The sequence below is a fragment of the Heterocephalus glaber genome, unplaced genomic scaffold (genome assembly GCF_053883595.1).
Source record: "Heterocephalus glaber isolate CG9 unplaced genomic scaffold, H.glaber_assembly_v1.0 deba00001577, whole genome shotgun sequence".
Classification (NCBI taxonomy): domain Eukaryota; kingdom Metazoa; phylum Chordata; class Mammalia; order Rodentia; family Bathyergidae; genus Heterocephalus; species Heterocephalus glaber.
Window position 1 is genome coordinate 15,402,862 of NW_028258358.1, and position 144,179 is coordinate 15,547,040.

At 36.9% G+C, this 144,179-nt stretch overlaps 1 long non-coding RNA gene across 1 annotated transcript; it reads left to right on the forward strand.

Moving 5' to 3' along the window:
* The first annotated feature begins 58,020 nt into the window (after nucleotides 1-58,020).
* LOC147823519 (uncharacterized) lies at nucleotides 58,021-118,301 on the forward strand. Its single transcript, XR_015443717.1, has 3 exons — nucleotides 58,021-105,598; nucleotides 106,809-106,893; nucleotides 110,903-118,301. It is a non-coding gene; the product is annotated as an uncharacterized LOC147823519 (long non-coding RNA).
* Nucleotides 118,302-144,179: the final 25,878 nt, after the last annotated feature.

A 144,179-nucleotide genomic window follows, 5' to 3' on the forward strand; every position in this document is an offset into this window, starting at 1 on the left:
TGAAAATTATTACAGAGTATTAAGGAAAATGCAAAGACTTTCCTTCCAAAAGTTTCCAACAGTAGGTGGGATGATGTATGAACATCAATATGACAATGGTTCTAAAGTAGGGCAAGAGTAACATAAGGGAAAAACTTCTGAGATTTAGGAAGGTTCATGTCTAGATGATTTTCCCTTTATTAAACACTTGGTATCTAATAAGCACTGTGGAATCATTTCACTAAAATTATCTCATAGCAATCAGAGGAAGTAGACATTATACGGATTTTTACAAAATGAGGAAACAGGCTTAGACAATTTAAGAGATAAACTCAAAGTATATGTGAGGCAGGGGCCATATCTGAATATTTGAACATCTGTATTTCAGGCTCCAAAGTCTGTGTTTTTAATCACATATTACATATCCCAACAACTAACTAATCTCTATAGACTAGGTGGAAATCCAGTTCCTCCTGTCTTTCCTGGAAGCAGCCTGTAAGAGCATCCAAGTAAACATCCACATCTCTCAGAGGGGAACCCTGGATGCAGTAGCCTGAGTGGTAAAGATGTGAGGAAGCTGAAAATCGTAACAACCAAGCTGGAAGTTAGACAAATAAGTGTATTGCAAAAAAAAAAAAAAAAGAAAGAAAAGAATATTTAGGGTGGATGCATCGTGGAGATGCTTGGTTTCTCAGTTGCCTTCAGAGACCACTGGAACATGTTCTACTTCTCATAACCAAAGAAGAGACATTAAAGATAGGGTAATTTTATTTGGTGTGAGAGGAATTAGTTGATTTAATTTCTTTTTTGATGCTCATATATGAGAATTAAAGCCTCAGTACCACCTTCACCCTTCTGTCTAAGTTCTACTTCTGTATATTTTTGTGATTTAAATCTATATTTAGCATCTACCATTTAAAGTTACAGAAGCAATAGTGATGATAGAAGAAAGGCTATTTGTGTCAGGGAAAAGGACTCCCTAGTGTGTGACCACTTAAAACGCTTTCTCTGAAGACTCAGATTGTCATCAGATCCTGATGACCACGCAGACCACAGGGACACACACTATCTTCAGAGGAAGTACTCTTGGCTCTGTGTTTGTTGGGCAAGGAAGGGTAGAGAACCAAGTATGTGGAGTGTAATGATCTGCATTTGAATATCAGCCTTACAGTTTAGCAGCTCTCTAAACATGAACACTTTTCATATGCAAAATCACAACACCTATTTACCTAAATTTCATGATTGAAAAGAAGAAAGGAAATAAAGAGGTTTAGTAATACTTTATAAACAGCAAATGCTATTCTAGAGACAATTATTGGAGTTGTAGATTCCAAGGTCCTCACTTAACTTCCTTTCTGGATTCTAACCATTAAGAAAGAACTATTGAGTTCCAAAAGGGGATCAACAGTATTAGTGGAGATCCACCCGTTCCCAAAGTTTTGACTTCTAACTACCTAAAACTTTACTATACATTTCGCTGAAGACCTAAGGTCAGTCAGGGGACTTTCTACTATAGACCTCAACACTTGACCTTGGAACTCATCTGTGGGGAGATTTGGGATGAGCAGACATCGAATGAATTATATAAACAATGATTTAATTGCAGTTCTTATGAAGAAAGGAATAATAGAAATTAAAATTGGTTTGATGTTGTCTTGGGAGACTCCAGGGGCAGTGGTAGAGTGAAGCTGAGGCACTCTAATCAGGGCAGTGCCTTCTCAGCTGAAATCTGACTTATCTGGCTAGAAAGAGAGTGATAGATATAAGGAAGCATTCTAGACTGAGTGAATGTACATGTGTGAATGCCCAAAGACCAATTTGGTGACTGATTAAATGTTGAAGAAGTGAAAAGTGTGGGTGTGGGTGAGAACATGCCTTCAGTTTTAGATGAATGACCTTTGAGATGTTGATAATATATCTAGATGAAAATATCTGGTAAAAAAGATGGATGTGCATATTGGTTATGAGATGAGATGTCTTGGTTAGAATTTTATGTATATTATAACCATCCTGTGTATAGTTATTACAGTCACAGAGGAAGATTAAGTTTCTTAGAAAGTGATTAAAGATTAAGGAGAAAGGATTGAAAAATATTAGTATTTAAGGGGCAAATTGAGCACGATCTCAAGGAAAGAGACTGAGAAGGAGTTGCTTATGCCTTTCAGTGAGACTGGGGAATGTGGGGAAGGTTGCCACGTCTCATGTAGATGTAGAAGAAAGATGAGGAGGACAGATAACTGGATTGTTGAATCATGGAGCAATGTGGGAAGATATTTCAAGAATTGAAATAGTTTTGGAGAGAATATTCCCATGAGAAGGTTCCTCAGATCCCAGTGGAGCACAGGAGAGAATGCGAGTGGAATGCAGGGATGGGAGGAGGCCAAAGGAGGGAGGCTTGAGACTTCCGTACCAAGGAAGCCGAGAGAGGAGCCAAGAGAGAGGGCTGAAGCATTTAAATGTTTCTAACTGTGATGGTCCTTAGAAGTAGGAATAGAGGAAAACACTTTGGACAAGAAATCAACAAGGAGGGCTTTTTGAGGAAAGACAAGAGACAACAAGGCCAGAGAGTGTCATTTCCAGTGGGCCCACAGGGATAGAGTTAGATTTCAATGACTGGATAGGAGAGGGAGATATACGAGCAGTAAGTAGAATGGGAAAGTAGGTGGGGGCAAAAGTTAGGAGAGAAAGGGCTAGAGAAAGCTTTATTTAGAAGATAGAAAAGAGCTAGGAGAAAAGAGAGGGATAACTGGGGAAACAAAATGGAAGACATATCCACAGGTTGACGGATTGGCTTTGAAGAGTAAACTGGACCCATATTCTCAGAGAAAGCACATTTGCATTTTAATAGGGCATAATGTTTTAATTCAGAGCTGTGTGGTTCAATAAAAAAAAAATCTAATAGGAGCCACATATGAAATTTACAACTTTCTTTTAGTCACATTAAAAAAATATAAGAGGAACAGCTGAAACTAATTTTAATAGTATATTTCACTTAACCTAGAATATCTAAAATACTATCAACTCAACATGTAACATATATAAAATTATTAATGAGATATTTTATATGGTCTTTAAAAAATAGAATCCTAAAAATCTAGTGTGTCGTTTACATTTGTAGTACTTTTCAGTTTAGCTACATTTCAAAGATTCAATAGCCACATGAGGCGAGTGTCAGCTGGATGGGACTCTGCTGACCTGCAAGCTCCTACCTACTGACAGTCTCAACACTTTGGGCAGCTGGGCGGAGCCTGAGGCTTTCATGGCTGATCATTTGAAGGGTAATCAGTTTAACTCTATTTACCTCAGCAGGCCACACAAATAAATATAATGGGTTCTGTGGTAGGAAAAGTTGAGAAAATAATGAATGAGAAATACAATAGTAAAATCTCAGGAATCAGCCTGATACAAGGAATAATTTGTGAGAAAATGTAAAAGTGGGATCTTTTTGTTGGTTTGTTTGTTTATGCCCAAAGTGATTCTATGCACTTGAGCACTGAAAACAATTGATGGGGGAGTAAAAGAAAATGTGTTAAGTACACTCAGCACTTTTAGAAAGCCATCCCAAAAGGTGGGAAGATGAAATCTAGGGAAAGAGGCACACAGAGAACATAGCATATATGCCTAGGAATATGACCCATCAGGCACTGATGAGAGAATTAGGTCGTTCTTGGGTCAGTACCACGTGTGATGTTAAGTGCTCCCTATCTCGCTTGACCACTAAATCTCATCTTTCCAGGTTCCCTCATCGAAGCCCCCTGGGAGTGTTTTAGGGAATGCTTCCAGGATCTCAATTCCATTCTGGTTATCCCTTGTGCCCATAGACAGCTGTGGGCTGTCCTGCTCTTCTGGAAGTTACTCTGGGCCACGAAATCCCAGTGCCTACAGATTGGTGCTGCTCGTGTACTTTTTCTAAGAGTAGCCCATGCTTGCTCCCAACTTCTCCACTGCTGAACTTACAGTCTTGTAATTTTACTAAATAATTGAAGAACCGCAGAGGGGGACTTGCACACAGGCCTTGAGACTGGCGGTTAGCTGCCCTGGGAGTCCTCAGGCCCACAGCTCTTCAGTGACTTTCCTGTAGGACTTCTGCTGAGCTCCTAGCTTGCTTCATCTTGATGGGACTCAGTTTTTCCTTCCAGCTTGGGACTGGTTTAGGCCAATTTACCTCTTCTACAAGAATAGTATCCTAGATTGAATCTGTTCTAGATTATATCTGTATGCCATCAAGTCCGGGAAAGCAGATATTTTACAGATAATCCTCATCTGCAGAGATTAGCTCTAGCCACAGAATACATTTTCCTCATGGCCTAGCTCCTTCATCTTTTAAGATCTTGCAATTCCAGATCTTGGCTTTCATACTAAATAATAAGAAGCTCTATTGGACTGGGGGGCATGGAGTAAGAGAGGGAGAGGGGGAGGGGGAGGGGGAGGGGGAGGGGGGGAGAGAAACAGAGGAAGCTGGGAAGAAAAGAAGGGAGGGAAAGGAAGCTCACTTTCTTCAGAACCGAATTCAAGCCTCTGCCTCTACAGAAACAGAGTCTTCTCACCATTTAACCTGAGAGCTTACTCAGCAGTTCCAGAGAATAAAATATTACATAAGGAAACAAAGAGTTGGTAGTACAATCTTAGCTAAAACTCCCCATTGCATAGTGTATTTCTGTGCTCATTAAGGTTCATAGATAAATTCTAAAATATAAATTAGATGTTCAAATATAAATATATTTCCTCATTTTCAACTTCTAGTTATTATTCATTAAGACTAAAATCAGTTTCACTTTGGTTTATTTTCTATGTAAAATTCTTAAAATCAAGATAGGTGAGTGACTTTGGGGTGGAGTTCAGGTCAATGGCACCTTATTTTTTGGTGAATGTTATTTTTATGTGCTAGAATTATTTTTTTTTATTAAATTCTTTTATTGGTACATTGTAGGTATACAACACAATTACATTTCTCATTGGGAATTGTACCTTTATATAATGCATCTTGGTTCTTATTTTTTCCCCATTCCTAGCCCTCCCTTCACACCCTCCACCCTTCCCTATTTACAAAGACTTTATTTCCATTTTTTTCATTTCTCAGCATTTTTCCTTTCCCTTCTTTCCTTTCCCCTGCCCCTCCCACTACCCCTACCACTTTGGACCTTTTCTTCCTATTTTGCATTATCGATTATTCATTCTAATCATTGGTACATTTTAGGTATACAATATAATGACATTCATCATTGGAAATTTGCACCTTTACATAGTCTCTCTTGGTTCTTATTTTTCACCCTTGCCCAGCCCTCCCTTCAGCCCCTCCATTCCTCCCTATTTACAAAGACTTTGTTCCTATTTTTCCATTTTCTCATATTAATCCCATTCCCTTCTATCCTTTCCTCTAGCCCTCCCACTTCCTTCCCCTTTGTTCCTTTTCTTCCTATTTCACATGACCTATTATACATTTAGTCCTTATTTACACTTTCAGTTTCTCACACCAGAGAAACTATTTGGAATTTATTCATGAGTGTCCTATTTATTTCACTTAAGAGTATCACCTCAATGTGCATCCACTTAGCTATAAATGTCTCTAATTTCTCATTTTTCATGGCTGAGTAGTACTCCATTTTATTAAAAAAACCACATTTTCTTTATCCAGTCTCCAGTTGATGGGCATTTGGGCTGTTTCCAAGTTTTAGCTATTACAAGCTGTGCTGCTATGAACATGGGTGCACATATATCACTGTGGTATGATTCTTTTAATTCTTTGGGGAAGATCCCCAGCAGTGGAATAGTGGGGTCAAATGGGACTTTCAGTCCTAGTATTTGCGGTATCTCCATACTGATTTCCACAGTGCTTGCACCAGTCTACACTCCCACCAGCAGTGGAGCAGGGTTCCTCTTTCCCCACAGCCCCACCAGCATTTGTTATTGGTTGATTTCATGATAGCAGCCATTCTTTCTGGAGTGAAGTGGAATCTCAGCATTGTTTTCATTTCTATCTCTCGAATGACCAGTGATGGTGAACATCTTTTCATATATTTATTTGCTATTTCTACTTCTTTGTCTGAGAAATGTCTGTTCATTTCCGATGCCCATTTTTGGATTGGGTCTTTAAATTTGGGAGGTCTGATCTTTTTAAGTTCTTTATAGATTCTAGATAGTAGACCTCTGTCTGAGGAAGAGCAGGTGAAGATTTTTTCCCACATTGTGGGTTGTCTCTTCACACTGCTGGTGGTTTCTCTTGCTGTGCAGAAACCTTTTAATAAGAAGAGATCCCATTTGTTGATTGTTTGTGCTAGTTCATGGGCAACTGAGGTTTTGTTCATAAAATCTTTTCCTACAGCGATGTCTTCAAGGGTTCTACCTAACCTCTGTTCCAATTGGTTCAGAGTTTCTATTTTATTATTTAGATCTTTAATCCATTTTGGTTTTAGTTTAGTGCATGATGAGAGATATAGGTCTAGTTTTAATCTTTGGCAAGTTGAAGCCCAATTTTTCCAGCACCAATTATTAAAGAGGTTATCTTTCCTCCAGTGAGGGTGTTTGGTTCCTTAATTGAAGATGAGATGGCTGCGTGTGTCTGGCGTTGTTTCTGCATCTTCTAATCTGTTCCACTGGTCCTCAAGTCTGTTTCTTTGCCAGTACCATGCTGTTTTTATCACAATAGCTTTGTAGTAGAGTTGCAGGTTAGGGATTGTGATACCCCCTGTCATGTCTCTGTTACCTAGAATTGCTTTTGCTATTCTGGGTCTCTTCTTGTTCCAAATGAATTTTTGGATTGTTTTCTCAAGGTCTATGAAGTATGCTGCTGGGATCTCAATTGGAATTGCATTAAATCTATGTAGTAGTTTTGGAAGTATGGCCATTTTCACTATATTAATCCTTCCTGCCCAGGAGCAGGGGATGTCTGTCCATTTTCTGATATCATCTTCAATCTCTCTTTTCAGAGTGCCATAGTTTTCAGAGAAGAGGTCTTTGATTTCTTTCATTAGGTTGATTCCTAGGTATTTCAGTTTTTTGAATGCTATTGTGAAAGGAATTATTTGCCCTATTTCTCTCTCAGTGAACCTGTCATTAGTATAGAGGAAAGCTATTGATTTTTGTGTTTTGACCTTGTAACCAGCTACTTGACTGAATTTGCTACTTGACTGAATTTGCTGCTTGACTGAATTGTCTAGAAGACTTTTGGTGGAGTTCTTGGGGTCTTCTATATAGAGTATCATGTCATCTGCAAATAATGACAATTTGACTTCTTCATTACCTATCTTTATCCCTTTTATTTCTTTCTCTTGTCTAATTGCCATGGCTAATGTTTCCAGAACTCTATTGAACAAGAGTGGTGATAGTGGACATCCTTGTCTTGTTCCTGATTTGAGTGTGAAGGATTTCAGTTTTTGACCATTTAGTATGATATTGGCTGTTGGTTTTTCATAGATGGCTTCTATCAGTTTGAGGTAGAGACCATCTATTCCATTTTTTTGTAGGGTTTTATCATAAATGCATGTTGGATTTTGTCAAATGCTTTTTCTGTGTCTGTGGAGACAATCATATGGTTTTTGTCCTTGGCTCTATTGATATAGTGTATTACATTGATTGATTTTCTTATATTGAACCATCCCTGCAACCCTGGGATGAATCCCACTTGATCAGGGTGTATGATCTTCTTGATGATCTTCTGCATTCTGTTTGCCATTATCTTATTAAGGATTTTTGCATCTATGTTCATTAGTGAGATTGGCCTATAGTTCTCTTTTTCAGTTGAGTCTTTCTCTGCTTTGGGGATCAAGGTGATGCTTGCTTCTAGGAATGAATTTGGGAGTATTGCTTCCCTTTCAATTTCACTGAAGTGTTTAAACAGTAGTGGCAGCAGTTCCTCTCTAAATGTCTTGTAGAATTCAGCAGTGAAGCCATCAGGGCCCAGGCTTTTCTTAGTTGCTAAGTTTTTAATTACATTTTCAATTTCATTGGTTGATATTGGGTTGTTTAGAATTTTTAGGTCTTCTTCATTCAACTTTGGTAATTCATACATATCTAGGAATCTGTCCATTTCTTCTGTGTTTTCTATCTTATTGGCATATAGGTTCTTGAAGTACGTATTGATAATTCTCTGGATTTCCGCTGGGTCTGTTGTCATTTCATCCTTTTCATTCCTAATTGCATGGATTTGGGTCTTTTCTTTCCTTTTTCTCATAAGGTTGGCTAAGAATTTGTCAATTTTGTTGATTCTTTCGAAGAGCCAACTCTTGGCTTCATTGATTTTTTTGTATCTTTCTCTTAGTCTCCATTGCATTGATTTCTCCTCTGATCTTTATAATTTCCTCCCTTGTGTGAGCCTTGGGTTTGTCTTGGTCTTCTTTCTCTAGAAGCTTGAGGTTCAGAATCAGGTTGTTTAAATGGGCTTGCTCTGTTTTCCTAATATGAGTATTCATTGCTATAAATTTCCCCCAGAAGACTCCTTTCATTGTGTCCCATAAATTCTGATATGTTGTATTGTCATTGCCATTTAATTGTAGGAACTGCCTGATTTCTTCTTTAATTTCTTCTGTGACCCTTTGGTTATTCAGAAGTGTGTTGTTCAATTTCCATGTGTTTATGAATTTCCTGCAGTTGCTTTTGCTATTGATCTCCAATTTTATCACACTATGGTCTGATAATATACAGGGGATAACTTCAATTCCTTTGCACTTACTTAAACATGTTCTATGAGCGAGTATGTGGTCTATTTTGCAGAACAACCCTTGTGCAGCTGAAAAGAATGTGTATTCTGATTTTGTGGGGTGGAACACTCTGTAAACATCTGTGAAGTTCATTTGTTCAAGAGTTTGTTTGAGTTCTAGTATTTTGTTGCTTATTTTTTCTCTAGTTCATCTATCTATTTGTGACATTGGGGTATTGAGATCCCCCATAACTATTCTGTTAGTGCTTATTTGATTTTTCATGTCTGTTAGTATTTGTTTTATATAGTTGGGTGCACTAGTGTTTGGTGCATAGATATTTATGATTGTCATCTCTTCCTCTTGGATTCTTCCCTTTACAAGGATGTAGTGTCCTTCTTCATCTCTCTTAATCAGTGTTGGTTTGAAATCCACTTGATTTGCAAAGAGGATAGCTACTCCTGCTTTTTTTTGGGTTCCTGTCACATGGAGCATTGTTTTCCACCCTTTAACTTTCAGTCTATGAGTTTCTTTTTGAATCAAGTGTGTTTCTTGTATGCAGCATATGATTGGATCTTGCTTCTTGACCCATTCTGCCAGTCTATTTCTTTTGATTGGTGAATTGAGACCATTAATATTGATGCTTATAACTGATACATATTGACTTAGCATTGTCATGACTTCTTCTTTTTGTTGGATTCTTCCCCTTTACATTTAATTTCTTGTCGTACCCAATGGATTCATTCTGTTTTGCTTCCTGGGGTTGTGATCCTCGTCTTTCCCTAGGATATTGAGTAAAATTTTTTGAGTGCTGGTTTCGTGTTCATGAAATTCCTAAGGTGCTCTTTGTCATGAAAGTATCTTATTTCTCCATCAATTTTGAAAAATATTTTTATATGCTGTATCAATCTGGCTTGGAGACTGTTTTCCTTTAGGGATTGGAATATGTCACTCCAAGCTCTTCTTGCCTTGAGGGTTTCTGTTTAGAAGTGTGCTGGAATTCTGTTGGGCTTTCCTTTGTATGTGATTTGTTTCTTTTCTCACACTGCTTGTAGAATTTTGTTCTTCTCTTGGGTTTCTGGAATCTTAACTATTATATGCCTAGGTTTAGATTTGTTTTGATCATGGCTAGTTGGAGCCCTATATGCCTCACTTATCTGTATGTCAAGTTCTTTTCCCCTGCTTGGGAGGTTTTCTGCCGTCACTTCTGTGAACAGTTTTTTTTATGTCATCTGTACTCTCTCCTGCTTCTTCATTGACTCTTATTAGTCTTATGTTATTCCTCTTTGCATCGTCTAGTGGCTGCTGGATTTATTTCTCGTCATACTGTACTATTTTAAAGAGAGTTTTCTTTTCCTTGTCACTAATTTTATCTTATCTTCTATATCTGAAATTCTGCCCTCACACTGGCTCATTCTGCTGGGTAGACTTTCAATGGAGTTTTTAATTTCCTGGAAATCTGTTTGCATTTGTTTTATGGATTCCATTTGTTTCCTATGTTGGCATTCCATCATGTTCCTCAGCTCCTCTATATTTTTATCTGTGTCCTTTCTAGATTTATTAATCATGTCTTGCACTATGGGCACAATCTCTGCTGTTATCTAAGAAATTATTTCTGATTTCATTTTTCCATATCCTCTTTTGTTGCCTGTTCAGGGAGTCCAGTTGAGTATCAGAGTGTTCCATCTCATTTCCCTTTGGGGTTGCTTTTGGTGATCTGGAAGTCTGGTTTTGAAACTTGTTTACATGTCTTCTCATTGCAATGGCAGGGGAATGTGTGTTGCTGGTGCCCACGTGGCTCTTCTCCTTGGCATTGGGGGCTGCTGTTCTCCTCAGTGCTGGGGGCAGTGGTACAGTGGCTTGGAAGGCTCCTCCTCAGCATTGGGTGTGGGGGTGGTTTGGCAGCCTGGAATGCTCACCTCCTTGGCACTGGGGGTGGCTTTGGTCCCCAAAGGCATTGATCTTGATGGCCTAGCATGATTGGCCTAATATTTGCTGATGGCAATTAATATGTCTGTATGTAAAATCCTGATGTTGAATTCAGAAAGATCATATGTAAAGGATGAATGGAGTCCTTGCTTTAGTACTAATAAGGTAAGAAAAACATATAACAGGTAAAGCTTTTAAAATGCTTATCTTGAGTTCAGTATAATTCCTCATTTTATTTTAATCCCCCTCCCAGGACTAGATTACTCTTGCCTAAGTTAAGAGAAGCCCTGTTTCATAATTAAGTGGTGAAAGTTCAGTTGGTCAGAGTACTTGGATGATTGTGTTTGGTTGGGGGTTGGGGGGCATGAATGAAGCATTCAGGGGTCAACAGCTGGACAACTTGAAGTTACTTTAAAGTAACTTCTGTTAAGGACATAAATTCTCAACTGTGTGTTTGATGTCTGTAGCTAATGAGGAAGAAACCAAATGGTCATTATGATTGCAAAATTCTGCACTACTAAACAAAAATCAAAGTCAGTTGAATTTTTTTAAAATTTCATGCCATTAACTACTTAAAATCATTTCTCATATGGACTTACTTCACATTTGAAGTATTTTTTTTATTGAGCATTTTCCCTCTGAAATATTCAATTGTTTCTTTTTATTTCTGTTGACATCAGAAACACTTGTCTCATATCACTAAAAAAATTTCAACTTCTTAATCATGCCATTTTTCTTGAAGTCTTTCTAGAAATTCTGGCTTCTTGGTGTTCTTACTTCCAGTTCAGATTTGGTCTGATTCACTTCTAGAATAGGAATGCCAGGATTTATTTTCATTGCACTCCTGGATTAGGTCCTCTATGTTTTGAGTCACATTTCTTTTTAGGTGGATGTCTCCTGGGAATGTTTTTCTAGAGAGTAACATCAAATATTTTTTTCCAGAAAGGTTACATGGAAATTTAGGTTTCTGAGGCCTTGTGTGAGAGGAAGTATATTAACTTAGCTTTTGTTAAGCAGTAACAGCTTCTGTCTTACAGTAAGCAGGATCAATTTCCAATCCAATATTGGGTTAAATGTTGAAACTGATGATACCTTATGTTTCCCAAGGTGAAATGTTTATTATTCACATAAGGAGGAACTCTGAAGAGCAGTGCAGGTGCTGTCAGAAATGACTTGAGTGAAGTGGGGGACGAGTGGCTTTGGCTTTTATTGTGGGGAAGGGCCAAGGATTCAGTGAATGTTTGAACTTTGCAGTAGGACCCACAGAGGGAGTACATGGTCCTTCTTATCAGGTTGCCCAGATGTGGGGCAAGAGAAGATGGGACAAGAGTAGAGGTAGAAAACTGCTGGTGATGAAATACCAAGAGTAGGCTTGGGTTGTTTTTGTTCATTGTTGTACCCTGGAAAGACAGTTTGACTAAATACACTACTTTAAATGAAAAATCATTTGCTAACACATTGCTAAATTTTCTAATAGCATCTTCTGTTGATAAGATCCTTGTATTTTCTTTCTGGCAACTTACTACTTCTAGTCAGTGCTCTTAAAATTTTGAGATTTCTTTGTAATGTGGCAAAGAATAGATTTTTTTCCTGTTGAATTTGTTTGACATTTAGTAGCTCCTTTCAACTTGACATGTATACTTTACTTCGGTTCACAGAGGAAAAAAAGTCTGTCAATTTCTTTAATTATATTTTTCCTTTTCTTCTTTTCTCTCTGGAAATATTGGATCAGATCTTATATCCTGGGATTTGTCCATTATTTATCTAAATTTTCATTTTATATATCTATCCTTTGTTTTATAATGAGAAAGGCTGATTTTATTTTCAGTGCTTCTATTATTGTATTTAAAAAATATGTCAATCTTTTATGAAAATCACAAAAATTAGTTCAAGCTCGCTGTTATTTTTTTCACAGCAAACTGATCTTGTTTTATGGGTGAAATATCTTATGATCTTATATTTGCCCATGAGTAATAGAAAATACAATTATAGCAGCTTAATAAACAAACAAAAAATGTATTCTACAGCAAGAATCTGGGATAGGCAGATCAACATGGGTCTTGGAGAAAGCTTCTCTTTTCTGAGTCATCTTTAGCATGTGGGCCTTTGCCCTCATCTTTATCTCTGCAAAGTCACAAAAGAATTACTGTTTCTAGGTCTCATGTCAGGTAGAGAACAAAAGGAGATAAAAGCAGAAGACTAAATTTTATCTATATTTTTTCTATATCTGATGTCTATTTACTTAAAAAGCTTTTCCTGAAAGTAATACCCAATGCTTATATGTTACTATCCAGAATTGGGTCACATGATACACTTGGTCAATCATTGAAAGGTGTTTTGAGAAAGTTGTGAATAGAGTTGAGTCAGTAGATCATTGATGTTTGCCAGATATATTAACTGAAATTTTAATGAATGTATTCTTTGGTTCTTTGCATTGTCTCTGTTATTCTACTATTTCTGAAATAACTGGCCATACTTGACACTAATTGTAGCTAAAAAATTAGATTAATAAATTAATGACTGTCCTTTTTCATTTCATTTTTTTACTTTTCCTGGACTCAGCATTCATAATAAAGTTATTTCTTAAGTTTTGTTATTTATGCATTTGTCAGTTTGAAATGTTGCTATATTACTTTATTACATTAAATGGAAGGATTACAATAATCAAAATGCTCAGTCTAGTCCTGATTTTACCTGATTAGCAAAGGTAGCTTCTTCTTTAATTAGATGGACACTTTAGGTTCTTTATTTATTTTACACTATATACACTTTACACTTTTCACTATGGATATGTGATCTTGGTTCTTATTTCCTCCTGGATCTTTGCCAAAACCTTCAACTGAACCAGAACAGCTCATTTTCCAAGGTTTGTAAAAAGTTTAACTTACATTTATTTTTATTATTTTTCTTTTTTATGTGCTTCTGGGAAGATTCTGCTTTGGATTTTAAGTGCCAGAGAAGGAGGAGGGAAAATAAAAAGACTATGGAATTGGGCCAATATACTAAGAAAAATTCATATTGAAAGTTTTTCCTCCTTGAATTAGTAAAGGTTAACGAATATATTTATTGATTGTGTTTTTATTATCCCCAATCTTTACTAGTTTATAAAATTCAGAAGTAAGTCTTTAAAATGTATTAGAAAGATATTGAATTAATACTACACCTACATAGCAAGGCAGAGGTTGTGCTATAGTAGAAGCTGAAGTATGGGGGAAGAGGATGGTGGGTAGAGAAGAAGCAGGCTCTGACTTCTCTGTTGGAGTCTTTGGTAGAAGGTAAGCAGAGAAAAACAGGTGATCAGATTATCTTGTCACATTTTAGGTTTTGGGAAGATCAGCAGACATGTACGCCTAAGGTAAGATTTGAATGAACATTTAGACTTTGAAGTGTTTATCTAAGTGGTGAAATCCACGAAGCTTTGTAGAGCAAACCTAAAAGTTCACCCAGGCAAGGCAGTTAGGAATCTAAATGGATCAGAATGCTATCAATTTTACATGTATTTGTCTTTTTCTGCAATATGTTTTGTTAAATATAACCAACTACATTTCATGTATATAGTTTCCCAGAAGATGTTACATGTCAACATTTAAAAGAATTATTTTGTCAAATTATATATGCACTTTGACAATGTGACTACTGGAAGAGAAAAAAGTAGATGAAATTATATTCCAGACTATTTATTCACTTATCAGCAAAGTCAGGATTAGGAAGGGAGAGGATTAATGTTTGAGTGATTGCTTTGTGTTAGACACATAATAGACATTTATATGTCATTATTTTTATTTTATTTTATTTATTGTTTTGGTACCGGGGATCGAACTTGGGTCCTTCTGCTTGCACAGCAGGCGCCGAAACCACTGAGCTAAATCCCCGGCCCATTATTCTTTTTTTTGGTACTGGGGATCGAACTTGGGTCCTTGTGCTTGCGCAGCAGGCAGCGAAACTGCTGAGCTAAATCCCCGGCCGAGCTATTATTCTTAATTTTATAACTTTCAAAGAAAGTATCTTTATTGATTTTTGAATTGTCTGATAAAATTGTATGTATTAATTGTGTACAACATTAAGTCTTGAAGTCTGTATACATGGTGGAAGGGTTAAATCTAGCTAATTAACAAATGCATTACCTTACATAGTTATTATTTTTATGATGAGCACTCTTTATTTGCATCTTCTCAAAACACGATGTCAAAAAAGTACAATGTTACCATCAACTGTAGTTAATGCTATGGAACAGATCTCTTAAACTTATTTATGTAACTGAAACTATATAATACTTTAAAGGTAAGAAATGTAAATAAATCACAGCTAAACAGGTGTATTAGTTTGCTATGGCTTCAATAACAAAATCCCAGACTAGGGGCTTAAACAAGAGAAATTCAGTTTTTCACAGTTCTGGATGCTCAGAGTCAAGTTCAAGCTGTTAGCAGGAGTATGTTCTTTTGAGGCCTCTCTCCTGGGCTCATGGATACTTTCTTTTCTTGGTGCCTTTTCACTGTGTCTTCTGTGTTTGTTTGCCAACCCTTCATGTGTCTTTGTTGCCTGCCCAATTACTTCTTCTTTTAAGGACACTAGTCAGATTGGATTAGGGTCTATGCTAACAGCCCCCTTTTTATTTATTCACTTCTTTAAAGGCCATCACCAAATATAGCCACATTCTGAGTTTCAGGGGGTTAAATTTGAACACATAAATGGAGGAGGTGCATAATTTAATCCATAACAAGGGATGGTTTTATTTTGGAATAGTGAAAATGACATGACCCATGAAGACTTTCTCTTGTGGTTTCCATGCATCCCAAAAATAAAGGGATTATGAGGCTATTATTTATTGAATATAGGAGAAGCCTAAATACAGAAAAAGGTTTGACTTATGTGGGCAGCGAGGATGCCAAACTCAAAAGCTGTATGATACAGAACTAAGCCTAAGAGAAATCTAAAAATCGCTTAGAATAGGCTACTCATTTTACACATTAGAAGCAAAACTCTAATTGAAAATTTTTGCAGAATACCATAAAATTAGTGGGTATATCAAGGATAACATTTTTATGACCTTCTGTATGTTATTCATTGAATACACACACGTATGTAATACATATATATTCACTGAACATAAATGGTAAATAAACAAATAAAATCTTTAAGATGACACGTGGAGGTAGTTATTATTATTTTCCCCTTATTTATTTTTAAAAAGCCCTGAGTGTAAGATTGATCTTAGGTTCTGATATAGACTCAATTATTTTTTTTTCTCTTTTTACTGTGCTTGACCGAGGGAAGAGTTCACAATATCTCCAGCAGGAAGAGAATAGCTAAAAAAACTCAGACTTTCACATGTGATACATATTAATATGTGCAAAAAGTGATATCTCCTTGTTACTTATTTTCATGTTGACTGAAAGCAATGGCAGTTACAATTAGATGTGACTGGAGACTCAGCTAGGTTGGTTCCTGCTTTTTGTCCAGTTGCATTGTAAATGGAAAGGCTGCCCCTTATGAGGTAATTTTTTTCATTGATGAAAGCAATGAAATTTATTATATTAAATTCATTTTTCAGGGCATTGCATCAACAATGTCTGGGTGCCAACTGCATTTTTTTTTTAATGAGAAAAAAATAAAATTGCTTTGTACAGCAATTTCTCTAAAACTGGTGAATCCATCCTGAAGTCCCAGCTCTTTCTCTTGAGATTGGGCCTATAGGTGGCAGCAACTGTTAGCTGTTGAGTTTGGGTGACATGTGCTGAAAGTTCTCTTGAAATAGTTGGAATAGTTTAAATATTCTTGTATACTCAAAAATGAAATTTTCTCTAGATAAGAAAGTGAAAGTTCAAATTTGAATTGTGACTTTCGAATGATTCATACACCATCGTCAACATGATACAGATTGGAAAAGGATACAATGTCTTGAACATCCTACTTTTTATAAGTTTGAGAAGTAGTGATGATGGTTGAGTTCAGTTTTTAAGATTTGTGACTGCACAGTCAGATTGGTTATCCTTTCTTCTCCATTACTTTGTATAAAATGAGGCTTTGAGCCTAGAATAACCTAGGATAAATCAATCAATTCCTGTCTACTGAGCATTCAATAAAAATTGAGATTTTAATTCATGTACCATTTGTTTACTATAATGAAGGAGCCATTGAAATTTATAATAGAATTCAGGTTTTTGCAAGTCAAACAATGCTTACTTGAATAAATCAACTTACACTTTAAGTACAAGAGTAATTTGTAGGGAAAATTCTGTTGCAGTTTAAACTTCATAGTAAGATTTTTTTTTTTTTCTTTTTAGGAGTTTAGAATTTTGTTTATCTGTTTTGCTAGATGAGGGACATCTGTATTCAATAATGCCTTCCAACAGTCTATTAGGTTCTGGGGGAGCTGAGACAACATGGACTTTAGCTGGCTGTCTATAGGTGATTGCTAAACTACCCTTTGGCATGACTAATCTAATCACATCAGTCATCTCCATGGTTTATATTACTTGTGGCTCAATCCATTGGGGAAACAGTGGATTGCATCAGCCACATTTCAGTCAAGGAGACTCAGCCTTTATATTTCCTCATTCTGAAGATAACTTTAAATGATGCTACTTTATCCCCTAGACCTTCATAAACTCCTTGAAATACCATATAGCGTGAAAGTCTATTGCCTTTAGTGTAGACCTTTGGCCATCCAGCAAAAATAAGATTATTTAATTTAATAATTGCCAAAGAAGATTTTTGCATGCATTATTTAGTTGGACTATTTTTATTGTGTGAAGAAAATGTCATTTTCCTTGATTACATTGATCTAATTTGAAAAAGAAAAAAAGAAATGGCATCATTTTGGTAACAAAAGTTTCAATGCAAACCAACATTGAATCAAAATGGGTGGCTAATAAATGGTTTTGAATAGATGGATGTATACTATGGGTATCTAATAAAGTATTTCTGAAAAATAAGTCATGGTATTGTTATGTTACAGCCTAGTAATAATTCAAAAATTTTGATTTTTAAATAAGAAGGCTAACATAGAAATTGTGTGTGAACAATTTTACATCATTTGTACTGGAATTTATTTAAGATTAAAATCAAAAGTCTTGGGTTGGGGATTTAGCTCAGTGGTTTCACCACCTGCTGCGCAAGTGCAAGGACCCGAGTTTGATCCCTGGGAGGAAAAAAAAAAAAAATCGAAAGGCTAACTTACTCTTATGAGACTAGTCTGCAATTGGTTTTTTGTTGTTTGATTGGTTTTGTTTTGTTTTGAGTATGCTGTATTGAGGGTGAAGGATGTAGAACAGATACATTGACATTGATCTATAAAAGCAAATATATGATTTGATTAAATCAGCTTTAGTCTATGTGTATTATTGGGTAGAAGTTACAGAGTACCCCAAGAGAATGTGTTAGAAAGAAAAATATCGCATAACTTTCAGGGCAATATGAAGGAAAGAGCTCAATAAAGGTGAAGACATGAAAGAAAGTTCTTCAAACAGATGGATATTTTCAGCAGAGAACTTCCTTGTTGTCCTTGCACTTGAAAATACAGTATACTGTATTTAACCTTTTAATCCTTATCTTCAGAGATAAGGATTTTCCCAATGATTATTTTGTTATTGCTTCAAAGCTTATATAAAATGTAAGAAGTTATAGCCTATATTTTTAAGAGAATACTGCCTTTATATTTTTTGAATTCAAAGTTTTTTATTATTATTAAATAATGTTTGGTCTATTTCCATGCACCAGAAATATTTAGCAGAATTAGTACTTAACAAACAGTTAAATTCCAGACTCATTTTCTTCTTTGGAAGATGTCCTCTCACATCCTTGGGCTTGCTTGGACTCAGTGCATATTCTTGTTGTTGTTCTCCTTTGCCTTGAGTTATATGAGCTGCAATCACTTGGCCCTGAAGAAAATGTCCCACGAGTCTCCAGCAAATACATAATTTCTCTCATGCAAGCCTGTGATTTTGGAGGAAAAGCATAGAGTGCTTCCAGGAAGACCAACCCCTTCTTCCTAAATTAATCCTAAATTAATCCCTTTGCTGTGTTTTTTTTAATTCTACATTTTAAAGTGCTTACCTTGCCCATCCAAATATTTATACACATATATGTATGTATGTGTGCATGTAGACGCCACCAAATTAAGCAGCAATTAATAGCACTACATCATATAAGGGTTGTCTTTTGTTCACAGATTAGATTAATCATAAGGCTTCAGCATGACATATTAAATATTTTTCACTAGGGGAAAAAATGACCAAAATTGACTAAGGTCATGCTTTGTAGTCTTAAAATAGTTGTATTGATTATACAGCAAAATGATAATAATCTGTAGGGTGGATATAAGCTCATGAAGGCAGAATTCTCATCCTTTTTTTTTCTTTGCCGTTTTGCCAACACCTTGAAACATAACAGTTGCTCAACAAATACTTATTAAATAAATGATCACTAAGAAAGTTACTGGAACAAATTTAATAATTTTGCTGTGACAAAAATGTCTAGCTTTTTCCAGTTCAGAACTCAGTTTCATTCAAACACACCAGCACTCTGACTTTTCATTAAGTTTTTAAATATTTCAGGGATTTATTCTGTTCACGTATCTATCTTTACTCCAAAAAAGAACACTGTTGGATTTTCCTCACTGTTGAGTGCTCTGAGGCATTGCAAGGCTTTGCAGTCCACTTGAACAGCTGATAATAGTTCTTTGATGTAGACCTTTGAACAAGAGATAAGAAATAGTGATCTAACTAAGCCTTTGCTGATAGTCACAGGGACCATCTTGCTGTTCAAGCTATTAAAGATTATTTTCCATCTGGTTGTCCAATCAACATGAAAGCTCACTTAAAATTATGTGGAAGTCATACAGTGTATCTTCTAATTCCAAACTTTTCTCCCTCCCTCTTCTTCCTTTTCATAACCTTTATTTTTTCTAAATTGTGCCTGCAGGGTATAAATATAGACAAGAGTGATATTTTGTATCAGCTCTCCTTTTCTTGGGAGCTATTGCCTGAAAGAAGGAGGTAAAGCCAGTGTCAGTTTTTCCTTTCTTCCTTCCTTCCTTCCTTCCTTCCTTCCTTCCTTCCTTCCTTCTTCCTTCCTTCCTTCCCTACTCCCTTTCTGGGTTTTTTTGGTACTGGGGATCGAACCTTGTACTTGCAAGGCAGGTGCTGGAACCATTGAGCTAAATCCCTGGCTTCCACCGCCTTTCTATTAAACAATTTCAAACAAAAATCTTATAATAGATCTGTTCTTTAAAAAAAAAAAGCTTTGAGAGGTTTTTTGTTTCTTGTTTTTTTTTTCTGAGTAGGAAGATTTGTTGGTACTAAGACAAATGTTTTGCTGTTTGGGAGGTGACAAACCCAGTGCCACTGAAAGGGTATTTGTACATTTTTTAAAGAAGGATATTGGGGATTGAACCCAGAGACCATTTACCAACAGCATCTTTAGCACTTTTAATTTTTTTTCTTATTTTAGAACAGAGTCTTGGTAAGTTGCCCAAGAGGGACTCAAATTTTCGATTCTCCTGCTTCAGCCTCCCTTCTTTTGCTATAAACAATTTCCAGATAAACACTCTGAAATAGGCTAACTAGCCGCAAGTAAGCTTATGTTCCCTTCAAAAGATTCAGTCAACTCTGTACTCTTCCTTCATTTGGTCTTCCCATTGCCCTAGAGAAAGCCAGTCAAGGGGTTCGTTTAGACACATTTTCCTTCTGTCGAGATTGGTTCAAACATTTTCCCAAAACCTCTTTCTAGACCTATCTGCTTTTCCTGCCAAGAAACTTGCTCTCAGTGCTGCTGTGTTTCGTGGGGTTTGTACATCAGCTATTGATCTTTCTGTGGTTTTTCTCTCTGTTATTGTCTCCATGTTGAGCTCACTTGCCTTAATAAATCTAAGTTATCTCCCTCTATGAAGCCTCACAGTGTGCACTGAGAAGCAGAGCCAGAGGGAAGGACAGCTCCTGGACAGGACCGGGCAGAGGCTGGACACTCCCAGGGGCTCTTGCCTGCCACCCCCTCCTGCTGGCTGTGGCAGCAGGTTCCTGGAGTCAGACAATGTATTGTCATGCGGATTACACTGATTAGCTCGAAGTCAGTTAGGTAACAGGAGCCCTTTCAATGGTGTCCTAGGATTCTGTCAAATTGACTGTTCAAACACTGGTTTTTGGGATCCCCTCCAGCATTCCTTAATGTAATCCAGGCATGTTATTGCAGGTTCTATTTGAGAAGGGGCTACTTACTTGTCACTTAGAATATTTTCATTTTCCAGTGGTAAAAAAAAAGGAAAAAAAGCCAAGAAATGAGAGAATATAATGTAAAGTGGAGGCAGTTCAAGGAGGCAGAAAACAAAAGAACAAAAAGAAGTGTATCAAATGCCAAACTTACATATTAAGTACATGTGTGCTCTGGGGATTGAGGTTTCTGTATTGTTTTACATAGAAACTGTGATGATTTTGCACTGCTTAGGGTTTTACTTTTCTAAGTAACTACTAAGATCCAGGGCATTCAGAGCCAGAGGGAGATAGGCAGAAGCATGCCGGCCTGAGCTGCTTGCAAGGCTCAGAAATGTGCTTGCCTGTGTGTCCCTCCTCTCTATGGGAAGAAGTCCTATGGGCCCGGGTGGGTGCCCAGTCTTATCTTACTAGGTTATGGTATTGGACAGGCTGCTAGGAAGGACCCAGCCATGTTCCTGGGTGCCAGGGTAGAGGCAGGGGTTCCAGATGAGTCATTGTTTTGCTGCTGTCACCTTCTTCCTACAGGAAGGTCAAGACTCAGCAGTTCCTTAGACATGTTTCAGAACTTGGAGGGCAGGCAGAAGGAGAAGGTTTTCAAAAACCAACAATATCTTCTAAGTAGGTACAAATTGTCACATCGTGGTAGATTTTTCCTAACCCAACATAAGGGAGAGGTTGGGTCTGCAGGGAGGGAGAGGAGACTCTGTCTGCAAGTTCTAACCAAGCACTTTCTTTGTCCTCTTTGATTCTCTATTTTAAGTCTATCCTGGAGGGCTGAATACATACATATCTCTGGGTTACCATTTAAATTATGGAATATAAAATATAGCATACACTAGATTAAATCTAATGGAAATACACTTCATGGGAAGCCTACCATGGCTTTTTTCTTTAGGATTTCTGGATTATGTGGTAATAATGTCTTCATCCCAGCCCACAATGGACATACACACACACACACACACACACACACACACACACACACACACAGCAACATGTACATACATTGAGTAGGGGATGTAGCAAAAATTAGATCAACCAGAAATTGCTCAGGGAAGCAACAGGGCAAAATAAAAGGACAGGAAGAGCAAAAAATGTGCTTACTTTTAAAATTTGTCAATTATGTTCTTGGGGAATTGATTTAAACTCTTCACAACTGAGGATCCTGATTAACAAAGATGGCTTTACACAGCTTAACACACACACACACACACAATTTTTATACATGTTCATTTTAAAGTGGCTAGGTTATTCTTGACATAATTATAGCATCCAATAAATGGCATTTTCGTTTTTCTTTCCATATAGGTTAAAGACCTCTTTATAAAAATTTATGCTTAAATTATGAGTTTATGATTATTTTAAAAACTGAAGAATATATCTTTCTCACTTTTAATTTCCATAGATAGCTAGTCTTTGTAGTCAGAAATGTTATTTAAATAATACATAGATGTTGCCTTTGATTTATAGTGATTACATAGGACTGGTAAATTATTAGTTAATTCATAAGCTTCTGAAACTATGGAGACTGAAATGCAAGAATACCTGTATATCTCACTTTATTATAGTCACATGTCCATGCTTCGAAAGTTAAGTCATTCTTTCTCAACTCCCCCAAATGACACTAAAATAGATAATTCACCTCTGATGCTATACATTGGCCTATGTAAATTCCTCATGGGTCCAACTTTCTTGAAAATGCCCTTAAAGATGATAGCTATTTTCTCAATAGTATCTTCCTGCCAGTTAGATGCTTCCCATGTCATCTGCCCTCCCCTTTTCGGCTTCTCGCAGCTGTTGGAACTGTTTCCTGACACTGCCAACTCCCACAGTCTCCTGGAGAAACCATCCCAGCTACAGGTTGGAATGGGGATAGATGGATGGGCATATATTTCATCTGAGCACCTATGTTTCAGCTGAGGCGGAGGCCCACACTCATATCTACCTAATAGTTTTCTTCACAAGTAGTTGTTAAGTTGTTAATTTGCTTTTTTGATAATCAAGTTTTAAAAGAAAGGGGAAAAAAAGAAATGCCCAGGATAAAATATTCCAGAGAAAGGAGCACTGGTGGTTGCTATGAGCTTTGGAACATGCACACGAGAGTGAGCACACACACACACAAATACACAAAAGGACAAATTGAAAAGAATGCAACAACTCCTTGCTTGGTTAGCAGTCCAGTCAGCCCCACAGATGAGGAAGTGCTGCTTTGTCCCATGCTAAAGCCTTGTTTTCTTGTTCATTGTCTTTCAGAGTAAAATCTGGGGGAAATTCACCTGTCTGATGCAAAGTTAAACTGCTGGCTTTAATGTGACTGCATGGGAACTCGGGTTTATTAATGAATACAACATACCCTCTTTGATTTGAAAGCTTTCACCCTGCTGAAAAGATTCAAAAGGCATCGCTTCCTGCACCAGCGGCATTCCTTTATCCGTCTCAGTGGTTCACCCCTACCCAGCTGCTATATCTCATTAACAAGCATTTGACCACTGCAGCCAGCCTGGGAGTGTTGACACTTGAAAGGCCCAGGCAGGCGTGGGCAGGCCATCAGCTATGGCAACAGGAAACTGCCCCGGAGACAACACTGAGAAAACAGCAGCTGCAAAAGCCAAAGTCAGAGCAGACATAAAGGGTTGCCTATATCCCCGCTGGTCTTGGGTATCAGTGCGGGCCTATGGCCCTGAGTTTACTGCATTTATGGGATATAAGGGCTGCTATCAGCGTGTATCAAACTTGACATCCCAGAATGATTTTTTAAAAACTTACGTTTTGCTATCTTAGTTTCAAAAGTCCTTTTCTCTTTATAATATAAATTGTTGTTTATTCACATAAGAATGTTCACTAGAAGCCTCAAAGTTGATTCACATGTTTCCTCTGGTGAAGTCATAAAAATATATAGACCTGGATGTTTATATGTGCTGCCACATTATTTTCCAAAAATAAGTCAACCTGCAAAACTACCGTATCAATCTGTAAGATTACGCTAAGAACCATTGGTGTTGAAATCAAACTGTGATAGTCCAATGTAAGATATTTAGGAATGGAAGCATCATTCCAGTTGTATAAACATAGCTTGTATAATCAAGTGGGCTATTGCATATATGGGTTATAATGATTTTAAGTATCAATTTCAGTAACTTTTTTTTATATTCTTTGAATTGTGGGCATCTCAATACTAGACCCCTGGTTCTACTTCTATGTGTTGGTGTTTCTATATTCATTAGAGGAGCTCAAGGTACAGGCTGTCTCGTGTTATATTTAAAGCAAGTATTTCCTTTTCCAGCCTATTTTCAAACCTTTTTAGTGGCTAGGTAAGCAACAGTTCAAAATCAAAGTTTACCATCCATAAGGAAAATGACCTTTTTTAAATCAGAAAGAAAAGGTCCTTCCACATAGGGGAAAAAAACATTAATGTGATGTGTTATGAGTGAAGTTAGTTGATTGCCATTCAAAGAGCAGTGAATTATTTTCCTGTCAGTTTAGTACAGTAGACAATTAATGATTTTCACACTGAAGTGTACTATTATTTTAATTCTTTTCAATAATTTAGATTTATGTACATTTACCTATCACTCACTATAGAAACTCTCCTAATCTATTCACATTGTTACTCTAAAATGGTTAACTAAATAAAAAGCATTGACATATTTAAATTTTTTGCAGCTAAACTCCTTTATTGAGATTTAGAAAATGTTTGAGTTAAGTGAATTTTCCAACTGTACTTTCATCCACTTATCTTCTCTTTCATCTCTTAAGCTCCAGGGGAGGAGAGACTCTAGCAGCCACTATTGAAAATTTATATTTTTGACAATAAGGTAAAAATAAAAATATTGTCGTGAGGACGATTAAATATTTCCTCTTGACTTCAGTTTTTCCTTTTAGTCATACTGGGTTGTACCTAAGTTTTCTGTGCCTCGGGCTCTTTATCTGTTAAAGGAGGAGATAAGAGTCATAGTATCTCATTCCTAAGTGTTGTAAATATTGCATGGTTATACACATACACACATGTCCCCTTAGACGGTGCTGTTAGGGTTTGGGGCTGGAATGTCTCCCAAAGTGTCTTGTTTAAAGTTTCCCAATGCAGCAATAGTCAGAGGTGGGCTTGGGAAGTGACTGGATCCTAAGGGCTCTGGGCTCATCCCTGCATTAGTCTGTTAATGGGATGTTACTAGATGATGGATGCTTCAGGAGGTGTGGCCTTGTTGGGGAAAGTAGGTCACGGTGGGGGTCGTCTTGAATGGTATAGCATGTTCCTGGCCTCTTTCTGCTATTTCTCTTTCTTCGTTTCCTGGCCATGGTGAGCCAAGCAGCTTTCTCCTTCACATATTCCCATTTCTGTGATGCTCTGCTTTCTTTCAGGCCTAAAGTAATGGAGCCAGCAGACCATGGACTGAAACCTTTAGAATTGTGAGCCTAAATGAATCTTTTTCCTTTAAGTTGATTTTCTCAGGTATTTTGGCACAGCCACAGAAAGATGACTAATGTAAGTGCATATCATGTACTAAGTACTCAATAAATGTTAACTATAATTATCTCCAATTACTATTCATTTTCACCTTTCATGTTGCACTCTATCTCTCTGCATTATTTTATTTTTATAGTACTTATTCTAGATTATATTTTCATATATATATGTGTGTACTGGTTTATTTTATTTATTATTAATTATTTATTATTTTAAAATTTATTTTATTTTTACTGAGGATTGAACTTGGGACCTTGCACCTGGGAGGCAGGCACTAGAACACTGAGATAAATCCCCAGCCCATACTTGTTTATTTTATAGCAAAGCCCTGCCCCCTCCCCTGTCTTCCTTATTGTAAGACACACACACACACACACACACACACACACACACTTTTATAAGTGGAAAATGCCTGAATTATACAGTTCTAGGGACAGAGTTAATACTATTTTAGTGACTATTACATTAATATTACATAAATTAATATGACATTAATGAATGTTTATATCCATCTATAGTATAAAATTGGTACTAGTGTACTTATAAAAATTGTCTTCATAATATTGCCACATACTTTACTCTTTCAGACTGAATAATTCATCGTTCTTGTCCTATTTAACTATCATTCTAATTTTACTCAAAGAATAAGTTATTTATGCTAGGGTCCACGTGTTCATATAATGCACAAAGTTCTTAATTAAAGATGCTCTGATTTTCAAAGCATTGTTTAGCGTTTGTGTAGCTTGAACTTTTTTTGTTAAAGATTTTTTTTTTTCCTGTGAGTTCACTGAAAGGTTTAGGAAAGAGACAACTATGATGATAGAATAACAGCACTAGCATCCAACCAAGATATATTGGGATGAAATGATTCTATGACTTTTATCTTTTATTCTGTTAATGTGGTGCATCATTATATTTTTTTTTACCTGTGATTGTATACTTTCAAATAACCTCTCCTCAAATTCTCGAATTCTTTATTCTGCTTCATAAATTCTTGTGTTGATACTCTGTGGAATTTTTTTCTTTCATTCATTATATTTTTCAGCTCCAGAATTTCTGTTTGACTTCTTAATTTAATAGAGTGATTGAATATAAGAAATAGATATGAACAAGATGACTGAACAGAACTCACTAACGTTCTAACTATATATATTTATTTGTTTTGGTCATTTATTGTTTATTTTATTGAATTTTTTCTCTGTATTTTCTTAAAATTTGCTGGCAATTATTTTGAATTCTTTGGGGTTAACTACTTGAAGATTATTGTGTGCTATTGGCAATGTTTTGCTTCCTTGGTTTTTCATGTTTCTTGTTGCCTTATGTTGATATCTACAAATTTGAAGAAGTATACAATTATTCCAGCCTTTGTTTAAGACAAACTCGTTTCCCAACCCATTCTCCACCAGAGGATATCTGTCCCTTTCTTAGCTGCCTGATTTCCCCCTTTTCTAGTCAGCCCATCCAGAGATTCTGGGCAGGCCATCTGGCATGGTCTAAGATGGAAGTACTGCTTGAGTCCTCAGGCAGAATTTCCTAGTGTCTGAGTCAGCAGGTGGATGGACCCGGTACCTGTAACCACAGGTATGGCCATGGAGTTTGGATCTATCAGGATGAATCTATTGGTCGGGACTGTAGAAGTATGCCTTAGAGACCTGAAGTTGCCATGAAGTCTGAGTCCTTGGAATTGACATGGAGATGAAGTGGGCCTTGAGCCTGACTGTGGAGGGGCTGGCCTGCAGGCTTAGTTCATGAGGAGTGGCCTGGGTCCTGGACCCTTGGGGACCTGCCAGAACTTGGGTTTACAGGGTCTGGCCCAAGGTTGGAGTCTACTAGAGTGAGTCTAGACCTTGGGTCAGCATAGGATCATGTAGGCTGGTCTGGCGAGTAGGGTTTTAGGATCTAGCTTGGCCCTGGGAAGGCCTCAAATCTGTGTCCATAGGTACTAGACTGGTGCCTGAAGCCAGGTATGCTGACTTGGTTCTGGTGGGACTTGAAACCTATAGTTGCATGGGACAACCTGGCCCTGGGCTGTTCTTAAGCCTGGTGGTGGTGATGGTGTGTGTGTGGATGTGTGTGTGGGAGGGGTGGGCGTGTGGGCGTTGGCGTGGTGCTAGAGCCTTTATCTGTAGGTGCAGGCCTGTTGCTGTGTTTGCGATACCAGCTTGATGACTAGGGATGTGGGCTTGATGACTAGTGCTGCTACTGGGCCAGTTTTGAAGCTTGAGGTCATAAAGCCAGCTGGGTGCTAGGAAATCGTGTGGCTCAGAACAGAGGGTCACTAGGACAGGCCTGGAAGTAGGGGTGGACTGGAAGCTCAGTCCAGGTACTAACCTGAAGTCTGGCTGTGAGGTCCTGTTACTGGGTTTTACTGGGATGGGCTGGGACTTGATGTTTAAGACAAACTCATTTCCCAACCCATTCCCCACAAAGGATATCTGTCCCTTGCTTTGCTGCCTGGGGTTGGGGGAAGGGTGACATGGATAACATAAAGCTGTCCTATTTAGTCTTTTCAATGAATATTCTCATTCTTTTTTTTTTTTTTGGTGCCGGAGATTGAACTCGAATCCTTGAGCTTGCACAGCAGGCAGCGAAACCACTCAGCTACATCCCCGGCCAATATTCTCATTCTTGTATTATAACTAGGTGCTGTAATATTTCATCTGGTGTATCCTTAGCTCTTGTGAAGATATTTTTACGCATACACACTTGTGCAAACAGATATTTCTGCAGGGGGGAATGAATGCTAGAGAGTCCTATTCTGCCATCTTGTTGATATCTACTTAGGATCTTCCTTCTTATGCCCGCTGCTCTGTCAATTTTCATCAGCAGCCATACTAGTCCTGGGTACAAAGTTTTAGTTAGGCAAGATGAATAAGTCCTGGAAATCTAACATATAGCACAATGACTATAGTTAACAATACTATATTGTCTGTTTGAAATTTGCTGAGAGGGTAGATAGTAAATTTTCTCATTATGCATACAAAAAAGCAGCAATATAGGTTGATAGATATGTTGATTAGTGTGATTGTGGTATTTGATTCACAGTGTATCCACATGTCAAAACATTAAGTTGTACAATTTAAATGTGTATTATTTTTATTGGTCAATTATACTTTAGTAAATCTAAAGGGGAAAAATCATCAAAGTCTCGAACCCAATATATAATAGATTGATTTCAAAAGTGACATACCTGTATTTATAGCAGCATCATTTACAGAGGTAAATCTTGGAAGCATCCTATATGTCTATCTAACAGGTGAGTGCATAAAGAAAATATGGTATTTATATATAATGGAGTGCTATTCTGCTATAAAGAAGGATAAACTTGAGCCGGTTGTAGAAAAATGGATTCACCTTGAGACCATAAAGTTAAGTGAAATAAATCAGACACACAGACTTGAATATCTCATAATTTCCTTTATATGAGAAAACCAAAGTGTAAATAAAAAGCAACATAAAAGATAGATAATAGGAAATAGGGACGTAAATCTTTTTCAAATGAGAAGAGGATCAAGAGATGGAGGGCGGGGAAGAGAAAGGGATGAAAAAAAGAATTTAGGTGTGTTATGTGCACGTATCAACTCCTCATAAAGAATGTAAGCATTATGTACTGTATACATGTACTAATAAAAACTAAATACATTTTTTCTTTTGGTACCGGGGATCGAACTCTGGTCCTTGCGCTTGCGCAGCAGGCAGCAAAACCACTGAGCTAAATCCCTGGCCTAATACAAATACCAAAGTTTGTTTGTTTGTTTTTGGTACCAGGGATCTAACTCGGGACCTTGTGCTTGCAAGGCAAGTGCCTTAACCACTGAGCTAAATCCCCAGCCCTGCAATTTCTTAAATACTACTTCCATCAGGCAAGCCTGAAGGCAGAAGAGAGAACTAGATAGTGGAAATAAATTATCTCAGCTGCAGACATCCATGACTGACCAGCGCTGATCAAAGATATGGGACTAGGAACATCCAAAATCAGCAAACGTTGATCCACCCAGCAGAACTACATCTCAATCCATAGACTTATGATAAAAAAGTTAATAGTTGTATATAACTAGGGATTTGTGATTGCTTGGTATGCTTCATTATTGTAGTGGTAGCTAGTATAGGTACTATTGACCTATATACTGTCTCCAGAGTTTATGTCCATAACTATTTCCTACATTCCACCTTTTCAAACACTTATATTCTAGTATGGAAAAATTTAAGGAAGGAATATATTATATATTATGATAACTGAAATAATAGAAGCACAACTTAGTACCCAAAGAGGAAAGTAATAATTTTTTTTTTGGAATGGAGAGGCAGAGAAAATTTTATGATCAAAGATAGTGTCACAGGGGAATTATCATCAGAGATGAACTTAGGTGGAGCTATCCAGGTGGACAGGGGAAAGAGGACTTTTTTGTAGTCTATGAAAAGAGAATCATTAAAAGCTTTTAAGCTAGGAAATGCTATGATGAGGTTCATGCCTGAAAAGATCAATTTAGAAGCATTATAGTAAGTGCATTTGGAGTTGGCTGTGACTGAAAGGAAGTGGAACCTTCAGAGGCCATTACAGAGCTCTGAAAGTATTGAATGATGATAATGGTGGTAAAAATGGAGATGACAGAATAGCTGTACTTATTTGGGAAAGAGTGAAGTAAAAAAGGCCTTTGGAGGAAGTGGTATTTGAATAGGTCCTTAAAGAATGTAGATTTCAAAAGTAGAAATGGAAGTGAGGATAGCTAGGCTCAAGAAATGACATAGATGAGGCCAAATTGGTAAGAAATTCAGATTATTGTAAGAATATAGAATGCCATTTTTGGTGGTGAGGGAGGCATTCATTTAAAAACTTGTTTTAGAAAAACAACGGTTAAAGTTGAAAATAAAGTTGTACACCAAGCACGTAATCCTTAAAAGTGTTCCAGAATTTGAAAGTTTTTCAGTAAAACCTGCCTTATTCTCTGATTCCTCTTTCATGGTAGACAAATGATGGTCTTGAACGTAATATGTTAGTCATTAATATTATATTTCTGAATCATGGAAAGAGCTAATCAAATCAGGGGCTTTCAGGGAAGCCAGGGCCAGGCATTTAATCCAACCAGAAGTGCTAGTAACAGCTGACACTGAGTAGAAGTTCTCTGAGTTAGTCACCAATGATGGTGTGGTTGGCTAGATCACCACCAGTTACCCTTTGTAGCTGTCATTTATACATCCTTTTTATCTGAAACCATCTCTCAAGGAAAAAATGTAAATTCTTTTAGTATGGCATGTCTTACAGGTAGATAAGGTCATGTGAAGTCTAGAACACAAGGTTGATTACTACTAAAAATACGAAAGGATGAATGGAAGAAAGGTTTGAAATACTAGGTTTTTGTCAGATCAATAGGTTAGGTTGAAGCCATGTTATTATAAAGCTTTGAAAGCTAGGCTAAGGGATTTAAATAAATTTAGTAGGTCTTTGGAATCACTGCTAACTTCTGAGGGACTGTGAATAAGTTTTTTGATAGTCTGGGAGAGAGACTAGGGCAGAAGATTCTTCTAATGGAGGGGAAAAAATGTGAATTTGGAACATTCTTATTCAGAAGATCTTACAGGAAATGACATGACTCTGTGGGTAGAAAACATTAAGATATTGAGCTTTGTTAGTTATCTTTAATCAAAATAAAAAATGCTAAAGGGTGGTGTGTCTGAGAAAGAAGACCAGCTGACAAGATTTGTTATTTCTTGAGTCTGTGTTTCTAGAAAGACTCTCAGACATAATGGAGCACTGAAGTGGAACTGGATTTTTGGAGCTTGGAAGGAAGAACAGGGATAGAGGAATAATTTAGTAGACATTCACATTGAAATGATAGTTTGAAGCTGCAAAAATAGACGTGAAAGAAGGAAGAAAGGGAGAAGGCAATGCACAAAGAGGGTGACCGTCTAATTTATTTATTTATTTATTTATTTATTTATTTATTTATTTATTTATTTCCCCATTAACTTTATTGGTGCATTTTAGGTATACAGTACAGTTACATTCATCATTGAGATCTTGTGCCTGTACATGATGTATCTTGGTTCTTATTTTTTCCACATTCTACTGCCCTCCCTTCACCTCCTCCACCCTTCCCTATTTACAATGACTTTGTTTCCATTTTTTCCTTTTCTCATATGTTTTTCTTTTCCCTTCTTTCCTTTCCCCTACCCCTCCCACTTTCCCTACTCCTACAGATGTTTTCTTCCTATTTCATAATATCAATTATACATTTTGATCCTTATTTACATTTTTAGTTTTTCACACCAGAGAAACTATTCAGTATTTACACGTGTGTCCTATTTATTTCACTTAAGAGAATGGTATCAATGTGCATACATTTAGCTATAAATGTCTCTAGTTTCTTAATCTTTATGGCTGAGTAGTACTCCATTTTATAAAAAAACCCCACATCTTCTTTATCCAGTTTCCAGTTGATGGACACTTGGGCTGTTTCCAAGCTTTAGCTATTACAAACTGTGCTGCTATAAACATGGGTGCATATATATCGCTGTGGTATGATTCTTTCAATTCTTTTGGGTAGATACCCAGCAGAGGGATAGCTGGGTCAAGTGGGACTTCCAATTGTAGTTGTGTGAGGTATCTCCATGTGGATTTCCACAGTGGTTGCACCAGTCTGCACTCCCATCAACAATGGAGAAGTGTTGCTTTCTCCCCACAACCCCACCAGCATTTGTTATTAGTTGACTTATTGATAGCAGCCATTCTTTCTGGTGTGAGGTGGAATGTCAGCATTGTTTTCATCTGCATCTCTCGAATAACCAGTGATGTTGAACATTTTTTCATATGTTTATTTGCTGCTTTTTCTTCTTTGTCTGAGAAATGTCTGTTCATTTCAGATGCCCATTTGTGAATTGGTTCTTTATATTTGGGGGATCTGATCTTTTTCATTTCTTTTATATTCTAGATAGTAGTCCTTTGTCTGAGGTACAGCTGCTAAAATTTTTTTCCCACATTGTAGTTTGTCTCTTAGCTCTGTTGGTGGTTTATCTTGCAGTGCAGAAGCTTTTTAATAAGATGAGATCCCAGTTTTTGATTCCTTGGGCTAGTTCCCATGCTATTGAGGATTTGTTCATAAAGTTTTTTCCTATGCTAATGTCTTCAAGAGTTCTAACCTAACTTATCTTCCAGCAAGTTTAGTGTTTCTGTTTTAATATTTAAATCTTTAGTCCACTTCGATTTTAGTTTAGTGCTTGGTGAAAAGATAGGGATCTAGTTTTAATCTTTGGCAAGTTGAAATCCAGTTTTTCCAATACCATTTATTAAAGAGGCTATCTTTCCTCCAGTGAGGGTGTTTGGCTCCTTTGTCAAAGATGAGGTAGCTGAGTATTTCTGGAGTTGTTTCTGTTTCTTCTAGTCTATTCCATTGATCCTTGGGTCTGTTTCTTTGCCAGTACCATGCTGTTTTTATCACAGTGGCTTTGTAGTATAGTTTCAAGTTGGGGAATGTGCTACCTCTAGCCATGTCTCTGTTGCCTATAATTACTTTTGCTATTCTGGGTCTCTTCTTGGTCCAAATGAATTTTTGGATTGTTTTCTCTAGCTCTGTGTGATATACTGTTGGGATTTCAATTGGGATTGCATTGAATCTGTATAGCAGTTTTGGAAGTATGGCCATTTTCATTATATTGGTTCTTCCTACCCAGAAACAAGGGATGTCTTTCCATTTTCTTATATCCTCTTTGATCTCTTTTTTCAGAGTGTTGTAGTTCTCAAGGTAGAGGTCTTTTGCTTCCTTCATTAGATTGATTCCTAGATATTTCATTTTTTTGGATGATATTGTGAAAGGGATTGTTTCCCTAATTTCTCTCTCAGTGAGTTTGTTGTGTACAAGAAGGCTATTGAAGTTTGAATGTTTACCTTGTATCCAGCTACTCTTCTGAATCTGTCAATTAAGTCTAGAATTCTTTTGGAATTTTTTTGCATCTTCAATGTAGAGTATCATATCATCAGCAAATAATGACAGTTTAACTTCTTCCTTTCCTATCTTTATTCCTTTTATTTCTTTCTCTTGTCTAATTGCTGTGGCTAATGTTTCCAAAACTATATTAAACAGGAGTGGTGATAGTGGACATCCTTGTCTTGTTCCTGATTTTAGCATGAAGGTTTTCAGTTTTTGACCATTTAGTATGATGTTGGCTGTTGGTTTTTCATAGATAGCCTTAATGAGTTTGAGATAAAGACTTTCTATTCTAATTTTCTGTAGGGTTTTTATCATGAATGGGTGTTGAATTTTATTGAATGCTTTTTCTGGATTGATTGAGATGAACATATGCTTTTTGTCCATGACTCTGTTAATATAGAGTATTACACTATAGTGCATTTATCAATTTTCATTTATTGTTATAGTGCATTTATCGATTTTTATATGTTGAACCATCCATTCATCCCAGGGACAAATCCAACTTGGTCAGGGTGTTTGATTTTCTTGATGACCTTCTGTATTCTGTTGCCAGTATCTTGTTGAGGATTTTTGCATCTATGTTCATTAGCAAGATTGGCCTGTAGTTCTCTTTTTTGGTTGGGTCTTTGCCTGGTTTTGTAATCAAAGTAACACTTGCTTCCAGAAATGAATTTGAAAGTATTGCTTCCCTTTCAATTTCATTGAAAAGTTCGAAGAGTAGTGGCAGTAGTTCTTCTCTAAATGTCTTATAGAATTCAGCAGTTAAGCCATCAGAACCGGGGCTTTTCTTTGTTGGTAAATTTTTAATTATGTTTTCAATTTCACTGATTGTAATTGGGGTGTTTAGGATTTTTATATCTTCTTCATTCAACTTTGGTAATTCATATGTATCTAAAAATCTGTCCATTTCTTTTCTGTTTTCCATTTTATTAGAGTACAGTTTCTTGAAATAGGTATTGATGATCCTCTGGATTTCTGTTGGATCTGTTGTGACTTCACCTTTTTCATTCTTAATTACATGGATGTGAGATTTTTCTTTCCTTTTTTTGATAAGTTTGGCTAAGGATTTATCAATTTTGTTTATTCTTTCAAAAAACCAACTCTTTGATTCATTGATTTTTTTTTTTTTTTTTTGGTACTGGAGATCGAACTCGGGTCCTTGTGCTTGCAAGGCAAGCAGCAGAACCATTGAGCTAAATCCCTGGCCCCTTCACTGATTTTTTTGTATCATTCTCTTAGTCACCATTGCATTGATTTCTGCTCTGATCTTTATAATTTCCTCCCTTGTATGAGCTTTGGGTTTTTCCTGCTCTTCTTTTTCTAGAAGCTTAAAGTTCAGCATTAGGTTGTTTATTTGAGCTCGTAATCCTCTAATTTATAATCCCCAAAGGGGCAATTTTTAGAGTCAAATATGTTGATAATAAAAATTAAGCCAGGACAATAAGCTACACTAAGATATTATCAAGACAACTGGGATGTGTTAACAGAGAGTGAGAGAGAGAGAGAGAGAGAGAGAGAGAGAGAGAGAGAGAGAGAGAGGGAGAGAGAGAAAAAGAGGTGCTGTGGAGGCTTGAAGTGTAAACTTGGGAAGGGCCAGGAGGAAAAAAATTAGGATAAGGAGGTGTGGGCTTCAGAATTCATTCTGAGTAGGGGACCTGAGTCATCACATAGAGTTTATTGGACAGGGCTAAAAATCCAGGTGGGGAAGAATGATGAGTCCTAATGAAGACAGATATTACTGAGCCAAGATACATTTTAAAGCTTTTAATCATAAAATAGAATCTACTTTTGGGGTCTAAACACTCTGGTTATTGCTCAGTTCTCTGCCACCTACACTTATCTCATGTTAGATATTTCACACAGAAATATCACTTGGCTCTTTGGGACAGTTTTATAACTGAACAGGGTATGGATGAGTGGCTGACTGTTTCCATTTCATGCTCTGGGTTTATAGGTGCAGGTTGTGTAGCTTTGCATTATTATTGAAACTGAAAAACATTTTTGAAGCTTCCAGCATATCAGGCTCTGTGATTTTTGGATAAAATCAGATTTTACAGTCTGTTGTGTACCCTTCATATTTCCTGTACTGAAAAAAAATGTTAAAACCAAGCAGAACATCTCCATTTGAGATGTCTTTGAGTTTTATTTGGTGTGGTTTGCATTGGGAAAGCAAAATTCTTTAAGTGTAAATTGTCATAAAGATGATATATCTTATATTGTTATTTTTACTATGATTTAGGAATGTCATGAAGTCCATGCTTCAAGCAGTGGCACTCTTCTGATTGGGTGGTAGTTTTTAAACTAAGCTGTTGCTGGGGCCTGGGTCAGTTTGACCCAGGTCTGCTTAAATCCTTGTAGGGATCATTTTTTGTCTGAAATGGTAAATCTCCTTGGTCCAACATGGTTCAGAAAATCTCCAGGAAATTTTCCTTGAGGATCCTGGGTAGCTTTGAATCATACTATTTATCCTGGTTGGGTAATGAATCCTTCTCACTTAGATCAGAAGTTTCAAGTAGACAAAATAGTCATGTGCCCGTGTGCGTGCGTGCGTCACTGGGGACTAAACTAAGGACCTTTACACTAAGCTTTATCTTCAGCCCTTTTCTTAGATTTTTTAATTTTGAGACAAGGTCTCACAGTGTCCTGAAGTTGCACAGGCTGGGCTTGAACTTGCTATCTTCTTGCCTCAGCCTCCAGAGTGCTGGGAGTATAGGCATGTGCCACCATGTCTGGCCAAAATAGTTATTTTCTATTTTTCTCCAATTCTTTCTTGCCACAGAATAAGTTCCACTGTATTCCTCCTAGCCTATATCTACCATGGATCTGCCAAACCAAATTTACAAAACTGAGCATAGCACTCTGTGTACTGGCCAGTGGAGGCCTATGTATATAAAAAGGTACATGGTAGTTTACAATATTTGTAACATAACCTTGATTGGGGTGGGGGTTGTGCTCAATTTTCTAAGTAAAAGATTACCCAAAATAATTTTCTATCAAGAAATATTCTCCAAAGCATCAAATGCTTAGAAAACTCTAAAGAAGCTCTCCTGTTTGATTGTGAAATCATAGTCACAGCTGGGTTGAACTGGGAACGGACTTTCAAGGTCTTGCAACAAAATGCCCTCATCTTTCCAACGAGAGGACTCGAAACAATGGAACTACCTTATACCTACACATTCCTGGTGGCCCAGTCAGGTCCAGAGCCCAATTATTGGCATCTAGCTTCATGTTTTCCTCACTATGTTACCAGCATGACAGGTGTCTCCTGATCAGAAAACCAGAGCACTTCAGAGAGCAGTTTCCTGACACCACGGGTGATATGTGAGCCAGCTGCATGGCGTATGCTTTGTGTTCTTTAGAGAAAATTTCAGAAGCTCAACTGTTTGTAGACGTAGGGCACATTTTTGGATGTATAGGTCATTCAGAAACAGCAAGGATGTTCTTCAGGGTCACAGACCTGACTTCAACACCTGCAATTTGCGCAGGTGACAAGTAGCTCTTTGATGAAAGGTAGAGACATTTATGGGAAGGGAAGAATGTAAATTGTTCACCATGCAAATATTTACCGGAATTGTCTCTCCCTACCAAGAGGAGTGTGTTGAGCAGGATAATTAGCTTTTATGGAGTGAATTCCCTTGTATCTGATCAGTCCTGTTCTGCTTTCTTTAAAATACTGTGCAATGATAGAAAATACCATTTTCAATATACGCTTCTCATGTGTTACATATGCATCCAGTGTTCATGTTTTCGAACCTCAGTTCAGAACTAGCTTAATTGTGTTGAAGTGGACTGTGCAAAAGGATATTTAAAACTCTGCTGTCTGAAAATTTCTGCAATAGATGAGCACTTTGACCATGTGGGAAAAAGATGTTTGTGGGAGAAAACTGAAATGGCTTTAGAGGGAATTCTGTCAAATGACTTAAAATGTGATGGATTTCAATTCTTCTATTCTCAAATAAAGATGAACACTCTAGGTATCCAGAAGAAACTCTATTATGAATCTATAACCTTCCTATTACTATGTTAAAGAGTCATTTTGGCATATCAATGCAGAAAGTTGAAATGTACAGTTTGTGTTCAAATTGTGTATTTGATTCTAGGAACTATTGAGGCTCAAGTTCCATTAATAGTGTTTGTAACCCTATTGCATAAAGTATATACATGAACTAGTATTTGGATCTAAAAAAATATTCCAATTGATTCTCCTTTTAGTGCCACCATGTAGAACAAAATATACTATCATTATACAGAGAGATTTATCAGTTCTTTTATTCTTGTTCTATGGCCACATGAGCTTCAGGAAGGGAATTTTTGATTAATGACCAACAGTTTAACTGGTGTGTTCCATAGTGTAATTTATAAGACACCAAAATGTACTAGTGTACTTCAGGATGACATTTACAGAGCAGATCTGCAAGATTTCTTCCTTAGTATGAGGTTCTAATGGAAAATTTCTAATTTGTTTGGAAGCAGAGCAAAGATAACTGGACTCCACTGCAAGGGATTTGAGATTAGTTCTTGGGAACAATAATAACTTTTCTGAGGTTTGCCCAGGCACATGGAAATGGACAAAGCCACTTTGGAAATACTTTCTGGCTCCTGTCTCACTCTGTTCTTGATTGCAATCCACTTCCAAAATCAAAGACCCCCCACTCCTCTTCCTTCTTTTTATCACTTATGAATACAGGGTCATTAACGATTTTCCAGAGCAATTCATGTAACATAAGAGGAAAGAGGTAAAAAAAAAGTAAGTAGGTAAGTGAAAGCATACTACTCAAATAAAATAGTGTTGAGCTCCTGCAAAGATCTCATTGAAGTGACAGTGTGCTCTCCCATCTGATTTGAAATAGTTTGATGGTTACAAGGAGATTATTTTGATTCCATGTTAATACCTGTTTGTCCTTAAGCACATTTTTAAACCTCCTCGCACTTCAATTTCCCTGAATTATAATCTGGGGAATATCAAGGTTTCTCTTATAGGACTATTATCAGGGCTAAATGAAACAAAATACTTAATTCAAGGCACATTCACATTTGCAAAAGTCCAATAAAAACTAGATACTTCATTACTAGTATGGTATAGTATTAGTACTACTACCACTGTACACGTATTCACTGCACAGCTTTTCATATAAACTGAGGAAATTCTCACCAAATCATTCATTCATTCATTCATTCAACAAAACATCAGAAAGATATTATGTGTCAGGGTAAGGGCTAAAGAGATAAGAAATGAAAAGCATGTATGTATTTTATATATTATAAATATATAATATACATATATGCATACTATAATAACTATCTATAACTACTTATACTAAATATATACTAATAACTACTTATATTAAATATATAAGTAAATGTATCAAATATCAATTTCCTATGGCTGACACAGAATTATTGACATATCTGGTTATGTCCTTTACTTTTGTCACATAGCAAAATGACGTGTGGGTATAGGACATTACTGAGACAAAAAGATGGAAAGTCCCATGGCCAGATGTTGTATTTTTTATGATTTAGTCCTATGACCAAATATTTAGGATTCAAATAAGCTTTAAATGAATAAGTTCATCATCAGCTAATGACTATTACTGTATTTTGACTTTATTGTCAGAGTCAAACCAGAGAGGACAATAAAGAGAGTATACTAAATTTGGTTTTGGTTTTGCTGTGGCTGGATTACTATCATCTAGGAGCCATTTAGCAAACAGACAATAGACACATGGTCTTATTTATAGCAATTTGTAGGGGACAAATGCAGTCCATTACGCCTTCTCTTCCGTAGTAGTTTAGCCTCTGAATTATCTCTGTCAGGTGGAGGATGCATTAGGCAAACACAATCACTTTGGAATGTAGGTGAATTGATTTCCAACTGGGGGGGGGGTGCTGGTTAATTAGGCAATGCAGTTTCCCCTGGGAATGACTATTTTACAAGTGGGGGAAATCTAGTGCAAGCAATTTTTAAAAACATTTCTTGAAATAAACTTCATTATTTTTTATTTTTTGGCAATTCAGAGACTTGCAGTTAAAATTATCCTAATGATTTATACCACTGATACTTCCCAACACGTGTGGGTAATGCCCAGCCTGTTTCAACTGCACTACTCTGATGGTATCACACTTACACCCTTCACTCTGAAATAAACATTTCCCAAAGCTCTCAAACAGATAATGCTCAGAACTTTCCCCTGGGTCCTCTTTTGAATTAAATCAATTAGGGGTAGGCCATATGTTCACCATATGTATGTCAACTTGCCAGGAATTCTTAACAGAAAGGGAAGAAGACATTTAAAAAAATCACAAATCACTTGAAAATACACAAACTGAAAAATAATCAACCAATCAGTTAAATCTCTATTTAAATCAAGAGTTAATTAAAATTAGACAAGATAATGTATCTCCTGATTATCATTATATATTGCATTTCTATTTTTTCCATTCTCATATGCAATTAATTTCTCAGGCAATATAGGGAATCAATCACCCTTTATCAAGTTTTCTTCAGCTGTTTATTCACCTGGAAAAAAGTGAAATGGTTGCTAGGCCAGTGGTAGTGAATCCTAACAAAGTTCTTCAGAATTCAATAATCTACAGACTATATGTAACAACACTTGGTGCATATTTTTGGATGTCCTTCATTAAGTAGATTGGAAATCCAGTTGGCTGGATCCTGATTATGCCGTGTTAGAATTAGGATGTGCAGAACAGGTCTTCTGATCTAATTTCTTAATTGTACAGGGGTTGTTGTTTGACTTTGTTCCACACTAAGGGTTTCTGGACATAACAGAAGTTCCATACCTACTCAACAATTGAAATATTGAGGAGACTAGGGGTTAGAGAAGTTGTAAGAGAACAGATCCTCTGACCCCTAAATGTTTTGCTTCTGTGCTATGAACATTTTCAAAGATTCTCCCCAAAGTTTCCCATGCCGTCCTATACTAAGTCTCTTGTTAAGCACAATGTTCTTACCTTGGCATTCATAGGGTCTGCCCAACCTCATTTCCTTCTCTCCTTTACACTTCTTAGATGTACTTGTGCTCTGGATCATATGTTCTTTGAATTTAGCCTCATATTTCCTTTTATTCTGCCTTTGCTCAAGCTGTTCCCATCATATCAATCATCTTTTCTACCCACCTCTACTTTTCAGAATCATGTCTGCCTCTTAGTGAAGGTAAGGGTAAATTCAGTAGAAGATTAAGAATTGGACCTAATCTGATTTAATAAAAAATTACTAGAAACAGCAAGCATCCGAGGTGACTTCCAGACAGTTGGCAGAATTATCCTCTTGAATGCCTGGTGTATGTACAGCAGCCATTATAGGGAGTTGAAGTCTTAACAGTGTGGGATAAAAGATCTGTCTATGGGGCTGGGTATTTAGCTCAGTGGTTCCACCGCCTGCCTTGCAAGTGCAAGGTCCCGAGTTCAATCTCCGGCACCTAGAAAAAAAAAATAAATAAATAAAAGGTCTGTCTGAACTCAGCCTTAGAAAAAATTTTGAACTATGCAGGAATTATTTTTAAGGCATCCTATTCTTCCTATCCCTCTTTGGCAACTGTTCTTGTTGTATGTGCTCCAAATGCAGTCCAAGTTGTTCACAGTTCTAGGTGCATTCCTAAACAAATTAGCTTTGCAAAGATCAAAATGGTAAAATTCCTTTCCTACTCAGTTGTGTACAATAGTAACAACAGCAGCAGCAACAATAACAAACAGTAATTTAAAAATTTTGTAATGTTTCTTTAATGAAAATGAGGCTATGAAAATATATGTCATCTATTAAACACAAATATGAAAAAATCACCATCATTTTCCATGTTTTTCCCCCTTGGGTTTTAACTATACATTTTTGTTAAACAGACGGTGTTGAAGTTGGAAAAGTGTATGTATTAGGGAAGATGTTACATTCTTTCTGAGTCCCATGTGTTTTGTTTAACGTAATGATCTCAAGTACCATCCATTTTCCTAAAAATAACATAATTGTCTTATCTTTACTGTTGAATAACACCCCATCATATATATATTTACATTTTCTTTATCCATTCATTTGTTGTTGGTGCCATACCTTGGGTATTGTGGATTGTGTTGCAATACACATGTGTGTGCAAGTATTCCTATAGTGGGCTGACCTTAATGTCTTTGGATATATACCAAGGAGTAGTACAGCTGGGTGGTTCTACTGGTAGTTCTAGTTTAGTGTTTTGAGAAACTTCTACACTGACTTCCATAAAAGCTATACTAATTTATATTCTCACCAACAGTTAAGAGTGTTCTTCCCCCTAGTCCTTGCCATGCTACAATAAATTCTTATCTAGTATTTGTCATGTATTAAGAACTGTTTTAGAATATGTATATTTTCTTTTTGTTCTCATAATGAATTTTTTGGAGTAAATATATTATTCCCATTTTATAGATGAGGAAACTGAGAGCTATAGAAGTTAAGTAACTTGTTCAAGTTACCCAGTTAGTAAATGAAAAAATGAGGATTTGAATCCAGTCAGCCTGGCTTCAGTGTGCTTTCAACTGTGATGTGTATCTTTAATGTATATCCCTTTTTCCCTTAAGACCTGAATCTGGGGTATGGTCAGTGTGATATAGTTAATTCTGCTTCTACTTGTCTATCCTGTCTGAAATCTCTCTTTGGATTTTTGAAGATACAAACATTTTCCCTTTCTCTTTTCTTTCTGTCCTTTCTCTATTGAGTAGAGTCCATTTTATGATAAACTTGGTTTTCAAATAATTGAGTCAACAAATATTTAAATCACATTATATATAGTGCTTCCATGTTCCACTTTTAATCTTAGGAATTATTCAGGGCCACTGTCCATGACTTTGACCTTGGATTTACTATCCTTTTCCTGCTTCTTCAAATTTCTTCATTTATTGAAAGCACCTACAACTCTGTATAGCTCTGCCTTTGAGCAACATGCACCATGAAGTGTAGTTGAAGCTATTTTACTCCTCTCCAGGCTGAATGCTATCTTCCTTTTCAATAGTTCTCTGCAGAGTTCCATGATGACTGTTTGTATCTAAAATCTAGTTCATTAATTTTTCTACAATATCCCCTAAATATGTGAGATCAACCATTTACACTTTGAATGAGGGATTTTTGGTTCATAAGTTCCAGACACAGGTACAGAAGGGCCTTGTGGGAAAAATACATAATAAATTTATTTTCCTATTGATATTAGGGCAAAATCATGTATAAAAAACTAAGTCCCCTTTATTTGTATTTTGGCAAAGGTCCTTGAGTTAGAGATGCATAAAATCACTCAGTCACCATGGCAATTATAGAAATGTTTATAGTATAAACTAGAATGAAGGCAGTGACAGTAATCATAGACAAAGACAATATGATAGTCGGGATAAAAAGAATAAGGAACAGCTGTATGGGGAAAATTTACAGTAAGAAATGCTAAGCCATTTTTTTGATGAAGATCACATATTTTAGGGAGAGAACCACTTGTACTTGAAGAGAACATAGATTCGAAGAAAAAATAATGAAGGAAATGGGAGTATTCCATTCTATCTTATCTCTTACAATAATAGGAAGTAAACAGACAAAATGAAATTAACCCTTGGGACTCAGTTCCCTGGTGAGTTTCTTGGAACCTTTCAAAAAGGATGGGCCATATGGTAAGGAGTCCCTTTGTGACAACACAGACTTGGATGCAATTTCAAGGATTATAAATCCTCTTGTTTCATCCCATAATTTTATGAACAGCTGGCACTGGGAAGTATAACATTGCACTATTAAGTGCCTATGGGTCTTTAAAAAAAATATCTTCCTAAGTAGCATCCAGATTTGGCCCCTGGAAAACAGAACATGGCATTACTCCAAGATGGTCATTAATCTGCCCCCGTAGGGCAGTGTTCCCACATGGGGACCCATCCATACAGGTCTGCTGTAGTGATCTGTTACGCCATATGGGGGAAGACAAAACAAGAGATTGAGCAACAGAGAGACACGTATAACTTGGAATTCTGGCAGAAAAAAAGGAAACGAGGGAAGGAAGCATTACATATTGTCTATAGAGCTGAGCAGGGGTCAAGTAGTTAATTATACAACCATTGCTAGGTCTTAGAGTCTGTCATACTGACATGGAGGGGGGAAGAGAGAATTAGTAGGGAGAGTAAGTGTTTCTGGAAAGGTACCAAGTTAAATATCCTCCGTGTGGGATCCTTCAGGGCCAACTAAATGTGATAGGACACTATTATGTTGGAACACTATTGTGTTGTGTGTACAGTGCCTTCATGTGACACAGAGATGACCTCAGTGAGGAAAGACATAAAGCCCTGCACATGTACCGCGGTTCTTTATGTTGGTCCATAGATCTTATGCTCTTTTTCTGGGTCAGATTTCACCCACCCTTTGCCCCACCCTAAGCTGCAGCCAAACCAAACTGCTTTACTCTTTAGAACTTGGGCCTGTCTGGAAGAGAAAGAGATGACTGGTGGAATGTGTAATTGGGTGGTAGATGGATGCAGCACCCATACATGAATGAATAAATGCTTGTGTGAAACAGTGAATCCCAGAGCCAGTCAGCTAGTTAGTACAAATGCTAATGGCAGTTAGAGTGTTTATCTCCCAGAAAAGGCACTGAAAGATGGCAGGGTAGGGCAGTAGCAGGTAAGATGGGCAGAGTAACATATCATAAGAGAGAAATAAAGACCACATGGGAGAAATTTTGTCACTTTCTTATTTAAAACAATCTTCCTCCTATATTTTGCTTCTACACGGTGCTTCAGTTACATAACATATACTTTTCCATTAACTTTGAATACTTTAACACAGCAACGAAAAGCACAATTTTAATGCAACTTTCAGGATTCACAGAATAAAGATGTTAGGAAATGAAAACTGGGAAATAGAATAGCCAACACTGCAGAGTATATTCCCTAGCTCAACTCAAGTTAAGACTGGGCTAATGTCAGCTTAGCTAAGTAAAGGCAAGTCTGGTGATCCAGGAGAAGAAAGAGAAAATAACAGCCTCATTCTTTTAATCTTTCAGGAGATGGAGCTCACTAGCAGGTAGGATCTCAGGGCTCTGGGAGAGCTATTGCCTGGTGCAGGCACGGACAACAGGAAGTGGGTGCAAACAGACCTCTCCTTGACATAAATACACACAGACTTAACCTATGGCTGAACTTCTGCCCTTGAGTGATCAGTGCCATTAGGACAGAGGTCAAAAGGTTGCAGTGGGACAGAAAATGGAGCCTTATTGAATGAAAAAGAAAATGAAATATTCTTTTGTTAGCTTCCCTCTGTGGTTTGTATAGCTACTGTGATGTCATAGTGTAGTCCAGAATGGGAAAAACAAGTCAATGATTTATCACAGTCTGAGAAAGGCTGCTTGAAACTCAATTAAGCACTGGAAGAAAAATCATATTGAAGACCCACACAACAGTGAGTCTCCTTGCTTTCTCTTGTGCAGAAATGATCTGTCTCTAGAGATAGTAAGATGGTGAGAGAGCAACATCAGGAATTTCTTCTTCCCATTATATGCAGAGTGAGGAAATGCAGATGTAGATTCACAGCTGTGTTCCCTGGCCACTTCTCTGGCAGGCTAGATAAAAGTGTTTGATGTTTAAAGCTGTACAGTCTGAGAGCACATTCAAAAACAATGTATGGAAAAAATTCACATACACTCACATACATACATATTCGAACACATACATACAAATCATCCATAAAAAGGCAAGGAAATGTGATGTTTGCCTGGAATATTGATTAATCTCATAGACAAATACAGGAATTAGATATTTCTTGCCTTGTTTGGCTATTTACACCTTTTTGTTGTTGTTGTTGGAACCAGGTATTGAACTTGGGACCCTGTGCTTGCAAGGCAGGCGGCAGCACCACTGAGCTAAATACCCGGCCCTATTTACACCTTTTTAAACTTGAGCATTTTAAAAGTTCTGCATGATCCTATTTCTTCCAGAATGTTTTTCCAGGGTAAAAAACTCTGAGCATTTAAAAGAGGATGTAAAAGACTAGCTTATTTTCCAATTAATCTAAAATTCTGCTGGTAAAGATAACATTACCAAAAAAATGTAAGAGGGGCCAGGGATTTAGCTCAGTGGTTCCGGCGCCTGCCCCATGAGCGCAAGGTCCAGAGTTCAATCCTCGGTACCAAAAACAAAAAAGTAAGAAAGGAAATTACATTATATTGCTTGTGTTTTTTGTGGTTGCCAAACTCTAAAATGTCTGGTTTTATCTAGAACTTTCACTGCTCTGGGTTGAAATTTAGCTGCATGGTTTTTTTTTTTTCTTCCTTAATAACTGGACAAATAATGAACTACTGCTTTTCAAACTGAGTTTTACATTCCAAATTATCAAGCGTGTTTTTTGGGACACATGCTATTGTTATTTCTAATATAGTTTTCAACAACTTGCCTGAGTGCGCTCATGGTTATTATGTCTTATGGCACCCTTGTGTAAAACCAGCACAAGCTCTCAGAAATGAGGCTTTAGCTCCTTACAAATGCTGAGCGGATGTGAACACCCTCTTGGGAGATTGATGAGTCCTATTAACCTTGTTGCATAGATGGGAACTAAGAAACAAAGTGACTCTAAGGATTAAGAGGAAGTCAATGTCAGCACCAGGATTAGAATTCACACTTGCCTGGTTTCTCAGCCCATGACCAGCTGCCCCATGGATCACAGCTTTGTCTCCCTCTGTGAGTGAGGGGACAGGGTGTTTCCAAATGTTAAAGGAATCCTGTTATTCTCAGGCCTATGCCTTGTAGGAAGGTTCCTCTTTTTAATAAATTACAGAGCTGGGAAATAACTTTGAGGTGATTTATTCTAATCTCACTTTATAAGTGAGAAAAAGGCCATAAAAATGCTGGAAAAAAGAATAAAAATGTCCAGCCTGCAGTAACATAATAGGGAGGCAAATTGTTGTGGTGAAAAGTGCTGGAGAGGGTAGAATTTGGAGGCCTGGTCTGAAGTCTGGTTTTGCCTCTCACTGAACCTCTGCTCTCTCTGTACAACACAGAAAGCAATGTTGCCTTTAGTGTTTTATAAAGATTAAATATGTGAAGCATAGAAGATATTGGTGCACTTCATTATTTTTCTACCTTCTTTCCTATTATAGTTGTATAATTTCTCTACATGAAATAATACTGAAATGTATCCACCCAAGTATTTAATCCCAGGCCAATAGCATTTTGTGGAACTTTAATCTTAGGATTTTGTTGAACAGAATGTGAGGAATTACAGTCTAAATGTAGCCCAGGGCCCTGCAGTGCACTGAGTTTAGAGATGCCCAGAGTTCTCAGTAGTGAGTTTCTTTTTTTTCTTTTTTTGTTAAATTCTTTTATTGGTACATTTTTAGGTATACAACACAATTACATTTCTCATTGGGAATTCTACCTTTACATAATGCATCTTGGTTCTTATTTTTTCCCCATTCCTAGCCCTCCCTTCACCCCCTCCATCCTTCCCTATTTACAAAGACTTTATTTCCATTTTTTCCATTTCTCATCATTTTTCCTTTTCCTTCTTTCCTTTTCCCTGCCCCTCCCACTACCCCTACCCCTTTGGACCTTTTATTCCTATTTTACATTATTGATTATTCATTCTAATCATTGGTACATTTTAGGTATACAATATAATGACATTCATCATTGGAAATTTGCACCTTTACATAATCTCTCTTGGTTTTTATTTTTCACCCTTGCCCAGCCCTTCCTTCAACCCCTCCATTCCTCCCTATTTACAAAGATTTTGTTCCTATTTTTCCATTTTCTCATATTAATCCCATTCCCTTCTATCCTTTCCTCTAGCCCTCCCACTTCCTTCCCCTTTGCCCCATTTCTTCCTATTTCACATTACCTATTATAGATTTTAGTCCTTATTTACACTTTCAGTTTCTCACACCAGAGAAACTGTTTGGTATTTATACATGTGTGTCCTATTTATTTCACTTAAGAGTATTGCCTCAATGTGCATACACTTAGCTATAAATGTCTCTAATTTCTCATTTTTCATGGCTGAGTAGTACTCCGTTTTATTAAAAAACCCACATGTTCTTTATCCAGTCTCCAGTTGATGGGCATTTGGGCTGTTTCCAAGTTTTAGCTATTACAAGCTGTGCTGCTATGAACATGGATGCACCTATGTCACTGTGGTATGATTCTTGTAATTCTTTGGGGAAGATCCCCAGCAGTGGAATAGCAGGGTCAAATGAGACTTCCAGTCCTAGTTTTTTGAGGTATCTCCATACTGATTTCCACAGTGGTTGCACCAGTGTACACTTCCACCAGCAGTGGAGCAGGGTTCCTCTTTCCCCACATCCCTGCCAGCATTTGTTATTGGTTGATTTCATGATAGCAGCCATTCTTTCTGGAGTGAGGTGGAATCTCAGCATTGTTTTCATTTGCATGTCTCAAATGACCAGTGATGTTGAACATTTTTTCATGTATTTATTTGCTATTTCTACTTCTTTGTCTGAGAAATGTCTGTTCATTTCAGATGCCCATTTTTGGATTGGGTCTTTAAATTTGGGAGGTCTGATCTTTTTAAGTTCTTTATAGATTCGAGATAATAGACCTTTGTCTGAGGAACAGCAAGCAGGTGAAGATTTTTTCCCACATTGTGGGTTGTCTCTTCACACTGCTGGTGGTTTCTCTTGCTGTGCAGAAGCTTCTTAAGAAGAGATCCCACTTGTTGATTGTTTGTGCTAGTTCATGGGCAACTGAGGTTTTATTCATAAAATCTTTTCCTACACCAATGTCTTCAAGAGTTCTACCTAACCTCTGTTCCAACTGGTTCAGAGTTTCTATTTTAATATTTAGATCTTCAATCCATTTTGATTTTAGTTTAGTGCATGGTGAGAGATATAGGTCGAGTTTTAATCTTTGGCAAGTTGAAGCCCAATTTTTCCAGCACCATTTATTAAAGAGGCTATCTTTCCTCCAGTGAGGGCGTTTGGCTCCTTTATTGAAGATGAGATGGCTGAGTGTGTCTGACATTGTTTCTGCATCTTCTAATCTGTTCCACTGGTCCTCAAGTCTGTTTCTTTGCCAGTACCATGCTGTGTTTATCACATTAGCTTTGTAGTATAGTTGCAGGTTAGGGATTGTGATACCCCCTGCCATGTCTCTGTTATCTAGAATTGCTTTTGATATTCTGGGCCTCTTCTTGTTCCAAATGAATTTTTGGATTGTTTTCTTGAGGTCTATGAAGTATGCTGCTGGGATCTCAATTGGAATTGCATTAAATCTATATAGTGATTTTGGAAGTATGGCCATTTTCACTATATTAATCCTTCCTACCCAGGAGCAGGGGATGTCTGTCCATTTTCTGATATCATCTTCAATCTCTCTTTTCAGAGTGCCATAGTTTTCAGAGAAGAGGTCTTTGATTTCTTTCGTTAGGTTGATTCCTAGGTATTTCAGTTTTTTGAATGCTATTGTGAAAGGAATTATTTGCCCTATTTCTCTCTCAGTGAACCTGTCATTAGTATAGAGGAAAGCTATTGATTTTTGTGTTTTGACCTTGTAACCAGCTACTTGACTGAATTTGCTACTTGACTGAATTGTCTAGAAGACTTTTGGTGGAGTTCTTGGGGTCTTCTATATAGAGTATCATGTCATCTGCAAATAATGACAATTTGACTTCTTCATTACCTATCTTTATCCCTTTTATTTCTTTCTCTTGTCTAATTGCCATGGCTAATGTTTCCAGAACTCTATTGAACAAGAGTGGTGATAGTGGACATCCTTGTCTTGTTCCTGATTTGAGTGTGGAGGATTTCAGTTTTTGACCATTTAGTATGATATTGGCTGTTGGTTTTTCATAGATGGCTTCTATCAGTTTGAGGTAGAGACCATCTATTCCAATTTTTTGTAGGGTTTTATCATAAATGCATGTTGGATTTTGTCAAATGCTTTTTCTGTGTCTGTGGAGATAATCATATGGTTTTTGTCCTTGGCTCTATTGATATAGTGTATTACATTGATTGATTTTCTTATATTGAACCATCCCTGCATCCCTGGGATGAATCCCACTTGATCAGGGTGTATGATCTTCTTGATGATCTTCTGCATTCTGTTTGCCATTATCTTATTAAGGATTTTTGCATCTATGTTCATTAGGGAGATTGACCTATAGTTCTCTTTTTCGGTTGAGTCTTTCTCTGCTTTGCGGATCAAGGTGATGCTTGCTTCTAGGAATGAATTTGGGAGTATTGCTTCCCTTTCAATTTCATTGAAGAGTTTAAACAGTAGTGGCAGCAGTTCCTCTCTAAATGTCTTATAGAATTCAGCAGTGAAGCCATCAGGCCCCGGGCTTTTCTTAGTTGATAAGTTTTTAATTACATTTTCAATTTCATTGGTTGATATTGGGTTGTTCAGAATTTTTAGGTCTTCTTCGTTCAACTTTGGTAATTCATATGTATCTAGGGATCTGTCCATTTCTTCTGTGTTGTCCATCTTATTGGCATATAGGTTCTGGAAGTAGGTATTGATGATCCTCTGGATTTTTGCTGGGTCTGTTGTCATTTCACCCTTTTCATTCCTAATTGCATGGATTTGGGCCTTTTCTTTCCTTTTTCTGACAAGGTTGGCTAAGGGTCTGTCAATTTTGTTGATTCTTTCAAAGAACCAACTCTTGGCTTCATTGATTTTTTGTATCATTCTTTTAGTCTCCATTGCATTGATTTCTCCTCTGATCTTTATAATTTCCTCCCTTGTATGAGCTCTGGGATTGTCCTGTTCTTCTTTTTCTAGAAGCTTGAGGTGCAGCATCAGGTTGTTTAATTGGGCTCGTTCTGTTTTCCTAATATGTGTATTCACTGCTATGAATTTCCCTCATAAGACTGCTTTCATTGTGTCCCATAGATTCCGATATGTTGTATTGTCATAGTCATTTAATTGAAGGAACTGTCTGATTTCTTCTTTAATTTCCTCTGTGACCCATTGGTTATTCAGAAGTGTGTTGTTCAATTTCCATGTGTTTATGAAATTTTTTGAGTTTCTTTTGCTATGGATCTCCAATTTCATCGCACTATGGTCTGATAATATACAGGAGATAACTTCAATTCCTTTGCACTTACTTAAACATGTTCTATGTGTGAGTATGTGGTCTATTTTGGAGAATGATCCATGTGCAGCTGAGAAGAATGTGTATTCTGATTTTGTGGGGTGGAAGACTCTGTAAACATCTGTGAAGTTCATTTGTTCAAGAGTTCGATTGAGTTCTAGTATTTCCTTACTTATTTTTAGTCTAGTTGATCTATCTATTTGTGACAGTGGCGTGTTGAGGTCCCCCACTACAATTGTATTAGTGCATAGGTGACTTTTCATGTCTGTTAGTATTTGTTTTATATAGTTGGGTGCACTAGTGTTTGGTGCATAGATATTTATGATTGTCATCTCTTCCTCTTGGATTCTTCCCTTTACAAGGATGTAGTGTCCTTCTTCATCTCTCTTAATCAGTGTTGGTTTGAAACCTACTTGATCTGCAATGAGGATAGCTACTCGTGCTTTTTTTCAGGTTCCTGTTGCATGGAGTATTGTTTTCCCCCTTTAACTTTCATTGTATGAGTTTCCTTTTGAATGAAGTGTGTTTCTTGTATGCAGCATATTGTTGGATTTGCTTCATGACCCATTCTGTCAGTCTATTTCTTTTGATTGGTGAATTGAGACTATTAATATTGATGGTTATAACTGAAACCTATTGACTTGTCATTGCCATGACTTTTTCTTTTTGTTGGGTTCTCCCCCTTTACATTTAATTTCTTGTCATGCCAGATGGGTTCATTCTGCTTTGCTTCCTGAGGTTGTGAATCTCAATGTCTGTTCCTAGGCTATTGTGTAAAGTTCTTTGGAGTGCTGGTTTGGTATTCACGAAGTTCCTAAGGTGCTGTTTGTCATGAAAGTATCTTATTTCTCCATTCATTTTGAAAGATAGTTTTGCATGGTACATCCATCTGGGTTGGAGGCTGTTTTCTTTTAGGGCTTGGAATCTGTCACTCCAAGCTCTTCTTGCCTTGATGGTTTGTGTTGAGAAGTCTGCTGTGATTCTGATGGGCTTTCGTTTGTATGTGACTTGTTTCTGTTCTCTAACTGCTTATAGAACTTAGTTCTTCTGTTGAGTTTGTGGAATCTTAACAATTATATGCTTATGTGTAGATTTTTTTTTTGATCAAGGCTATTTGGAGTCCTATATGCCTCACTTATCTGTATGTCAAACTCTTTTCCCCTGCTAGGGAAGTTTTCTGCCATTATTTCTCTGAAAAGTTTTTTTTATGTCATCTGCACTCTCTCCTCTTTTTTCATTGACTCCAATCAGTCTTATGTTATTCTTCTTTGCATCATCTAGCAGCTGCTGGATTGATTTCTCATGTTCCCTTAGAATTTTGAAGCAATTTTTTTTTCCTGGTCATTAATTGCAATCTTATCTTCTATATCTGTTCTGTCCTCACATTGGCTCATTCTGCTGTGTAGACTTTCAATGGAGTTTTTCATGTCCTGGAAATCTATTTGCATCTGTTTTATGGATTCCATTTGTTTCCTGTGTTGTGATTCCATCATGTTCTTCAGCTCCTCTCTAGATTTATTAATCATGTCTTGCACTAGGGGCACAGTTTCTCCCGTTATCTGAGAAATTATTTCTGATTTCATTTTTTCCAGATCCCCTTTTGTTGCCAGTTCAGTGGGTCCAGGTGGTTGAGTATCAGAGTGTTCCATCTCACTTCCCTTTGGGGTTGCTGTAGGTGATCTGGAAGTCTGGTTTTGAGACTTATTTATGTGTTTTCTCATTTCCACTGTGGGGGGGGCTGTTGGCACCTGCACAGATTACCTCCTCTGAGCTGGGAGAGATGGGACAGGTGCCAGGAGCAGTGGTAGGGATGGTGGCTCAAAAGCCCTTTCCTGTGGGCTGGGAGCAGCGGGAGAGATGTGGCCGGGAAGCCCCTTCCTCTGGACCAGGAACAGCGGGATGGCAGCTCAGAAGTCCCTACCTCTGGGCCGGCAGCGGTGGTTCTCAGTACCATGGTCTGGTGGTCTGGTGTCCTTTGCGTCTTTGTAGTGTGGAACCAGGTGTCTCTACAGAGGAGCAGGGTGGGAGGGAGAGGGGAGGGGTTGTCCAGTGGATTGTTGCCGGGGCATGGGCTGATTCTGCATCAGGAGTGAGTTTCTTTAAGATTAGGATTTGAAGTGTGTCCCCACCCCTTACTTTCCATAAAGCCCAAGGGGCTGGCTGGGAGGCCAGTGGCCAATGGCAAGTGGAGAGTACCTCAAGCATTAAAATTCTGGAAGATATTTCCTCCATGTGTGAGCGTGGATGTGATACACACCAGTAGTGTTTCCTATAAAGACCAATGGCCCTGCTGTTCTCTATTTCCTCACTCACCCCCATTTTCTCTCTGAAGAGAGCATCCCCTTTTCCTAATCAGACCAGCATACTCTTCCTCCTTTACAGAATCACTGAGCATATTCTATCTTAGTTCCAGCAGGAAAAAGTTAGTAGTTAATTTTAGTGACTTTGAAAAGAGTGTGCAAAATTCCCTTTTACCCCTTTCCCTTACTGCTGAACTGGGAGTTGTGGGCCAAGGCCTTGCAAAGAAGGTTGTAGAAGGAGGACACAGGAGGTGACCTCTACTAGGTGATAAGAGACATTGGCTTTCTGCCTCCTGGATGTGGCTCCCCACTTTGTATTTTAATACCATTTGAAACTTGAATGTGCACCAGGAAGGAGGATTTAGAAGCTGGAAGGATTGGGGAATTCTTTTTGTTGTTGTTTAAATAATCTCTCCCCATGTAATAGGATTGTTATAATAACAATGATGAAGCATGTACTAAGTGCTGTGCCGTGTGCCATGTACAATAGCTCATTTAATCCTCAACACGACTTTGGGAGGTCGGGTGGAATATTACTGACATTTTGCAAACAAGTGGCCATGGTGCGGAGAAGCTGGACACCAGGCTCAGGATCTTACAGACCGTGCGACAGAAGGAGACTGAAATCCACAGGAGTCTGTCTGGTGTCTGACTGTTGACCAGCAGCTGCTGCCAGTCTTGGCTTAAGTAAACTCACCCCATCTCATTCACCAGACCCTAGGATCTCCCCTCTCCTAATCCAAGAGAGGTCTGCTTCTCTATCTCCTCTTGACTCTGTCCTCAAAAGCCTAGCTCAGCAGTATGTGTAGTGACTGCAAAGGCATTTGCAGGATGTACTTGATTCCCAAGAGGCAGCTCACTCACTTGGGCTGATGGCTGAGCTTCACGGGTGATGGGATGATGAGCCTGTTCCTGGGGAATTAGTTGACAGCACCAGGCTGTGGTATTTTTGGGCTTATGAGCAAGCCTGGCCTTACAGCATCTCTCACCAGGGATCTTAAAATAAAAGGAAGGGAAGATATGCAAGGATGCATTCCCAGGGTGAACAGAACCCTCTTAATCTGCCCTCATGGCATTTGGCAGGGGGTTCTCTCTGGGATTCAGGGCACTGTGGACTTGCCTGTCGCTGTTTTCTGTCACCATGAGATCTGGTGCTAAGATTTTACTTAGGAGGATTAAGGATTTTCTGGGACCAAAATATCCCTTCCAATTATTTTCCACTTCCTGGAAGCAAGGGTTGGATTCAAGGCCACTCTGTTGATCTGCCTATTACTTTGCTCTTTTTGATTTCCTTGTGTTTCATGATGAGTAGTTTGATGATGTTTTAAAAGAAGCCTCATAGTGCCTTGATAGAATCAGACATGGAGAGTCTCACATGTTCTTCCTGAGTTCTTTAAATGTTCCATTAACAGGTAGAGCTATGAAACCCTCCAGCCCTTTTTCCAAAGCTTGCCAATTGATTTGAAAGCCCGTTTAGTTGCAGATGCTCTTGATCTACTTTTCTCTTTTTCTGGGATGACTTCCAGGTGCTGCCCACGGTTCATGCACAAGTTACCAGACTGGAACTTCTCCTTGGAGAAGAAAGGTTAAAAAAAAATGACATGGAAATGAAAATCCTTTTTGTTTTAGTGTTGTCCATTATTACTCACCCAGTAACATAAAAGGGCAGCTCTTTACTTTGGTCTTCCCGCCTGAGCCTGCCTTATTTAAAAATGTAAAGAATGTAAAGAATGCTTACTTCGAATGGTGAGAGTCTCTTTTAGCCATAAATGCCCTTTTCTTAGCTTCTGGGCAAAGGTACACTTGTAGGTGGAAGGAGGGCAGTAGTTGGGAGTGGAGTGGGGCTAGAGGTATGGGGCTGGTACTGTGGGGATGGCATATTATTAATATAATTTGTTGTGTCTCTGTCTCTGCCTATTGTTGTCTGTCTCTGTCTGTCTCTCTCTCTCTCTAACTCAGACAAACTTTGATCATTTCCTGCCTTGGAAAATAACTAAGTAGCTTTTGAGGTTAATCTTCCGGGGAAAGTGACAGGAATGTTGAGAATTGTAAGTAAAAATCACTTTCCGCTTCTCTGCATGATTTAATTCTTCTTTATGTCTTCTTTCCGAAATGTCATTTGTTAAAAACAATACTGAGTACAGTGGTAAATAACTGTGGTTAACAGCAGAAGGAAAATGGTTCTTTCTCTGGTTAAACAATTGGCTTTTCAGCTGGATGTAGTGGCACAGGCCTGTGATCCCAGCACTCAGGAGGCTGGGGCAGGGGTTCCTTGAGTTCAAGGTTAGCCTGGGCTACATAGTGAGACCCTGTCTCTAAACAAGATAAACCAAACCAAACAAAAACAATTGGCCTTTCAGCCTGGCCTGGTTGTGCATGCTAAAGCAGTTCAAGCCCAGATGGCAAGTTCGAACCCAGACTAGGCAACTTAGTGACAGTGAATTCCTGTTTCAAACTAAAAAATAAAAGAGGATTGGGGATATAGATCCGTGCAAAGGATCAGGATTCAATCTTCAATATCACACACATGCGTGAGCGTGCATACATACACAAGGCTTTTCTAATATAGAGAAGTTGCTGCTCTGTGCTTTATTGCTTAAGAAGGTAAAGTTCTTTTGAGGCTGAAAAGGAAAGGAAAGCCACAGTTCCTTAAAGGGAGAAATTTTTCTTGTTGTTTAGGACTCAGCTTTATCAGGGGACACTGATGTGCTTTCTATAGATTTGCCTTGGGTATTTCATCTAAGTAGAATCATATAAATATGTGGTCAGAGTCTTTTGTGATTGGCTTCTTTCATGTAGCATAATGTTTTCAAGGGTTCATTCATTTTCAAGGTCAAATAATATTCCATGGATTTATTTATATTCATTTATACTTTGATAGACATTTGGACTGTGTTCATCTTTTTGGCTATTATGAATAATGCAACTCTCAACATTCAGGGTTTTTGCATGGATATGTTTTTATTTTTTTCCTGTAGATACCTAGGAGTAGAAATGGTGGGTTATATGGTAATTCTATGCTTAATTTTCTAGGGAATGTTCAGATTGTTTTCCAAAGCAGTGGCACCATTTTGAAAACCTATCAGCAGTATGATGGGTTCTGTTTTCTTCCACATCCTTGTCAGCACTTGCTATTTTCTACCATTTTGATTCTAAACCTCCTAGTCAGTATGATCTAGCATCATCTTGTGATGCTGATTTTCACTTTTTTTTAATAATAGGTGACATCGATCATATTTTTTATGTTTCCTGGTCAGTTGTATTTTTTCTTTGGAGAAAAGTCTAAATTTTCCCCGTTTTATAAATTGGGCCATTATTTTCTATAATTGGACTGTAAGATTTTTTTAATACATTGTAGATACAAGTCTCTTGATCAGATTTCAAGTTTTTCTTCCATTCTGAGGCTGGTCGTTTTACTTTCTTCATAGTGTCCTTTGAAATACAAAGGCTTTAGTACTGAAGTAAAATTTTTTCTTTTTGGTCTAACTTTTACTGTCATATGTAAGAATCCACTCCCAAATCCAAAGTCACAAAAGTTTTCTCCTGTGTTTTCTGCTAAAAGTTTTAAAGTTTTCAGTCCTATATTTAAGCATCTGATCGATTTCAAGGTAATTTCTGCGTAAAGGCAAAGGTAGAGGTCCTACTCACTAACTAGCATGTGGCTATCACATTATTCCAGGAATATTTGTTGAAAGGCTGATAGTTCTTCAATAAAAGATCTTGGCACTCTCATCAAAAATCAGTTGATCACAGGCTCATGGATTTATTTCTCAATTCTCAATTCTATTTCACTGAATTCTATGTTTTTTAATCCTTATGCCACTACCACACTGTCTTGATTACTGTTGATTTGTAGTAAGTTTTCGCAGTGAGAAATTTGAGTCTTATAAATTTGTTTCTATGTTTCATGACTACTTAAAAGTCATTTTGTGTATCTTGTAATTTCATATACATTTTTCAGTGAGCTTGCTGATATCTTTTTTAAAAAGCCAATATTTTTATGATTGAGATTGGATTGAATCTGTAGGTCCTAGAGAATACTATCTTTATAATATTAAGTCTTCTGTCTTATGAACATGGGATACTTATCCATTTAAAGATTTTTAAAAATATCTTTTAATTGCCAGGCATGGTGGCACACACCTGAAATTCCAGCACTCTGAAGCCCAGTTTGATAGCCTGAGGGACTTTGGGAGTCCCTGTTTGAAAAAATGGCTTGGATATAGCTCAGTGCAAAGGCCTTGTGCTCAATCCCCAGTAGGACTAAAAATAAAACAAAACAAAAACAGAAAACCCCTTTCATAGTATTAAAAATATGTGTTGTACTTTTTTCCTAAGTATTTTATTCCTTTTGATAGTATTGTACATGGATTTGTTTTTAATTTTTATTTTCAGATTGTTAGTTGCTAGTATAAAAATAAAATCGATTTCTACATGTTTGTTTTGTTTCCTGAAAATTCACTGAACTCATTTACTAGTTCTAATCATTTTAGTGGATTTCTTAGGATTTCCTGTATACAAGATCATGCCATCACAAAGACAGTTTCACTTCTTCCTTTCTAACCTGGGTAATTTTACTTTTTTTTTTTGAGCCAACTAGCCCTTGCTAGAACCTTTAGAACAGTGTGAAATAAGAGTGACAAGAGTAGACATCCTTGCCTTATTCCTGATTTTAGAGTAAAACATCTAGAGTTTTACAACTAAATGTGTTATCTCTGGATTTTTTTCAAAGATGCCCTTTATCAACTAAGAAAGAGTCATTTTACTAGTTCATGAAATATTTTCATCACAAAACGAGTGTTAAGTTTGTCAAATGCCTTTTCTGTGTCTATTGAGATTATCCTGTGGTTTTAGTTTTTCATTCTATTGATGTGATGTATTACATTAGTTGATTTTAGGAATTTAAATCAATCTTGTATTATGGCTATAAATACCAGTTAGTTAGGGTTAGTTCTTTTTGTGTTACTAGAATTGGCTCATTAGTATTTTGTGGAGGGTTGTTGTGTCTTATTAAGAGGATAAGGGGCCGGGATTTAGCTCAGTGGTTCTGTCACCTGCTTTGCAAGCTCAAGGTCCCGAGTTTGATCCCCAGCACCAAAAAAAAAAAAAGAAGATATGAATCTGTAGTTTTCTTGTAGCGTCTTTGTATAGTTTTGGTGATAGAGTAATAGTGGTCTCATAGAATACTGGCCTTATATATATATATATATATATATATATATATATAAAATACATAATACATAATACATATATATACATATAAGTATATATGTAACGGTATATATTATATTATCTTCAAATTATAAATCTATCATATTATAAATTATACTATATTAATGTTATTATAATATATAAGTATATTATATATTATATAAGTATATATATACATATGCACACACATATATATCATCTGCAATGGTTTGAATATGGTCCTTTGGCCTCTCCAGAACTCATGTTTAGATCTGCAACTGTGGTGGGCTTGGTGGTGGGAGGCCTAGCAGGAGATGTTAGGTTAATGCCTTTTTGGAGTCAGTATCACCTGTCCCAGGCTGCTGCAATAGCTCCTGTGAGAGCAGGCCGTTATGACAAAGGCTGCCCCTTGGTTTTGTCCCCTCCACAGGTCCCTGCTTGCCCTTCCCTTTTTCCCATGAGGTGAAGTCACACAAGGTGTTCAGCAGGAGCACTGCAGATGCCAGTGCTGTCATTTTAAACCTTAGCCTCCAGACTGTCAGCCAAAATAAATCTCTACTCTTTATGCAGTCTCAGGTACTCTGTTATTGCAACAGAAAATGGACTAAGATGAAATCCCACCAGAAATAAAGAAATAAGATAAAAGCCAGCGGGCAAAGGGAAATATAACACAAAGACATGGTCAGTGTTTTGCTTTCATTGCTGTATCTACAACCATCTATTCATATTTGGGATTGTGATACATATAATTATATATTATATATTATACTTGTTAAATATATAATTATGTATTATATGAATTATATATAAATACACTAATATGAGAAAAACGTCTCATAAAAAATAGACTAAAACCCAATATGATCCAAGTTGAAGTATTGCAGTGAATCATCAGTGATTTGCACTGGCCATATACAAATAAAATTCACATGATAAATTCACAGATATCCAGGGAACAAAGAGTCTTTTTATGATGTAGTTTGTAGCTCCCTGTGCCACGCCTTCCCAATTACCTTTGTACTTTAGCTTTTGTGAAAGCCTTTAAGTTGATAGTTTTAAAAGGAAAAGTCTGTTTAACTATAAGTTCCCAAGAAAGAACAGTGTGAATCTGGTGGCTTTGAAAACTGTCCCTATACCACCCACACTACCAGGGAAGGATTGGAGGGACTGCTTTCCAGTGGAGGATAAGAAAATCAGCCTGGTATCCAGAGGCGCCACTCAGGGCAGCCAACTGAGCCACAGGTATGATGTAAATAAAAATAAGTAATTGTGTTATTTGAGTCAGTGAGATATAGAGTTTATTTTCTTTGTTGTGCCGATCTAACCCAGCTAACCTTGATGAATAAAGGCAAGGAATAATGGGACCAAACTAAAGAAGGTAGGACAGAATATATGTGGTATATATTTTACCTAAAGAAAGCTGGATATTACAATAGGTGACTTGGTATTTATAAAAATACCTTATTTTGTTTATTTTAAACATTAGCCCACTGGAAATTTGTACAAAGTAGTGGCCAAATTAAATTAAAAACACAACAAGGAAAAAGCAGATGTTGAGGGCCTCAGGAGGATTATGTTACGGTATGTTATGTTCATTTTCTGAGTTTATTTTTCTGTTTCTCAGTCTAGAGATGTCTGAACATATGCTTCCACAGGGAATAAATAAATAGATAAATATCCAGATATCTCAGCAGAGCAAGAAGCCAATATGTTAAAATGAGCCTTTAGCTTTCAGATAAACGGGAAAAAATTGATCGCACTGAAAGCAAGCTGGTTTGTGTGTGTGCGCATGTGTTGGGGGGTACACAGGACTCTGACCTCCTGCCCCTGGCATCGCAGCTGGTGAGATCATCACAAGGGCAACTCAGATGAGTGGTGGCTTGGAGGGCTTTGCAGAGGCCAGATTGTAAATTTGTCTGTTTACGAATATCGTGCAGGGGTTCCCGCTAGTTCTGTGGACAAAGTTAAAGCTGGAAGAAACACACGCTACCCGTAAAAACTTGTCTTGTTGCCACTGTTTATTAAAGAGAGGCAATAAAAAAATTTAATGTGTGTTGTTTCCTACCTTAGATGCTTTTTCACCTTTTGGAGCTGAAATGTATACATGTGTGTGCAGTTATGATCCCCTGATCTTCATTTCCAGAGTGTTTTCCCCAGTGGCAGTGAGACTATCAGAGGCATATAGGCCTCTGAGTATTATTTGGCTCTCACAGATTATTCTGCAATTACAAGAGAGACCTCACAGCTTTTTCCTTGGGAACTTATTCAAAGCAGATGTTGCTCATCTTCCCCCCCACCCCACCCCCGCCCCGCAATAAAGAGGTGGAGCAATGATATTTGCATTACCTTTCCACACCAACAAGTATTAGGCTTACCAGAGAAATTATTTATTCATCAGTAAATTGCCTACCCAGAAACCCTAAATGCCATAACCATGACTTTGCATTACATTAGGATGACTAATGTCAATATGTGGTACTAAATGATCTGAGTGACAAATTGTGGCTTCACTGGCCAGGAAGAAAATCTCATGTTTTGGATTAGATGGTTTATTTTAGGTCAAAAAAGGGGACAGGTGAGTTAGCCAAAGCATCAAGGAATTTGAATGTTCTTAAATAAGTGGTCACTTTTGCAGAGTTCTTTATTTTAAAAAGAACTTGTTTACTCATAACTTAATGTTGTAATTGCTGAGAAGAAATGCTACTATAGCCTAAAGTTTATTTGCCCTGCTGTCTGCTGCCAACTGTGAAACCCTGTTCTGAAAATTCAAGAGAACTCCATAAACAAACTTGGACTAAAAGGCTCTGGGACTCTGGATTTCCACTGGGGGTTTGCAGTCCCATCATTGTTCTCCCAAATTAGAGGACATGAGTTGATTTAAAATTATAGAGAGACATTGGCAAAAGAGAGAATTTGTATTTCTGATTCAGCCAAAGGCAGCTCATTTCCCTTTTATTTGGGAAAACAAATTTGTTGCAATGGTAAAAGTACTTGTAAGCAAAAGAAAAAAATTGGGAAAGATAAGGAAGATTTCTGCCTTCTCTCAAGATGTCTAAGTAATGCGTACAGGTCCCACAATCATTCAAAGTTATTATTCTTGTATCACAGGTGAAGAAAACACTGAATATTAAATCGAGAAGAGAATGTATCTCCTTTTATCCTCAAGACTTATAGCTTCAGCTTCTTTGTGTGTGTCTGTGTGTGTGTGTGTGTGTGTGTGTGTGTACTGGTGTGTAGGTGATGTTCTTAACCTAGGCCCCGAGATCCTATTTACTTGAGTAAATAATTATATTGTTCTGTGTTTTGTTCTCATTGGTTAAAAAAAGATGGTATAGTCAGATTACATTACATCTATTTAGATATAACTGCTATTTTCAAAGAGCCGTAAGAACTTCAGATGAAAGGAAATGCAAGAGGAAGCAGGATATTGTTTGTCCTTTTGCATTTTTAACAGGTTTGAATAAAACCATCTCTTCATGAAAGAATATTAGCAGCTGGAAGTGATAAGACATTTTCCTTAGGAATCTAGAGGACTTAAAAATAGATTATGTGGTATTAAAATGCAGAAAAGACAAGATCCTATTTTTAAAGTATTTTTAAAGTTTACGTGTACCAGACAAGATGATAACTTTGCAAAAATGCTTCCGGCAAACATAATATTTAGGGACATTTTTTTTTCCTCAGAGTTTGGTCTATCTCCACCTGGCATATTGCTAGCCTAAAGTTTGATCCTATGTATAATCATTTGATTCTTCCTCTATACCTTTTCCTGCACACATTCTCTTCATGCATATACCTTCTACTTGCAACATAACTTCTGCTACCATTTCTTCTCTTCAGCTTCTTTCCATCCATGCAAATATGAACGCTCCATCAAGCTCAGGCTGTTGGATTTTCTTATATCCCCATGCTAAAGTTTCCTGATCTTTAGTAATCTCTCCTTCTGGAAGTAGTTATTTTACTGGTGTACTTATTGCATACAAGTACATTTTTATTATTATGTTCTTTTTTCTTATTTTATTTTATCTTCCTGACATCATCAGATGTTCACTGAGGCAATGATTATATTTCATTCCCCTCTAGTTCTGACATGAGACTATATCATTATTTTCCAACATTCAGAGCAAATTCTTTCTTTCTTTCTTTCTTTCTTTCTTTCTTTCTTTCTTTCTTTCTTTCTTTCTTTCTTCTTGCAACAGTTAACTTTAGCTACTGGTAACATTCTATGTATACAAAAATGGGATGGAAGTAAGGAAAAAGAAAGTTTTTCAATAAGAAAACATGGGAAACAAGGAAATTCAGTAAGAGGCAAGAGATCTAATTTCTAATACTGATCAGAATTTTATAGTTTCTTTTCATGACTGATTCCATGTTCTTTCTCCCTTTTATCAAGACCTCTATTGGTCAAAGCTCTAAACCCATCTCAATGAACTGTATTTCAGTTCCTTGTGGGTTTGTTCCCTTGGCATTTCTTCCTGGCTAGGGGTCAGTGGGCTTCCATTCACCTTCATCCCTAGTCCTGGTGTTGAAATTAAGTTCACTAAGCAATCTGCTCGGTGATTTTTGTCCGTTTTCTTAGTGGCATGAATAACTTGAAATGACCACATTTTCTCATTGACTTTCAATTCAGTGAGGACATTAATATTTCCTTTGTGGAAGAATTTCTCTCTACACTACCAAAACCTCTAGGACACCAGAGCTCAGAGCAAAAAACTAATGAGACAAGAATAGTGAGCGTAAGTCTTTGTAAAATAGTCAGAGGTACCATTCCCACTTTGACCAATGGTTCCTCACTATATATTTTCCTTACCAGAGTAAAAGCAGAACTTATTTGTTTTTGGTCCAGGATAGACAATAAACTTCACAAAAGGAACAACAGCAACAAAAAACCTACCCCACTGCAGTTGCTACACTTGGTACCATTGCACTTTTGTCCAAGGCAATGCCTCTGAGCAGTAAAATAGCCAAGAATGTAGTTGAATTACAAAAGTGGCTTAAATGGGACAGGGGCTACCTGGTCATACAACAGGAGTCTGATGGCAGATGGTCTAGGGTTTCATGATGACATCTGGGACTCTTTCCATGTTTGTGGTCCACCATCTATAGCAGTTATACTTTTGTACTCATGAATGTTTCCTCATAGTTACAGGATATCTGCTGAAATACTATGTATCAGGTTGGCTTTTCAACTCCATTCCAAAGAGGTTAGGGGAGGAAGGAAGAGGAGGGCATCAGGAGAGTGAAAAATTTCCCCCCAAATTCCCAGTAGACTTCTGCTTCTACCTTACAGGTTAGAACTGTGTCACATGATTTTCCAGGAAATTTGATAATGATATGGATTGTGGTGCTGACATAATTATGACAGGCAAGAAAAAAAATCAGAATATGTGTCTATTTCAACAAGGATGAATTGGTATAATTTGGAAATTCAAGGGAATAGATCTGTCACCTGTCCTAGATCCAGAGTATGGGGTCTCAATCACTGTATGGTGTCAAACTGGGTGCATAGCCATCAAAGTAGCTTAGTAAATATTTGATATATATGATATATTTGCAGTAAAGCCCATCATGGCCTCTTCATCATAACTCCATTGAGAAAGCACAGGAGTGCCTTAGAAAAAGCCCATTAAATGGGCTAACATGTCCACACTTAGAAGGTGGGGAAATGACTATAGGATGTGTGTGGGCCAAGCACAAAGGAAGTCTCACATTAACACCAGCTATTCTATCCTAGTCAAACCTTCTTCTGCACTGGAAGTCCGGACCATGCTATTCCATGTTTTCAGATCTGGACCCATCCTGAATGCCCTGTCACATAACCCTTTCTCAAAATGTATTCTTTCAAAGCCCCAAATACTCCTCTTTCCAAGTGTGTGAGGTCTTGGAATCAGATCAATACCAACATTCCAGGAATCAAAGGAGTTCAGGTTGGAACTGTTCCAGGCGATAGGTAACCTTATTTTAGAGTCACTTTGGTAAAAGATTTTCATCCCACAGCACTCTCTTTTCATCTTATACTTGCTTAAACTATTTGTAACCCAACCAGATAATTTACCTATAAGCTAATGGGCATCATTATGCCTGCTTATTTTTATTTGCACCAATCTTTCCAATTTCCATGGGAAAAAATATTGCTTTATATATTCTTCAGGTAGAAGGAGTTGGACCAATGAATTCCACTAGGCATTGTGTCCAGGGCCAGGAGCACATGTGGAGATTCTGATAGTTATTAAAACTATCCATTTCATCTATACACTAAGAAACTGAGGCAATGATCACACTGTGTTTGAGTCTACTACACTCGCTGCAAAGGTAGAGGAGATCAGTATGTCAAAAGAAAGTCTGGCAAGAGGAACTTGGACAAGTTTCAGTTTGGGATCCCAGGTTGTAGTGTTAACTCAGATACAGTACCCAAAAGAAATCACACTTTTCAGAAATTCCTTTTTACCTGGGTTGAAGGCAGGGGCAAGTTTCACACTGTAAGCATATGCTAGTAGAGAGACGTGCCCCACAGGTACCCAGCATTTCTTATTTCCTGTGGCAGAACTGACTTGTGCTTGAGCCTGAGGATATGCCATGACTCTAGTGGGTGCTTGAATCAAGCCACAGGTGTAGGTTCTTTTCATATTAGGTGGTCGGCCCAATTCTTATTTCCTCAAGATTAAATAGCAACCAGACTATTATACAGGTCAGATCATTTTCTAACATTTGCTTTCCAAATTATGTGCTTCTCCTGTTATTACAAGTATATCCATTTCCTTTGTATTCCTTATCTTCTTGATTGAGTCCTTTACAATCAATAATCCCAGTCTATCATCCCCAGTTATTGAGTATCAGCTCCTTAGCTCCCCAATCTATTCTTTTTTTTTTTTTTTTGGCACTGGGGATTGAACTTGGGACCTTGCACTTGCCAGGCAGGCAGCGGAACCACTGAGCTAAATCTCCAGCCCTCCCCAATCTATTCTTTATGGTAAGGAAGAAGGTCTTCTTTAGGGTCCTCTTGAGGGACTGATGAAAAGATGGATTACACATTCCTGTCTAATTTACTCTCCCCACAGTCCTTTAAGTCCCCTCTTTACACAAAACAAGGATTTTTTTTTCTGGCCTTTTGATGTCATATAGTGTGCTCCTGTGTTTGATCTCCCTTTGAACATGCAACTCCACAAGTGGTTTGCACTGTGGTCAGTTGTCTAAGCAAACACCCTGAATGCAGACACGTGCTGAGTGCTCCAAGATCAGTGGTGATGGCTACTCAGTCCAGAATTTGCTCTGCTGTCTTTGGTCTGACATCTAAAATTCTGACAGAAATTTCCCCTAGATTTAAAAAAAATACATGGGAAGAAGTCCTTGTCATTCTCTTTGAGAAAAACCCTTTCTTTCTCTCTTTTCTATTGTATTAAGATCCTCTATAATCCACACTTCAAGTCTTCTAACTACACATTGTATCTTTCAGGCCACATTAAAGTCCAGTCCTGCCCACTGATTAGCGATAATGAGGACAAGGTCTTGAAGGAGATTGTAAATAGGAAGCATTTAAATATGAGTCCAAGGGTCCTTTAAATCCTTGGAACCTTTAGATATAATTTCCAACTGTAAGAAAGCCTATTCTTTCTATTCCAACTGTGAAAAAGCCTCTCTTTTCCAACTAGTATGTTAACTTTAAAAAAGAGCTAGACATATTGTCATTTTGGTTGGAATTATATCTTAGATTATCAGTATCTGATTTTGGTTGCTGGTGTTCCAAGACCCGTGTTTACAAACAATGAGGAATTCTTTCAGGTAGTTACAGTATGACACTGACTTCAGGAAAGAAACACGAATTGAGGATGGGAAGGGGAAAGGTCATGACTAGGGCAGAGAGACTTGCTAACAGAATACTTTAGTGACCTGAACTATAGAAGATCTTTACTTAAACTAGAGTAGTGGCAGTGAGAAGGTACGGTGGTTTCAATAGATGTTTGAGAGGTAGAATCAGTAGCATTTAATGAGAATTAGTTATGATAAATAAAGAAGAAAGAGGTTTCTAGAAACTCAATATATTTCTCTACTGTGGCAGAGGATGTAAAAAACGAATGCAGGGTTGGCAGGAGAGTGGATGAATCTATCTCTAGACACTTTCAGTTTGAAATGCTTATTTGATTTCTTGTTGAGAACATCAGGAAAGTTTAGCTAGTATATTTTTGTATATGTGTTCCTTGGTACATGGAGGAGATCCAAGAAGACACAAGTCCTCCATGCCTAATCAAGAAATATCATCTGTGTCTCTGACCCTGTTTTACTTGTATTTAGACATGGAAGGGCCTCTTACAGAAGATCCAGAGATTTGTCCATTTGTCTAGTAATGTTGGTTCAGTATTGCACCTGAACTGGAATCACTGTATATGAACACCTACCTCATATGGCCAATCTGTTTTATTAGCTTGGCCAAGGCTTCCAGGCATTTGTAGCTGGTAGGGACTTAGTGAATTAAAGAATATGGATAATTGAGAAGGCACAGGATGAGGACCCTGGTGCAGCTTGGAACCCCCGCTCCATCCCCGTGCTCCGCACAACGCGACCAGCCAGCGCAAGGTGAGGACCCAGGCAGTGTGAAGCCCCCCGCTCTGTCCCAGGCTCTGCCCACCGCGACCAGCTTAGCTGCCCGGGCGCCTGCAGGGCCCTGCCTCCCCACACTACAGAGGCACAGGGGCTCATAAAGGCCACTGTCCTGAGCGCCACACGATAGAGCAGAAGTGAACAACAAGAAGAGGGCCTCTCTCAGGCTCCTCGATGAAAGCTAAAGCCCAGTGGATAAGTGAAGAGAATCTCTGCAAGAAAGGCACACCCGATCACCATACTTGGTAAGTTGGAGGGATCATCACCTCCCATCAGAACCTGGACTATCTTCAGGGGAAGGGCAAATGGAACCTGAAGTAGAACCTTGCAGAGTCCAACCTTGCAGGAGGACAGGGAGCTCAACTTGGGACTAGCAGCCAGAATTCTGCCTGAATCTCACAGATCTGCTACTGGCTTACTGAGACTCAATGACTTATATCTGCACATGGCTGCCCATGTTGTCTATTGTGACAGCAGAGACATACCCTGAAGGAGGCCCTTCATTTTTATTTTTTGTTATTTGCAAAAAATTTTTTTTCTCTTATTTTTAATTCTTAATTTTTATTTTTTTCTACTCATTTCAAATTTTTGTTTTTCTCTTCTTCTTTTTCTTTCTTTTCTCTTTCCTTTCCCTCTCTCACTTGTTCTTTCTCTGTCCCACATTGTTCTTCATCTCCCTTTTTGTTCCTTTCTGGACCTAATTTGGATTTCTCCTTTATTTTTCTTTTCTTCTCTTTTTCCTTCTCTTGATTATCATTAGTTTTCAAGGAAAGTAAATACAGTATCTAGCCTCCCTATTGCTGTTAGGTGATTCTGTTCACATCTTTTTTCTTTCATTCTGCCTTTTCCTCTTGCCTTCAACAGTTTCTTAGAGTTTGCATGATCTTCCTGTGTCTTCTGGCCTCACTGCTAACCTTTCCTGATCCTTCTACCTATCTGTCCCTCCCTTCCCAACCCCTTCTTACTCCCCATCCTGAAGGGTAAAGTTGCTGTATTGAAGAGTTTATTCACTATAAACATATGTTGGGTTGGTCCTCGATTTTGATTTAATTCACACAGTTAAAGGTGATAGATAAACAACTTTCACAAATTGTCATTTTCTAAGCTGTGCTTGATGCTATGGTGTTGCTGATTGTATCATTTGGTTTCTGATGTTGTGATTGCCTTCCTGGTATAATGAAAATGAGATAGCCTCAGAGTCATTAAAGACTCAAAACCTAAAGACCAGCTATATCTGGAAGACACCTCTGAAAAGCAATCTTTCCACAAGTGTTCTAAACACAAGCAACAAAGATACTTACAATAAGCAATTTTGAAGTATCAACCCAGGAATTAAACCAAGGACAGTACCAAAAACAAAAATGAGAAGACATTTAAGCAAAGCACAAACTCAGGCTTCCACCCCACAAAAGGCAAATTCTGGGGGAAACGAGGTGGAAAAATACGGTAATCAACCACATGGACACCCTGAACTGATAGCACAGGAAATAACAAAACAGATGAATGAGGGTCTAGAAAAATTCAAAACAATAATTTTCCAGATAACTACAGAGATGTGAGCAGAGTGAAAGATGTGATTATAGGCTCTAGAACAGAAACAGATTAAGAAAAATAGATGAGTTCAAAACTATTCTGGAAGCCATGAATGCCCAGCATAAGAAAGAAATGGAAACCATGATTGCCCAACATAAGAAAGAAATGGAATCCATGAAACAGATTCAAACAGATATCCAGGAGATTAAAAAATCCATTGAAAGCATTCACAGTAGCTTAAGGGAATGTGAAGATAGAGTATCAGATATAGAAGACGGATTGCGGTTAGTGACCATGAAAACAGAGATTTCTTAAAAATAGTAAGGGACCATGAGAAATCAATCCAGCAGTCGCTAGATGATGCAAAGAATAATAACATAAGACTGATAGGAGTCCATGAAAAAACAGGAGAAAGTACAATTGACATAAAAAAAAACTAAAGTAATAGTAGAAAACTTCCCAGACACAAGTAGAGAATTAGACATACAGATAAGTGAGGCATATAGAACTCCAACTAGCCATGACCAAAAAAATCTACACCTAGACATATAATAGTCAAGATCCCAGAAACCCAACAGAAAAACAAAATCCTACAAGCAGTGAAAGAAAAGAAACAAATCAGCTACAAAGGAAAGCCCATCAGAATCACAGCAGATTTCTCAACACAAACCCTCAAATCAAGGAGAGCCTGGAGTGAAGTATTCCAAGCCCTAAAAGAAAATAACTTCCAACCTAGACTGTTGCATCCTGCAAAATTATCTTTCAAAATCGATGGGAAAATTAGATATTTCCACAACAAAGAACACCTAAGAAATTTCATGAAGACTAAACCAGCACTCTGGACAGTTCTAAACAATATTCTAGAAAAAGACAAGGAAGGTCACAACTCCATGAGGCCCAACAGAGGGAAGCCACCAAGCAAGGCTAGAAACTAAAGGGAAAAGGGGAAAAATAAAGAATTAAAAAGCCAACAACAGTAAAACATCATGACAAGGATGAGTCAATGTCTATTAATTATAATCATCAATGTTAATGGCCTCAATTCACCAATCAAAAGAAATAGACTGGTAGAATGGATTAAGAAACAAAATGCAATAATATGCTGTATACAAGAAATGCACCTAGTTCAAAAAAAATTCATAGACTGAAAGTAAAAAGATGAAAAATGGTTCTCCATGTGACAGGAACCCAGAAAAAAGCAGGAGTAGCAATCCTATTTGCAGACAAAGTAGATTTCAAACCAAAACTAATTAAGAGAGACAAAGATGGTCACTACATCCTTGTGAAGGGAACAATTCAAGAGGAAGAGATGACAGTCATAAATATATATGCACCAAATATGAATGACCTCAACTATGCAAAACAAATATTAATGGGCATGAAAAATCAAATAAGCACTAATACAATTGTAGTGGGGGACCTCAATCCCCACTATCACAAATAGACAGATCATCTAGACAAAAAGTCAACAATGAAATTCTAGAACTGAACCAAGCTAGTGAACAAATGGACTTAATAGATGTTTACAGAGTGTTCCACCCCACAAAATCAGAATATGCATTCTTTTCAGCTGCACACCGGTCATTCTCCAAAATAGATGACATGCTATCTCATAGGACATGTTTCAGTAAATGTAAAAGAATTGAAGTTACCCCCTGTGTATTATCGACCATAGGGCAATAAAATTGGAGATTAATAGCATAAGAAACTGCAAAACCTACACAAACACATGGAAATTGAATAACTCTCTCCTGAACAACCAATGGGTCACACAAGATATTAAAGAAAAAATTAGACAGTTTCTACAAGTAAATGATAATGCCAGTGCAACATACAGGAATTTATGGGACACAATGAAAGCAGTTATAGGAGGGAAATTCATAGCAGTAAATGCCCCTATTAGTAAAACAGAGAGAGCTCACGTTAGCAACCTAATGCTGAACCTCAAGCTCCTAGAAAAAGAAGAGCATGATAAACTCAAAGCTCACACAAGAGAGGAAATTATAAAGATCAGAGTAGAAATGAATGCAATGGAGACTAAGAGAATGATACAAAAAATCATTGAATCAAAGAGTTGCTTTTTTGAAAGAATAAATAAAATCAATAAACCTTTAACCAACCTTATCAAAAAAAGGAAAGAAAAATCTCACATCCATGTAATTAAGAACGAAAAAGGTGAAGTCACAACAGATCCACCAGAAATCCAGAGGATCATCAACACCTACTTTGAGGACCCGTACTCTAATAAAATAGAAAACACAAAAGAAATGGACAGATTCCTAGGCACATACGAATTGCCAAAGTTAAATGAAGAAGATATAGAAATTCTAAACACCTCAATTACAATGAATGAAATTGAAAACGTAATTAAAAATTTATGAACAAAGAAAAGCCCGGGTCCTGATGGCTTCACTGCTGAATTCTACAAGACATTTAAAGAAGCACTATCACCATTACTCTTTAAATTCATCAGTGAAATTGAATGGGAAGCAATACTTCCAAATTCATTCTTGGAAGTAAGTGTTACTTTGATTTCAAACCAGGCAAAGATCCAACCCAAAAATAGACCTACAGGCCAATCTCCCTAATGAACATAAATGCAAAAATTCTCAACAAGATACTGGCAAACACAATACAGAGGGTCGTCAAGAAGATCATACACCCTGACCAAGTTGGATTTATCCCAGCGATGGAGGGATGGTTCAACACACATAAATCAATAAATGTAATACAATATATTAACAGAGTCAAGGACAAAAACCATATGATCATCTCAATAGATGCAGAAAATGCATTAAACAAAATCCAACACCCATTCATGATAAAATCCCTACAGAAATTTGGAATAGAAGGTCTTTATCTCAACCTGATTAAGGCTATCTATGAAAAACCAACAGCCAACATCATACTAAATGGTCAGAAACTGAAAACCTTCACGCTAAAATCAGGAACAAGACAAGGATGTCCACTATCACCACTCCTGTTTAATATAGTTTTGGAAACATTAGCCAGGGCAATTAGACAAGAGAAAGAAATAAAAAGGATAAAGGTAGGAAAGGAAGAAGTTAAACTGTCATTATTTGCTGATGATATGATACTTTACATAGAAGACCCCAAAAAATTTGCCAAGAGACTTCTAGACTTAATTGACAGATTCAGTAGAGTAGCTGGATACAAGGTCAACACTCAACAAACAATAGCCTTCTTGTACACAAGTAGCAGACTCACTGAGAGAGAGATTAGAGAAACAATTCCTTTTACAATATCATCCAAAAAAATGAAATATCTAGGAATCAGTCTAACAAAGGATGCAAAAGATCTCTATAGAGAAAACTACAGCACTCTGAAAAAAGAGATCGAAGAGGATAAAAGAAAATGGAAGAACCAATATAGTGAAAATGGACATACTTCCAAAACTATTATATAGATTTAATGCAATGCTGACTAAAATTCCAACAATATATTTCACAGAACTAGAGAAAACAATCCAAAAATTCATTTGGAACCAGAAGAGACCAAGAATAGCAAAAGCAATTCTAACCAACAGAGACATGGCTGGGGGGGTATCACAATCCCCAACTTGAAACTATACTATAAAGCTACTTTGATAAAAACATCATGGTACTGGCAAAGAAACAGACCCAAGGATCAATGGAATAGACTAGAACATGCACAAACAACTTTAGACATACTCAGCCACCTCATCTTTGACAAAGGAGCCAAACACCCTCATTGGAGGAATGATAGCCTATTTAATAAATGGTGTTGGAAATACTGGATTTCAACCTGCCAAAGATTAAAACTAGACCCATATCTATCACCATGCACTAAAGTAAAATATAAATGGGTTAAAGATCTAAATATTAAAACAGAAACACTAAACTTGCTGGAATATCAGTTAGGCAGAACTCTTGAAGACACTGACATAGGAAAATACTTTATGAACAAAACCTCACGAGCACCAGAACTAGCACAAAGAATCAACAACTGGGATCTCATCTTATTAAAAAGCTTCTGCACTACAAGAGAAACCACCATCAGAGCTAAGAGACAACCTACAATGTGGGGAAAAAGTTTTAGCAGCTGTACCCCAGACAAAGGGCTACTATCTAGAATATATAAAGAACTGAAAAAAATCATACCTTCCAAATTCAAAGACCCAATTCAAAAAATGGGCATCTGAAATGAACAGACATTTCTCAGACAAAGAAGTAGAAATAGCAAATAAACATATGAAAAACTGTTCAACATCACTGGTCATTCGAGAGATGCAGATGAAAACATCACTGAGATTCCACCTCACCCAAGAAAGAATATCTGCTATCAAGAAATCAACCAATAACAAATGCTGGCAGGGTCATGGGGAGAAAGGAACCCTTCTCCATTGTTGGTGGGAGTGCAGACTGGCACAACCACTGTGGAAATCAGTATGGAGATACCTCAAAGAACTAGGACTAGAGGACTCATTTGACCCAGCTATTCCCCTACTGGGTATCTTCCCAAAAGGATTAAAAGAATCATACCACAGTGATATATGTGCACTCATGTTTATAGCGGCACAGTTTGTAATAACTAAAGCTTGGAAGCAGCCCAAGTGCCCATCAACCGGAAACTGGATAAAGAAGATGTGTTTTTTTTTTAATAAAATGGAGTACTACTCAGCCATAAAGAATGAGAAAATAGAGACATTTATAGCTAAATGGATGCATATTGAGGCCATACTCTTTAGTGAAATAAATAGGACACACATGTCCAAATACCAAATAGTTTCCCTAATGTGAGAAACTGAAAGTGTAAATAATTAAAAGGATTACAATGAATAGTTGATCATTTGAAATAGGAAGAAAATTTCCAAAGGGATAGGGGAAGTGGGAGGGGAAGGAGAAAGTTAAGAAGGAAAAGGAAAAATTATAAGAAAAGGAGAAAATGGAAAGAAAGTCTTTGTAAATAGGGAAGGGGGGGGTGAAGGGCGCACAGGTAATGGGGAAAAAATAGGAACCAAGATACATCATGTACAGGTACAAACACCCAATGATAAATGTAAACATGATGTATACCTAAAATGTACCAATAAAAGAATTTATGCAAAAAAAGAATACGGATAATCTTGTAAATCACACAATTTCTCCCAGACTTTGTATTTAAAAAGCAGTTCTCTTTCTGATTTGTGGATTTGAAAATTTAGTTTCACCCTTGAGGGATCTCTTCTGAGATTCCTTTCCTTCATTCTAATTGTACAATGACTCTTGATTTTGAAGCTAACAAAATGTTCCCCAAGCACAATTTCCTTCAAAATACTTTCTCCTAGACACTGAAAACAAGCTGAAAGCTTCATATTGCTGTTCCCTCAGTAACTCTGCAATGTTGTCAGTGAGAATGGCCTTGAATTCTGTTTTGGCTGCTGGTCCCCCATCGTTGGTCTTTAGCATTCACAGTCCTTCGCGGAGGAAGCATGAGAAAAAATGCTGCGTATTGTGAAAACTTGTGTTTCATTCATCATATTCTACCTTGGTGCACAAAGAGAGCTGACCTGTAAACACCATGCAAAACAACAACAGGTCTTTATATATGTTTCACACAAAATATTTCTGGTAGTTGAACTTGTTTGGCTAATGAAAAAGGTTTGTAATTGATTTCTTTGAAAAGTCTATGCAGTGCAATTCTTTTGGTGTTAGCGCCTGGCAACAGTTTTGGAGAATGACTGAAATCTGGCTTAGCTGGAATTTGTAGATTGCAAGCACGATCCGAGAAAGGGCTGTTCCCATGTCCTCCATCTCAAAAAGATGGTCACGTGATTTTGCCCCCACCACATCGGGATGCCGAGAGCCACTAGAGGAGTAGTCAGGAAAAACATTCCCTTTCTTTATTTCTTTTGGATTGAACTCGTCCTGAAGCATCCAGAGACAAAAACTACTTCTGTTGTTTTAGTAGCAGTATGTGAACAACACTCTTATTAATACTTTTCTCTAAACTGTGTGTTACACATTGTCTCATTGACTGACATTGAAGAGGGCAAGCTTGAAGCACAATTCGTATTGCTAGATTTTTCCCAAACCTGCCTTTTTCCAGTGTGTTTATATGACTTTTCTTGAGAAATTTTTTGGCCATTTATTGTGGAGGAAGTAGAAGTGAAAATGGTCTTTGTATCAACAATGAGTACTACATTCTGTAACAAGTGTGGTTTATAAAAAAGAATTTATGTTTTTAGTTAAAGGGTCATAGAAGCATATTTTTTACATTATACATAATAAACACGAAATATGTGTTGATTCACCTTGGTCTATGCACCATAGCACCCCTCAAGGTCATCCCAAGGTCAATTTTGGATTTTCACAATCCTAATAGTTTTCCACACAGCGTTAAACTAAATTTGTGTTCAATAGTCAAATGAATTTCTCTATTAAGTCTATAAGAATAACTACTAATAAAAGCCACACAAGTACTATATTCTAAGCATAGTACTGAGCACTTCTTTAATTGTGAACAAATGCGAAGAGTGGTGATGTCATAATGTGCTACCCAAGACGTTGAACTAAGGGAGACATTTGGGTGTAGGTATATGTTGGGGTCATGGGAGGAAACTGTTGGGAGTTGAAGCTGGAAAGACAAGCTAGCTCACTGTTAAAAGATACTTGTGATCCATGCTAATTATCCTGGGCCGCAGGGATCTCTTTCTCCCCATTTTTTCTTGCCTTTTCTTTGGTTCTTATCTTCTCATATTTCCTTCTTTCTTTAGCTCTCATTCTTTTCACTACCAGTGACTATGATCCCTCAGCCTCCCCACCCCATTCCCTGGGGATTCTGGTCCATTGGTTCTGGTTGCCTTGGCCACTCCTACCGTTTGGTGTGAACTGTGTCTCTGTAGCTGGGCTACACAAAGCATTGTTTTCTCCACAGAGGGATGATGCAAGGAGATATTTGGATTGACCTATATTCTGTCCTTGAAATTCTCTAGCATGCCATGTGCCTTGAAAACCCTTTCCTTGAGCCATATTTTGAGTAGGGAGGTAAACATTGTGCTAAACACATTCTCCACTATCATTTCAGGATAATAGAGACAAGCTTACCAAAAGGGGAAGATGCTATAATGTTTAGATGAAAGTGGGAGAAATACTCAACTGTTTTTCTTTTAAAAATTTAACTGTGAGGAATATTTTATTTCTGAGGGTTACAGCTGTTCAGGTTAAGAGAGAATAGGCTCATTAAAAGGGTAATGGATTAAATAGTTAAATTAGTCTATTATTTCTGAGGATAACTAATCAACTTGTAGGTATATGGTCTCTGAATCATTGTCAATAAGCTGTAAGAGCAGCTGGACTTCATATGTGATATGGAGCATAAAAATATGAAATGAATCTTAAGTGTATGGAGGTCTGAGTTTAGTTTCTGGCAAAACCCAGCTATAGATAACTAAAGGTGTGGTTTGTGAGGATTTAGAAGTTGTAATCACCAAGAGTCACATTCACTTTCACTTAAAATTAAACTAAACCACATTAAACCAGTTGTATTTCTTATTTTTGAAAGGATGGGCCAGAGATCATAAAATGTATATTTCTGCATGTCATTTGACAAACTTTCAATGAGGGATTAGGATTTTGGTTTCTAAGTCTTTGATAGCTGAGTTAAATTTTCTGTGCCACTGTCTGATAAAACATATTAATTGATCTATGTCCTAGTTTCTTTCTACAAAAAGGGGAATAATATCATGTCTACCTACTTCATAGAATTATTATGGAGACTAAAGGTGCAAATACATAAAAACCTCTTAGAAAAATGGTCAGCTTTTAAGAGACTCACATTACATAATACGCATTAGCTCTTGTCATAATAATGATGTGGATGTTACCTCTGGGTACTACCTGGAAAAATGTGAGAAGTACTGTGTGTTTCAGAAAGTTATACCTCCTGTATAGCGGAGAACCTCAAGAATGTTGCCTGTTTTATTGATATCAGCTTCAAGGGGGGCTGTCTGGTTTGTATTTTTGGCCTTGACTCTCAACATTTTTGTCAAGGATCTGCATTATTGTAGGAGGGAAAATATTTTCCAAACTTAGAGCTGAATCAAATTAGCACTAAGTTGAATATTACAGCTGGAATTTAAAATGAACTGAAAGGTAAAAAGATGACCCAAAACTCATGAAATGCATTTTAATAAGTCTAAACATGAAGCCTTACCTTTAGGTTCCAAAAATTAGCTCTACAATTCTCTAGAAGAGAATTTAGGAATAACTCATACAACATTTTATGAATCATCGTTAGGATATTATGTATGAAAGCTAATGCAAACTTGGACTGATAAATGTAACTAAATGGTCATCCATGCACTATGCCCTGACTTTATTCCATCCTTGGGAAACGTTGCATTTGGTTCTAAGTGATGTGTATTGGAAGGGGCATTAATGTACAAGAACCCTATAGAAGAGTAAAGGAAGTGGAAGCCAAAGCAATCAACGAATGGTTAAAGGAATTTGGAATGTCTTGCAAAAGAATAGTAGTCAAGATTTGGGATATATATTATTAAATACTTAAAAATACTGGGAAATGTTGATTCAGTGTACTGCATAGAACCTCAAAAGGCAAAAGTAGTACACATATTATAGTGAGGTGGATTTTACTTAATAATTAGGAAGTACTTTGTAGAACACTGGAATACATAAGAATAGAGATTACTTGGAGAGCAGTGAGCTTCTTGTGAATTGAGGTGTGTGCATACTGTCAGAAAGATGTCCATGTTGGAGAGAAGATTGTGTCAAATAGCATCTTGCGTTCTTTGTATGCTAAGATTCTTTGATTGTCAACCCAACAGCCATTCTTTTCTACTGGATCCATTGTGAATAAGGATGCAAATTTGAACATGATTAGTTATGAGCTGATCACTTGAGAGTGAAGGCACATGTGGGGAAACAAAATGCAGAAACACAATCTTCCACACTAATAAGTAAGAATTAAGAAAAGAAAAGAAAAACAAAGCCCTCACCTAGAAACATGCTTCAAACAAACAAAATACCAAGGATCTTGTTTACAACTTTGTAAAGAAATTCAAGCAGCTGGGGCCTAGGTAGATAGGAAGATGAATAATTTGCAATGACACAAATGTTAAGAGTACAATCAAGAAGTACAATCACCTGTGTAGTATTCAGATATGGAAGGTGAGGAATGTCAGTCGAGCATAAAAATTGGAAAAGTAGAATTAAGTCTCCTGGAGGTAACTAACCTAGATTCTGGGATACCCAGAGGGATAGAAGCAGGAGGGCTTTTATTTGATTCCTTTTGGAAGTGTGCCTGAGATGTGGCTTTTTTCTCCTTTTACCAGCCAGAGGTATAGACAATGTACACTTCTAGCTGGAAGACACTTATTCCTAGATATTCAAAGGAAAGAGATAGTAAGACTAACCCCAAAAGAAGAATAGTTAGAAAACTGTTGGGAGGAGTAATTGTCTTCTGTACTCTGTAAGAAAGAGATGTTTTCAGAAACAAGAATTGCCTAACAAAGGTGAATTGCAAGAATGGTGCCAAAAGCAATCACCTAAGCAGCAAAGAATTTGGGGTTTAAGAAGCTGGGTTGAAGGATAACTCTCAACTGATGCCAGGACTAGGAAGTGCATTAATAAGATGAGAAAGGGAACAGTAAAATAGATATAATCTACTTACAAGAAAGCAGAGTTAATAAATAAAATAAAGCAAGGCAGGTAGAAGCAATTAATTTTGAAATAGCAGGATCAGTGGGGGAAAAGGTAAGCAGACTGAATAATTTTTTTTGGAACAGGAAAAGAGGAAGGTGATGGTAAGACTGATAATTACAGGGTGGGAAGAATGTTCTCTTTCAGGATGCAAGAGGTTGTTAGACTACCTCAATTTAAAAACAGGGCTCAGAAGCAAATGTGTGAAATGAAATCCTCAAAATCAGGATGATGGATGAATACACAAAGTCAAATCACAAGTTTATTGAGTACCTAGTATGTCACAGGAGCTATCCTCTAATGAAAGTGTGGTTTTCTTTCACAGTCTGAGGATAATAAAAATCATAGTGTTTATTGAGAGTTTCCTATGTATCTTGTGATAACCAATTAATATATGTAAGCTTATTTACTTCTCACCATTGTATTTCCAGGTAGGCATAATGCCATTAATATTATCACTGTATGAGAAAAAAATGGAATCAGAGAGGGTTTAAATAGCCTGTTTATTGAATGTGATGAGAAAGTGGCATAACTCCAAAATGACTTTGGATAATAACACTCCAGAATATGTGATCTCAACCACTATTTGAGAATTCTGCCTCTTGGACAGCAGATATCTGTTATTCTCTCCTAAGATTTCTACTTCTTTTCCTAACAATTCTTTGATTACTAATTAATGAGGTCATTTCAGGGATAAACGTTTCATTTGTCCTGAAATATCTCCTCTGAGTGAGTAACATATTACCTGCAACACCATTGGTAGATATTTCTCCTTCGGGGTGGATTTGTTGGAAGAGGAAACTTACTAAAGCATTACTGACCAATAACTCCTTAGAATTTATCTCCATTTAGTCAATAAGCCATTTATGGAGTAATTACTCAGGACCAGGATTGGAGCAGGAATTAGATGTTTTCCCTACATTGAGGCATGGCAGGTTCAGGATAATATCCAGCCCTTTGGTCCCAGTCACTATTTCTCCTCTAGACTCCTGCAGAAACTTCTGAGCTGTTCTTCCCACTCCAAGCCCCTCACACTCATTCCCACAGGTGTCACAGTTGTCAGTTTCAGTGCATATCTTAGCTTGTCCCTTCTGGAATCCTGTAATAGCTTCCCATTGCTCTTGGGAGTAAGACCCCTATCATTAAAATGTCATATAAACTCTGCCATAATGTGGCATTTGCCTAAATTTCTAGATTAACTTTACTCTCCTCTGGCTGTTACTCTTCCAGTGTCTCTACTCTATCGCAGTTCTTCCCAAATTATGTTTGCCCACTTAATTCCTACTCCTTATTTCTTTGTTTGTTTAGATCTCCCCTCCCAATGTCACCATCCCAGAAAGTCATCACTGAGGTCTCCCTTCCTGGAAACTTTTCCTACACATCTCTCCAAGTATCAGCTCTTCCTTTTCTGTTATAGCTCTCTGTGTTTTTATTTTCTCAGCATTTACCATAGTTTTATAATTATTTGATTAATGTATGGCTCTTTCAGTAGACTTCCTGAGGACATTGATTTTGTTTTGTTCACATTTCTATTTTCACATATAGAAGATGCCCAATATGTATTTATTGACTTAATTAACATGCCATTTCCTCTTGGTAGTAGGTATTTGTTATTCTTCTTCACCGAGACCTCTACTTTTTTTGCTACCCATTTCCTACATTATTTATTCTCATAATCATTTATACAAAGCTGTGGCTTCTACTGCTTCACAGTTTGTACATGAGGTCATCTCTCTCTTGCAGTCTACTCCATTCTACTTTTTGCTCTCCTTGCATATTTAATTTTTAAACCTGAAAGATTCTTGTAATGGCTCAACTGGTTAGTATCCAGAGTCAAGAAGCATTTTGGGCATATTTTATTAGTTCTCTTATAAACTGCTGGAAAGCTGACAGGTAGCTGTGTTTGGCTTAGCTGCAATTTTCTGATCCAAACAGATATGTTCATGACAGTAGGATTGTAGGGTACATATTTCCGAAATCTATGTGTAAGGGACTTTCTGTACCACCTTACTCAAAAGCTGTCTTGAACAGCTTCGGCAGACTTCCAGAACCAGCACTCAACATAGCATTTGGAAATATTACTCACTTAATAAGTAATCATGTGGTGAATGATTAAATAAATGAAAAATGACTATTCTGAGGACATAGAATGGTAGTGCTAGTGCTTTGTGCTTCAAATTAGAACTTGTGTCTCCTGATTTCTTTTCCAAGATGTGTTTGACTGTTTCATATCTAATGATTAAATGAAATAATAAAATAATTAAAAGGAGAGCATCAGTAGAGGATATAAGGCCTTAAATATGATGTCAGCATATTGTAAAGGATTGTTGGTTTTATTTATTTGTTGTTCTGTTTTCTTGCTTTTTTTTTTTTGTTTAATGTTTCTCTTCACTTTGGAAATTCCTTCTCTACAGAAGCAGTTAGAGGCTACTCCTTGGTGGGAAAAGTCATCTTCAGTATCTGCCATTTTCTGGAATACTTTCCTATCTAAAGTGAAGAAAATCATAGCTGTCTACACCTTATGGGGTTCCTGATACAAAGTGGGGTTTTTCTGGTTTCTAAAACATATGAGTATAAAATTGCATATTCCTTGACAGCAAAATATAAAAGAAATGAAATACAAGAAAGGAAAATCTTGCTTGATTTTATTTTTCTAAAGCTACTTTGGAGCAGGCAGGTAAAAAAACTGCATATACTTGTCAACTAAGGATTATGGAAGACCTAAAAAAGTGACCCCACTTAAGACTTCATCTGTGATTGGAATGCTCTGGCCATTCTCTTAGTAATTTATTTTTTAACCATAATTTTATTGACATTTAAGATAAATGAGGTTATTGGAGTCTTCTTTTGGGAACAGGTTAGCCTGGATTACATAGTCACTTGTCTCTGCTCTCTGTAACTGTAGAGACATAAGATGCAATACCCTTAGCTTATCTTTTCTCATTCTTCTCCCTTGAACTTTGTTTTGTGGCAATTCTGAAGATGCTCTTGACAGTTAAACCTTTTTTTTTTTTTGGTTGTTGTTCAAGGGAATAAACCCAGCACTGCCTTTGGGGCAATAGTGGACCTTTGTTCTCTCATTGAAAGCCTCTGGGATTGGTGGCTGATGAATCATCCTGGTCAGATCCACAGACAAAAGCTCTTCTGATTGGCTGTCACTGGGTCAGGTTCCTACCCTGCCTTATCTCAGTCGCACCCTTGTAGACTAACAATAAGACTGGGTGTAGGGCCATGTTATTTGGAGGAGAGATAGTGTGGCTTAGACTGCCTTGTTGCCTAGTACTACTTGTTAAGGTCTTTATTTCATTCTAGTGATGTCAAGTGAGATGAGATGGAAAAGCAGTTTGCAAGGAGCAAAGTGCTGTATTCAGTGAACAGGAAATACTATCTGCAGGTAGGACTAGTGTGATCTTACAAGCTCCTATGTTATAGGATGAAAATCTGAGGCAATCCTTTTTTCAGGGTAGCTTAGCAGAAGATGACTTTGCAAGCTAATTTTTATATAGTGAGCATTCAAACAGTGTGGGTGAATGCTTCTAAGAAAAGAATTATTTTAAGGTAAAAGGTGCACTTGGATTAACAATGACAGGAAGAAGAGTTAGATGATGAATATATAACTTCTGCATTTGCTAAAATAATATGCATTCAGACTCCAAAAGCCAACACATTTGAGAGTTCCCCCAGCCACCTCACTTAGGAGAAGAAGATGTTAAAATGTAAGGAGTGGAGTTTGTGGCAGCACTATAATTAGAACTCTATCTTCTGGGGTTTTTTTTTGTACCAGTCTAGATATCTGAGACCTGGATTCAAATCCTGGACATCCTATGTATTAACTCCTTCAAGTTTTCTAATCTTACAGTGTGGAAATAAATAACCCTACTCTACCTCCTTCCAGGACAGTTGTAAGGATAATAGATGCCAAAGGATTTTGTCTAAAGTTATATAAGTGTGGGGTTATATTTCACTTGTTTGCTTAATCAAAAGTATTATCATTTGATATCATCTGTTTAATAAGTCTAGTTTTGTAAATAATAAAATAATGACAATGAAAACTTGTTTTGTCATTTTCATTTTCCCCTTGGTGCTGGCCACATGCTGTATATAACAGAGCTCAATAAATATGTGTTGATTTATTGAAAAAGCAAGATTTCTGAGCCTTGCTTTCATAGAATATAGGAATAGAATATATGCAAGTAAACTATAATCCAAAATTAAAGCTGCTTATTAATTCTATGTGTGCCCTGGATGTTAGTTTCCTTTCGAGATGATCAAAGAGCAAATACTTCATTGCTTGTCAGGAAATATCCTGTAACATCAAGTCACAAATTTCTCCCTGATTTCAGGTCCAGAATCAAATCAGAGTAACTCATTAGGATATCACCACTCTCATTATTGATGTCCATTCTAGTTCTTTGCTCATGTGCTATAAGTTTACTAGAAACTACTGTGATGCGATTATTTAACTTTGTGAAATATGTAGACAACATTTGCCATGCTACTCTTCAAAAGCTTGTCAAAGATGTGCATTAGAACTATAAATATTGATACAAATGTTTTATTGAATACAATTTCACATGCCATGAAATTAATCATTTCAGTGTGGAAAGTTCAGTGGCATTTAGTATATTGCCGTGTTGTGCAATCACTCCTATCTAGTCCCAAAATATTTTCATCTCTGCAAATGAATCTGCATATCCATTATGCAACTCTTGATTTCACCTTCCCTCTCCACGCCTGGAAACCACCTATCTCCTTTGTGTCTCTATGGATTTACCAAATGACCCAATTTTATTGGCTTGTATTATCCTGCCTGGAAATATCTCCTTCAGTTGCATACTGGCTTTGAGGAATATAATCAGTTTGTGTTTTCTTGTTAAAAAACAGAAGCATTAAAGAGCAGTTAATTGACTTGCCACATGCCAGTTAAAGAGGCATTGACTGAGTGTGCCAGAAATATAATAGACCATGACAGATGTCATGTATACTCAGGAAATAAATGAATACAGGTTAGCACCTGTATATTTATACATGCTAGCAAGTCTCAGAATGTACTGTTGAGTACCTCAACTTGAATAGGATAGGCAACAACTTATTCATTCATTCATTCATTCATTCAATGAAGAATAAGTGCCTAGAATGTGCAAGCTCCTTGGCTCTGTATTACAGATGGTGACCATATACGTTGCAAGTCACAGTTTTGTAAGCAGTAGCTCTTGCAAATCGTGACCTGCTGAGTAAACATGTTCTTTGAGACGGAGCCTTTAAACACACATATACATGTTTGTTAATATTTGAAAACCAGAGCTCCTTTAGCAGGACTAGTGGTTTTCTTTAAAAGGCCTTTGCAAATATCTAATAACATAACCTGGATATACACAGGAAACACATGGCATGCTTGCTCTGACCATGGGTGGGTGCTCTCAACGCCTGATTGAGTTGACTATTGGACTAGTCAACTTGTTTGGGGCTGTTTAAAAGCATCTTCATCAAGAGATCAGCAAATGTGCAGGTATATAAACTCACTGTAGTCTCCCATTGAAACAGGGCCTTTGATGCCTTGATGTCTAGCCAGTCCTCTTCTGTGTGTGCCACTTGTGTATAGGGATAAGTTGGGCTTTAAACACAGTGCTAAGTTTTGAAATGAACAAAAATAGGAGGACATATGCAAGTCATTAGTACTGTTGAAAGACATTATTTTCAGCATGAATTTGTGTTTAATTTAACCCATTTTTTATTTAAAAGAAATCAAATTATTCATGGAACTAGGACCTGGGAACAGTCAGCCCCTCCCCAATATCATGGTCTGCCTGGCCCTTCATGATAAGAAGTTTCAGGTTATTCTATTGAAATGCAAGGGACCAAAGAGTGTTTGTTATCTGTTGTCTTTCAAAGGCCTCTAAGCAGTGAAATTCTATCTGAGATAGTAAAAGAGACACAAGACCAGACTAGCAGGTGTTGATCCAAAAAGAGGTGAAAATATTCTGAAAAACAGCCAGTGCAAATTTATTTTTGTGCCTTCAGGTGGGGAATGTCTAACAAATGGAACATAACTACATTTTAAACTAAGAGAAGATGTTTAAAAATTTTGTGATATGCAAGTTAAAAGAAACACTTAAGGGCTGGGGATTTAGCTCAGTGGTTCCGCTGCCTGCCTCACAAACGCAAGGTTCCAAGTTCAATCCTGCCCCCCCACAAAAAAGAAAGAAACAGTTGATTTTTCATCACAATTCTGAATTCTCTTATATAGCACAGGAAAGATGGCATGAAAGTTAATGCCAAATTAATAATTTGTAGTTTAAATAAAAAGTTTTCCAGTTTTAAAGTGTGGCTCTTAATGGATTCATATATTATTAAACCAATTCCCTGTCTTTTGAATGAAAGCGTTCACATTTCTTTGATACCAGGGAAAAGACTCCCATTTCACCTTGAAGAAGAATAAGGAAAAGCATTCTTTGGTTATTCTTGTCTGCTATTTTCCACTGAGCTATTGTGGCCATGTTAAGATTCTCCTTCAGAAGTGATTAGTTTTTCCAAAAATGGTGCTAAGCTTTGAATATATTTATATTTTACAAAGAAAACTACAGGAATTCTATCTCTGTATTCCTCTCTGATAATCTACAACTCTTTTCTATTTCAAAATCAAATTCTAAAAACATGTCTGTTTTCTTCAGGAGCCCTCCTTGATTGAACTCATAACTGTGCTCTTATTCAATGATGCATTGAATTCATTTGTGTGAGTTAGAATCTTGCTCTTGTTGATAATTTCTTTTGAGGATATTGTTTCAGTTTCTCCAATTAAGAAGATGTCTGCTCAGAATGGTTAGGGTCTTTTCCCCAAAACTGGGGTCAAGGAGAGATTTGGTCATGTAGGGAGTACTCAATGAATGTGGGCCAATTCAACTCAAGGCTAGCATACTTTTTGTTTTCATCTTTCTTTTGTATTTTACATATGTGTGCCACAGATTTTTCAGCAATAAATATTCCATGCATAGTCAATGAAGGAAGGAGAGAGAAAAGGAAGAAAGGAAGAAGAGGAGAAAGAAGCAGGAGGGAAGAGTAGAAAGAGAGAGGAGAGCTGGAGAGGGAGGAGAGTGGAGAAAGAGAAGAGGAGGAGAAGAAAGACAAAGAGAAGTAATAGAACAAGGGGAGAAGAAAAGATTTAATTTTATACACTAGCCAAAAAAAAAAAAAAAGCCTGGGAAAGTAGACCAGTATGAATGCTCTGGGTTCAGTCCTCAGTCCCTCCCTCCAAAAAGTTCCTGTACTGTGGTGTTATAAATGCGATTAAAGCCTGTATCCTCCACTGCTCACCACATTGCATGAGGACAAAGATTATGTCCCTATTCCCACAACATTTTCACCATTCAGCCAAGTGCCTGGCACACGGTAAACATTCAGTAAATACTTCTTGAATGAATACATGTGAGAAGTATGAGTGTTGTGGCCTGTGTCTAGATGTCCTGCCAAAGTATCATGTGGTCATAAGTGGGACTTTTCAGAGGTGGCTGGATCTAGAGTGTGTGATGCCAGGATTAAGTGTGTGATGCTGGGATCAAGGGTATGTGATTACTAAATTTTTCCACTGATTGTTTTGGCATAGTTCTGGGTGTGGATAATAGGAAGGCCCACCCTGAGTGTGAGTGCTACCTGACCTAAGGGTATGTAGCCTGGATAGAATAAAAGGGACAGAAAGAAGGCTGGTGTCATGGCTTGCTGCTTCACTACTTCACTGCTTGCTTTCTTGCTGCCTGCTGCCTGCTGCCTGCCCCATAAACTACCTCTCCTCTGTGATTCCCCTCTGCCATGCTGTCCTATCTTGGTGCCAGCCAACTATGTACTAAAACCTCTACAAACTTAAGCTACAATAAACCTTTTCTCCTTTACCTTTGAGTGTTGGGTATTTTGTCTCAGCAAAGAGAAAAGTAACTAAGACAATGAGTGAGAAGGTACAGAGAGAACATAGATTCAGACAACCTGTAGAGTTCTCAGGACAGTTTTAAAACTCCAGAGAGGAGTAGTATGCAAGTCACATTCCAAGAATGTCTTCATTAGTTATAAATTTAGCTGAACTTAATAGAAATTCAAGTTAAACAAAATGAAAGAGGCAGAGTAGGTGGCTACTGGCAGGTACTGACTGGGCAGAAATACCCCTAAGAGGAGGAAGAGACAGCTGATAAGGGGGCTGGAGGTTTCTAAAGACAAATCATCTCTCCCACCTACTTGACAAGTGCATTATCAGTTCTTTCCTGGATGGCCAGATCCCTTCTTCAGAATCATTAACAGCCTTGAAAATGTTTTCCCAGTGCTAGATTTGATCCATAAAATTTACTGATTCTTTTCAGCTTATAATTTAACACCATCACCAACTCCTATTGCCTTGAGAATGCCAATCTGTTTTCCAGTAGGAGTATCAAAAACACATAGAAATTTATATTCTGTTTATCATTTGGACTTTCTCCTCTTTATTCAGTGTACAGACAAAGCCAGTGTGGGTTTGTGGTAGCTATGTTTTGTGTTCCGTTAGTAAAGTCCTGCAGGGAATGGTTGAAGACGGGGTTGTTGCCGGTGGAACAATTAGGCATAGTAGCTTATCTGACTCCTCCTGCTCTAGTATTTGCTACAATCCACTACATTTATATATAAAGGTCTGTTTTTTAAATCTAGAAATTCAATCAATCTCTTCAATCCAAAATATTTGAAAAACAAAAATACTGCACCTGTCCTGAATATGTATGGACATTTTTTCTTGTCATTCTCTGAAAATGCCCTGCAGATGCTGCAGAATGGCTCCTTATCAAAACATTGCATTATGATTTTTGTATTGCATAAATATACATAAATTTTCCTTTGTGAATGAAAAAATGATTTTCCTTCATATATTATCAGCAAATAAACATTTTCAATACAGACTCAAGACTGTGGCTCATATGCCCATAAATCTTTTTACAATTTTAGCTAAATAATGTCTTTCCAGTTATCTCTCTTCAAATTGGGTGTTTGGTGAAGGAAATTTATCTTTATTTCCCTCTCCAGCTTGACTTTTGTGTATTTCTTTGATATTAGAATTAATGGCAGACAATTGGTTTTTTTCTAGTAGTCATTTGATCTGATAGCTTTGGCACTGAGTGAAAAAACAACAGTGAACTTGTAAAAGTGTCAAATTTATTACATTAGACAAATAACTTACCCATATTCTAATCCCCAAGGATTGAAGTCCTTCAATTTGAAGTCAGTCTGAGTTAAACTTATAAGAGACTTTTATTTAAAAGGAAATAAAGGCATTTTCTCATTTTGCTTACTGAAAGGACTGCTTTTGTCATTAAACTACTTCTATAATAGTCATTTAATCTTTAATGAAAGAACCTGAAAAATTGATTTCAAATTCATTTTTGGCTGGCACTAGGTTTTGTTTTGTTGGTTTTTTTCCTCTGTAGTGAGTTTACTTTATTAAATGTCTGGTTCCTATTTCTGAGGGTACTGTGTTAAAATGGAACCAATCACATTATATGTAGACAAGCTCCAAATATTGGCTCACATCTACATGCAGGTACTCAGGTTTGCTGGGTGAGATTGTTAATGTTACTAGTTGAGAGAATTTTAGTCTTCAAGATCGACCTCTTTAAGAAACAAAAGGGAGGGGAGTAGAGAAAGAAAAAGTACACACCTGCAACCTATTTCTTTTTGAAGCAAAGCCTTTGAGCAGATGGGAGATGAGATAGAAAAAGAAAACAGGCGAATTGCCAAGAGAGGTTTGTTTACAATACAGGCAAGTTCCTTCAGAAGTTGATAGGGAGCTGTTGCCATGGAAATGAAAAGAAATATTGCTGCAGGGTTTCACAGAACAAATTCCTACTACAAATATACCTGGATTTGAAAATGATGGAGACAGGAAAGGGAACAAAGAACTTCCTGAATAAGTTTTCAGTAATGCTTTTCTCTTTATCTTTTCAGTACATTCTTCAGAGCCTGATAGTTTATTGCCTGGTGGCATGCAAAATAGGCAATGAAAAGATATGTTGCTGTGTTTCTATATTAAATAGCTTCCTGATTGGAATGAGAGACTTAGTGTTCAAGTGAGGAATCAACAGTATAAGACATATTTCCATTTTGGACATTGATTAATATCTATAAGACCTCTGGAAAATAAATTGTCATTATTAAAAACAAACTGGAAAGACATTTTTGGTGCTGATTGCAATAGTGCAGGTAAAGTGCCTTTATCTGTTGTGTGCTACGTATGGTACACTACCCCAAGTGTGCAAATACCAACCTTTGACAGATTCACAAGGGCTTATCCCTCACCCCACTCTCTCTTCAGAAAGACCCTAAAAAAAAACACCTCTTAATTTGTAATTTGTTGCCTGCTTCAGAGCCCAGGCTTTTCTCTAATTTTAACCACTATAACTTTCTACTTACTTTTCTTTTAAAAGAAAAGACAGAACATCTTTTCACAAATTATTTTTCTAAAATGTGAATTGTTTGTGGACAAAATTTATAAATCTTCAGCTTTCCAAATTCCCTCTCAGGAAGCGCTGAGTAAGCCCTTTTCTCTCGTTTATGTTTTCTGCCGGTCCCAGTAGAAGCTGATGTCGCCTTTTCCTCTTCCTTTCCCACCTCCCACCCTCTATTCCTAGTGAGATTCTTGTTAGGCTTCAGTTGAACAAAGCAACACGTGTGTTTTTTATTCAACTTCAAACTGCTGTTTCCAAATCTTTTCTCTGAGCTGCCTACAAGGGTTGTTTTCATTGATGACGAGTAATTAGCAACTTCACACAGATTTAGGAAAAGTGATCTAGAAGGTATAGAAATCTTTGCTCCCTATCACTCAAAAGAAGTTTAGATGCTGGTGATCAAAACGTGACATTGTTTATGAGACACTGTAATACAAGGTTATAGAAAGAGCAATAATAACCTAAGTGAAGGAATTTGATTTCTCTTGTAAGCGCTTTCATTAACCAAGGGTAACTTAGAAAACTTGCCTGATCCACCCTACTTTTCTTTTTTCTTTTTTTTTTTTTTGGTACTGAGGATTGAACACAGGGCCTTCACACTGAGATACATCTCTTAGGGCACCCCCCCCCCCTTTTTGTTTTAAATTTTGAAACAGGGTCTTGCTGAGTTACTAAATTACCCAGGATGGGTTAGAACTTGTGATCCTCCTGCCTCAGCCTCCAGGACTGCTGGGATTATAGGCATGTGGCACCATTCCTGGCTCACTGTTCTTAACTTTATCTATGAGATGTTAGAGTGGTTAGTATCTCTAAGCCCCTGCAATTTTATTATTCTCTAAGAATCATATGCAAGCCATATAGTAATATGCCTACTAAAATGTGACTCATAAACTTCTAGAAGCAAATGCAAAGTCATTATTGTCTTTTTTCCTTTCTCACTCCTGTACCCTGTATTATCCAGTACACTCATGCAAGCCTCTCTCACTTATGTGTTGTCTTTCCATATGATACACAAGGGACCAGGAAACACTGAACAATATTATGCCATCTTCTAGGATTTCTGGCAGATTTTCCAGCTCGCTTCTCTGTTGCTATAATTCTCTTCAGACTACTCATCTTGATTCCTTTCAGAGACCAAGCTCAAGGTCTGCATATTCAGAATTACTTATAAGGCAATTTGTCTCATCTTTAGGGTTCATTTAGTCCTCTGGAAGGTGTAAAGACTTAAAAGAACCAAGGGAGACCAGAAGGTGGATGCTTAGAGATGTCCCATGTTTGAGCTCAGGCAACAGGAAAAGTGTATTTAAATATTGGTCACATCTCCTGAAAGCTGTGTGACCTTGCACCAGCCGGTCACACCCTCTGTGTTTCTGTTTCCTCATTCTAAAACAGAGATATGGATAGCGATAGCGTTCACCTCCATGGTTGTTTAAGTGAGTGAATACCTGTACAATGTTCTCAGCAGAGCCAGGCCAAGAGCAAGCTGTCACCTAGTGTCAGCCTTGTTACTAAAAAAGAGGTTGTCTGCAAGGGTCCAGGATGTGACTTCTGATGAATTCCAAAGGCCCATTATTTCTAGAGTTGCCTGATCTTTTCCCATTTTTAAAATTATCTTGTCTTTGTTGATTATTGTCTGCTTTTCTCACTTCTTTATTTTACCTCCAGGATATACATTTTATGCTCTACCTAATCTAACCCAGTCATAATAAAAGGAGGGACCCTTTCCCATTTCGCATTATCACAAATTTATGAAAAGGGAAAATAACTAGCTCATCTTACTTCACTAAAGTATGATGCTCATTTAAAGGCAATTAGTAGTTCTGTGCTGTAGGAAACAGGATATTGATTTTTCTCTTGGTTCTAATGGAGTCGTTGGTGTGTGTATGTTTTATTCTGTATTGCAGGAACTTAGAAGCCAGGACCCTGATTCACAAGTGATACCCTCCTGTTTGTGTATTATGGAATGTTACATCCGCAGTAAGAGCTCATAACATGTTCACAATGGGTTTTCTTGTTTTAAAATGAGGGCTTCTAAAATATTCTGTAGATAAGGCTAATGATAATTAAGCATAAGGACAGGAAATGTGGAGGCCGTGAAACCATTTCTAAGGCGCTTCTCTTCTGAATTGTCTCTCTTTGCCTCCCATGATTGGGCTTTTAGAAGGCACAGATAGGCTTTGGTTATTGCTCTCACTCTCAGGTAATGGTGCTAGTGATTTACTGAGGGGTCTACTGAATTTGAAAGAAAATTCAAGAAGGCCTGGATGCATTAACTTTTAATTTTTTGCTTACAACGTAGTCAGATGCAGGCTAGGGGTGAGAATCCCACTGCCATGCATTTCCTCTGCCATCTAATCTGTCCACAGAGCTCTACATTGGACTCTCTCTGCATGTGGCTGGCAGATGCACAAGAGGACTATGTGGTTGGTGCATGCAGGCTGCATAGGTGGGACTAGTCAGAACACATGGTCTTCTTCCCAGAGTAATTGCTACAGAACTTATTATAGGGCAGCATCTCGTTTCAAATGAGGCTGGAAGACAGAGACCAGTTGTGTGGGGAACAACTAGTCAATTTAGTTGGTTCTACTGAGTTTTGAATTACAGAATATTTTTCATATTCCATGCATACATATATGCAGAAGTTATAAGGAATAATAACATGAATACTTGGTTTAAGAAATAAAATATTACCAGTGCAGTTAGAGTCTCCTGTATGTTTCTTTATCTCTGTTTGCCTCAGGAACAAGGACTATTTTTTATGATTTTTAGTTATCATTTCTGACATGTTTATACTTAAACTTCAATTTTTTGTCTTTATACAAATGGTATTCTATTATATGTGTCCTTTGGTGACTTAGTATTTTTAGTCATCTTTATGATTATGAAATTCATATATGTTGATACATGAAGTTGTAATCGATTCCTTTTTATTGCTGTGTAGTGTTGTATTTGTTGTGTAAATCACAATAGATATATCCAGTTTCCTGTTCGTGGACATTTGGGTTGTTTTTAGGCAAGTTTTCCTTTTGCACACAGTGCTGCTGTGAATATCCTTGTACAACTCTCTTCATACACATTTGTAAATTACTCTCAGATATGAATGTTCCTGTTACACTAGAATGCCACTCTATTAAAATTTCATGCAGTATATGGATCCTTCAAGGAAATCTTAAATAATTTAAATTTCCATTCACTCTGGCTAGCTTGGTGTGAGTAAGTTGCTATTAAGTGCTGGCCTCATAAAGTATGAAGACAGACTGAAATAGCTTAAATTCAAAAATCCATCATCCTACTTTGGTTTATGAAGAAAATTTACAAAATTGAACCTAAGAAGGCATAGTTGTCCTGCCATTAAGCTGTCTTACTTTGTGCAACCTGACAAGGCTGTTTTTGGAGGTCCCATGTTATGGTGATAGCACATAACTGTTGGGTGATGTGATGTGAGAGAAAGGTTTATTTTACAGATGAAAAAGAATAGTCCTTCAAATTTTCTTTCTTGTCCACTAAATGAAATTCTAACTTCCTGGCCTCATTCTTCTGACTAAATGCTTTTACTTTCTTTCAAAAAGCAAACTTCGTCCTCTTGATTATTACAGAAAGGATACCTAACCTAATAGTTTAAGAAAAGCAGAAATATTCTGAATTTCATAACTAGAAAGAATAGTGTTCCTGATTCTTGAAATGGGGATGACTTTATTGGAAAAATAATGTCCTCAGTGGCATTGTTATAGAAGATGACAGGGTGACTTTCACAGGCTTGTATTTGATAGTGTCCATCCATCCAGGCAAATGGCACGCCCTTGCTGTGATAGTAAATCACAGCTGTCCCTCACTGAGAAAAATTGATGAGCTTCATATTAAAATAACCTTCCTATGGTCTAGGAGAAGGGCAATATTTGCCATTATAAGAAAAAACTAGGAAAAATCTGGTTGTTGTGGCTGAGCCACGCAAGGTTTGGCACACGCCTCACTCATCAGAACCTGGACCGGACACATATTTCTGGCCACTCTCTCATGTGACTCATAGGTTTGCATATAAGTGGTGCCTCCATTAACAAACTTAATTTGTTCTATGATTTTGGAAAAGATGGCCAAGTTTGTGTTTATGGGAAAGATGGCCCCCGTTGTTTGTCACCTGATGCAAAAACAAAATTTTGCCAAATGCTTCTGTTTGCAAGCCAAATTGTCTACAAACAAAAGGGTTCATGAACTGAGGTACCACTGTACCTAGAACTTGCCTATTTGAGAAAATCTTTTCAAATTTTACAGGCTTAATATTGGAAGGGACACACACACACATGCACATATATTTTAAATTGCATATTTTAAAACTACATGTTTGAAAAAACATCTGCAAGTTCAAACCATATGATAGTGGAAATATTTATTTTCCATAGGTGAAACCACATTATGGTAGCAATTTTTCTAGAAAGGAAATGAAGCAGAATGAATAGAGAGTTTATCAGCTTGCTTTGTGATTTCTTAGCTACAAATACTCAATCCTTTGCCTCTTCAGAATCTATTATTTGTAGCTTAATAACATAGTCATTTAAAATGCAAAGTATTAGCACATCAAAGGGGAACTACATAGTGCTTTAGCTCTCTTTCTTACTGCAACTCTTCTGACTTCCTCTTGTAAGGACCATTGTGATTACACTGTGCCCATCTCAGCAGTCTAGAATAACCTTTTATCTCAGCATCCTTAACTTTATCACATCTGCAAAGTTCCCCCTTGACATGTAGAAACACATTTTTATAACGTGAGGAGGTGGGACAGGAACATATTGGGTCTAACCCTTGAGCAGGACTCATGGAGACCCCTATTTCTTTTCATCCCCTTTGAGGTGCTTTCCTAACCTCTAAGCTCCTTACTTTCCTCTTCTACATGTGAGGCTGACCAGACATCCTGAGCTGTACCTGTCTTAATTGACTTGTTTTAAATTTCTTGTCTTGCAGTAATCTTGAAGTTCTGTGGCTGGGATATGATTAGAAGAAAATAGGTCATTTTCAATGTATAGTGTGGTAACTGGGCTGTGCTGACATACTGATTTGGACACACTTATATTCACATCAAGAAAGACCGTCAGGCCTTGGGCCAACCATAGGGCTGAAGCATCACACTCTTGGAGGAATGTCCTCTTGAGTCAAGAGCACCTGAGCACAGTTTTGCTAGATGAACCCCTCTTTGCCTCACACGTGGATCTAGGTGGTCACTCTAGCCCTGTTGCAGGTCTGCACACTGTGGCAGGTAGTCCTCCAGATCACACCTATCTCTTTCTAGGACATTAATTGCTCCCTATTACCAAAGGACCCTTCTTATCCAGGTAGTGACAATATGATCTTGGGGTTGACCTTAGGTATACTGGAAAAGGAATATATTTTCCTTATGATAATCACTTTTCTCACTCTATGGTCCCTGTAGATCCTTCTTACTGGTGGTTATGTGTGGAAGGCAGGTTGCTCATCTACATTCAAAGATATCACAATCTAAAAATGCAGGGATTATAACTTAAAAGATTCAAGAGAAGACATAGTTGAAAGATATATCTGTTCTATAATTACCCTTCAAAATTTCATACAATAAATTCAACATGACTAGAACATGGATTATTGTTACCAACAAAGCCTAATAATAACCTTTGAGGGAGTATTTGGAAGCCAGTATTTATGGCTGGTGGGATGGGTAGCAGGGTGCATGAAGCATGTCACGAGTATTGAAACAACCGCCATCATTATTCCATAAGTGGAATAAATGGTGCCAGAGATTTTCAGAGGCAAAAAAAGAGCAGCATTATTCTTATACAACCAGGACTTGAAGAGCCACAATATTGTGAATAGTAGCACCATTGCTACTCTATTCTCACAGTGGAAATTAACACATTTAACAAGGTATATAAAGAGATGGTACTCAGGTCTGAAATGAAAGAGATGGAGCCTGAACTTTAAACATAATCTTCATGGATTCTAATTAGACAATAAACAAACATGTAAATACTTCTTCTCTACTTATTATTTTAACTCTTCTTTGATAAGACTCCATACATGACCTCATGAATATTGCAGTATATTTTTAAAAGAAATTAGAAATTTTATAGACACAGGTTTTGCAATAAATAAATAAATACCTGCCTGGAGTTTGCACATCCGAGTGTCCCTATTTACAGTTAGGAAGATCTTTCCTCCTTCTGATATCCATGGAAGGATTCCTGTGTTGTGATTTTTAACCTTGATTTCATACAAACTTTAAGGAAGAGGACAAGAAGTAAAGGTACCAGGTAATTAGCACATCAAAGCCGATGCCCTCCCCTTCACATACACACACACCCTGCTAGTGAGTCTGTGTCAAGCCTTCAGGTCTTGTCAGTTTGTCATTTTCACAGGAATTGCCAGGAGTAACCCAAAATAACAGCAGCTCTTTAAAGAGTTGTAGTGAAATCCAAGCCTTATTGAAAAGGTCTGAAAATACTTTCCTTTCCAGGTGTCAGTTGAAAAAATTTAGTAATCACCACAGTTGTTACGTTTTCAAAGAATCTTTCCTGGAGTGAGTCTCTTTGTTATGTTTCTATTAGCTGAAGCAAGCCAACTCTTATGGGAATGAATAAGCAATCACCATCTTCATAAGTGTCTGTCTGAGTGCCTGAAGAGACACCAGCAATTCTAGCACTTCCACCCCACTATTTCAATGAAAAGAGCATTACATCAGCCAATACAAAAAAAAAAAAAAAAAAAAAAAATCAGCTACTTAAAAATGAAGTTGTCTTCCAAAGAGAAGTTTCAGGAAAAGTAAAGAAAACATACGTACCTTTTTATGGGATTCCACTTGATGATTTTATTGTAAGGCAAACAATGCATTTAGGAAGAATAAGGGGAAAATGAGCTCTTGTTAATTAACAACTTCCAGAAGCACTCTAAGTATGTCTTCAGAACAGTGATGATCTAGTAGGCTGTATTTAGTTAGAGTATTTACAAGTATTTGGAATATTTTACAAGTATTACCTTATACTTTACAAGTATTTATCTAGACAAAGGGTACATGCTACTTCATATTCCTGATCCTAAAATCAAGTTTATTATTCTAAACTATAACTCTCTCTCTCATATCATTGAGGTTTCACTAGTTCAAACTGCCTTTAAAGCACAGAGAAAAGGAGTCACCAATAAGTAGGACTGATAAGATAAAACATCAACAAAGAGTAATATTTGAACTACGAAGAGTGTATTAGACTGAATACCTATTGTTTGAACAGGAGAAGAGACTAGGAAATTTAGAAGGAGAGTTTGTTTCTAATAATGGGCTTAAATAGAGAATCAAGAATCTATATAGGGATGGTGGTTATTCACAGGTTTCTGTACGAGATAAGAGGGGTGGATAAGAGGACTAAGATGTGAGAGGGGAATATAAAGACATAGGTCTAAGACTGGCTGCATTTGTATAAGGATATGAGAGTGTAAAAAAGTTGGTAAGATTTTCAAAACTAATTTAGAATAGAAACATGCAAACATAAAAAGTCATTTAAAGATCGTCTTTGAAACTAGCTGTGGTAGGCAGCATCACGGTGCCTGTATAAGATCCCAGGTATGAGAGAGAGATTTGGAAGAATCTATTTTTTTTTAAGGTGTGCACTTTTATTGAACTGACACTTCCAATGGACTATTCCTCAAGTCAGGTACAGGCAAGCCCTGGTACCTCCATACCTTGACCCACTCTCAGGGAGACCAAAACCCTGCATACATCAAGTTGGGGGGCAGAAGGGGGGCCATGATGGCTGACCATTCCAGATAAAAAAGTATTAAGGCAAAGATTAAAAACATTTACATTACACAAACTAGTTGTATTTTCTTCTCACTCTCACCCATCGCCCATTCATCAGTGACTGAGTTTCTTGGATGTGCTCAAGGAAGCTGACTTATTAATTAGGTAGAAAGGCTTACAATACTTTTGGGAGTCCAGAAAAATGTTTTAACAATTTTAAAATAAGAAAAAATGAACCTTTATTTTCAAAGAAGTGGTTTTTTAAAAAATTTTATTTTATTGGTACATTTTAGGTATACAATATAATGACATTCATCATTGGAAATTTGCACCTTTACATAATCTCTCTTAGCTCTTATTTTTCCCCCTTCCTCTGCCCTCCCTATTTACAAAGATTTTGTTTCCATTTTTTTCACTTGTTCATATTAATTTCATTCCCTTCTTTCCTTTCCCCTACCCCTCCCACTTCCCCTTCCCCTTTGGCCCTTTTCTTTCTATTTCACATTATCTATTATACCTTTTACTCCTTATTTACACTTTCAGTTTCTCAAACTAGGGAAACTATTCAGTATTTACACATGTGTGTCCTGTTTATTTCACTTAAGATTTTTCCTCAATGTGCATCCATTTAGCTATAACTGTCTCTAATTTCTTATTTTTTTATGGCTGAGTAGTACTCCATTTTAGAAAAACCCCCCCATTTTCTTGATCCAGTCTTCACCTGATGGGTATTTGGGCTGTTTCCAAGCTTTAGCTATTATAAACTGTGCTGCTATGAACATAGGTGTGCATATATCCCTGTGGTATGATTCTTTTAGTTCTTTGGGGAAGATCCCCAGCAGGGGAATAGTTAGGTCAAATGCAACTTCTAGTCCTAGTTCTTTGAGGTATCTCCATCCTGATTTCCACAGTGGTTGCACCGGTTTACATTCCCACCAGCAGTGGAGCAGGGTTCCTCTTTCCCCACAGCCCCGCCAGCATTTGCTATTGGTTGATTTCTTGATAGCAGCCATTCTTTCTGGAGTGAGGTGGAATCTCAGGGTTGTTTTCATTTGTATCTGTCTAATGACCCACTGGTGTCATTAGATGTTGAACATTTTTTCATATGTTTCTTTGCTCTTTCTACTTCTTAGTCTGAGAAATGTCTGTCCATTTCAGATGCCCATTTTGGATTGGGTCTTTAAATTTGGGAGGTCTGATTTTTTTAAGTTCTTTATAGATTCAAGGTAGTAGACCTTTGTCTGAGGAACAGCAAGCAGGTAAAGATTTTTCCCCACATTGTGGGTTGTCTCTTCACACTGTTGATGGTTTTGCTGTGCACAAGCTTTTTAATAAGAAGAGATCCCACTTGGTGATTGTTTGTGCTAGCTCACGGGCAACTGAGGTATTGTACATAAAATGTTTTCCTACACCAATATCTTCAAGAGTTCTACCTAACCTCTGTTCCAGCCAATTCAGCGTTTCTATTTTAATATTTAGATCCTTAATCCATTTCAATTTTAATTTAGTGCATGCTGAGAAATATAGGTCTAGTTTTAATCTTTGGCAATTTTTCCAGCACCATTTATTAAAGAAGCTATCTTTCCTCCAGTGAGGGTGTTTGGCTCCTTTATCAAAGATGAGATGGCTGAGTGTGTCTGGCATTGTTTCTTCATCTTCTAATATGTTCCACTGGTGCTCAGGTCTGTTTCTTTGCCAGTACCATGCTATTTTTATCACAGTAGCTTTGTAGTATAGTTTCAAGTTGGGGATTGTGATACCTCCTGCAATGTCTCTGTTACCTAGAATTGCTTTTGCTATTCTGGGTCTCTTCCTGTTCCAAATGAATTTTTGGATTGTTTTCTCCAAGTCTGTGAAGTATGCAGCTGGGATTTCAATTGGGATTGCATTGCATCTATATAGCAGCTTTGGAAGTATGGCCATTTTCACTATATAGATCCTTCCTACCCAGGAGCAGGGGATGTCTGTCCATTTTCTGATATCCTCTTTAGTCTCTCTTTTCAGAATGGTATAGTTTTCAGAGAAGAGGTCTTTAATTTCTTTTGTTAGGTTGATTCCTAGGTATTTCAGTTTTTTGGATGCTATTGTGAAAGGAATTGTTTGTCCTGTTTCTGTCTCAGTGAGTCTATTGTTCGTGTAGAGGAAAGCTATTGATTTTTGGGTGTTGACCTTGTATCCAGCTACTTTACTGAATTTGGTTTTTAAGTCTAGAAGACTTTTGGTGGAGTTCTTGCAGTCTTCTATATAGAGTATCATATGATGTGCAAATAATGACAATTTGACTTCTTCATTTCCTATCTTTATTTCTTTTATTTCTTTCTCTTGTCTAATTGCTGTGGCTAATGTTTCCAAAATTATATTGAACAAGAGTGGTAATAGTGGACATCCTTTTCTTGTTCCTGATTTTAATGTGAAGGATTTCTGTTTTTGATCAATAGTATGATATTGGCTGTTGGTTTTCATAGATGGCTTTTATCAGATTGAGGTCGAGACCATCTATTCCAATTTTTTGTAGGGTGTTATCATAAATGAGTGTTGGATTTTGTCAAATGCTTTTCCTGCATCTATGGAGATAATCATTTGGTTTTTGTCCTTGGCTCTATTGATATAGTGTATTACATTGATTGATTTGCATATGTTAAACCATTCTTGCATCCCGGGGGTGAATCCCACTTGGTTGGGGTGTATGATCTTCTTGATGATCTTCTGCATTCTATTTGCCAGTATCTTATTAAGGATTTTTGCATCTATGTTCATTAGTGAGGTTGGCCTATAGTTCTCTTTTTTGGTTCGGTCTTTCTCTGCTTTGGGGATCAAGGTGATGCTTGCTTCCAAGAAAGAATTTGGGAGCATTGCTTCCCTTTTAATTTCATTGAAGAGTTTAAACAGTAGTGGCAGCAGTTCCTCTCTAAATGTCTTATAGAATTCAGCAGTGAAGCTATCAGGACCTGGGCTTTTCCTAGTTGGTAAGTTTTTAGTTACATTTTCAATTTCATTGGTTGATATTGGGTTGTTTAGAATTTTTAGGTCTTCTTCATTCAACTTTGGTAATTCATACATATCTAGGAATCTGTCCATTTCTTCTGTGTTTTCCATCTTATTGGCATGTAGGTTCTTGAAGTAGGTCTTGATGATCCTCTAGATTTCTGCTGGGTCTGTTGTAATTTCACCCTTTTCATTCCTAATTGCATGGATTTGGGCCTTTTCTTTCTTTTTTCTGATAAGGTTGGCTGAGGGTTTGTCAATTTTGTTGATTCTTTTGAAGAACCAACTCTTCGGTTCATTGATTTTTTTGTATCATTCTCTTCATCTCCATTGCATTGATTTCTGCTCTGATGTTTATAATTTCCTCTCTTGTATGAGCTTTGGGTTTGTCCTGCTCTTCTTGCTCTAGAAGCTTGAGGTTCAGCATCAGGTTGTTTAACTGGACTCGCTCTGTTTTCCTAATATGTGCATTCACTGCTAAGAATTTCCCTTGTAATACTGCTTTCATTATGTCCTATAGATTCCTATATGTTGTATTGTCATTGTCATTTAATTGAAGAAACTGTCTGATTTCTTTTTTAATTTCCTCTGTGATCCATTGGTTATTCAGAAGTGTGTTGTTCATTTTCCATGTGTTTATGTAATTGTTGTGGTTTCTTTTGCTATGGATCTCCAATTTCATCACACTATGGTCTCATAATATACAGGGGATAACTTCAATTCCTTTCTAGTTACCTAAATGTGTTCTATGAGTGAGTATGTTGTCTATTTCGAAAACAACCCATGTGCAGCTGAAAAGAATGTGTATTCTGATTTTGTGGGATGGAACACTCTGTAAACATCTCTTAAGTTCATTTGTTCCATTGTTTGATTGAGTTCTAGCATTTCAGTACTTATTTTTTGTCTAGTTGATCTATCTATTTGTGACAGTGGGGTATTCAGGTCCCCCACTGCTATTGTATTAATGCATATATGACTTTTCATGTCTGTTAGTATTTGTTGTATATAGTTTGTGCACTATTGTTTGGTGCATAGATATTTATGATTGTCATCTCTTCCTGTGGAATTGTTCCCTTTACCACAATGTAGTGACCTATTTTGTCTCTCTTAATCAGTGTTGGTTTGAGATCCACTTGATCTGCAAAGAGGATAGCTACTCCTGCTTCTTTTCAGGTTTGTGTTGCATGGAGTATTGTTTTCCACCCTTCGTCTTTCAATCTGTGAGTTTCTACTTAAATTAAGTGTGTTTCTTGCATGCAGCATATTGTTGGATCTTGCTCCTTGACCCATTGGGCCAGTCTATTTCTTTTGCTTGGTGAATTAAGACCATTAACATTGATGGTTATAACTGATACATATTGACTTATCGTCATGAGTTTTTCTTCTTGTTGGATTCTCCACCTTTGCGTTTAATTCTTGTTGCACCCAATGGATTCATTCTACTGGGCTTCCTGGGGTTGTAACCCTCATTGTCTTTTCCTAGGATATTGTCTAATATTTTTTGGAGTTCTGGTTTTGTATTCATGAAGTTCCTAAGGTGCTCTTTGTCATGAAAGTATCTTATTTTTCCATCAGTTTTGAAAGATAGTTTTGCAGGGTACATCAATCTGGGTTGGAGGCTGTTTTCCTTTAGGGCTTGGAATACATCACTCCAAGCTCTTCTTGCCTTGAGGGTTTGCATTGAGAAGTCTATTGTGATTCTGATGGACTTTCCTTTGTATGTGATTTGTTTCTTTTCTCTCACTGCTTGTAGAATTTTGTTCTTCTGTTGGATTTCTGGAATCCTAACTATTATATGCCTATGTGTAGATTTTTTTTTGATCAAGGCTATTTGGAGTCCTATATGCCTCACTTATCTGTATGTCAAGTTCTTTTCCCCTGCTGGGGAATTGTTCTGCCATCACTTCTGTCAACAGTTTCTTTACATCATCTTCACTCTCTCCTCTTTCTTCATTGACTCCAATCATTCTTATATTATTCCTTTTTGCATCATCTAGCATGTGCTGTATTGATTTCTCCTGGTCTCTTACAATTTTAAAGAAATGTCTTTTTCCTGGTCACTAATAGCAAACTTATGTTCTATATCTGAAATTCTGTCCTCACATTGCCTCATTCTGTTGCATAGACTTGCAATGGAAATTTTCATCTCCTAGAAATCTGTTTGTATCTATTTTATGGATTCCATTTGTTTCCTATATTGGGATTCCATTATGTTCCTCAACTCCCCTATTTTTTTATCTGTGTCCTCTCTAGACTTATTAATCATGTCTTGCACTATGGGCACAATCTCTGCTGTTATCTGAGAAATTATTTCTTATTTCATTTTTTCCAGATTCTCTTTTGTTGCCAGTTCAGGTGGTAGGGTATCAGAGTGTTCCATCTCCTTTCCCTTTGGGGTTGTTTTTGGTGATCTGGAAGTCTGGTTTTGAGGCTTGTTTATGTATCTTCTCATTTTGACTGCAGGGTGGGGTGGGGGGTAGGGAGTTGCTGTTGGCGTCAGAGCGGCTCACCTCCTCTGTGCTGGAAGCAGTGGAACAGCAGCCCAGAAGCCCCTTCCTCTGGGCTGGGAGCAGTGGAACCTCAAGGAAGTGTTTTAATTGATATTAATCTATTCATTTTTATGCCTAAATAGTCATAAAATATAATTACATATATATCCAAAAAAAGCTAAAATAGATAGAGCTTATGGCAGTGATGGCAAACCTTTAAGCACTTTCAATGATACAAACAGCCCATTAGGGCACACATGTCATAGGTTTCAGCCACTGTCTTAGGGAGACAATAATGCAAGTAGAGTAGTGTGTGGTAATGGTGGGCAAGCAGTAGTAAGCAGGAAGAAGTCTTTCATAGTACAGTTTTTCCTTTCAAAGGAAGTTGAAACATAATTTAGGAAGTAACATTACAATGTAATACATCCTTCCAACAGAGTTAAGCCCAGTGAATTTATGGAATTCAATATGTACAGCTCAGATATGGTATGTTAGGATTGCTATCAATTTGAATAATCTGAAGAACCTGGAAGGCTTAGTAGCAAGGCTAGGGGTGGGTATGTCTGTGAATATCAGTAATGAGTTAGAAGTGATGGCCTCATTTCACCATGATGCATAGCCAGTTCTCTGGGCTTTTACCTGTTAGCCTCGTAACAGCTGCAGATGATAATTAAGTATATTCTGGGAAACTATTAAAGTCAGCTCCTGGTAGAGATTTAGCTTTGATACTTGTTGCTTTGAAATATAAGCATCTCATCTCAAAGAATCTGAAGTAATTGTGAAATGTGAAACATGATACATACATTATATTATTTATATAATTTATGACCTGTCTCTGTGTTACTGATTATGGATCTTCTTTAGAGTATTCAAATTGATGGTAATCCTACCATATGATATCTGAGCTATATAGACTGAAATGGACATTTTCAAGTGATGCTCTTTGAAATACCTCCCAGGGTTATGATCTCATTATCTCTCTACCTAGTCTACCAAGAAAGCTTTGTAATTTAGTAAGTTCCTTTTGTAGCTTCTTACTATAAAATAACAACAACAATGAAATAAAAACACAATTGAGAACCTCTGTACATTTGTTTTGCCATAACAGATAATATTGCTGATATATATGCCTTATTCATTTGGATTGTATTTGATAATACCCACATTTCCTTCAAACCATGAAAGTCCAATTTATTTACTTGTTGTTTAATGAAAGCAGGCATTCAGTTAAAGACAAGTACTTTATTCAACAAGCAAACATTTACTGAATATCCACCATTGTGCCAGACATAATACTACAACACTGGGAATACCTAACTAAATAACACAAAGTCCTCAGCCTCAAAAGATTCATATCACAGGGAGATTATAGGCAAGAACAACAGTGGCCACAGTTATTGTCATAGTCACTTCCATGGTAAATGGGTCTTCTATCCATGGTTTCCATGTTGATACTTCTAATGCCACATATGCACTAATAGTGAATGAAAAGACTTAATACTTACAAAATTGAGAGATTGGAGGTGGAAAGAGCAGCCTTTTCAAGCTGATCTGAAACAGCTTTCATAAGCAGCGAGAGGTGGCTGGGTGGGGTTCTCAGGGTGGTTATGGGGTGAATGTCCCTGCATATGGATAGGATCTCATGTGGTTTGAACCTTGTAGGAGTATGAAGCACCCAGGCCTTCTTATCAGCTTTTCTAGAGCCATGGTATAAGCAACAAGGAAAAAGAGCAGTTTAAAAGCTCTCTGCAGTTCAACACCAGATTCCTCTCTACAAACCCAGTGTGATCAGAGAGGTTTGCAAAGATGCTTACTTCAGATGGCCATTTAGCCAAGTTTCAGTCTTAGAGGGCTCAAAAAGTTTTCCTGGAGAAGAGTGCACTTGAGGTGACTCGAGGCAGGCATCAAGGTGGAAAGGGATCATAAGGGAAGCCCCAAGTGGAAAAGTGCACAGAAAAGTGCAATGTCTACAGTCGGGCACACAGGAGAAGGTGAGCCTCCAGGGTGTGAGGGTAAAGGTCCATCCTGAGAATGAAAGAATATCAAGGTAGGGTGTTCATCAGATTTGCATTTTAGAAATGCTTATTTTACTTAGAAAGCTACCTACAGTGTAACAAGAAGGAAGGAAATAAAATCCTTGGAAATGAAGAGATACGGCTTGATCATTCACCTTCTCTTGTTAATCACAGCAAAGCAGTTGTTCCTGGCATGTGTTAGAATATTTCTAGGGGTGTGTAGTGAGGCTTTGGGAAGCAAGGAGGCTTAGAACTGTTAGACAGTCTTTTCAAATTATAGGAATCACTATACACTCACAAATTATTCTGAGACATAGTATTATCTCAACGAAGGAATTTTGTGGTTTACCAAAAAAAAAAAAAGGATCTACCCAGGTGATTTAGGTATAGGTCACCCTCTTCTTAACACACAAAGCTCTAAGGTGATTTTCAGTGGGGACAAGGTGTTGAGATAGAAAATCTAAGAGCAGCAATGAATTATATAAGGATGTTAGAGTCACAGAAAAGTGGTCTCCAGCATTAGAAAGAGGTGTGAAGGTTAGAAAAAGGAGTGAAGGCCTAGTCCTAGTTCTTTAGAAACGTTCAGTTTAGTGAAAGAGGACAGAAGGGGCTGGGGATTTAGCTCAGTGGTTCTTCTGCCTGCCTTGCAAACACAAGGTCCTGAGTTTGATCCCCAGTACCCCCCCCCCCCCAAAAAGAGGAGAGGAACAAAAAACAATGATAAACATAACGTCAAAAAGTAGAGCTGAAATTATCAAGATGGTCCAGTGGGAAAGGAAGCTAAGGAAAGCCAAGTCCACAGTATCCATCACGCTAGACTCCCTCTCTCCTATTTTTGACTTGACCACTAAGAACTCAGTGCTTGAGAATGACAGTTTAATACTAATCAGATATTTGTAATCTGTGGCCACAGTTTCCTAACCAGGTTCCCCTGCAACTTGCTCAGCCAGTTGTCTTTGTCTTCCTACTCGAATTTCAGGGAGCTCTCCTGGACATCCTGGCGTGACATGGACTCAGCTGCCACTGAAGCTCGGACTCTGTGCTCTTGGGGGCAAGAGAAAAAGGGGTAGAAGTTGGAACTGGTCTGCTGAGCAAAGGCATTTTTTTTTTTTTAAAAAAACAAGAGGCTATGGAATTGGGGGAGGGGGAATTTGATTAAAGAAAGAAAACCTTCTGTGACCAAGGCAACCAGAAGTCCCCCAAAAGCCTGTGGGAGCTTGAGGGAAGAGGCATGAAGAAGTCCTGTAGATTTGTTACATCAAGATGTTAATGTTTTTAATCAAGATTCCTAGGTGACCCTTACACAATTAACTCATGGTCCAGTTCTCCCATTATGTATCTTTGTGTGTTCTCTTCTCTTTCCCCGACTAGCACCACTAAATTTGAGAAGTGGTTATGAGCTGCTACATTCAGCATTAATTTAATTCTAGTGCTCAATTCGTTTCTTTCTCTTTTGTAGCTGATTGAAAAAAGGAGGAAGTTATTTCAACCAAGGTTTTATCCTTTTGAGAGAAAAGGGAATAATTTAAATACGTGGAACATTGTATTTCTAAAACCAAGGCAAGTAGCCTAATACAATGATTCTAACCATATGAACAAACCCAAATTTCACTCTCCTTGCCAGGTGCAACTTATCGAACCTGAATAGCTTTGTAGATCATTGCTCAGTCAAGTGGATGTAGGAAAATGATTACAAAAGTACTGCTTTAGGAAATTAAAATTTCAAGAGCATAATTGAAAATACATGCCTTAATAATTTTAAACACCATGTTTAGGATTGGTTGAACTTAAAAACAAGCAAACTGCTTTTTTTTTTTTAACCCTAGACTTTGAGCTGAAAATAATAGAGTAAACAGATAAAAAATATTTAACAACATGATTCTTATCAGAAGCATTTTTTAACTCAACTTGCTGTTTAACATTATTAAAGTATTTTATATTCCATTCTCTCACCCTCATCCAGTACTAGTTAAATTTTACTCACCAATTACTTTGTAGGATTTTGTTCGTTACCAGACATGCAGACAGTTCAGATTATCTATGATTCACTGGGGGAGACATGTTTCATTAATGGACTAGAATGCTCTAGATATGGCCAGGACACATAGTACTCAAATACTCACAGAATAAAAAAATTCATTGGCTAGGATTGCCAGGAGTATAGAGTTGGATCACTAGGCTGGATTTACAACACCAGGACCTTTAGTTAAATTTCTAAGGGTGAAGTTTTCCGGAGTAGCAGACACCCAGGCACAGTAGCAATGTGCTTAAAATTAGAAAGAAGGCATCTGTGGCAATCTACTGCTCTCTGCAGCATGTCTAGGGAAGATGATGACTAACCTACTGGCTTCTCAGTAAATTTCTGAAGATGGTTCACTTTATAGCTGTTTGATTTTGTCAACTACAGAGCAAAATGGAAAGGTGAGCTGAAAGATGGTTCTTGGTGATATGTTTTCTGTTTTCCATGACATTGATCATTGTGTTTTGCATGTTTTTTCAAGAAACAGTGATGGATTTGTCAGGGAATATACATTCCTTCAACTGTCTTCCTTATTGCTAATAGAGATTTATGAATTAGCTTTTCTAAGGTTTAGGATGTCATCTGCGGCTATGCCTTGGAGAGGAACCCTGGACAATCCAGACCTATTTAGGAATCCTTAACTTTGGCACCTGACTGTAATCCATACTTCTCTTCTTTGGTGGAAAGACTGGTGAAGTGTTCACCATTTCTCACTGTGATATATATGCATCATGCATAAAATTACTTTATCCCAAGGAAATGTCGTTCTAATCCCAGAACTGGAGCTGAGGAGAACCCAGATCCATGTTAAGAAACTAGATTTGGGTTGTGGGCAGAAATAAAGTTTAACAAATTGTGGCCATCCATTCAGTAATTCCAAGTGTATTAATGCTAGGGTGATTTTAAGTGGGTTCTAAAAATTTTAGGTGGGTTCTAAAAATTATTTCACTAATTGGTTTGATTATGCCAAATCAAAAGACTAGGGATCCTAACATCTGAAGTTCAAGTATGTGAAATATAGTTAATATAATTATAAGAATAATAAGGTAAATGCAGTTTGTTGACAATCGTATTAAACTCCAGTAGTAAAAATGACCTGTAGTCATATTGAAATATATTGCATTTTGGCCTGTAAACTGTAAAGAGTATTTTGTTTTACTTTATGAAGTTTGAAATATTTATGCTATGGAAATAAAAGTTCAGTTAATATTTTTTCAATGAACTAAATACTGCTAATAAATACAATGTACTTTGAACACATTTACAGAATGGTTGAATCAGTATTATTCTTTGATTGTTTTTATCAACCCTGATGCAGCTTTTGCTTGCTTTAATATTTCCTCCATTCTCACTCTAAATGCTGTCTCTTCAATATCTAAAAATGTAAATATTCTGAGAATATCTAGCCTAGGTATGTACAGATAAAAAATATTTTTTTCCTGACTAGCATCATTCCATGCTCATACAGTAGTGTTACTAAAATTTTTGTTGTTTCATTAGAACATTTTGTTGCTTATTTCTATTCATCATTTTTTCAAGGAAAGGGGTTGTGATATGTGATATCTTGAGTATGAACTATCAGGCTGCCATTGACAGTCTGTTCTCCCTCAGGTATATTAGCTGTAGTGAGGATGACAGTCTTTCTTCAGTCTCCCTGAGGTAGAACCTCTCTGTGTTCTACTGTTCCTAGAACGGGGTAAGTCGTACAAGCTTGCTAACTAAACAGTGTTTTGGTGTGTGGCTTAGAAAAATACACAGACTGTCAGAAACCATAAACTAATGTTCTTTTTATGATGGGTTAATTTAATATTTGCCACTGAATAATGAAAATGGAATACTTTCACAGATAATGAAATAGTTTTAATGGATCTGTCATCTTAACCATCCAAAAGTGCAGAAAGAGAGGAGGCAACAAACAAACTGTTATTTTGTTTATGTGTTTTGTGGGTCAGAATTCAGAGTACAGCAGAGATAGTTCATTTCTGCTTTCCTGTATCTGAGGCTTCACCCAGGGAAAATTTGAACAATGGCATGAATCAAACTATCAAAGGCTATTAATAAATGGTGCTAGAAAAATTGGGTTTCAACTTGCCAAAGATTAAAACTAGACCTATATTTCTCTCCATGCACTAAACTAAAATTGAAATGGATTAAAGATCTAAACATTAAAATAGAAATGCTGAACTAGTTGGAACAGAGGTTAGGTAGAACTCTTGAAGACATCGGTATAGGAAAAGATTTTATGAACAAAACCTCAGTTGCCCGTGAACTAGCACAAACAATCAACAAGTGGGATCTCTTCTTATTAAGAAGCTTCTGCACAGCAAGAGAAACCACCAGCAGTGTGAAGAGACAACCCACAATGTGGGAAAAAATCTTCACCTGCTTGCTGTTCCTTAGACAAAGGTCTACTATCTCGAATCTATAAAGAACTTAAAAAGATCAGACCTCCCAAATTTAAGGACCCAATCTGAAAATGGGCATCTGAAATGGACAGACATTTCTTAGACAAGGAAGTAGAAATAGCAAATAAATACATGAAAAAATGTTCAGCATCACTGGTCATTCGAGAGATGCAAATGAAAACAATGCTAAGATTCCACCTCACTCCAGAAAGAATGGCTGCTATCATGAAATCAACCAATAACAAATGCTGGCGGGGCTGTGGGGAAAGAGGAACACTGCTCCACTGCTGGTGGGAGTGTAGACTGGTGCAAGCACTATGGAAATCAGTATGGAGATACCTCAAAGAACTAGGACTGGAAGTCCCATTTGACCTCGCTATTCCACTGCTGGGGATCTTCCCCAAAGAATTAGAACCATACCACAGTGACATATGTGCACCCATGTTCATAGCAGCACAGTTTGTGATAGCTAAAACTTGGAATCAGCCCAAATGCCCATCAACTGGAGACTGGATAAAGAAAATGTGGGTTTTTTAATAAAATGGAGTACTACTCAGCCATAAAAATGAGAAATTGGAGACATTTATAGCTAAATGGATGCACATTGAGGCAATACTCTTAAGTGAAATAAATAGGACACACATGTGTAAATACTGAATAGTTTCCCTGGTGTGAGAAACTGAAAGTGTAAATAAGGACTAAAATGTATAATAGGTAATGTGAAAAAGGAAGAAAAGGGGCAAAAGGGGAGTGGGAGGTGTAGGGGAAAGGAAAGAAGGGAATGGAATTAATATGAGAAAATGGAAAAATAAGAACAAAATCTTTGTAAATAGGGAGGACTGGAGGGGTTGAAGGGAGGGCTGGGAAATGGTGAAAAATAAGAACCAAGGGGCCGGGGATTTAGCTCAGTGGTTTCGCCGCCTGTTGCGCAAGTGCAAGGACCCGCCCGAGTTCTATCCCTGGTACCAAAAAAAAAAAAAAAAAAAATAAGAACCAAGAGAGACCATGTAAAGGTGCAAATTTCCAAATGATGAATGTCATTGTATTGTATACCTAAAATGTACCAATGATTAAAATGAATAATCGATAATGCAAAATAGGAAGAAAAGGTCCAAAAGGGTAGGGGTAGTGGGAGGGGCAGGGGAAAGGAAAGAAGGGAAAGGAAAAATGATGAGAAATGGAAAAAATGGAAATAAAGTCTTTGTAAATAGGGAAGGGTGGAGGGGGTGAAGGGAGGGCTAAGAATGGGGGAAAAATAAGAACCAAGATGCATCATGTAAAGGTACAAGTTCCCAATGAGAAATGTAATTGTGTTGCCTACCTAAAATGTACCAATAAAAGAATTTAAGAAAAAAAAAACTATCAGAGGCTAAAATTGTCTGGAAGCTTCTTCACTTACAACTGGCACTTATGTTGACATGGTTGGAAGGCTAGACTCAGATGGATTTATTAATTGGCTTCTGACATATCTCCATGTGGCTGAGCTTACCAGTGGTGTGGGTAGTTGAATTGATTACATGGTGGCTCTGGGCTTATGAATATGCATTCCAGAAAAAAAGGGATAGTTTCATGGCCTTTTGTGATTCATCCTTGAAAATCACTTCTGTTATATTGGTCAGTCCAATCATGAGGCCCTCTAGATTTAAGGGGAAATGAGTAGACTTTATTTTTGATAATAAATAGCCCAGGAGGAAGGTCTTTCCTTTGAAATAGCTTCATTCAGGTGTTGTAGATAGTGCTCAACTTGTTATTCCTTGATTCCTAAGTGACTCTTTCCATCCATCTGCAAATCTTCTAAGTATATGTGATGAAAACTTCACTAACATGAGATAGTGAAGAACTAAATTTGGATGAGCTCCAACTTATATATGTAATATTTAACCTCACTAAACTCATATCAGCATTAGATACACCTGTACTCTGGGATAAAGCTTTCTTAGAATCCTTGGGAGCGTCCCTTTCTAAAGAGATTTTTGGAGAGAATTTGACTTGGTGGCTCAGTTTCCTCTAAGAGTATAAATCTCGGAACAGCTAAATATGTCTAACCACCATCCCTGAAGAAAGTTTCTCAGGGATTCTCCCAGAACTCTTGTCCATTCTTGAGAACAAAGCAATTAAGATCTAGAGGACAGGAAAGAACTCAAATTTCTGCAACTGTGATAACTGTTAATTAACATCAAAATAAAAATGTATGAATATCTAAATTATCAATGTTTTATGGGAAGGTGTAGGGCTTTCCAAGGAAAAGAATAGAGACCGTGTCCTTGAATACAGGTAGATAAGCATACACACACTCTCAAAAGTGTACATTCTCTCTCTAAAAAAAGTGAAAACATACAGGGCAAGTAATTTATAACTAGGTACAACCATACTTAATAGGCAGCTGTACTAGAATGCATGGACAATTAGAACCATGGAAAAGGAATTCTTGGTGGTGAAAGTGAATCTTAAGAAGAAGAAACTGTCTACAAGCCATACAACCATGAACACACCCCATCTTGTCTGATCTCCAGAGAAGAAACTGATTTCATGGTGCTGAAGTAGAAGAAAATCCAGAGTCTCTCTAGGTTTCAGAGTAGCTATAATATTTTGAGATCCACTTTCAAAGATTTCTGCTTTTTTTTTTTTTTGACTAAATTAAACCTTTGCATCTAATTTTAACTGCCTGGAAATATTTCCTACCTAATATATTTCCTTCTACAACTCTTATCTCCAATCAGCTGCCAGAATTATGATTTCATTAAAACAAGGCCCACTAGCTTGGTGGGTTTAGCAGAATCTAAAACAATGCTCCCATCCAGGATGTGCTGGGTATATTTTAATGGAATTGGGTTACCCAGAGCAGACTTAGACCTTGATGTCTCATGACTAACCCATACCTTCTTAGGTTTCCACTTCCGGAAGACTTCCCTGGAGTTATTCTTAGATCTGTTATATAATAGAGCCTTTCCAAAAGACAAAGCTGTTCCTTTGGAAGTCTATACAGCTTATTTCATTGAGTAGCCATATTATGGTATTTAAGCTCTATTATTTGAGCACACACTAGCCCTTGTTGAGTGAGCCTTGAGCCTAAGCCAAACTTAATTCATGCATGCACACACCATGAGTATGTATGCTTTCAAAATAGTCTTTGAAATTAAGCTATCTAGATTTTATAATTATTCCTCCCTGTCTCCACTATGACACATTTTGTTTTGTGTAATCTTTTCTCATTCTTTTGGAAACTTTTTAGGCTTCAAGCTACTTCTTGTTCGTATGCATTTTGTACATTCCTAATACAAAGGATTATGTCATTCTCAGGAAGGCAAAGGCAAGCCAAGCCCAAGGAAGCCCTACTGGTTGACCAAAGCTAGTCAAGCCCTTTTTGCCAAGACATGCTCCTGCGCCCACTGCTCTGCTGGCTGCCTAAAGGAAAGCACAGGTGGGTCAGTTTTCCTTTGTGCTGGACGGTAACAGGGTTACCAGAAAAGCCCCACACCAAAGACCCTAAATGTGACACTAGAAATCCTCACAATGGAGTCAAAACAAAACAGAAAATGATCCTGTTCTGGTAGCCTTAGCTGTGTCCAGGTCACCCTCTTGCCTGGCTGGTTTTGTTGATGCAAGCATAATCCAACACAGATTGCAAAGGATCTCCAGGCCCAGGGGTGGTGGATTATATAACCAACCCGGGGTCGTGTCAGGCTTATCAGAGGCTGATAACTAACAATTAATGGGTACTCACTTTGGTCAAAAATACCTGGAGGCAGAATAAGACAGCATGAAATTTCACAGTCAAATGCATTTAGTTTATTAAGATTTATTTTCCAGGTAGAATCTATACTTTGTTCCTTAATACTTAATGCTTTTTTTTCCACTTGTACATCTAATCTTTGTCAAGGTTGGTGAATGGTGCAGGAAACAATGAGTGTAATAAAAGTACTAGAATGGAGAGAATGGTCAGAAAGATTTTTTAAAAAGTCAGCTATTGTTGAATTAGCAAACTCAGTTCCAAGTCTAAGTTATGTAACCTAAGCATACAAAAGCAATAGAAGACAAAAAGACAAATTTTTAAACTGAGAAAGAGTAAAAATTATATTTCAATAGGAATTAGAATCCTTAAGATGCAAAGAGAAACATCAACTCTGGAACCAGCACTTGGAATGGAGAATGTTTAGTTCTAGGACTCCCTGTGGAAAGGTGCTGGGTTGCAGATTGGGTCACAAGGGGAATATTTATTAAAAATGCTTCCCATTCTTTATTGCCTACCCACCCACTTATCTGTATTGTAGCTTAAGGATGTCATAGAAAACAGTGAGCACACAAGAGGGAATTTGCCCAGATCTGATCCTGAGGGATTTGCAAGATCCTGCATTTTTTTCAGGATTTTTACTAGTTCAAAGGAGTCTCAGAAAGCTTTCTCCAGATTCAGCCTCCTGTGAAAATCTGAAGTGATCAAAGTCGGAACATGTGTCCTTGGTCCTTACTCCCATATATCTTCCTGCTGGTAATGGGCCAGAGCCAGCTCTCTTTCGGAAAACTTACGAGAATACATGAGTAGAGAATGATTGAGTTCTAAACTATGGGGATTATTTTGAACTTAAGCAAAACCTTGCAGTATGTTATTGTCAATAGTAATGATGTACATGTAGAGAGTCTCATCCCTTTTTTAAGACATCAGCTTGTCTATTATCTTAATTCATCAAACCGAACCACTTTGTAAAGTTGATAAAGAAAACAACATTTTATAGAGCAGTTCAATGAGGCTCTAAAGGGCTAAATAATTTTAAAAAGAGAAAATAGAAAGTGTATAGCCCAATATGCTTTTCATTAAAGGGTTTTATTACTCTCCCCAAAATGTATTGTTCAGAACACAGTTGTTTTAGGTAGAATAATGACCCCTTCAAATTTTCCCATATCCTAATCCCTGCACCCAGCAAATATGTTACTTTATCCTGCAAAAAGTAGTTATGATTGTGAATGGAATTAAGGTGGGTAATTAGCTTACCTGAAAATAGGGAGATTATTCTGAATCATTTGGGTGGACCCAATGTAATCACAAGGGCCCTTAACAGTGGAAGAGGGAGGTAGAGGAGGTGGTACCAAAAGAGATGAACCTGACCAGATGATGTTGGGTTCAAACAAGGAGGAAGGGGCCCTTAGCCAAGGTTCTAGAGTTTGGAAAAGGCACATGAATGAAATCTCTTCTAAAGCTCCCAGAAAGGAAAACAGATACCTTGATTTTAGCCCTCTGAAGTCTGTGTCTGACTTCTACTTATAGAACTGGAAAACCATTTTTTGGCTTTTAAGTCACTAAATTTGTGAAAATATGTTATAGCAAGAGAATACCAATACACTAGTGCTGTGGCATATTCTATTAACAAGAAGTTTCTAAAACAATGGTACGTGGGTAAATGAGTAGGAACTAGCTCATGTCCTTGTGGTGCCCCATAGTTGTAATTCCAGCACTCTGGGTGACTGAGGCAGGAGGATTGCAAGTTTGAACCCAACTTGGATAACTTATTGACTTAGCTATCTCCAAAATATGTATGTATATATATATAGATAGATAGATAGATAGATAGATAGTCTTGGGATGTAGCACAATGTACACACACACACACACACACACACACACACACACTCACACAGAGCAGCTCTCCTAAAAACAAAAAATAAGTTTTTGTCAATTTGTACACGTAGATACCCCCACCCTGGCTGATTTCAAACTACCATGTTAGCACCACTAAACTCAGAGTTAGGAAGAGATGCTGGCATAAGACAGCCTATCATTTTTTGGAATTTCAAGGCACATATTGGCTTTATTAGAAGTGCACCTTCGGATAAAGGTCTGGTTAACTCAGCATTTTAAACTTACTTCATGACATTTTCCTCTAAATTGCACACATTGTGTGGAAAGTTGATAACAAAATAATGTCAGCCAGTTTGTCTTCTGTCTCCCACCCTGACCTTTTTTCTATGCTGCCAAAACATCTACCCAATTTGTGAATAGATTTCACTTTTTATTATCCACTTCATAATAGTTGGGGAAAATGAGTCTCTGGGCCATGGCATGAGAAAGACAGAACTAGGGAGAGGCAGTTGGGGCTGGCTTTCATCACAAACTACCCACTTGATAGAGCAAGGCAAGTAGCAGCAAGTGGCTGATTGAAGAATGGTTTTTATTGACATCGAGTTCTACTGATGGTCACTACTGAGGAGTCCTTCTTTCCATACCACCATCAATCCAAATTGTCAACTGAATGGTGGTCATCTTGTGCCATAGGGATCGGCTTTTGAGTGCTAGGCACTGGTGGAACAGGATAAGCAGTATTTGGCCTGCAAATACTATTCCATATAATTCCCTCTCTAGACTTTTCTAAAGCTTGCAGGAATCTTGATAATGATTTAATTTTTCTCCTGAGCTTATTAACACTGATCGTTAGGGGCATAATGTTGGGGGTTTGTGTGCTTTAATCTTGCTAATTAACTGCATTTCTGTCTCTTCCTGTTTAGATAATTTCTTTGGGGTGACTTAGGCTCTTTAGGCTAAATGTTCATTGTGTCAGACTCCTCAGCTCTTTCCCTGCTTTTCTCTGTGATAGTGTCATACACCTAGGAATATGGGGCCAGCAAGACACCATGTAATTCCATGGTGGCAGCAGTCGGACTTCTGCAAATGCAGGACCCTGTTCTGGGGACTTTTCTCAGGAAGCTCATCTGTCCTGGCCCCCTGGGGTCTGTTGACCTGTGGCTGGTTTCAAGGGCATACTGACAGCCACCCTTGACTTTCAGGGCATTCAGCTACAGCCTCAACCTCAAGTCTTTATGCTCTGCTGCCCTTGATTTCACTCCCAGCTTATGTCAAACACTTCTTCATGCCCTTTTTGGAGCATATGGAATTCAGAGGTATTTAACACAGAAAGATGCTACTTCCGGCTAGCATAGGATGTCTTTCCTGGTGTGACATTCCCATATTGGTTGCATGTTGGATGAGACAAGAGACAGATGTAAAACTTCACTATCCCCCAAATTACAGCAGAGAAGGTGACTCACTAACTCCTGAGATCTTGGATTTCCCAAGACATTAGGGCGGGTGGGGATTAGTTACTTAAGAATGTGGTTCTGTCATCATTGCTTGACACTCTGGACTCCTTTTTACATTCTGTCATACTAAGACAGGTGGCATCTTGTTGTCCCTCTTTAACCTTTCTGATGGGCACAGTTAGACCATTTCTGTTTTAGCAAGCCTCATGGTTCAGCTATCATGGGTGGCGGAGATATCTTTTTATACAAAGAAAAACTTCTAAAATGGGAGGTATCCAGCCTTGGTTTTTTAATATAAAGAACTTTAGACTACCTAGAATTAAAATGTATTTACATATTATCTTGGCTATTCCCATTATACTTGATAATAGAATTGTACTCATGAGGATGCAAACTTCCCTTATGCTCCTGAATGAGATCACACAAGAATTTAAGTAAATCTCACTGAGTTTTATGCCTAGTGTGCTTGTATATATATTAATTTGATTCCTTCACAGGAGCTGAAGTGGTATAATCCTAGTGGACATTAATATTCATAATATGCTTTTAATAGACAACATTTTTATTTTCAGGATTCGAGGCTTTTCCTCCTCTATTATCTAATAATTTATTCTGTTAGCATGCAATACATCATATTGTAATTAGTTGTTTCTGTATCTTCCTCCTTTTCTCTCAACATCTTTGTCTTGGTTTATACTAAACATACATGACCATAAGAACTAAAATTCTGTAATATTTATATTTGTACTTTAAAACATACTGTTCTTGGCATATAGTAACAGTTTAATTCATAAATGAATGAAGTGACTTGCTGAGTAGCCTTTCAGTAAATCAGCTACAGAGTAATAAATGTTGCTTCACTGTCAGTACCAGGTCTCCAGTTGGGGCATGATGATTCAGTAGTGGGACTGACTCATGGGAAGCGATTTATGGCAGATTGAAAAACACTTTCAAGATGGGAACATTTTCATCAAATTTGACAATGTGAATTATTTGTGTATGACCTATTATACCAACTGTGAATATTGACTGAGCTTCTAGATCAACAAAGCGTTTTTCTTTTTGTCCTTTGAAATGTTGTATTATTGTCTTATAGTCACCAAAATTATTTTTTTAAAAATGACATTAATTATCTGCAGGTTATATATGAGAAAAAAATCAGTATATAATCTCATGAATCACTAGACCAATTATTCTTTTTTTTTCTTAAATTCTTTCATTGGTACATTTTAGGTATACAATACATTTACATTTATCATTGGGTCCCTGTACCTGTACATGATGTATCTTGGTTCCTATTTTTTCCCCATTACCTGTGCACCCTTCACCCCCTCCACCCTTCCTTATTTACATAGATTTCATTTCCATTTTTTCCTTTTCTCAAAATTTTTCCTTTCCCTTCTTACCTTTCCCCTTCCCCTCCCTCTTCCCCTACCCCTTTGGAACTTTTCTTCCTATTTCACATGATCAATTATTCATTGTAATTCTTTTAATTATTTACACTTTCAATTTCTCACACTAGAGAAACTATTTGGTATTTGCACATGTGTGTCCTATTTATTTCACTTAAGGGTATGGGCTCAATATGCATCCATTTAGCTATAAATGTCTCTAGTTTCTCATTCTTTATGGCTGAGTAGTACTCCATTTTATAAAAAAACACTTCTTTATCTTCTTTATCTTCTTTATCCAGTTTCCAGTTGATGGTCACTTGGGCTGTTTCCAAGCTTTCGCTATTACGAACTGTGCCTCTATGAACATGGGTGCACATATATATCATTGTGGTATGATTCTTTTAATTCCCTTGGGAAGATACCCAGCAGGGGAATAGCTGGGTCAAATGGGACCTCTAGTCCTAGTTATTTGAGGTGTCTCCATACTGATTTCCACAGTGGTTGCACCAGTCTGCACTCCTGCCAACAATGGAGAAGGGATCCTTTCTCCCCACAACCCTGCCAGCATTTGTTATTGGTTGATTTCTTGATAGCAGCCATTCTTACTGGGATGAGGTGGAATCTCAGTGTTGTTTTCATCTGCATCTCTGGGGAATGCCAGTGATGTTGAACATATGTTTATTTGCTGCTTTTACTTCTTTGTCTAAGAAATGTCTGTTTATTTCAGGTGCCCATTTTTGAATTGGGTCTTTGAATTTGGGGGGTCTGATTTTTTTCAGTTCTTTATATATTTTAGATAGTAGTCCTTTGTCTGAGGCACAGCTGCTAAAATTTTTTTTCCACATTGTAGGTTGTCTCTTAGCTCTGTTGGTGGTTTCTCTTGCAGTGCAGAAGCTTTTTAATAAGATGAGATCCCAGTTATTGATTCTTTATGCTAGTTCCCATGCTACTAAGGTTTTGTTCATAGTCTTTTCCTATGCCAATGTCTTCAAGAGTTCTACCTAACTTATCTTCCAGCAAGTTTAGTGTTTTTGTTTTAATATTTAGATCTTTAATCCACTTCAATCTTAGTTTAGTGCATGGTGATAGATATGTGTCTAATTTTAATCTTTGGCAGGTTGAAATCCAGTTTTTCCGACACCATTTATTAAGTAGGCTATCTTTCCTCCAATGATGGTGGTTGGCTCCTTTGTCAAAGATGAGGTGGCTGAGTATGTCTGAAGTTGTTTTTGCATCTTCTAATCTATTCCAGTAATCCTTGGGTCTGTTTCTTTGCCAGTACCACGCTGTTTTTAATCACAGTAGCTTTGTAGTATAGTTTCAAGTTGGGGATTGTGATACCCCCTGCCGTGTCTCTGTTGCTTAGAATTGCTTTTGCTATTCTAGGTCTCTTCTTGTTCAAAATGAATTTTTGTATTGTTTTCTCTAGTTCTTTTAAGTATATTGTTGGAATTTCAATTGGCATTGCATTAAATCTATACAGTAGTTTTGGGATTATGGCCATTTTCACTATATTGGTTCTTCCTACCCAGGAGCAAGGGATGTCTTTCCATTTTCTTACATCCTCTTCATAGATCAATAAAGTTTTGATAAAATAAAAATAATTGGAATAGGCAGCAGCTATTTTTCTACCATCTTGTCACATAAGAACATGATCATTGACATGATAGTTCAATGTAATGAGATACAAGTAATATGAATAATCTGTCCTTTCTTGAAAGCAAGTCCTTTTTTGTTATTCCTGTGGCTGGAATGAGACAATGATAGTTAAGTTATAGCAGGTGCCTTGTAACCACGACTGTGTGGGGAACCTTGTGATGCTGGTGCAAAAGCTGCAGGGGACGCGTTGTCCTGGTGGTATGGGACCTACTGTATTAGGGCTTCTATTGTTTATCTTCAGCCTTCTAAGTAGTCAAGCGAAGGCCTATGTGGCTACTCTTCTAGAGATCTTCAACAGCAGAAGTCAAGAGAGATTGAGATTGGTCACAGACATTTAAGTTCCTCTCCAAGACAGGGTATGTCCAACAACAAGAGTTATGCAGGGTGAATGGTATTCCATTGTATATATATTTTTTGCTTTCTTTATCCATTCATCTACTGATGAACACCAGGGTTGGTTCTATATCTTGGTTATTTGCCTATAATGTTGCACTGAACATGCTGATTTCAATTCCTTTGGATATAGTCTCAGAAGTAGGATTGGAGGATCTTAAACTTTTAAATTCAAAAATTATTTCTACTTATAGAAAAAAACTCACAATCATTATAAAAAAACTTATAGATAGCATTAAAAAAGAAAAACATCTTTATAATATCTGAAGATAATCATTAATTATTTAGAAAATATATTTATATTCTCAAAAAATGTTACATCATGCTATCTTTACTATTACAAAGTGTTTTTGATTTCATTAACTGTAACATTATTGATACATTTTTAATACTTTCCTTTTCTATTCTAAATATTATACTGACAATATATCTTTCAACTTTATACATATTATATGTATATAATACACATCAGAGTAAAGAAAATATTTGATTTCATTTAACAGAAATTTTCTTCCATTAAATCCAAATAATCTTTTGTGCTTTTAGAAATTCCTTCCTTTTTAAAGATGAGAAATTTTTTAAATTGGGCTATAGAGTTGGTTAATAAATTATTTCTTGGGCTGGCTTTGAGTCTGCAGCTCAGGTGTGATTGTTTCTCAAAACGCTCACATTCTGCCTACAGATTATTTCAATACTTTTGGAACACACTAACCCACCAATGCCTGCTGTCATGCATATAGTGTAAGATAATTTGTTTAACATGCTGGGTGTTTGAAAGTGAAGAAAATTTTTAGGTTATGAACATAATGTTTAGAAGAATGTCTCAAGAGTTTAGAATCATTTCTAGTCAATGTATGACTCTTTAATGGCCTTGGACTCATTTGTTATATCAATGTAGGTAGTTCTCATGTACAAATATTTGTATGTCTCAGACCAAGCTGATTTTTCTAGAGGCTAAATTGAGAAGTTAAAACAAAAGAGAATTATATAAAATATTCTTACCAAATTATAACTTAGTAAATACATAGCACTCATTTTTAATTGGAGATAAATATAACAAGCTGAACCAAAGAGGACCATTGTACACTATTGAGTACAAAGGGGATTAGAAGCACAGGAAACTAAGTTAGGTGGATGAATCTAAGGAAGTTATAAAAGCAGAGCAACTTAATAAACTTCATCAGAACACTCTGCATGAAAGATATAATTTTATATAATTTATTTGTATCTATACTATAGAGTATTAGACAACTTCTATTTGATAAAATATTCTGGCACCATGTTTTGGCTTAGTTTGGGTACTATGTATATTCAAAGATAACATTGTGTTCATTTAAGCATGCTATATTATTAACCTGGTTACCCAGAATATCTCTCTTTTTATAGTTTATTACATCTAGAGCTAGAGAAATTGTCAACTGACAGTGAGTATATTTTAATATCACTATCTTGAAAATGAGTTATTATTCTTTTAATACTGAAATTGGGAATTTGTAGAACAGTACAATCATTGTATAGCATAATGGGTCCTATAATTCAGAGTAATTGGAAGTTAGATTGTAAGAGAATGGAAAGCAAAGTATATAGTTGCCTAAAAGTGTTTACTGGATAAAAGCTTTTTTTTAAAAAAATCTGTGACTTTATTTTTTTCTGTAAAATATTTAGTTGCATTTGATTCTAAGTTCTTGTGTGCCCAAGCACACATAGTAATCACAATGTGGTGGAATTCTAAATGTCTCCTAAGAAAAAGCAGCTAATAAGGAATAGGGCCAAGTGCTGGGGTGAATTAATCATGGAAAGTGACATCTGTAAACTCAGCATCTAATAAAAATACAGGGAAAATAAGTAAATGTTTCCTTCTCTTACAGACATTGAATCTTTGTATGAGACAGATGTTATTGCATTACTTGATTCCAAATGACTACTAGAGAGTGAAGAATAAAAACAGCATTTTATTTTTTATAGTTCTAAAGTTAAGTGATTCAATTTAATTTGCTCATTTAAATAAGAGACATTTTAATAGCTCTATAAACTAGGACTCTGTTAATTAATGCAGAGTTCTGCAGAAATAAAATATATTTTTGTTTATCTCTGCTGTAGGCAACACTAGTAGCTTTATGAAAGTCATTTTAAATGGCTATGGTTATATTTGCTAAGTATAAAATAAGTGTGATGGACTCTTTGAGGTCTACGGTCTGTTTTGCTTTAAAGTTCTATTCTGTTATTTCTCAATGAAACTTAGCATTTTCCAACTTCTTTGAGCAAAAGAATTTTCTAGTTATTTTTCAACGTTGTTTAAACAAAATGTTTACATTATTTTAGACTCTAAAAATTGCAAACAAATGGTTGTGCCATCTGTATAAGTGAATGAAAAGTGATATAGAAGATTATTTACTATAGGTAAAAGTGATTTGATATTTTAACCTAGAAAACATCAGGTATGAGAAATTGAAATTTAGACTTTTATTATATTTAGACAGCAAAACAAAAGTAACCGGAAGTGGTAGGTCAATTTCTGGAAGTCAAAGCGTATACTTTAAAACACAGGCTTTGGCTCACTGGCTCATGGAGTGGTGATGAGCCTGTGGAGGTAATGAGCTTCCTCTCCAATGCTTGAAGGCAGGGGAAACTTACAGCTCACCTGTGAGAGTCTCAGAGGGCAGGAAGTAGATTGGGTGTTTGTGAGCATTTAAATCCACCCAGTGGCTACTGTAAACAAGGCCACAAAAAGGATTTTGGGGATTAGAAAGCTCAGAGAAGAAGTGTCAATAGGAAATATGAAGGGATGATTAAACTTTAGGAATGATCTAGGAGACAGTTTGGTAGTTATGTTGTTTCTTAAAAGGGCATTTCATGTGTTCTTTCAGCAAACAGCTGTTGAATTGTTCCAAAGTAGAAGACACCGTGCTACGTGTTGTGGATGGCTAGCGATTAAGGCCCAATATGTAACTACTAGTGATCTGTGACTAAATGTGAAGTTCAATGAATTAAAACAAAAAGTTTTTCAATCACACCAGCCAATTTTATGTACTTCATTGTCACAGTGTGGCTGGTGGTACCATATTAGACAATATAAATGCAAAAAAGTTAACATCATCACAGAAAATTCCATTGTAGAATGGTGGCATAATAGTGAAAGAGGTAGACCTGGTGCTTTTCATTGTAATAAGCCATAGAAAAGATCATGTAAACAAAGAGTTAGAATAGCAAACAGTGAAAAATGAAAAATTTAGGCAGTGTAGATAAGACAACTGAGTGAACTCAGAGGAAGAGAAAATTATGTAAGGTGGTCAGAATAGAGTCACAGAAAAAGTAGAATTTGCAGTCAGAACTGAAGAAAGTATAAATTTAGCAGTTGTCTTGGTCAGTCTGTGGTACTATGATAAAATACTATATAAACTGAATAGCTTAAACAAAAATGTATTCGTCACAATTCTAGAGATTGGGTAGTCTAAGATCAAGAGGCTTGTAGACCTAGTGTTTTGTGAAGACCTAGTGTTTTGTGAAGACCTACTTAGTAGTTTGCTGATGGTCACCTTCTCATTGTATCCTCATATGGCTGGGACACACACACATGTACACACACATACTCACACACACGTGAGAGAGAGAGAGAGAGACAGAGAGAGAGAGATCTGATGTTTCTCATAAAGGGCACTAGTGTCACTCATGGAACTTCTAACTTCATGACTTCATCTAACCTTAATTGACTTCCTTACACCCTACCTCCTAATACCATCACATTAGGGGATGAGTTTCAACATATGAATGAAGGGTGGTCAAGCACAGTATTAACACAAAGTGAAACATTCCACCAAGGAAGACATGAGTGTGAGTCAGGAAAGGATGACTAGGAGGCTGGGATAAAGACTCAGGAGAAGGGGGAGATGAGTTACCTGAAGATGTTGCATTATGACTGTGAAAAGCCTTGAAGGCTAAAAGTGTGGATTATTCTCTGAAAGGATTGTGAAACCACAAGAAGTTTTGAGTTGGAAATATGATTCAACCATTATTTCATGAAGATACATCTGACAGCAGTGCATAGACTGGATTGGGTGGAGAGAGAAGTTGATAGACCATTTTAAAGTGTGTTGAAAACAAAGCATATGTGGATTTGTAAGAATCTGATCTTGAATATCAGCAACTTATTTTGGACACATACTATAGTGAACCTTCAATAAAATAAAACTGTTTAGTAACAGCACTATTTGAAATTCAGGCCCCCATATCTCCCTAAATGACTTCTTTACATTTTTTCTTTCATTATCTCACAGTCAGAAGAATGCAAATTGGTCATAATTCCTAGCAAAGCAACAAGAAGGACTTGAGAACAAGAGGATAAGATCAGTAGAAAAAAACTGAGGAAATGGAAAAAATTTAGGAAATTAAGAAAATGGAGATATTCACCATAAAGAGAGAAATAAGTTAGACATTTTACAGTAGAAGTCACTTTGGAGATTTCATGACCTGAAACCTTCATCCTAACAGGAGCTAACCTTAGTACCAGCTCTGCTCACATGGCAGTGTGCTGGAGCCAGCTAGGATGGGCTTGTGAGATGGCATTGTGTACATCTTTCCTCAGTTTTGCCATCAGTAAAGTTTCATAGTAGAAGTATTTACACCACAGAAATTCACAATTACAGACAGTCCCTGACTTAAGATGGTTTGACTTCATTTTTTTTTCTTTATAATGTTGTGAAAGCAATACTGTATTCATTCAGTAGAAACGGAACTTGAATTTTGAATTTTGATTTTTATCAGGCTGGTGATGTGCAGTATGCTAGTCCCTGTTGACACTGAGCAAAGGCAGTGAGCCACAGCTCCCAGTCAGCCGTGTGATGCCCAGGGGAAACAGCTGCCACCTTACAGTGCATGGTGCTGCTAAGCCAGGATGTTAAATGTGTTACATGCATTAAATGCATTTTACACTTGTTATATTTTCAGTTTAAGGTGGTTCATTGAGACATAATCCCATCATAAGTCGAGGAGTGCTAGTATTGTAAGTCAGGGCTGTTACCACCCCAGTTATACCATGGACCTACGTCATCATCATGCCCACAGAAACCACACAGACAAGCCTGATCTCTTCTTTAAAAGATAACACTGGAAGCTAAAGACTGTGGTGTCTGAGAATTCATTCCAAAGTCAAAGAGACCAATTCTTCCAAACTAGAATTTACCATTCCTAACGTACTTAGACCTACAATGTTTTGTAATGTCATGTCCATCTGAAGTTACATATACAGATGCTCCAGAGGTGTTAAATGTTCTTAGATTTATTCTTCTTTTCTTGCTTTGCCATGGAGCTGTTGAGGTCTCTCCTAAGAGAGAGGAGACTCTCTTCCTGACTTCCTTCTACAAATTTTATGTAGCTTAGCCTGTGATTTATGGGCAAGAAAGCTGTCTGCATTGTTGCATTCTTACAAATTGAGGTGGACAGCATGTCTGCCTTTAAATTTAGACAATAAAAGCTCCCTCTCCTCTTTTAATGGGTTTAGGCTTCTCCATAACTGTGTACTTTTCTCACTACAATAGTGAGGAGAGCCTGGTGTGGCTGCTGCTTTACTGTACCTACCAGCTGCCATTGTGTAGGTGTCTGGTATGCACTGATATAATTCCTGAGCTCTTTCCAAGCACTATTTGATTTAATCCACCACCAACATTCTAGTAGAAAAGGAATATGCACATTTGTCAGATGAGGAAATGGAATCAAAGAAGAAGTTAGACATCCTCCCCAAAGTCATGTAAGTGGTTGAACTGGGATGTCAGTTCAAATCAGTGACTCTATAATACTGCACTTTAATGCTGATCCTTCACCATTAAGCCACCTTACAGGGAGAAAAACTCTTTTACTGACAGTGGTAAGGGCTGTCAGAGCCATGGTAAGTAAAGAACGGCAGCATGAGGACTTTGGCAGTCAGGACTGTAGTGTTTTTGCCATGTGCTCCAGAGAGTGCCTTGCCATTACCTTTGTGGGCTTGTGGGGAGAATAAAGACCAAGGTGCACTGAGACCAACAGGGACCCTTGTTCTAGAGATCTGACATCTTCTGAAACCTCAGGGAGTGAGTTGATTCAGTGGTCCTAAAACAATGCCAGTGAAATTCCTAGATTGAGTCAGGGTCTTTGGATTGAGAAAATCTGTGACCAAATTTTTCCAAGTCTTTCCTCTTCACAACTTTCTAATGTTCAAACAAGCAACAATGATAACAAACTGTTAAAGCACTTCTGAGATTCATAAGTAAAAAATAATTATTTTTGAGTTGAAACCTACACACAGAGTTCTGAGGAAAATGCATTTGTGAGTATCTAGAATCCTACAGCATGGATGCAGGACTCTGGAGTAGAGAAACACATAAAACATGCTTGCAAAGGCCTCACGTACGATAGCAATTAAGATTTGTGAACTGGTGCTGTCTCGTGAATTGGGTGTGTAACATGGCAATCCTATCTGCTTTTATAATGTCATGTTTATGTATATTCACAGAAACGCATCTATTATAGTAGCTCAGTAAAATAGCCAAAGGATAAGGAAATGCCTGCCTAGACTTGGTTTTTTAGACATGCTTCCTTCATTCTTAACGCCCGTCACACAAGAAACTGCAGCTTGAGCACAGACTTGGCAGGCAGAGGCTGCCCACTGTTTTCTTAAATGCTTTTCCTTTCTTTGCAGTGGTACCTATTTTTGGGGCACTGGGCAGCCTCGCACTTGCCTCTCAGGCTTCCGAAGGGTATTGAAATCTTGTTTGGAGCACATAATTTATGCTCTGCTGAAAAATAGCCGAGACTGTAATGGTGCCCAGAGAATCCAAGTTCTCTGAAGACTAGGATCACATTAATATGCAGTATTTCATTTACAACCCCCTTCTAAGTAGGTTTGAGGGGATAATGCCTTGTTTGAATAATAATATAGCACATTTTACTATTCAAAGTGCTTTCCCATAAATCATCCATCTCATTTTATTTTTGAAACAATGAGGGAGATAAGACCAGGATTATTACCTACAGGGAATCAGAAGCTCAGAAAAGTCAAGTGATTTACTCAAAGTCACATTGGAAGTTCTCAGCAAAGCTGAGATTATAAACCTCAAGTCTTCATTCCCAGCTCAGCTGGATCTCTTAAAAAGAATGCTAGGGCCCACAGCTTTCACAGGGAGAATACTGAATGCTCCAACGCAGCTCTGCCTCTTGGCATTCTGCTTCTGCAGCTTGCTTCTAGCATCATTTAGATTTTAAGGCCTCTTGGGGAATTTTGAATAGAAGTTTGTAATTTAAACTTTTTTCTTAGTAACTTTAAAAATTGAAACTGAAAGCATATCAACTTCTTTAAATTTACAAAACTGTAGGCAAATTACTTACAATGATTCTTGGTATTTGTTTTTCATTCTTGTTTAATCATAGGCAGGGTGTGCATTTTTAACAAGACCATTAATAAGAGGGGCTTTGGCAATCTGAAGCATGATAATGGCTAGGGCTGACATGAGAGGTACTCTGTGTGTCAGAAATTTAATTGGTTTGATTAGTTTGACTTAATTTATTAGTAGGTAATTTAATTGTTTCAGTGTGTTGGAAATGGCATTTTACCTTATGTATATGTTGAGTCTTTTTTATTAATTTCATTTTAAAACATGTATATTAGTTTATATCATGCATAGTATATGTGTATGTATGTATATGTGCTGGAGATTCCTCGTGTAATACTATTTTCTTATACTTGTTTTCTTATAATAATTTCTACTCTGTCTCACATTCTTTTTGCATTCTCCCACCTAGTTCCCATACTAAGAAGTTTATTCCTCTTTTATAAATCTTACCATGTTAATATATTACAAACAAAAATATACACAGATATCATGTATATACAGATAGGATACACTTACAACTATGCACATTCATAGTAAAATTTTAGGGGTTTTTCTGAGACATAGTCTATCTGTGTAGTTCAGGCTGGCAGCGAACTCGGGCTGGCCTCAAGCTCACAGTGATCCACTTGCCTCAGCCTCCCAAGTACTGGGGTTACAAGCACGTGGCCTCACACTTGGCCTGAGATTTAGTTTTGATCGCTGTTTTATAAATATGAGATTATAACATAAAATTCTCTGCAACTTACTCGTTTGAGAATACTAATGAACGTATTTTTACCATATTGAACTATCTAGGTGTATTTTCTTATCTCTTCTTTATTAATATGTTTGCAATACATAATGGATACATTCATTGCTGGGAGTTGGTACATGTACATACCCTATCTTAGTCCTTTCTATTTTCTCCTCGCCTTCCTCCTTCTCATCTGTAAAAGGTTTACTTCCTGGTTTTCGATCATCTACCTTTTATTTTGCTCTTTAAATGTTTTATACTTTGGGTTTCTCACATAAGAGCTACTATTCTGTGTCTGATTTATTTTGCTTAGCATTATGCATCCATTTTCCTACGCATGACTTAAACTTATCCTTCTTTATAACTGAGTAGTACTCCATTTTGTATTCATACCGCATTTTCTTGTGAGGCAGGTGGCGGAACCACTGAGCTAAATCCCCCGCGAATACTACATTTTCTTTATCCATTCATCTGTTGATTGACAGATAGGCTGTTTCTAAGATTTAGCTATTGTGAGTTGTGCCACTATAAATGTGGGTATGCATTATCACTGTAACATGATCTCTCCAACTCTTTTGGGAAGATACTCAGAAGAGGTATAACTGGGTCAAATGGAATTTCTATTTTCATTGTTTTGAGAAATTTCTATGTTTATTTCTATAGTGCTTGTACTTGTTTACATCCTCACCAACAGTGTAAAAGGGTCCCTTTCCCCACACAGTGGGGCCAGAATTTCTTATTATTTGAATTTGTGGCGATATCCACTCTTTTAGGTAGAATCTCAGTGTTCTTTTGATTTGCATTTCTCTAATGGCCAAAGATGCCATACATTTTTCATGTACTTTTTGATCATTTGTACTTCTTTTAAAAGTGTCCACTCATTTTAATTGTCTATTTTTGATGGTCTTTTATATTGGGGACCTAATTTTTTGAGTTCCTAATAAATTCTAGGTATTAGCATTATTTTTTTTATCTCTAGTGGCTGATTGATATTCCATGGTAAAGATAAACCACGTGAATTTAAGTATTCATTTGTCAATAGGCATTCTTTGTTTTTATTCAATTTCTTTTTGCCACTTGAACCAATTTTACAGGAAGTATGTTCAAACAACACTGAATGATTTATTTTTATATACCATTGTTTTTATTTCAACAGGGTGGCCAAAATGGAAATTCTAGATTGGAGAGTACTTTTATTTGAAAAGATGTTTGCCGCATTGCTTTTCAAAAGAGACTGTAGTACTTCACATTTCTACTGACACTTTATGGGAGATCTCTCTTTTTGTTTTTAAATCAAAATCTACAAGGGCTCTTATGTCTAGTTCTTTTCCAGTTTGAGGGCAAACTGATAACATTATATATTATTGTTTCTTTAAATTTTCCATTCCTGACTGATAGTGAAATTCTGTATCTTTTTGTACAATCGCCAGTCATTTAGGTTTGCTCCTCCATGAACTGCCTATAACTATCTCATGCTTATAAGTCAGTAGTTCTTCCTTTTCTTTATTTGTTTTAATTATCTGCCATACATTATGTATTAACTCATTGTCTGTCTTTTAATTCATAAATATTTTTCCCTTTCTGAGTTGGTACTTTGGTTCTTTGTATGTACCTTTTGCCAGTTTTGTTTTCCTAAAGTACAATGAGTTTCTTTTCTTTTATAACCTCCTGGTTTCTTTTGGGGGTTAAAATTTGCATAAAGTCCTCCAAGATCTTTTTCAAATATTTTTTGTCAATGTATTATTTACTCTGTCTTTAGTTCATCTGGATTATTGCAATAATTGAAGTTCATATTGATTTTCCTCCTCTGTGTCACTGTTAGTAATTAAATAACCCATTATTTTTTCAAAGAATTAAATCACTACATTTGTCTTTATTAAATTCTCAAATATAACAGGATTCTGTCATTGAAATCCCTGGTGTTTATTTTAAAAAATAATTCCTAAGGCTGATGGAAAATATATTGATTCATGGTCTGGTACTACAATTGCCTCATGGTAATGTTAAAGAGTTACACTCAAAATACAAATGGAATTTTATTTTTTTTAATTTATTTTTTAAATTTTTATTTTATTGGTACAATTTAGGTATACGATATAATGACATTCATCATTGAAAATTTGCACCTTTACATAATCTCTCTTGGTTCTTATTTTTCACCCTTCGCCTGGCTCCCTTCAACCCCGGCATCCCTCCCCATTTACAAAGACTTTGTTTCCATTTTTTCATTTTCTCATATTAATTCCATTCCGTTCTTTCCTTTCCCCTACCCCTCCCACTTCCCCTTCCCCTTTGGCCCTTTTCTTCCTATTTCACATTATCTATTATACCTTTTACTCCTTATTTACACTTTCAGTTTCTCACACTAGAGAAACTATTCAGTATTTACACATGTGTGTCCTGTTTATTTCACTTAAGAGTACTGCCTCAATGTGCATCCATTTAGCTATAAATGTCTCTAATTTCTCATTTTTTATGGCTGAGTAGTACTCCATTTTATTAAAAAACCACATTTTCTTTATCCAGTCTCCAGTTGATGGGCAACTGGGCTACTTTCAAGTTTTAGCTATTACAAATTGTGCTGATATGAAGATGAGTGCACATATATCCCTGTGGTATGATTCTTTTAATTCTTTGGGGAAGATACCCAGCAGGGGAGTAGCTGGGTCAAATGGTCCAGTCGTAGTTCTTTGAGGTATCTCCATCCTGATTTCCACAGTGGTTGCACCAGTATACACTCCCACCAGCAGTGGAGCAGGCTTCCTCTTTCCCCACAGCCCCACCAGCATTTGTTATTGGTTGATTTCATGATAGCAGCCAACAAATGGCATTTTAAATGTAAGGTGTTTTTGGTAAGTATTTGACATTTCAAAGGAGAGGAAAGACACTACAAAACAAGTGTATGATATAGAATTCATGTGGCAAACAGCTCAAAGGCAAAGAAATCTGAGGGAGCTAAGTTGGTAGCCATATGCTTTATAAATGTAAGTATGATGGTAGTGATCATATATTAATGTTGGCAAAGACAAAAGCATAAAACATTTAATTTAGTGTTTACACTATTTGAGATTCTTTCTGTCTATAAGGATTGGGACAAAAAAAAATGTCTGAACTGTGTCAATATTCATGATCATTTTAGCTCTATTATGCAATTGGTAAATATTAGCTCTGGGTCTGTTTCTATGGTAACAGTGAATTTATAATTTCAATTCTAGAATCAAAATATATCTTTGTCAGCAAAGTATTTGACAAAGTCTTGAGATTTGCTTGTATGTATTAAAGAAACCCAGGCTGGATATGGATGTAATTGGAGATTGAAAGCCACATCCTAATGCTATTTATTAAATAAGTAAAATTCCAAATTTTTTAAACCACTGAATTCTTTCCTTGGCCATGAATTTAATATTTTGTTAAAATCTTGAATGGTAATTGAGTTAGGTTTATCACATTCCCAGATGACACAGAACACAAGGGAATGATTTCATGACAGGTAGAAGAATCAAGATTTAAAACTACTTTAATGGGTTATAAACAATGATATTTAGTTATCCATATTGATTCAAAATAAATCACACAGGAAAATACTGCATCTGAGCAACAAAAACATTATGTGAAGTTATACTTTTGTTTTTCATCCATTAATTTTTTTTTTTTTTTTTTTTTTTTTTTTTTTTTTTTGGTACCAGGGATCGAACTCAGGTCCTTATGCTTGCACAGCAGGCGACGAAACTACTGAACTAAATCCCCGGCCCTTCATCCATTAATTAGTTGTATATCTGACCAGAAATACTTAGGTACATATGGAATTTCTCTACTAAACTTCAAATATGAGATTCAAACTCAGCATTCTAAGTATCAGAGAATGTATTCCTACAAATATGCTTGTTCTAAGTCACTTGATGCCAGTTCAGTTCAGTAAATGTGTGACAGATGCCTACTATGACTTAGTCACTATGGAGCATTCCGGGCAAAAGGAAATAAATAAGATGTCATCTCTGACCCCAAGAAACTCAAAGCGCATCAGGAAGGCAGGCTTCGAAAACATCCAGTGTAAAGCCACTCAGGAGCACTTTGTGGTTACCTCACAATCAGCTGTAAAGCTGATGATGGATTTTCATTTCCATTTACATAATTTTACCAGGAAAATGTTTCACGCTTCTGATTTGGGAGGAGTATTTACTTTTGTTTCACTTCTTTTTTATTAGTGCGTACTGGTTATACAGATTGATAAGTTTTATTTTAGCAGATTTGTACATGCAGATAACGCTTTGAACACACCTCCCCATCACCTTTTAACTTAGTCATCTAGCAGTGAGACAGTGAGTTACTGTCATACTGCTCTGGCGTCTTAGCTCCTCTATTTCTTGACTAATGGTTAAAAAGCAGCAAGAGTTTCCTAATTGGCATCCAAAGACCAGTACAAATTGTTAAGCATAATTTGTTTATTTATAAAACTCTCATAAACTACTGGTTTGGTCTGTTTGACTCTCTAGTAATTAGCATAGATCTATAATAGAGAAAGCTAGACTATTCCAAATACTTTATTATTATTCCTAAAGACTCAAAGCAAACAAACAAAAGAGTTTATTAGCAAAATTTTCTTTCTGGTAGAAGAAAGAACTAAAAGCAATACTTCACTTGTCCATTTGCCTTAATCTTTGTAAAGGTACTAATATTCTCAATCACACTGGGACTTGGAAATAAATTCCCTGTTGTTTATGAGGCTGCACATTTGCTCATGTTTCTTAAACAGCAAAAGTGTACTTTTAGATTATGTCCAAATTATTTTTCCTAAATCATATTTTTAGAACACCAGCCTTAAGAAAATACAGAGGCAAAGGAGTACAAAAAAGTTAGGAAAACATTTCACACTTTTTCCCTCTTAGAATCTAATGATGCACACTACTCTACTAGAGTCATCCACTTTGTTTAACCAAATATATTAAAAAATTATATGACCAAAGAGCTTTTTACATAAAACACCTAGCAACACTTCTGAAAACTTGAAAACTACTACTTTAGATAGTGGAATGTGTGCGTCTTAGCAGAATTTGATAAAGTGTTAGAAGGTTTGCTTGTGGTATTAAGTATTCAGCTTGATTGCTTTTAAAATCTTAGCATTATTGCTATTAACAACACTCACCTTACTAGAGGATAAATTGTGTAGAGGGTAAAAGTCCTCAAAATATAGAAAGGTGTGTGTGTGTGTGTGTGTGTGTGTATGTGATGTGTTTATATGCCATGGGGAAAAATTGAATGAGAGATGTGAGAAAATATTATAATTGATTTTTTTCTTCAATTATCATTTAGGACCACTGAATAAATAAATTTCAGTGTTTATAGATATTTAAACAACTCATGCTATAACTAAAGCTAATCTAAGGAATTTCTTTGGCAGATGTCAAATGGTTATAGACTTTCCAGATTCATGATGTACAGCACATAGTGTCACTTTAAAGAGGTCAACATTACTTAAGAAGATGTTAAATCTCGGATGCCTGTGCAGTGGATAACATTAACACTCTAATTTTACAGTTCAACAGGCACAGAGAGATTCCGAGATTTGCCTGAGGCCTCAGAGGAAATAAGACACTGAATCTGGAACATGCTTTCTAGTCTCGATTTCTAGAAGAAACTATTAAATCATGCTTCCTCTTGACATGGAAGTTTAAGTTACTTCATGTGGTTGCCTTGCCTTTTTTCTTTCCTAAGACTGTGAAGGCTTTTGGGATGGTCATGGTCAAACTGTCCTTTTCTTTTGCGGATTTCACCTATGCTTGTCTACCCAGTGCTACAACAGCCCACTTTTTCTCTGCTGGTTCAGGAGGGTTTCTGAACTGCTGGTCAAAATTTGGTGATGTTTAGTGCAACAACTCTCTCTACCACAACCCGCATCACTGACCTTAGAGCTCAATGAACTTTTCATTTACATGCTCAGTCAAATTAAATTTGCCTGGCCTTTGAAAACTTACATCTGTTGAGTGTATAATTTGTATTGCCATTTGTTCCACAGATGTGTAACAAGACAAATACCTGTCCAGGCTTACAAGGGATTCAGAAATGCTTACGTTAATCATGCTGGTGGAAAGAGGTTAAGGGCGATACAATAAATCAGTCTCCGAATGGTTTCACTTGGAAAGGCCTGGGAGAACAGGGTTATTTTTATCCTAGGATGCTTTTAATTTGAATCAAAAATGCTTTACCACATGTTCTGCCACAAGTTCAAAAGGATTGGTAACAAACATTTAATCTTTTTCTTTTCGGATTGGCGCTAAGCCCTCATCAAAAAGCGTATGCAGCCAGGCAGCTTATCTCCATTGAGCTGCTTCCCTTAATGTGTTCCTAATTATAATCGTATATATTGCTCACTGTGGCCGATTGAACAATATGGCAGTAATTTCTTTACAGGCCTCCCTGCTCTTTGAACTATGAGTACAGAGGGCTAGAACAGAACCAGATCAATGGGATTTGAGTGCTGGGAAATCAAGCCAGATGCGATCTTTAGAGAATGAATTTCCAGCTGTTTCCCAGAAAAGGACTTCAACAGACAGCTGGGGACCTTATCATTATCATCATGATCATCATCCTCATCATCATTCCCCCTAAGTACTCCCACAACTCTTTAGAAAATGTGCAACTATTCTCATGCCTTCCTAAATCACTACCCACCATAGTCTTCCAAATGCTTTGAAATGGTAACTGTGTAACACAGATAAGCCTGCAACTCATGATGTGGCAAGGGAGACATAACAATATTATATTGATACTATATATTTGTCAGTGCTGAATGATGTGCAGCCGATATCAATGTCCAAAATTTATTTTCAAGTTACTAAATGCTTACAACATTTCCATATGTTTCTAAGGGGGATATAACATAACCCTCATTTTGGGGAGACAGAATGGGATGTTATTGCTTTGTACATATATCTTTTTGTCTTCCACATCACTATCACTTTGCTGTGTAGTATCAAATGTTGCCAGGAATAAATGCTTGGTTTATATAAAGCCTTGTGGTGTGACAGAAAAGAAGGAGCTTAATAAATCCCAAAGATGTTGCAGGGGTCTCAAAAGAAGCTTCTAGTTTAAGAGAACTCAATATATGAGTTTAAAATGAGTACAACTTTGAATCATTTAAAGATCATTCAAATGAGGGAATATTCAGTAGTAGTGGAGTGATTCACAGGGTTTCCCACAGCCAACTTTCAGAATTTGCTGGTCTTTATGAAATAATTTATGCCTCTTCCAGAAAGGCTTCTTCATAAAACTCCTTTGCCTCTAGCTTGTTCTAGCCCTGCTCTTGACTTCTTTTTGTCTCAACTCTCTGTATTTAATTTCTGTCAAGTTATGGCATTATATGTCTAGGGAAGACCTTCAGGAGAGCCAAGGTTAGTAAATCAAATTAAACTAAATATAATCTTGTCATCTAAATCAGTTTGGTCAGGTTAAATACAGAAGGGGTTGAAATGGGAGGTGAAAGTCAAGAGAATGAGACTACCTATTTATTCTAAAATAGAGTTAAATGAGGAACAAGTGTAGGGTGGCTCTATTTTGGAGCAATGTTCACAGGAAAAGGAATTTGGAAGAAGGAGGGAAAAGGACATGGGACAGACAGTATGAAAGACCTTGTTAATTCCCTGCTCAAAATATTTCATTTTAATTCTTCAAATTATTCATTTCAATTCTTTTTATTTCTTCTATTTGTTTTTAAACTTCCTTAGGCAGAAATCACCAAAGGTCTTTTATCACTTATTCTTCAATATCTAGCACATAAAAAATATTTGTTCATTAATTTTTGTATCACCACAGTATCATAGGAAATGTTCAAACAAATGTGAAAAATATATATTTACAATTTTAGGTTTGACTAGCCTTAATCGAAAAGCTCTTCTAGATGCTTTAACTTCTATTTCTCAAAAAAAACACCACCTTTCAAGACTGAAAACTGTTTTGTATAATACTCATGTATAATATGCTTTCAAAAATTTTCAAAACATACATGGAATGTGTAGGTGATGAATCATAGATATTTAGTTTTATTTATTTAGCTGAACTAAAGGTTCTAGGAACTACACCACTTTACATGAGCACAAAGGAAAATAATTTATTTTGATCTGACATGTAAGAACATACTTATTACTTGAATCTGATTAAAATCCCAAAATATTGTCTTGAAACTACTTTTCTCAGATCATATAGATAGTAAATATTAATTTTTGGAGTTTGATCTCTTAAATACTTTTGATTGAGAATTCTTTAATTGGTTAAAAAATCTTTCAAGCATACATCCCTCATATTTGTGTATCTATTCATAAATTATCCACATACAATTCATATTTGTTTTAATATCTAATTTCTTTCTTATTTGTGTTAGATATAAATCAATTTAAATAAGAATTAAAATTGATTTGTCCCTGATCAAATTCTTGCTTGGCTCGAACCCTTAGATATACACTCCACTTTATAACAGACCATGGCTCTAAAAGAAGTGCCTGCGAAGTTGTAGCTGTGGTTACTATCAAACTACAATTTTCTCTCCTCTTTAGGACACAGGTACAGCATTAGAGAAGGGCAGAAGCTGCCCTTGACTATGTATGGAAAATGCCAAAGACCTGCTCATGCAAGGGAGAAGGCTAAATTGTCTACTTGCAACGAGGGAAGCATGGGTTTTAAGGCTTCTGCAATATGTATTTCTTCTTGGCCAACATTTAGTAAGTACACCTCTACAATAGTTAAGAGAAGCAGGAACTTCTGAAAAAGGTGAAATCTCACACTCCTAAGTCTGTCCTTTACAAAAGTTAAAGCTAACTCCTGTTATGAGTGCATTACAATGCTTCTCTGTTCTGAGGACGTAAGTTGGTGAGCAAATGTGACTTAAGAGTTAGATAAATAGGAATAGCTGGTTACTTCTTCAGGTAATGCAATCAGGGGTGGGTAAACAATCCTTCAACTCCATACCTTTTATTTCAGTGGATGAATACAGAGATGATTGTTGTACATTCTATCTCGCAATACTATCAACTATCTTTTTTAAGTAGAAAGAGAAAAATAGTAGACATCATCCTAGAAATATTTTATGAAATTTAGGAAAGTCCTAGAGTTAGATTTATTTAAATAATTTCATAAATCAAGTATAAGTGGGATGGAAGAAACAAAGATAGCCTGGAAAAACTTTCTGTAATAAGTCACAACTTAATGTAGCAAATTGTTAGAAAATTTGGTCTTTTTCCTTTTAAGTCTGACTTTGGAAGGATGAATAGTGTGGTATTAAAAAAAAGTTTAACTTGCTTTCAGGAGTACATATTAGTTCTTATAGCTTGTATAAATACTTTATTTTTTGCCAGTTGAGTTGCCACAAGGTCTGTAAAATCCTCCACTGTCATTTTCATGGAAAACAAATCAATTCTAATTCAACAATTACATATTGATCATCTGAAATGTGCCAAACATAATACAGAAAATATATTTTACAGGAAAATCGGACAGTGCTAAGATATGCAGTAAATCATCTGCAATTTTATGAAAAGGGAAGCCAGGCACATTAATGGAGTTTGCTTTTATAAACATGAAGTGTTTGGGCATGTTTGATTTTTCAGTTGAGCTGCTCAGCCAAGCTTAGTTAACACCTTGTAAAATGTGAGTTGCTTCTCATTTCCTTAATGGAAAACAGTGAGAGTCAGAGTCAAGATCCCTCATCAACTGGAGGCCTTCTGCAGCATTCCCTAAGCCTCTGAGGTTGGATGTAGGATGCAAATCCAACTGGATACTTGAGACCAGAAAGCGTGTTTCTCTGGAGAATTCAAGCTCTCTCACCATCAATCTTAGACAAGTAAACTATCTAAAAGCAAATATTTGTTTAAATTGCTAAGTGGGAAAAAATGTTCTATTGGTAAGCATTTTCATGTTAATAATTTCTTGCAGTATGTAGTGGATCGTCATTTTTACAATCCATTTAACTTCAGAACATGCCACATTTCTGCATCTGTATGGGTATCACTTTTCTTAGTGATACGATGTTAACTTAAGAATGTGATAAAACAGGAAGCATGCTGGAACTTTTACTTGTCCTGTGGCCTTAACAAGCCACAGCTGTATCAGCAGCTGGTCATTGAAGGAGCCTGGTCCTAGCCTCTTTCAGCATCCTTTTTCAACTAGATCAAAAGGAAATAGACCAAGCAGAAGGTTTTATCATCAAAGCCTATAGAAATTGGTGGGAACCAATATTTCCATTTAGATTGCTTCAGTCTCATCGGATTGAGAAGATTTTTCTTTAGTGGGGTGGAGGTTGTTAAATCAGCCAATTTAAAAAGCTTTTTCATATTAACAAACTTATATTCCCTGAAGTTATCAAAAAAAGGAACGTGGTGACAAAAATTTGTTTACTCTTAAACAAGATATTCTGTCAGCTATTGTTTTACCACTTACTCAAAACTTGAGTTAATTATTACCAGTAAATGTTTAGATGGCATTTTCACTGAAAGTAGTTTGAAATAGATACAGTGAACCTAGAACTTCTATCATCTCTAAGGCAGGCAAACTAAGGAATACCAACTACGAGGGAATAATTATTATTAACTTCTACAAAGAAGTAAAATAAAAATTTCTGCATTTTAAGCTGTTAAAATAAATATTTATTTTAATTTTCTCAGGTGACATTGTTGGAATACAATTGCTTGCCATTTGCAGCAGCTTATGTTCAATGCATATCATTCATTGATACCACAATGAAATGTTGAGAGAAATACTCCATTTATTTTTAACCTATACTGTAACTATGGTCATCTCAGTTTATTTTTATTCTCAGTTCATTATAATACAATTTCATTGATATGTGATGTTTTCTCATAGAGATTATGTATGTTCATAGATATCTTTATAATACACTGCTTACATTTTTGTGGTAGCTGGCACTATCACTACTATCTCCCTTTCTGTTCTTTTCTTCCTGAAAAATTCAGTAGTTCTGTATACAATTTCCAGATTCCCTTTCTTGAAACTTTGATTTTCATCAATTGCTTTCCTTCTCAAAAACCTTCCATGACTTTTCTATGCACAGATGATGAGCTTCAAAATTCTTAATCTGATACTTAATGCCTTCTTATAGTAATCCTAACATTTCTTGGTTCAATTTTGTCTTTCCAGTGAAAACTATTTTCTTTTTAGTGCTTAGGAATTACAAGAAAATTTATTAAAAGTAAAACAATTTTAATGGCATTGGTTTTGACAATGGTTTCTTGAATATGACACTAAAAGAACAGGCAAAACTTTAAAAAATCTGGCAACATCAAAAGTAAAACTTGTAAAAGAATCATACCACAGAGATTTATGTGCACCCATGTTTATAGTGGCACAGTTTGTAATAGCTAAAGCTTGGAAACAGCCCAAGTGCCCATCAACTGGAAACTGGATAAAGAAGATGTGGATTTTTTTTTTTTAATAAAATGGAGTACTACTCAGCCATAAAGAATGAGAAACTAGAGTCATTTATAGCCAAATGGATGCATATTGAGAACATATTCTTAAGTGAAATAAAAAGGACACACATGTGTAAATACCGAATAGTTCTCTAGTGTGAGAAACTGAGAGTGTAAATAAGGATTAAAAGGATTAATAACGAATAATTGATACTTTGAAATAGGAAAAGGTCCAAAGGGGGTAGGGGTGGTGGGAGGAGATGGGGAAAGGAAAGAAGGGAAAGGAAAAATTATGAGAAAAGAAAAAAAATGGAAATGAAGTATGTAAATAGGGAAGGGTTTAGGGGTGAAGGGCGCACAGGTAATGGGGGAAAAAAATGGAAACCAAGATACATCATGTACAGGTACAAACACCCAATGATAAACGTAAATGTATTGTATATCTAAAATGTGCCAATAAAAGAATTTAAGGAAAAAAAAGTAAAACTTGTGTGCATCAAAGGATACAATCAGTAGTGTGAAAAGGAAACCCATAGAATAAAAAAATATTTTGAAGTTTATAATAAAAAAGGGATTAATCCAAAGTGTTTGAAGAATTCCTACAATTAAAGAACAACAACACAAAACTAACTTAATTAAAAAATAAGTAAGAAAAGATTTTCTCCAAAGAAGATATACAAGTAGCCGATAAGCATATGAAAAGATGTGTAATATCACTGACCATTAGGAAAATACAAATAAGAGCCACAATAAGATACTGCCTTACATACATTAGGATAGATACTTAAAAAACAACAAAACAAACCAAAAACAAAACAGAAAAAGTCAAGTGTTGGTGAGGATGTGAAAAAATAACGCTTTAGTACTGTTCATGGGATATAACATGGTGTAGCTATGGTGAAAAATAGCAGGGAGATACCTTCAAAAAATTAAATATAACATTATTATGTGGTCCAGAAATTCACCTTCTATGTATGTACTCTAAAGAATTGAAAGCAGAGACTTAAAAAGATATTTTTACACCCAAGTTCACAACGACACTCATAATAGGCAAAAGATAGAAACAACCCAAGTGCCTGACAAATGATATACAAAATGCACATACAGATACAATATTAGCTTTATGAAGGCATTTCTACATGTTCTATACATTAACCTCAAGGACATTATGCTTGAATGAAATGAATCAGCCACAGAAGAGAGATATATGTACAATTTCACTTATATCAGGTGCCCAGAATAGTTAAATTCACAGAGATGGAAAATAGGATGATGGTTTCTAGGGGATGAGTAGGGGAGGGTAATGGGGAGTTATAGTTTAGTAGATATAGAGTTTTAATATTGTAAGATAACAGTGCTCTGGAGATAGAGGGTAGTGATAGTTGTACAGCAATATAAATAGGCTTCATGCCATTAAGCTGCACAATTAAAATGATTAAAAAGGAAAATGTATGTTAGGTATGTATTATCACAATTTAAAAAAATACAAACAAAATGTATTACTACACCCAGTGCCGAAATCTTGGATTCTAATTATTCTTCAATGAAAAGAACCAAGGAGGCCGGGGATTTAGCTCAATGGTTTCATCGCCTGCTGCGCAAGCTCAATGACCCAAGTTCGATCCCCGGTACCAAAAAAAAAACCCAAGGATTTTTTTGGGAAAAATGATTATTTCTAGGGTTGAAGCCAATAATGACAAGGTGAGCCTGGAGCATACTGTTGGAACAAAAAGCAATGAAGAACTCAAAGAAACAGATGAAGTAAGACAAAACAGAACAACAATAAACTATGAGGAATGTCAAAGCGATGCAGTAGTCACCAGAAAGAGCCAACTGGAAAAAGGGAACAATTGGTGAAACAAAGTAAATAATATAATATTGAGTCCTAAATTATAAAATGAATATGGGCCCATATTAATAAAAATTAATATTAAAATAAATCAGTAAATGGAGGGGGTGGGATGTTTTCTTTACGAAAGAATTTTAAATTGTATATGTTGATGCTTTTTCCTCCAGGAGATGAACTTACTTATTCACTGAGGAGTGTGGCTGCCTTTGAGAACAGAGTAGGAAAAGCAAGTGAGAGAGAGAAAAAAACAGTACTTGTGCAATGGAAAGACTTGGCAAACATTACCCTATTCAAAGTTGACATTAGCGGTGACAAGGAGGATTGGTGGACTCATATGATGGGATGAGAAAGGCTCGTCTCTGTGACATCTCCCGAGTCTGTTACCCTCATTTCATCATAAGAAAAACAGCCAACTTCAATTTGAAAGACTTTTCCCCCAAATACATGACCAATACTCTTCAAAGTTGTCACGGTCATAAAAAAAGGAAAGTTTGTAAACCTCTTAATGGACTATAGGAAATAAAGAGATATGATTCCTAAATACAGTATGGTAGCCTGAATGGATTCTTGGAGCAGAAAAAGGGAATTGGTAGAAGACCTGGAGAAATCTAAATTAAATTTGGAACTTATTTAATAGTAGGTACCAATGTGAACTTCTTTGTTTTGAGAAGTTTCTTATGATGGTCATAAACGTTATCAAATTAGAAAAAACTAGATAAGAGTATACAAGAACTCTTTGGATTGTCCTTATAATCTTTCTATAAACCTAAAATCTATTTTAAAAATAAAACTTTATTTAACAAAAAAAGACTTATGATGCAGGTTCTTATTTTAACATGATAAACCATACCAATTTTAAGCCAATAACTAATCAGACATTTATGAATATTAGAAACATTTCTTTAAAAAAATTCAGCAAAAACTCTAGAAAATAATAAGTGAAATGTAGACTGACAGGTAATATTTAGTGGATAATTGTGAGAAGATCTAGTGCATAAATGTTGAACAAATGATGTCACTTACATTCTAATACTTGAAAATGAAACAAATTTAGTTCAGGCTTTATTTACTCAATTGTATCCAAAGACAAACAACTATTTACTTTTATTCATATATGTTTGAACTAGTTTGAATATTCCTGCCTGCCTAAAAAAAATCTTCTTTATCCTTAATTCTTTGTAATTCTTTTCAATGGATAACTCATTGAATATAACAACAAAAAGTCATAAAGTGATGTAAAATAAACCACATGGTGTATTTCAAAGGCTTTAAACTCAGGCTTACCCATATAGCAACTACTAGCCTTTCTTTGTTTGTTTGTGTTTTTATTTTTGGCACTGGGGATCGAACTCAGGACCTTGCACTTGCCAGGTAGGTATGGTGCCACTGAGCTACATCCCTGGCCCAACTACTAATCTTTGATATGCAAGAAGAATCAACTGGTGGCTTGTTGTATAGTGGGCAGTGGTTGGTACAGAGAATTTCAGATGATTGTGCTATGAAGTACAAGGCGAGGTTGGAGCATCTATCCAGCAGTTGAAGTAAAACCTGGAGTGCTTGGATTTCTTGTCCCTCACGCTTTATGCTTTATTCCAAAGGTCACAACACACTCATTTTCAGTCAAAGCTATTTTTTCATTTAAAAAATTTCTGACAAATAGCATGTTGTATATTACATATTTTGTAGTCTATTATAGAATCTAGCTAATTAACAAATGCAGTACCTCATGTAGTAATCATTTTACATCCACTCTTTTTGCATTTTCAACAATTCATTATACTGTTACTAACTGTAGTCACCTTGCTGTACAACAGAGCTCTTAAATTTATTCCTCCTAATTGTAATTATTTATCCTCTGGCCAGTATTTCCCCACCCCAGGCCGCTGAACCTCCCTATCCTCTGTTTATCATTGCTTTACTGTATTCTCTAGGACTGACATAGTAAGTGTTATGCTAAGAACAAAGAAACAAGTATTTGTACCTTAAGAGCCTTCCAAAGGAAGAATCTTTGTACCAGCAGGTGAGATTGGCTATAATGTCTTGTCCAGTCCTGCACAATTTTAGATCTTTGCAGTTTCTGTAAAGGCTGAGCCGAAGTGGAAATCTGCTGTGACATGAAGTCAGTAATAAAATTGTCCTTCACAAGGACATTGCCCTGGAGGCTATGCCTTCTAACAGTCGTGCAACTTGACACCTATCCCCAAAGGCCAGGCTGAGCCTCAAGTCATTGCATCAGTCCAAGTAAAATCTTATTTCTTTCCCCTTCTCCCGCACTCTTTATTTCTGTTAGACATCTTCATAAATACACACTTTGTGAAGTTAAGAGTGAGAGAATGCAAAGGCTGCTGGGAAGAATGAAGAGTTCACCAGCGTAGGACAGAAAGTGAGTTACACTAAACTATTAAGCTCAATTAACAAGCGAAAAATGAACTAAGTTGTTCCAGAGTGATTTTTAATTCTGTCAAATAAAGAGGAACCAGACTGCAGGGTAAACTCTTATTTATTAGTTTTGGTTAATGAGTTTTCCCATAAGCAGAATTTCTTAAATTTTATTGAATCAATAAAGTCACCATTTCAAAATCTGGTTTTTCCCTCCAGAGTAGGATTTTAATTGAGCACACACCAAACTCCCGAGTGCTGTAAAGTGACTCTACGGAGGTGAAATGGTCTATGGGTTATATTACTGCCTGGCTGATAGGCTTGCAGACATCCTCCATTTAAATTTAATCTGTCTGTACCTCACGCACATTCATTTTCATCTTCAGGATGGTCGTTCTTTTCCTTGTATTTATTACCCAGGAAGGGTAATGCCAGGGTTTCTCCTTGAGGGAGAGTAATGCATCCTTCCTTCTAGGGTAGGCCAGACAGCACAGAGTGTGGAACACATGGCTGATGGATCTTAAGCCTCTGTTAAGGATCTCTGCTGGGATGTGCTGATCCCTTATATTCAGGCAGCTTTGCTGTGTTCCATGGCCAAAGGACACATCCTAGTCTAGCCAGCTGCCTCAGGAACACCTGCCTTTGTTTATAAGACAGTCCAAGGGCAAGTATGCAGAAGGAATGGAAATCTGACCCCCCCCCACCTCAGAAATGGCATATGTCCTTTGCACATAACCAGTTAATATTTCATTTCTAAAGTTATCGATGGAAAAGAAAATGTCTTCAGTGTGGCCTCAAGTCCTGCCATTTCTCTCTGCACTATATTAAAAAAAAAAACAAAACCAAAAGAAGCAGGAAGATTGGAAGTTCAAGCCCAGCCCGGGCAACTTAGCAATTACTGGAGGCCCTGTCTCAACAAAAACAAAAAAGTGCTTGAGACGTAGCTCAGTGCAAAGGTCCTGGGTTCAATATCCAGCACTGCAAAACAAAACAAAACAACCAACCAAACAAACAAGTAAAAAACAACAAAACCAAACACACAAGTGCGCGCGCGCGCGCACACACACACACACACAATGCAATAATGAAGATTCAGAGATCATCCAGTTACTCCAAGGAGATTGCCTAGGTGGGTAGAATGTTTTTATACTTGACCTTTGTTAAGGTGTAAGTCATGTTCTGTAGGACAATCATAGCACACTGGAGATCAGAACGGGCTTTCAGTTGTATTTGCCAGACCATGATGTATTTAGCTACCCAATGGACAGGCTTGCCTGAATGAATGCAAGAGGGGCACAAGCCAGGCATATCAAGAAACCAAGTATATACTTCCCTCCCCTCTCCAAAGACTCTTTCTATCGTTCCACCTCATAAATGGCAATCCCTGGAGTGGATTCAGGTTTTGTGGGGTCTGGAGCACATAAAATATAAAACTCTCTTTCAGAGATTTTTTTCCGGATTGTTGTCTACTATGCTAATTGCAGCATAAATGTGGGGGCTGTATAGATGTGGGAGTCTTTCCACTATGCAAGGGAGCTGTGCTTTGCTGATGTTTTCTCCCACCTGGTAAAGCTACGAGCCACATCCCTTATAAGATAGACCTCGTGAGAGTAGACAATCAGAGATGGCTGCAAACAGACCACCCTAGCTAGTGGTGACAATGACCTCCTGATCACCACCCTCTCTCCTAACTTGAGGGTGTTTATCATGGCAGCTCCTCTATCCTGCATTAGACTTATGTCTTTGACTTAGAGGTTTGACTACCTCTTTCTACCTCAAGCATATATTTTTTAATGTTTAAGAATTAAATATATTATGTCAAATGTAAGAGATAAGACAACTCAATGAATAACTAAAATGAAGATACTCCATATGAAATACAAAGTTTCAAGACTTAAAGATTCCTCAGTAGAACTTCTTTATTTTTGAAGGAAATTGTTTACGCAAATACATAAAAGAACTATTGTTAAAAATAAGTTTAATTCTATGCATTTATTTTTACATCATTTCCTCTAAACAAGGGATTATACCTGCCACATAAAAGTCTAATAAGCAGGTAAAAGGAATAGAAAAGATTTCATCTTATCTTGAAAAAAATAAAGCTGTTATTTATTTTAGCAATGTGCTGCTTTAATTAAAGCAAAAATGTATATCTGCATGATACTCACAAAGACTATTTCCATCATCAACTTCTATTAACTTCTAATAATCAAAAACAAGCATCTCAAAGGTATTATATATAAGTACCACATGAGACATAGAATTTTTGGGGAAAATGAGCTATTTACATTTTTATTTTCATTCCTAAAAATATAAACTAGAATCATCTGGACAGTACAAATAAAACTAAAGATGTAATGCTCCTTGCG